Source organism: Botrytis sinoallii (assembly GCF_014898435.1).
Source record: "Botrytis sinoallii strain Bc 23 chromosome Unknown BSIN_002, whole genome shotgun sequence".
NCBI lineage: Eukaryota > Fungi > Ascomycota > Leotiomycetes > Helotiales > Sclerotiniaceae > Botrytis > Botrytis sinoallii.
The window spans coordinates 553,222-695,467 of record NW_024066029.1 but is presented as its reverse complement, the minus strand read 5'-3'; the positions used below and the strand labels follow the sequence as shown (position 1 = coordinate 695,467).

The following is a 142,246-nucleotide window of genomic DNA, read 5'->3' as shown; positions in this document are numbered from 1 at the left end:
TTTGTGATATAGGATAATTATATTAATATAACTTTTTCAAGGGGTTTTTTTAGAGTATTAAAAAAAATAATCAAATAATATGATTTGATTCATTATTTATCTTTCTTCAACTTATAAAGTAAATAGTATGTATTATTTTAAATATTCTTGAATAATATTTATTAATATATATATTTGGAATAGATAGTAATAGTATATGTTTAATAAATTAAGTTTTATTATAAATTTGATAATAAAATTTATATTTCTGATAATCCTACTACTTTATATAACTTTAATTTTATAGTTATTCTTTTGAGATATATTTTGTTTAATCAGAATTTATTCTATTATAAAGGGATATCTAAAAGAGTCTTTTGTATACTCATCTATATTAAGTAAATCTATCTTTAAAAATAAAGCAAAGAAATATTCTTCAAATATTATTACTTTATTTTTTTATCATCACTATCGTATCCCCTTTACAGAAATTAAAAAAACTAAAATATTATTCTAAAGAAATAATTTTTTATTCTTGACTCACCTTTCTAATATTTATATATTATTCTTTTTCTTATTATAATATCAATCTTTTTATAAAAATATTTTATTATCTTATTTTGAATTATCTTTTTCTTTAATTTCCAAATCTTATCAAGGTTTTATGGAGATTGGAAAAGGGATTAATGATATAATTCTAATAAAGCGATCTGGTTTGTTTAATTAGTATTATATGATATTTTATTCAATAAGACTTAGAATATAAAAATAGATTTATTATAAATATACTATTATCAATTACTATTTGAAAATAATAATATATTTTATCTATATAATTATCACTATTCTTAATATTTCAAGAATATAATATCCAATACCTTATCTATAATACTTTTTTAGAATCTATTTATATTGATAATCTTTTATAGAGATTTTGATAATAGTTTATAGATATATAGCTATATCTTAATTCTAATAAAAAATAATAAATAATTTGATTTTAGATTCAAATGCCTATAAATAATAAAAAACAAATCTAGATTAGAATTCTTTTAAGATTTCGATAAGATTTATTATAGATTCCTATATCCCTTAATTCTATATTATATTTTCTTTAAAATAATAAAAATAAATAGGAATTGATTATAAAGATTAATTAGTTTTTTATTATATATCTTTATAAGTTTTACTCTCATCATCTCTTCAAAAGAAGGAATAATAAAGATGAAATTACCTAAAATTATATATTCTTCAACGAGATTTTCTAATTAATAAAAACTCACTAAAAGAATGAATAATTTATAGCTCTATATTAGCTAATAAATGGAGATTATAGATATTAATAATTTATATCTTATATATTATTTCTATTTTAGATTTTAAGGTAAATAAAGCATAGGATCTTATATAGGAAATACTAAATATCTATTTATATATATCTAATATTTTATTATATATAGTATTATTTTAAGTCTATTTTTTTTTATAAATAAGATATTATTATTGATTATTATAACGTAACTTGACTAGAAGTGGGTCATGTCATGATATGGGTCAAATCACCCCCTCATTTCTTTATTTTATGTGTTTATTCAATATACAATAGATCAAAAGTTATTAAATTGTAGTAAATCGAAAAATAATATTTAAAAGGCTATAGAAAGTCTAAAAAATAAAGAATTTATTTCAATTCGAAGTGTTGTTATTCATTTTAAGATTCCAAAGTCAATTTTAATAAATCGAATAACTGAATAACAATTATACTTTCAATCTCACAAATCCTTTCAAAAACTTTTCAATATAGAAGAGAAGATTTTAGTACAATAGATCTTATAATTGATAATTACTAAATATTTTGTAACTTCTAGATTGTTAAAAGAAATAGCCCAAGAAATTCTAAATCAATACATTATTTTTGTATCACTATCTACTCCTTTATCCTTTTAGTTAAATTATATAGATTAATAATAGATTTATAGATTCTTAAATCGATATCCCAAACTTAAAGGAATCTATTCTCGTAAATTGACAAAAAGACCATTGTCCTCCGCAAGGAGCCTGGCTGGTTCAGTGGTAGAGTGATCGGGTCACTCTCCTACTGTTCTACGACTTATGGCTATAGCGATCTGATCCACATGGATCCACCCTATATGCCGCCTCATAGGCCACCTTAGTGTGGACCTCCTGACACAGCTCCACTGAGCTCCGACAATCTACCGCTAACCCTAATAGAGCTTTTCTATTATGGGCCGCAAAAGCGATCGATCGAATGCTGAGGGGGAACTGATCCCCCCTCCAGCCGCCACCACTGCGCCTATGCGCCATTCCGCTACTCAGCGGAACCATCGTTCCGGCTGCTCCTCTCGAGCGGCCCAATAGCCGAATCCTCCGCTCCTCTGGAGCACCATCACACACACACCCGCTTCTTTGAAGCGGCACACCTGTACACACCGCTCCTGTCCATAAAACATGGTTCTATGACAGAAGTAATTGTACAATCAGAGCGCTCCTCTCCATGAGCAGAAGGAAGCGCTAGGAATATGGGGCCAATCAAAAACGGCCCTATTTGCGATCATTACACTGGCTTGTTTAGGATATATAGAAGGAACTGGGTTTACCCTGTGAGGTTTTACTAGCGTGCGCATCAGCGCCTTTCTGTATTTGTAACTCTAGATCTAGCCACGTCTTTCATACCCCTCGGGAGGTCCTCTACAAGACGTTAATCACTATAAATAAATAAATAAATAAATAAATATTCTCGTAAATTGGAATCTGTAAGGTATAAAAAAAGCCATATTTGAAACAATTTCAGCATGGTTTTCAACATTTCAAGCACGAATTGAAGAATGACATTATAAACTCAAGAATATATATAATATGAATAAAATAGAATATACAATTGGAGAAACAGAATCAATATATATAATTGTGGATTCTACTTTCAAATCGAATTGAAAGATTATAGTAGGAAGGCAAGAATAGATAATTATATTGGAATATGTGAATATAGATAAAGGTTTTTTATCCCTTATAATTATTTCAAGGTTCAGAATATCAATACTATATAGATTCCAACTAACACTTCTCCAAACTGATATTTCTCAATAAGCAATAGTAAGTGGATTTCTAATAGTCATAGCTTTGAATGGATATGTAAGGTTTTTGAACCAGAATTTCGAAAAATATTAGAAGATCAGCCTCAATTATTGATTATGGATAGTTATTCTAGTTATATTACAGGAAGTTTAATTACTTTCTATATTGAGAAGGAGATTGATCTTTTTATTCTATCATCTTATTACTTACATTTACTTTAGTCATTAGATATTGGAATGTATAAATCGATAAAGCGATATCATGTTCAAAAGGTTAATCGATGCTCTCGAGCAGGAATACAACGAATATAACAATCTGATTGGGTACAGCTTTTTCAAAAGATAAGAGAAAAAGATTTTAATTGTTAAAATATCAAAAGCAGATAGAAAAGAGCAAGTTTGAATCCATTTAGTTTTCGTCAAGTTCTAAATAATCTTCCAATCCCGTTTTTACTACCATTTTCTACTCCAAATACACCAACAAACCTAAAAGATCTAGATCTCTTTTTGCTTAATAGCTCTTCTCCGAATGATATTGAGCTGCGACAAACAAATAAGATATTCAATTCAGCTTTATCCGCTAATAATCTGTTTACTTCTTTAGTATAGAGATATGCAAAACGAATAACTTATCAGATTGAAAGCTTAAATACTAAAAATGCTATTCTTCGAAAGGAATTTCAAGAATATAAAGAATTACTTGAAATACAAAAGAAACAAAAAAGTAGAAAGAGAATAAAATTAAAAAGTGAATTTGTATTTAGTACTGAAAAAGTATTGAAAATTATCGAAGAGGCTGAACAGACACCCTTACCAAAACGACGATGTGGTAGACTATCCAAGTATCAAATTGATTAGGTAGAAAGAGAGATGGAAGAGGAAGAGGATAGTAATAGTTCAGTTGGATTAGTAATAGTTGTAGATCACTCTATAGTATGTAGGACAAGGTCAAATAGGAAAATATGATTTTTGTGACCCATATCATGACATGACCCACTTCTAGTCAAGTTACGTTATATATAAACTTATTAAATAATTAAACTAAGGTTTCTAAATTGCTATAATATAATATAATATAATATTATTTCTTATTATATAGAAATATTATTATTATATATTTTTGTTTATTGATATTGTATTGTAGTATAGTAATATTTCTCTATAATATTATTAGAATCTTTAGAATTAGTTTTGATTATTAAAAGGATTATTGTTAGAAGTGGATTTTTATTTTATATTTAAATAAAAGAGATTCGATTTCTATTTGAGAATGATATTCTGAATTATTTATATTATATCACTTTTATTATTGAAATATTATTAATTATTGTAAATTAATAAAGGTAACTTGACTATGGAAATAGAATTGGATTCTCGATTCTTTATATTAAAATAATAAAATTAATTATTCTCTATTATAAAATAATTTAGAATAAATAATTTTTTTTATTAGTATATTCGAATTTCTTTATTAACTTATTGCAACTATATCTATTCTATACTCTATAATTTCCTTTACAATTGATATATTTCCATTTTTCTTTATTTTCAATTCTTTTATTCTTATACTAATTAATATAATAGATTCTATATAGTTATTATATAAAACTAAATAAGGTCTTTTATAAGTTTATTATATTTTTTCAATTTTAATTATAATAATAAACTTAATATCCAAAATTCTATAAATCCTAGCTATTTGGCTTCCTTTATTTCTTTATTAATACTTTTTAGCAATCCTTATTAAATATTTCTTTATATCTTTCCGTATCCATTATATCGAGATTAATCCTAACACTTTGAAGAGTGTATACAATAATTAACTTCTTAATTAGATTATTTATATTAATATATTATATAAATATTACCTTGAGTTGTAGAATATCAATATACAACTATAAAGATTATTTTTTTAATATTTCCTATATTCCCTTTTCTATTATATTGATTGTTTTTTGGTATTTTATTTCTAGAGATTTTGATTCTTATATTCTAAATGCTACTATAATTTTGAGAGATATCTGTAAAAGTAATTGTTGGATTTCTAATAATAATAATATATCCAATTAGACTTATTTCGATCAGAGAGATCTTGTGGGAGTATTACAGAGCTATATTCATAATTCTATAATAGTTCTATGACTTTATTTCAGTTTTCAGAATACTCACTTTTTCGTATTTTCCCTCCTATAATAACTATATATTTGCTTTTTATATTATATTCAAAAACATTGAATTACTTTCTAATAATATTTAATATTCTCAATATAACCATTAGCTTTAAGAAAAAAAGATATATAAATCTTTATTCCATTTTTCTTTTTTTAATTATATATAATTAGTCAAAATTGATTAAAGATTATAGATTTAATAAATATATAAATCTAAAATTGAATAATTATAAAAAATAATCTAGGATTATAAATCTATTATTTAATATTATTATTACAAAAGTAATTATTATTTTGAATAAATGAATTCATAAAAATGAAGAAGTTAATTCTATATAATAAAATCTTAAATATAAAAATACCTCAATTTTAGGATATTATGTCAATCTGAGCGACTATATTGGAATAATAGTAGTAGTGTTCATTAACATTTATTGAGTCGGTATAAAACTAACTCTAAGAATTTTCTAAGGGATATAAGAATCATTAACATACAGGATTTAAAACACGGTTCATAACTGGAAGCTGATTGGTCTAGAAAGTACGTAAGATCTGTATGGGAACATCATAATGTAGCATTCGATTAATATTCAACAAAAAGGAATAAATGAATTTATAAAATAAGTTTAAATATTGTAACCAGAATCCGTCAACAAAAAGCTTTTCAATAATATTAGTTTTATAATTCTATAATCAGTGGCTGTAAATATAGTAGTAAAATTGTTAAAAAGCTATGGTGTTGTCAAAAGTTATTATTGTGCACGGTTCTGATTAGTTCGGAGATTTGGGACTTGCGATAAGAGATAAGGAATTAGAAAAAGGAGAGGATTAGATTTATTAGATTATTAGATTTATTAGATTTATTAGATTTATTAGATTTATTAGATTTATTAGATTTATTAGATTCATTAGATTTATATAATAATCTAATCAATTCTTACTATTTTGACTTGCTAATATAATAGTTTAATAATTTGATAGTTTAATAATTGATAGTTTAATAATTTGATAGTTCAATAATTATTAATTTAATATTTTGTTAATTTGATAGTTTATTAGTTTATTAGTTTATTAGTTTACTAGTTTATTAGTTTATTAATTTATTAATTAATAGTTTATTAGTTTATCAGTTTATTAGATTAGTAGTTATTAGATTAGTAGTTTATTAGATTAGTAGATTAGTATAATAGTAGAATAGTAGAGTAATAAAAGTATAACATATTCAAATTCTTTTAAATCTTATTTGATTTATTATTTAGTTTCTTATATAATTTCTTATATAGTTTCTTATTATAAATCCTTCTAATTTAGATTCTAATTCAGATTATAATTCAAATTCTAATATCGAAAAATATTTAAAACAATTATATCTTAAATACTACTTAGAAATACCCCTTCAATACATTTCTAAATCATCTCTACCGGGCCCGACCAGGGGAGGGCCCCTTTAACAATCCATTCACACCCCGGGCCGTAACCCTCCGCGCTGTGCTAACAAAGGGGGTAAACTACAATGTAGCAGTTATAACTGAAAAAGCCTTTTCACCTCCCGATTTTGAAATAAGCAAAAAGAGTGAGTCAAACGCTAACAAAGCTGTTACCATTTCTGTATAAATCGTATAACTAGTATGAACTCAATAAGGAGGGGGGGATTCACAATCGTATAAGCGAATATAGGATGCAAATACTTTAATCATATCATCCTTTTATAGATTACTGGAGAGGCTGATATAGGTATTATTTGTATCCAAGAATCCCAACTATATAACAATTCAGCAATCCAAATCATATTATATACAATTAATACTAGCCGATCGATATCTGAAAGGTAGCTGATGGTTTTAAGCATAAATTATAAATAATTATTTATATATGAAAAGAAGGCAATTTGAAGATCAAATAAATAAGATAGATTGAAAACAAAGATCTACTTTAGATTAATATTAACAGATATTCGATCCTCAATGTTTATTGCACCTTGTTTGATTTGTTGATAATAGAATATATATTTGGATTAAAAGTTATTTTAAGAATTAATACAATATCAGAAGTGATTTCAATACTAAGTATAATCTATAGGAACCCGAAATAGCAATTATCAATCAAGACAATACACTTACACAATAAACTGTCGAACAGAGAATAGAATATATCAGGACTCCCAATGCCTCTATATATACAAAAGGATACATTCTGAACCTAACCTTTTCCAATCTAGCTATTACTATAATAATAATTGATAACAATCTATACAATAGTTCCAATCACACTACTCAAGTTATTATTATTTCGGATAGAGGAATCTTTGAATACAAGCAAGTGTATATTCAGATATACAATTCAGATTTATTCTGTTTAGCAAATATAATGACTAACCACTTAGCAAACCTCCAGAATCTGAATTTTCAATTTACCTATAATATCAATAAACTAATTGTTAGACTTATAAGTGCACTAAGTATCTTTATAGAAATTATAGAACAGAAAGGCTGCAAACCCTATCAATCATTCCTATAATGAACTGATGAGTATAAGGAGACATATTAAATATTTATATAAATTAGGAGAATTAGAACTGCTAATAGAATAGCAACTGTCTAATAGGACCTACAAAGGATTATACAAGTATCGAAACAAGTCTATTAGATTAAATACCTGGATAATGTATAGAATGATTAGGAATTATATAAAGTTATAAACTGGTACAAACTAATTCTAAAAGTAGACTTCAAGGCCTCTTTTTTAATAATCAAAGGCCAAAAGATTACTGATATTAAGGAAAAAGCCGAAGCACTCTTTATAACGGTATTCGATTGCTTTAAAGTATTAGATAATCTATAGTATGATTTTCTATAGGAACAGGGTAGTTAGATAACTTTATTATGAAAAAGAATAATTATTGTAGAGGAAATGGAAAAATATATAATAGGAGTCAGAAGTATATCACCCGGAGTCGATTGGATAATTGTTCGTTTTTTCAAGGTATATTAGTCTAGTACGAAGAATGTAATACATAAGATTTTCGTAGTTTACCTTAAACTCAACTATTACCCTAATAAATGGAAAGTCACTGAAATAATTATATTATTCAAAGTTGATAAAAAGGATAGAATGTTCCCGAGATTATAAAGACTGATTGTATTGATATTATATATTGGAAAAGGATTAGAAAGGTATATCACTAATCAAATTATATAGATAGCTATAAGATATAATATTATCAGCCTTTAGTATTATAAGGTATTGCCGAAAAGAGTTAGTATAATCTTATAGCTGCCTTTACTCATAATGTTAAACTTGTTTTAGTAATTAGCAAAGTAATTATATTGATAATATAAATATACAAATGTTTATGATATATTTCTTAAAAAACAACTTCTATAATATATAAAGAAGCAGAATTGGCCTATAATACTCTTATGATTTATTGATTTATTTCTAACTGAAAGATATATATATATAAGACTTAAGGGGATTATAATACAGGATTTTCCAATCATATATAACATTCCCTAGGGATTATTATTCTCCCCAATCCTGTATATCTTTTATCTTATTAAGTTTTTAATCAAGATAGAGTATAGCACTTCAAATATACTAATGATATAGCTATATATTATATATCTAAGAATCTATCCACAAATATATATATACTCCGCTGAACCATTCGATATATTCTATAATAAGGAGATTAGAATAAGGTCTTTTTCGTTTTGGAAAAGTTTAAGCTTCTTTATATATCGAGAAAGTATAAAACTATAAATCCAGCTATAAGGATAAGTCAGGACTTAATCATTACATCAACTTCTCTAAAATTTACTAATGGAATACAATCAACCTTATATTAGCTTGGCGTCTTTTTCGATCAGTGTCTAATATTCTTATAGTATATCAAAATATATATCGCGAAAATTATATATATTATATTCTACATCTGATTAATAGTTTATATAGCTCACAGATCATCTACAGCCTATCTATAAAAAGCAATCATTATCTGTGTATTCCCTGTTGCCCTCTTCAGCTCCGAAGTATGGTTCGATAAGCTATACAAACAATACCCAAATGCAGGCTATATTTCAATCGGCACCAAAATCAAGAAACACATCGACCTAGTTAGTAAGACAATTCACAATGTAATACGAGAAGCTTTACCTGTCTATAAGACAACTCCAATAATTATACTCCTTATAGAAACTGGTTTTTTGACTGGAATTGTTGTATTAGAGCAAGCTAGGTTGAGGTTTGTATTTCGACTTCAAATAATAAATATACAATATCTATTTGTAAACCAATTGAAACTATATATTAGGAAAAGAAAACAAAACATAAATATACTAAAAGATTCCATTACTAGATTATAGAGAATAAAACGAGTAATCCCTATAACCGAATGTTCTAGATTTCTATAGCTATATTTTTTCCCTGAGTGTTATATTAATCCAATTAATAATATAAGCAAAGAGAATGCTACGAAAACGTTTAAAGATTGGTGGGATCTAATTCCCCAAGAAGACTATTTTGTATTCTCAGATGGATTCGAATAATATAATAAATGCAGTTATTGTATAGAATATGGTTTTGCGATCTACCACAATAAGCAATAGGTTGATAGCAGCTATAACTGTATACACGAATAGTTGCATATCTTTGATACCAAGGCGATCAGTGTATAACAGGGATTGGAGCGCCTTCTGAATACTATCAAATATTTTCATCAAAACTAAATATAGCTATATATTGATAATACCTTAGTGATCTAAGGAATACAAGAAAGTACTACTGATTTCTTCTAATGGGCTTATTATAAATACTATTAAGTAATACGATATTACAATATCATAATTAAGTGATCCCTTAGATATATTGAAATAGAGAGCAACAAAGCAGCCAATCGCCTTGTCGATCAGGATACAATTGAACTATTTAATCCTAGCCCATTATGCTTCCTTATTATTAATAATTCTCGCTTTATTCTATATATTAAATATCAATACTCAAAGAATAAATAATAGAATACAAAAAGAGATCTGATCTTCGAAATATATAATATATAGAAGCTGATATATAATATTTTAGAATCAGAAAGCCTTAAGTTTCTTTGCGGAGTATTATATAGACTTATAGCGATATGGATTGGATATAATAACTTTATAGCCTATCATATCAAATTCAATTACGAAAATAATATAAACATTTGTATATACAGGATTAAGAAAAGCTTATTATATTTCTTTCAATATTTAATCAATAATCAGATATATAACAACTAATTGCTTATATCAAATCAATTATAATCCGAATAGAATACAATAGTATATATCAATCATATCCTATGATTACAATATAGCTTTATTGATTTTCTTATTAGATTTAGATTCTATATTAGGATATACCTAAACTATATATAATCACACAAATACCAATTTGCTCTAATATCTTGAGGAAAAGCTTTTTATTTTAATCAATTTAAGATCTGTATTGATTAGCTATAAGTACTCTGAGCATTCTCCTGATTGATAATAATCGATCTGATTATTTGCTGATATTTGAATAATATACAAAACAAGGCTTTCTAAAATAGAATTACAAACCTTTAAATAGAATAGTTGTAGGATTGCTATAAGTAATATTAAGTAGGGGAATACTAGAGGTAATAAGTTCTTGATTAGCTAATATTATATTACTATAAGCAGCTGGAACCGCAGAGGAGCGAATAGCCCCTGGCATTGAAGCTAAATTGCTAAATTCGGTCGCGACGATCACGCCGCTCAAATAGTTCCTTATCTTAGCACGTCTAAATACCCTTAGGGAGGTCCAAAACAGACGTTAATTAATATAAATAAAATAAAAAATAAAAAAAATAAGCAGCTGGAATACTAGCGGCCTGTAGGCCCACTCCTTAGTATATCTAGAATACCTCTTGGGAGGTCAGATATTAGATGTTAATCACTATAAATAAATAAATAAATAAATAAATAAATCATCTCTATCAATTTTTTTACTTTTTTTAATCAATTCCATTATAATTATAAAGCCTACCCTAAAACTAATAATAGTATTCAAAAGTTTTTAATTGTTTTAATCTAATTATTTCTTTTTTATTCGAATATTCTCTTCTTTCAAGGTTATATACTAAATTAAAGTGATTTCATAAACTTTTCTCTTCCTACTCAATCAGAACAATCTTACCCTAACATCGATAATGATTTATAACCTATTAGAAAAGAGTTTAAATAGACCAATTTACAAATTTAGCATGTTTATTTATTTATTTATTTATAGTGATTAATGTCTAATATCTGATCTCCCAAGGGGTATTCTAGATGTATTAAGGAGCGGGCCTACAGGCCGCTAAGCGTTCCAGCTGCTCATAGTAGTGTAATGTTAGCTAATTAGGGGCTTGTTGTCTTTGGTGTTTCCTTGCTCAGTACTGTTCATGGCGATTCTGTGATTGTTTTGTTTAAGGGTTTGTGGTTCTATTTTAAAAGGTTTTGTTTCGTATGCTATCCGGGTATTAGCGGATAATCAGATCGATTGCTGTTGATCGGGAGAACGCTCGAAGCGTTTATGACTGATCGGTGCAGGTTTTAGATTGATTAGAATGGAGAGCTCATCTTCGGGGTATTGGAGTAGGTTGGAATTCGTGTAGTTTTGTGTAGTTTGAGTATATCCTAGTATAGAATTTGGATCTAGCGAGAAGGTTAGTAAAGCTATATTGTGTTCGCAGGACGCGGTTGATATATGCTATCGTGTCCTATTCGGATCGAAGTCGATTTGGTGCAAGCGGCCAGTTTAGTATGTTTATAAAGATATATAATTATATAATATAGTAATACAAAAAAACTGAAATTAGTTTTTACGGATTCATTCTTCCTAAAAAAAAAATTATTATATCTACAAAAATTTTCTTTTTATTAATCTTATATTAATTCTAATTCTACATCATAAAAAACTCTTCATATATTACTATTTATATCTTTAATTTTATAATAATAAATTTATTTTTAATAATAATAATAAAACTTAATTAATTACTATACTATACTATATATTTATTAATCAAAATTGACTTCTAAAATCTTTATATAACAAAAGATCATTGTCCTCCGCAAGGAGCCCGGCTGATTCAGTAATAGAGTGATCAAGCCACTCTCCCATTGTTTTACAATTTAAGGCTATAGCGATCTGATCTATATAGATCCACCCTATATGCTGTCTCATAGGTTATCTTAATATGAATCTTTTGATATAGCTTCATTAAGCTTTAATAATCTATTGCTAATCCTAATAGAGCTTTTCTATTATGAGCTGTAAAAGCAATCGATCGAATGCTGAGGGGGAACTGATCTTCCCTTCGGCTGTCACTACTGTGTCTATGCGCCACTCCGCTACTCAGCGGAACCATTGTTCCGGCTGCTCCTCTCGAGCAGCCCAATAGCCGAATCCTTTGCTTTTATAAAGCACCATCACATACACACCTGCTTCTTTGAAGCAATACACCTATATACACTGCTTCTGCTCATATGGTTTTATAACAGAAGTAACCATACAATCAAAGCGCTCCTCTCCACGAGTAGCAAAAAGCACTAGGAATATAGAGCCAATCAAACAGCCCTATTTGCAATCATTACACTAGCTTATTTAGGATATATAGAAGGAACTGGATTTACCCTATAAGGTTTTACTAGCGTACGCATCAGCGCCTTTCTGTATTTGTAACTCTAGATCTAGCCATATCTTTCATACCTCTAGGGAGGTCCTCTACAAGACGTTAATCACTATAAATAAAATAAATAAATAAATAAAATCTTTATATTAAAAAATTAGTTTTTTGAATATAATCTAATCATAAATGTATTTATAAAAAAACATACTAATATAAACAATCTAAATAAGAATTTAAAGAATTTATTATATATTCCTAATAAGTTTTAATTCTACTGTGACGATTCAGTCCCTTTCAGGTTCCTTTCTCAGTCACTTAGCTTCTAGGACCTTAGCCTAGCACGTGACTCATTGGTATATATAGTCCGGAGCCCTTACAGTTCTTTTCTTATTCTTTTCTTTCTTCTTTAATTTTAGATTTTAAGGTAAAATTGAATCCTTTTATAATAGTTCTTTATATTATCTAAAACTCATTTATATAAATCTCTATTAATAATAATATACCAAATAATATCTCACCTTTTCCTAGACTACCTAAGTATCAATATTATATAAACTAGAAGAATTTATATCAGAAAACAAAAAAACATTTCTGAAGAATAATTAACTAACAACAATCTCTTAATCCTTATACCAATTTTTTAAAAGATCGAAAAGAATCGCAAAGAAATGTACTCAAGCTTCTCTTCACAATTCTAAAGAATCCAATACAATTACAGTCTTTCAAAGCAAAGAACTATCGCATACTCCTTCTCCTTAAACGAAAGCTGGCCCTTCTATTTCAATTTCAAATTAGTTTACTGCTTTCAACAATAACAAAGAAGATTCGGATTTCCCTCACTCCTGAAATGATTATACTACAAAAAGGCAAAGAACTAGATAAAGAAAAGTCTCTTGCCTAAACCAATAATCTTCTCAATCTTATCACTCAGCAAAATACTACTATTGCTGAATTGAAATTGGAAATCAATAATATTTGTATTTCTTATCCTTCTAAAAATAACTCTCAGAATCAATCTCCTATTCCCTGAGAAGCCCTATATCAATCAGTCTTTAATACAATTAAACCTATAAATCCTACAGAAACCATTATACACCCTTCACACAAAAAGGATACTCATCTTATTCCTAATTCGATCTCTCCTTGACAATCCACATTTGATAAACAAAGTACAACTTTTTCCACTTCCTATAAAATAAAGAAGATCCCCCACCTTATAGAAAAGCTTTCGAATAGCAAAGCCTTGAAGCCTAAACTATAGAAATATCTGATTGAATATAATCTGGAACAATATGTATATACTTTTATTAGCAAAAAGCAATATAGGATTTATATTATTGCTAATACCAAAAGCATAGCTTGTAATCACTTACAGCCCCTACTCCTTAATCCATCTCCCGAATATAACGCACAAGGATTAATTAAAGCCACTGTACAAGTTACTACTGATCCGGCCAAGCAACAAATAGTATTAGATTAATATAAAACATTGAAACAAGATGCAAATCAGTCATTTTGGGAATTCTATCAAAAATTTCGATAATTAGTTAATACTACCAGAATTCAAGATAGCTTTACTCTTTTCAATAGCCTTCGAAATCAAATTAATATTAGATTAGCATATATTTACATTACGGAGTTTGTTAGTTTTCGAAGTGTTAATAATTATATAATTTTTTTTCAAATTCATAATATGAATTACTGATCTATTAAAGCTAGAGAATATGCAATCGCGTCGGCCACCCGATCGAACCCTGCTAGCAACTGTATGATTGCTTCACAACAATCACACTCTACATCTAAGACTAGTTAAGAGATTTTATAATATTCCGCGAATACCATTCTACTCCGTTTATCATCGAATCACCAATCCAATATAGTTTTCATTTCGAATAATCCTTATCATAATTCCCAATCTTGGAAATCTAATAATTCAGCGAGAAATTCGATTCCAATCCAATTCGATTTCCGAATTCAAGAGATTATTAATGCTGATGAACTTTTTGGCGAACCTACCAATAACCTTTCCGATACCCAACATTTAGTGGATTTTGTTTAGGAAGAAGAAATAATAAATACAAAGCTTTCAAAAAACGAACTTTAGAAAAAGTCTCCCTTCTAGAGTATTTGAGAGATATGAGATACTTTGATTTACGAAAGCTAATGGGAGGTCCTTATATAACTATTTCTTATACGATTTCGAAGCAAGAAACTGCTTTTCAAGTTCAAGTCCTTATTAATTCCGAAGCTAATAGCTATGTTGTCACGGGTTCACTAGCGTAGTATATTAGCGTAGTGGATGCTTAGTCATCTTTGCCATTATATGGCAAAGTTACATCGTACCACTTTCAACCTCTTTATAGAATATCATATATCCAATCTAATACCTATCTCTTGCACTATAATAGTATATTCTACCTTCTTAAAGATCCTATTACTATATATCAATAGCAATCCGATCTTAACAATAATACTCTAATAGAGACTTCATCTTCACCCTTATCTTCATCCTCGTTTTTATCTTTGTTCTCATCTTCGTCTTTATCCTTATCTTTATCTTTACCTTTAAAATAATAAATATATTTAGTTTATTGTCTACAGAAAACGAAATTCAAATATTTGATAATCTTAAAACAAATATTTGAATTGTCTTTACTAAATAGTAATAGCTTGCGAATGAACTTTTAAGTGTTTTTAACCCCAATCTTCAAAACCTAATACTCAGTTTTTTTAAGAATGAATAATTATACTTATATTATTTATATAGTATTGTTAATAATTTATTAGAGTTACTTTATAACATATAGACTAGGATGGATGCAGATCTGAATAACAAGTGTATAGCCCTAATCGATATACAAATCCACTTATAAATCTAGATATAACTGAATATAGTATTATAAAACTAGCTTTTCCAATTATTGTAAAACATATTAGCCCAAACTCTCAACTCATCTACTAGCGCTTGATAACAAACCTCCAAAAACCTGGAAATCTTTAAAGAAAAGAAGACTGGTATAATAATATGATAGAACAAATATCTAGCTTAAAAATAAGGATTACAAATCTGCTGAATATCTAATACCACTATATTTGATACTAAAAAGAAGAAACTTTTGTATATAGCCTTTTTTATCGAAGAATATATATATCAAGAATGATTAAAAGATATTAATGATATTTTACAAAATAACTCAATTCATACAACCACCAATTCGTTTCTCAAAAAGCTTGATAGCCTTTATATTACAATCGACTCTAAACAGAAAGTAGTGATTCAGTTTAATAAATTCAAGATACTAAAGAAACAGACCTTTATAATATTCTATATACAATTGGAATACTTAAACAATCAATATCACAAGTCTAATCGAAAAATAGTTTTTACTTTAAAGCAAAAAGTCTTTGAAGAACTAAAATTTATGATTTGTATAAACTCAAGCTTCTACACACTAAATAATATTAAAAAGTAGAGAAAGAAATTCATAATTTAAAACTAGAATTGCTGGGAGAATGATTATTATAATATAGGTTTATTAAAAAACAATTATAATTAATCTCGATTCAATACAATCCCCCCTATATTTATCACCACTCTACATAATAACCCTATAAAGCTTGATACAGTCAAATTCTAAAATAAGATATAATAATACAAAAAGGAACGCCATCTCAATCTTTATTATTATTATAAGAAACCAGATCACTCTGTTTGAAATTGTAATGCAAAAAAACAAGCTGATATATAATAAGTGGCCAGAGGATATAATATAGAATCTCTAAAAAGAATATCAGAATATAATTGCAGTAATATCGGAAAAGAAAACCAACAATTCAGTTGAGACGGATAATATCGAAACAATAACAATCATAATCAGAATGACTTTCGGGAATATAGCCATCAACAATAGCCCTACATATAATAATAGCTTAATGCAATTCATGGCTATATCAAAAATGGTTCTTTAATATTTTTGAAAAGTGCCTCTAATATCTCTTCACACAATAGTATAATATCACTATCACTATCCAATAGCACATATAAGTTCCTGGGAAATATATTATTTCCACAATAAGTCGGCTATAAAGGTTATCAAGAAACAAGGAATAAATAAGATATACTATAGATAGTATTGAATTATTACAATTCAGCTCTATAAATAGCAAATCTCTATTTATCTAAACTATTATATTTCCAATACACACTTCCCCCTTTAATATAACCAATCTAATTGATAGCGGATGTTCCAATAAAGTATTCACTAACCGATTATTTATTAATCAATATAAAATTCACACCCAACTCTTATTTTATCACTAACAATTTTACTTAGCCAACAACAATGTAACAAATATTATTATGGAATACTTTATTATACCTATAGCAATAGAATTATATTTAAAAATCTGGATATTTTTTATTACAAAACTCTCCCCTAATATACTAGTCATTTTTGGCTTACCATGGTTATAACGCTATAACCTATATATAGATTAAGCGAATATAACACTTTCTTTTATTTTTCGATATTGTGTAATGCAATATTGTCGTAAGGGGAGTTTGTGCTCTCAAGTATTTATAATCAAATCGATTTAGTAATAATCTAATAATACCTTAATTCTTCAAAGCATTAATTCAAAAACCAAAAGGATTTTGGATATATTATTATTATTAAAGATCATTTTTCAAAAAGCTTATAAAACAAAAGATTATTGATTATTATATATAGAGAATAATAACGAATTTGATAGTGATTATGAATTTGAAGATCCTGATATAGAACAAGATATACCTATTAAAGTAATACTCACCTTTAGTATAAACTATTATTATATAAAGGCCTATAATGGGAATATAGATATACAAATACAGATAATACAAAACCAGCTAAAGATATACCCAGCAATAATGAATAAGATTGTAGGACAAAGATGAAGAAAACCAAACCTAGCAAGAAAACCATTATTATTCCTTTCGATATTATTACTAACAATTCGAGAATACAAAATAAGCCCAAATATAAAAGATATTTGATAATTACATATCTCAAGCTTTGTTTCTTTCTATCAACAAAACAATATTTATATAATACAAATTATTTGGAATAAATTAGATTAGACTATAATATTTAAATATAAGCTCGATTATGTTTTTATAGATAACTTTACCAAAAATAAATAAAGTTATAAAGATATACTTTAAGAATATAATAATTTAATAGAAGCATTTTCTATAATACTATTACACTTATATAATTTTATTCGAGATTACTATAAACCAGCTTATCTATGAAAAATCTTTAAGACTAATATATCAAAGTTTTTAACAAAAAAACCAGATTTCAATGATAAAGAGATACAAAATATATTTTTTAGTTGGCTTTGAAACAAATTATTAGTTTTCCTTTTTCGAAATGTTAAGGTATTATTATTATAACAAGCTTGAGATCACAGAATCGAATTAATACTAAACAAAGAATCACCTTATTTCAAAAACCGATCACTATCACTATTGGAACTCAAGATAATTTGGAAATAGATTGATAATAATCTCTTTAAAAGATTTATTCGGAAATCAAAATCTCATAATATAGCATTACTCCTTTTAGCAATAAAGCTAGAAAGCGGAATCTATATTTATTAAGATTATTAAGAATTAAATAATATTATAATAAAGAATCACTATCCTTTATTTATTATATAAAAAACTTTTAATATATTATATAACACTAAGGTTTACTTCAAACTAAATATTATTACTATCTTCAATAAATTATATATTATAGAAGGAAATGAATGGAAAACAGCTTTTATTATATATTTTGGGTTATTTGAATTTTTTGTTATACCCTTTAGGTTATACAATACACTAGCATCTTTCCAGTATTATATTAACCATACACTTTTTAATGAACTTGATAAATACTATATAATATACCTTGATAATATTCTTATTTATTCTAGTAATAAAACGAAACATAGGGAGTATATACAAATAATTATTCAAAAACTTGCTGATGTAGGTTTACAGATCGATATTAGTAAATACGAATTCGAGACAATATCCATATAATATCTAAACCTAATTATTACCACAAATAATATCAAAATAAATACCAATAAAGTCAAAGCAATTATATCTTGAGAACAATCCCTTTCAATAAAGGATCTACAGCGTTTTCTAGGATTTGCTAATTTCTATTAACGATTTATAAAAAACTTCTTAAAGATTTATTATCCTTTAAACGATTTGTTATATAAGGATATTTCCTGGATATAGGATCAAATGTATAAAAATACTTTCGAAATACTAAAACAAGCTTTTACAATTGCATTTGTCCTTATATATTTTGATTATAACAAATATATGGTTTTAGAAACTAATACTTCAAATTAGGCTTCTAGAGAAATGCTTTCTCAATACAACAATAAAAATATTTTACAACCAATAGCCTACTTCTTATTAAAATACTCAATAGCAAAATATAATTACAAAATCTATGATAAAGAGCTTTTAACAATAATCAAGTTAATAGAAGAATGGCAATCTGAATTTCAGGGCTTGCAACAGGAGTTCGAGATTCTTATAGATTACAAGAACTTAGAATATTTTATTATAACAAAGGCCCTCAATTAACGATAAGTTAGATAATCCGAGTTTCTATCCCAATACAACTTCTACATTATATACAGACCAGGTACTAAAGCTATTCATCCGGATACTTTGAGCTACAAGCAGAAAGACAGATTAAATCTTTCGAATCCTAACAATAAGTGACTGAAGAATAGAGAAAGAATAGTTTTATTAATATAAAGATTCAATATTGATTTGTATAAAGAATTAATAGGGGAAATAATACTAGTATTTATGGATTTAATAATATCTATGAAAAACAAGTCTATCAATGAATTGATTAATAATATCTATATGAAATTCAATATAATATAATAATTATTAATAGCAATTAAAGATCCGTATATACAAAAATGACTAGCAGAATTCCAAAAGATTATAAGAATCGCTATACAGGACTGTAGAGTATCCAATAATAGGATATATTATTGTGATAAGCTTTGGATACCGCCTGATGATAAGCTGAAAGTATAAATTATCTATAGGATGCACTTTTCCGATTCGATTGGTTATTCTGAATGTATCAAGACTATCAACATTATCTCCCGAATCTATTGGTGGCCAAATATACACCAGGAGATTGGTATATATATGTAAGTATATATGTTATATACTTGTATTAAGTTATCAAAATCAGTTTTACTAGGATTCTTAAAGCCTTTCCTAGTTCTATTTTGAGTATAATCTGATATATCAATTAATTATATTATATCTCTTCCAAAAAGTAAATATTACAACTCGATATATAAGTATATCCTGATAATGATATATAGATTGACAAAGATATATCACTTTATTAATATAAGAATCTTAACTATAGAAAAACTAGTTAATATATTTATTAATTGAATATATACCCTATATAGTATATCAAACAATATTATCTCGAATCGAGATATACAGTTCGTATCAGAATTCTGGGTGTAATTATTGGAAAGACTAGTAGTAACTTTAAAATATTCTTCAGCCTTTCATCCACAAACAAATGGGCAGACAAAGCATATCAACTCAGTTCTCGAGTAATACCTATACGCTTTTGTTAACTTTTATCAAAATAATTGAATGAAATAATTACTATTAATAGAGTTTGCTTCTAATAATATGGTTTCGGAAACTACAGGATATTCTTTATTTTTTACTAATTACAGTTTTAATCCAAATATTGATATGGAGCTAAGCAAATTCTGCCTATTAGAAATAATATTAGCTTAAAAATATAAATTCTTTAAGGGTAATAAAACAGTAAATAGAATAGAAAGGATTCTAGATCAACTTCAAGTATTTATTAAATAAGCTATAAATATATATAAGGAGTATACAAATCGATATCAAACCAACTCACCCTAATATTATATAGAACAAAAGGTATTTGTTAATATAAAGAATATAAAAACCTTTCGAAAGATAAAGAAATTAAATAATAAATGGATTGGATTTTATAAAGTTATTAAAATTTATTTATAATCTTGTTTTATTCAATTATTAGAGAATATACAAATCTTTTCTATTTTTTATTACTTTTTATTTCTATTAGTATATAATAACAAATGGTTTTCGATATAATCCTAGATCAATAAAGTAGAAATTGTTATTATATGGAATAGAGTCCTTGAAAGGGAAGATGGCGAAAAGGAGTTAGTTCAGAAATAGGTATTTGAAGGTATTTTAGATAATTATAATGAGGATGGATATTATTATTTAGTTAAATAAAGATATTATACTTTAATTTGATAATCAGTTTTAGATCTTAAGGGTAATGAAAAGATCATAGCTTATTATCATTACTTATACCTAAAGAAACCAGGTCTATCGAAATGGGTATTGGAAAACCCGGAGGCTAAGGCAATTTTGATTCCTAAACAAGAAGCTGTAAAAGAATTTGGGGAGCGAAGGCATTCATCATAACAAAAGAAAGTGTGGTTTGTATAGTATACTTTCTTTCAGTTTGTTTGGGACAAGCAAGTCTTAAAGGGGGGGGTACTGTTACGGGTTCACTAGCGTAGTATATTAGCGTAGTGGATGCTTAGTCATCTTTGCCATTATATGGCAAAGTTACATCGTACCACTTTCAACCTCTTTATAGAATATCATATATCCAATCTAGTACCTATCCCTTGCACCGTGATATATGTATTTATTGATGAAACCCTTTTATAATAAATCTCCTTAGTATTTATTATTTTTATTGCTAAACTATCCGTTTCGATATTTATTAAAGGGTATAATAATACTATAGATAAACAAATTATACATTATATTCGTTTTACATTTACAATTGATAAATGTATTCAATTATATACTTCTTTTCTGATTATTACTCTTCAGAACAATGATGTTATTCTAGGATGATAATAGCTAGCTGAGCATTCCCTTTTTCTTGATTACAAGAAACAGAAACTGCTTTAGCCCCGTTCTTATCCTCCAACTCTTTCTTTTGCTTCCAATCATATTCTCTCTTAGAAAGACCTCAAACCTAAGCCTTTAGATTTAGTGATGCAATTAAACGCTGAGCAAAAAGATTGAAAGTTAGATCAATATTGGAGAAGACGAAAATCCCTTATTCTTAATAATATATATTATTCTTCAAATCTAATTTCACAAGTTAATTCTGATTATGAAATCACTCTTTCGGATAATTCAACAGAATCTAATATATCCCCTGATATCCAAGCATTAGAAATTCCTCCTCAAGAAAGCTCCAAAATCTTAAAACCTTTAAAAAAGAATTTCGAAAAGATCTCAAAGGAGATATCCTCAATTCTGATTATTATTGGTAATACTTTTAAGAAATCAATAACCAAAAGTATCAAGCGAATAAACGAAATTCTGAAGGATTTATTATATAAAGTTTTAAAGAATAATTCACTTATACCTACATCTTATAAAAAGCACTTTTCTATTCTATATTCTTCAGATAACTTCAAAGTGTCTAATCGAATTGCTTTTATTATAGGCTCCGTATTCTATTTGATCTATATACATTAACAAAACAATGAATTATTCATTAGCTCTTTCCACGAAATTAGCAAATTAATCGATCAACACTCTAAAAAGGAAAGATCAATTAAATTAGTTGATATTATATTACAAAACCTTCATTTTAGCCTATTGTAATACTGTATAGCTGCATACTCGTTACTAGCCTCATTATCTGCACTAAACACAGAACCTTTCATTCCATTAGAATATGAAGACTATGCTGATATATTCTCGAAAGCCGAATCGGATATACTATCACTATATTGATTATACGACCATAAGATTACCCTTGAAAATAATAGTGAAAAAGCTTTTAAATATAGTTTTCTTTATAAGATGTCTTTTGAAGAGCTCGAAATAGTTAAGAAGTATATCATTGATAATCTTTATAAAGGCTTTATTGAATCTAATCAAGCTTTATTTATAGTCTCTATCCTCTTTGTAAGAAAAGTAGATAGAAGTCTTTGATTCTGTATTGATTTTTGTATATTGAATTCATTTATCTGAAAGGATCGATATTCTTTTTCTTTAATTAACGAAATCCTTAGTTGCTTTACTGATACTAAGATTTTTATCAAACTCGATATTCGTTAAGCATTCTATCAAATTAGAATAAACCCTCAATCCGAAGAATATATAACTTTCCGTACGCGCTATAGAATCTATAAATGCTGTATTCTTCCTTTTGGTCTAACTAATAATTCTATTATCTATCAATGTTATATAAATAATATTCTCTTTAATTATCTTGATGATTTTTGTATAGTTTATTTGGATGATATCTTGATTTACTTTTCAGATCCTTTAGAATATCAGATCTATATGAAAAAGGTTTTATAATGCTTAAGAGATATTGGTTTTTAAATCGATTTAAAGAAGAGTGAATTTAGTATTATTTGTACTAAATACCTTGGCTTTATAATCTTTACAAAAAGAGTTGAAATAGATTCTGAAAAAGTTGTTATTATATATAATTGGATATATCCGATTACAGTTAAAGGAATTCAGTCCTTTTTAGGATTTTATAATTTCTACTGCTGATTCATATACAACTTTGATATATTAGCCAAATCTTTGATTAATCTAATCAAAAATAATATCCCCTTTCGATTTGATAATGATTGTATATATACTTTTGATATTCTTAAGAATTTTCTTACCTTCTTTTCTGTTTTACAGTATTATTAATAAAACCTTGAATATATACTGAAAATAAATACCTCAGATAAAATAATAGCAAATATTCTCTTGTAAAAGTATAGCAAAAACTAACTACCTGTAGGATTCTATTCAAAAATTATAGCTTCTGCTAAATTTAATTACAAAGTTTACAATAAAGAGATACTCTTTATTATAAAGTCCTTTGGATATTAGTATGCTAAACTTATTAATACACTATACTAGATTTATGTTTATATCGATCACAAAGTACTAATCTATTTTATAACTACAAAAGCCTTAAACTCCCGATAAGCACGATAGATCAAACTTCTGGCGAACTACAATTTTGTAATATACTATTATCTAGAAAAAGATAATCCATTAATTAACACTCTTACCTACTATATCGATGAATTCAATAACCAAAATCAAAAGAAAAAGTTGCAATACTGCTAGCAACTCCTGAAAGACGATCAAATCGATTCTCTTATTCTGGCTTGTAAGCTTCAATCAGATCCTACTGAAAAAACTCTTATCCGAACTCTAGATCTAACTCCGATTTCCCTAGTTCTATAGATTATCAATTATATTCTATTCGCTAATCGCTATACTTCTTCTTTAGAAACCTTACAGAAACAAGTATAAAAAAACGATAATCATTTTAGTCTCGAAGATGGACTGCTATTATATAAAGACAAACTAATAATTCCTGATACAGATAATCTTTATACCCTTTTAATCCGAAAAGCTTACGATAATATCTTTACTATATATTTAGGTATTCGAAAAACCTTGAAGTTATTAACCAATTACTATTACTGGTAAGGAATCTCTTAAACAGTAACTCAATACTATTGAAATTGCAATACTTGTTATAGAATAAATATCCTTCGAAACAAAACCCCTGGCTTACTACACCCATTGCCAATATCAAGCCGATCCTGGAAATATATTATTATAGATTATTATAGCTTCAACAAAGATAAATATGGATATGATAATGTATTTGTTATTATTAATCGATTTAGCAAATAAGCTATTTCCATTCCTTACAAAAAAACGATCGATTTAATTACAACAGCCAAATTATATATTTATTATATTTATTGTTATTTCGGTTCTCCTCTTTTCATAATATCTGATTGTAGATTCTAATTTATATCAAGTTTTTGAAAAGAATTTCAAAAGATTCTAGATACTAATATTAGTTATTCAATTACGGATTACTCTCAAACTAATAGATAAACTGAAATCTATAATCAATACCTTCAAAAGAGACTTTGATCCTTCGTTTTCTATTATTAAGATAATTGGTCAGAGTTTTTACTGATAATAAATTACATACAGTTCATCTTACCTCACAATTCTCTTAATAGTATTTCTCTATTTGAAATTGTATACAGCTATCCCTCACAAACCTTTTAGAATTAAAAGTTTTATAATATTAAAATCAAGAATAAGCTCAATATAAACGAAACCTACATTATAGCTCAATGATACCACGATATATGGAAACTCACTACAAAACACTTTATAGACGCTCAAAAAAAAGCCTAGCTCAAAACTAATACACATCAACAATTTATTGATTTCAAAGTAGGCGATTTTGTATGGTTTGATATGTAATACTATCAAACCGAGCATTCTTCAAAAAAGCTAGATTTTCCAATAAACGGCAAGTTCTTTATTATTGAAAAGGTAAAGCATTCCTTTAAGCTAGTGCTATTAGATATAATGAAAATTTTCGATACATTTCTAACTGAAAAGCTACGAAAAGCTGCGAATGATTTTTTTTCTAATCAAGTGAACAATCCTGACCCTCTAATCAATATTACTGGTGAAGAAGAATAGGAAATCGAATAAATCATAATTTCGAAAAGCACTCGTAATAATATTTATTATCGAATACAATGATGTAATTATAATATTGATCTTACCTGGTATACTACTAATAATTTCAAATACTTTTTTTATAAACTTAAAAAGTATCATCTAATCAATCAAGATCTTTTTAACCCGTTTAAGGCATTACCTCAATAGCTAAAACACTATAAAGATGATAATAATAAGTATAATGATATTGTTGGAGATAAGGAGATGAATAAGTGCTTAAGGACGAGCTTTTTTCAAACAAAAAGGTAATATGATGATTCAGTCCCTTTCAGATTCCTTTCTTAGTTATTTAGCTTCTAGAACCTTAGTCTAGTATATAACTTATTGGTATATATAATTCGGAGCCTTTACAGTTCTCTTCTTATTTTTTTCTTCCTTCTTTAGTTTTAGATTCTAAGGTAGAATTGAATTCTTTTATGACAGTCCTTCACATCTACATTCTAAACATAAAATTTATAAATATAAATTCCTAAATAAAAATAAACCTTGACTGTTTTTATAAAATATTATAGAAATATTTATAATCTCAAAAGCTTTTTATCTTTTGATATTTATATATATAATTTTATTTATTTTATAATCAATTCTATTACTTCAATAAAATAAAAAAAATAAAAAAAGGTAAATAATTAATCAATTCAAATATTAACTAATAAAAATAACTTTTAATTGGAATCAATATATCTTATAAATTCAAAATAAATCTCTATTTTCAAAATACAAGGAATATTTGAATATAATATTTTTATATCAATTGAATCAAATTCGATATTAATTAAAATTATATTAATAGAATTATTATATATAATATATACATTATTTTTCTTATTTTCAATATTATTTATAAAGTTATTGATATTCTTATTCAATATATAAATCACTTTAAACATCATTTTCTCACACTCTAGAGAATAATATCCGAAAAACATTTAATCCCAACTATCTTATACTTGTCGGATGTTTGATTAGATCTAGAGATTGAAAGCTCTGTTTGCCAGACTGTGGTTCGGACTATTGAAAACTCTTCTGTAAGTATGAACATCTTTCAAAAGAATTTGATGTCACTGTCAGATAGGCATTGTACTCCCCAGCCCCAGCCAAAGACCTCCCTGTTATTATACCTGTCGACGAAAAGATAGGCAACGCTTTCGAGTATCAAGAATTGGCTTTTGACTCCTGACTACCAACCACGCTCGGCAAATATACATGGCTATACCGAGCAGGGAGGAGAAAGTAGACTTGTCTCTATAAAGACATTCATCCCCTCTCTGGAAGCTCGAGGAACTTTATTGTTTCGCCATTTAACTTGGTCTGGACAGGGCATTACGTTGAAGATAGAAGTTCGGAAGCTGGAACGGCAAACAATTGCATAGATCTTGTACTTGAGTAGTGGACGGGTGGAGTACAGCCAAGTCTTTTTCGAAATCGCCTTTTAATATGGTTTTGTATCTTGAATCCTTTCAAATTATACATAGAAAATCAATATTCGATGGAAAACCATTGCTGAAAGTTTTAAAAAGTGATATCGATTTATTAATATGGTATCAAATTTCGATCGAGGTGTAGGTTGTTGGTATTCGGCTCTGGCTGTCGGCCGTGAGACTTTGTACAATTGACTAGGAGTACGATCACCAGATATGCACGAGACGCGTACGAATACCCCACAATTCTCCGCATCTTCTCTCGAATGCCGTTCCCACCCACTTTCACGTATCGTATCCCCATACCGACCCGACGATGGTTAGATTTCACTTAGCTACATCACATAATCGACAGAGAAGAAACCCCAACCACCCATTTCTTCATAGATATGTTTTCGTATCAGTATAAGAACTTTCTTGAATGTCTCCTATATCAGGATAATTTCAAGCTCAAGCATATCATCTTCGTCTCCTTGGAAGCACGTGACCACACACATTCCGTGTTGGAGCAGGAGATTGAGTTATTCTGACTTGCAGATTCTATGGTTGATATTGTCATCATGAATCTGAGTATCGCTCATTACTTTACAACATGTTTGTTGATGACATCTCAGATTGCTGCACTTGCGACAGGATCAAAACTTTCCTCCCATTTCCGAGATCTTCACAGGTATGTTAACAATCGAAATAAATGTGAAAAAAATGCTAACCTTACACACGAACAGCTCGTCTACTTCTGTGACTAAACCACTTAGAATAGGGCTGGCGACCGAACCAACTTTACCCCTATCGAGTGGGGCCAAATTTGAGCTTACTCCATCGACACCAGTGGCCACGCTAGATTATGGCCATGAGGTCGCAGGTTATCCATACTATGATGTAGAATTCATCAGTGGGAAAATGCAAATTGAGGTCAAATACTCGGAAGAATTCAATGGTCTCAATGCTAACTTCTCTGACGGACCTTTCCCCTTTGCAACTGGTCTCTCAAATACGTATCGTGTTGAAACCTTTGAACTCACCGAGACTGGACCTTTCCAAGCATTTCTACTTCAAGGAGGACAAAGATGGCAATCAATCCGCCTCTTGACATCGGGAAGTGTAACGTTTTCAACTATTGGATTTACTGCGTCAGTATCGGATATTGATGTCACTACACTGCCCGGTGGGTTTGAGTCCGACAATGTCATGCTTAACGATATTTGGGCCCTTGGAGCTAGGGCATCGTCATTGGCCTGCATCGATCGCGGAACCCAGGGTTCCATGTGGGAGTTTGGTGTGAATGGTGCTCTTGTAAGGGGTATGAAACCAGGACTTACAATTAAAGGCTCATCATTTCAGAATTACACGTTGGAGTTCAACACTATGATCAAAAGAGGCGGCATAGGCTGGGCAATTGGCGTCCCAATTGCGAAACCCTTAGGCCTCCAATTGAATCTGATTGGGGAGCTACCTAAAAATACAACTTTTGTCAATACGAACACTACACTTACTCCACCAAATTCCTTGATTCTCTCCTATGGTTATTCTTTAGTCAATGTCACGACACTTCCTTCTTATCGCCTAGATGTATTCAATACACCTCCCATAAAAGAGAACACCTGGTATACGGTGCGGACAATCCTTGATACCGCAGACAACCTTGCGGTATATATAGATGACGCAGAAATTTTCAATACTTCTTTGTCATCTTACTATGTTGGTGAAACACCAATACAGACGGCTGGCACTTTTGGATTTGGTGGCTGGCAAGATCAGGCTGGCTACATTAAAAATGTGATCGTTCGGGACACATTCAATCACTCACTTTTGTATAATAACACAATGATGACTGATACAGATTTGGTACTGACTGAGTACGGCGTTCACTCTAATCTCCAAACAACGTGTCTAGATGGTGCGAAACGAGATCGCCTAGTATGGCTAGGCGATTTTTATCACACCGGCCGTATAATCCCGGTCACTACTTCTCGAAATGACCATTTGAAGGGTACTTTGAATACCTTTCTAAGCTGGCAAATAGAAGATGGACTTTTACCATTTGCTCCGCCGATTGGTTACAATGCATCTGGCGCGAAGCAGACATTTGCCTTTGGTAGTGGTTCATCCGCTGGTCTTGAAACTTATGGTGTTGTTCTAGCTGATTACCAAATTCTTGGATTGATATCCTACTCGAATTATGTTTCGTCAAGCAATGATCTTGAGTTTGCACATCAAACATGGTCAAACTGGCAACTTCTGGCAGATTGGTTGATTGCAAAACTCAGTCCTGACACTGGTCTACCTGTCTTTCTCACTTCGTTCATTGGTCCGAGCCAAGGCTCTGCTGTCTCCTGTGCCCTCGTGCAAGCTTTGAGTCAGCTCGCGGAAGTGGCTATGGCTTTAAATGATTTGGCGTCGGCTACCAAGTATCAAACCGCGGCAACGAAAATATCCACTGCGGTCAACAAGCAGTTGTGGAATCCAACCGCCGGTGTTTATTCCCTTTCTGCCGCTTCGCCTGGCGATTATTCTATTGCCGCAATTGGATTCTGTATCACATCAGGCACAGCAAACACGACCCAAGCACTTCAATCCTTACAAGCTCTCGACGCCCTGAAGCTTGGGCCGGGATATAAAGATTCGACACAAGTCAATAGTTCGGATCTCAGCACAAACATTTCGCCTAATATAAATGGATTCTTGCTTGCAGCGATTATCTCACATAATGAAAGTAGCAGAGCTCTGAGCTTACTCGAAAGCCTCTGGTCCCCAATGTTGTCAAACCCAAAATCATCCACAGGTGCAAGCTGGGAGTATGTAAATCTTGAAGGTAACCCGGGACTTGGTTTGTATACAAGTCTTGCACATCCATGGGGCGGAGCACCTACATATTTACTTACCGAATGGGCTTCTGGATTGAGACGTGCTAATGGCCCATCTGGGTATGGCTATAGAAATTGGATTATCAATCCGGATGTTGGTTTGGCGATGGGGCTCAAGACTGCCAGCGCCAGGGTGGTGACTGCTTTCAATGGAAGCTTGAGCGCGAAGTGGACATTGAATGAAGGAGTTGTGGACGTCATTATAAATGCACCGAATAACACAAGTGGTGTATTTGAGATGGCTGGAACGAGGAAAGTGCTCGTCGGTGGAAATTCATACAGGTTCAATGTGAACATATGAATCTATGATTGAGTTGCTTCTGAGTACCATGCTGTTTGATATATCAATATATACATTTTTTTCTCCATCGAAGTGCCGCTTCCGACTTGTCACTGCCAGAGATGACAACTCCCCCTCTACAGAGTAAGTCCCTCTTGATGGCTTCATAGACCCCGCTCGATCAGTAAACATGTAAGGATAAGAGGCTATTACTAAAGAAATGAAAGAACGTATAGGCAGTGGCACGGGAAAGTAAGGGTTCTCATTCAATTACTTAATTGTAGTCTGCTTGCAAAATACACTCCTGTTTCATGGCAATACCGACTCTGCTCAATTGCAATGCCAAGTGAACGCTGCAACTTGCAATCAAGAATAAAACTTAGCGCCTAGTTGACAGAACCCGATGCTTATTTTATTGCTCATCTTGAGAAACGATTGTGGTGTATAGATTGGATGGAAAGTATTGTCATGGTGTTGAAGCCTGTAGGTAGCCTCGGCAGCCATGATCTTTGTCGAGAGATCGCTTTCAAGGCGGGATAAGTATTGAGACATCTCAAGGTGAAAGTATTGATACTCATAAGACTCCAGCCATTTTGAATCTCGTGGATAGAATATAGAGAACTTGTGAAGCGTATCTAACAGCTAGAGTAAGAATGTGTAGAGCTTCCCTCGTCACAAGAGCGCTTCAGGAACCCCGGAAGGCGCACGCAATAGGAGGGTATTTTGCTGTCATACAACAGGAGTGAAAAGAGACCGAGATATAGGTCATTCACCCGTTGGATGTAAATAATAATGTTCACCATCTCACAAGTCCTAGAGTGGAAGCTAGGCCTAAAATTGCTTTAAATCCCATTAGCAACTATGACAAGAATCTGATGTATTGAACGAGCCTAAGATACAAAGATTGAAGGAGTTTTGATGTGATACATCTTGTCATGAAGTTGAAAGGTACCAAGATTAAGAAGGGGAGATAATAAAACTATAAGACAATTAGATCTTGGGTGATTCCTTGCTGACATTTTAGTACTGCTTCTCACTTGAGAATGTCCAGTGAACCCAGCTTTCCTATTCTTCGATATCTAGTGGAAGTCTGACATTTGAGCTCACCGGCATGTCTGGGATCGACGACAGCCAAGATAAACTAGGAGTTTCTTTGAACCGGAGAAAGTTGATGAACCGGAGAAGATCAATTAGTTCATCTCCAAACGATTTCTACATAGCGAAGGATTCAGAAGATGTTTTCCTCGGAGATATCGAAAAGTAAGACAGATGTCAGGTAAAGGTTAAGTTACGGAGTTGTGGTCTGGAGATGTGCTGCTGACGGGAGTATACTACCACAGCACCCAATAATCAAATCACTTGCTGATTGTGTGCTTAGTAATGATTTATTGTGAAGATGCAGAAGCACGCACAGAGCAGAATTGACAACAACTGAAAAAAAAGAGGGTACCAGGTTAAATAGATTATATGTCTTTGTTTGAAATTCATTCATCGAGGTGTTTATAGTGAGCAGTTAGAAAAGACAAAAATACAAGGTCTTTCTATCGACGTCGTATTTTATCTTCACAAATAACCCATTCAACCCATTCACACTCGGGACCTGCATCGAGCGCGATCTCGGCTCTTCAGTTGAAATCCCTGCCAAAAAAAGTTTCGGATCCGGGTCGACCATTGAGTCAACCATTGAGTCACTGTGATTGTGAGTCCCTCATTTTCTAATACTTCCCCTCTTACTTCAAGTACTAAGTAATCATAAGTGGATGTACCTTTGCCTTGCTGACTTTATGGGCAATTGGCAAATATAAGTTCTCCCGTCAATAAACCCACACATCCGTCATTGAGAAACAGACAGAGAAGACGACCCTTTACTACAACATTTCGAGGTCTGAAGTCGGGTCAGGTCAACTCAAGATGGGATCTTCAACTCCTCAAAATCCCACGCGGATCGCCATTCTAGGAAACGAAGACATCATTGTTGATTTCGATATCTGGCGCAATTTCGTTGCAGAAGATTTGCTCTCAGACCTCCCCTCATCTACCTATGTTCTCATCACAGATACCAATCTCTCACCCCTCTATGTCCCCGCTTTCCAGCAATCCTTCGAGGCACTTGCTGCCAAATCGAGCTCAACACCTCGACTTCTTACCTACGAAATTCCCCCAGGAGAGAATTCTAAGAGCAGAGAAACAAAGGCCGAGATCGAGGATTGGATGTTGTCGCATCAATGTACAAGGGACACAGTTATAATTGCTTTGGGGGGAGGAGTCATTGGTGATATGATTGGTTATGTTGCAGCAACTTTCATGCGCGGTGTACGATTCGTACAAGTACCAACAACATTGCTAGCCATGGTTGACTCCTCAATTGGTGGAAAGACCGCAATCGACACGCCTTTGGGAAAGAATCTGGTTGGCGCCTTTTGGCAACCAAAGAGAATCTACATAGATTTGCGATTCTTAGAAACCCTGCCGGTTCGCGAATTTATCAATGGCATGGCAGAAGTGGTCAAAACTGCCGCAATCTGGGACGAAACTGAATTCTCTGCCCTTGAGGATAATGCAAATCTTATTATGACTACAATTCGAGCCAAGAATACCGAACGTTCTACAAGATTAGCTCCTATCCAGGACATATTGAAGAGAATAGTGCTAGGCTCAGCGAAGACCAAGGCAGATGTCGTATCAGCAGATGAGAGAGAAGGTGGACTACGAAATATTTTAAATTTTGGCCATTCAATTGGACACGCATTTGAAGCAATCTTGACACCGCAGGTTCTTCACGGAGAAGCTGTAGCTATTGGAATGGTAAAGGAGGCGGAATTGGCCCGACATCTGGGTGTTTTGAAACCAGGAGCAGTTGCTCGTCTTGTCAAATGCATAGCAAGTTATGGCCTCCCCACTTCCCTTGCAGACAAGCGCATCCAAAAGCTCACGGCAGGCAAGCCATGCCCCGTCGATGTTTTATTAGAGAAAATGGGTGTTGACAAGAAAAATGATGGAAAGAAGAAGAAGATTGTTTTGCTTTCCGCCATTGGTAAAACACATGAACCTAAGGCCAGCGTCGTGGAGGACCGAGCAATCCGAGTCGTCTTATCTGACTCGATAGAAGTTACCCCAGGCGTGCCCGAGACTTTGAAGGTGGAGGTGACACCACCAGGCTCAAAGAGTGTTTCTAACAGAGCACTTGTACTTGCGGCTCTTGGCACAGGTTCTTGTCGCATCAAGAATCTCCTGCATTCGGATGACGTAGAATTCATGCTTACATCAATCGGTAAGCTTGGTGGTGCTACATATGCATGGGAAGACGCAGGTGAGATTCTTTGTGTGCAAGGTAAAGGGGGTGATTTGCATGCCAGTCCTACAGAACTCTATATTGGAAATGCAGGCACTGCATCTCGTTTCCTCACAACCGTCCTCTCGCTGTGCAAGCCTTCAGCCACAACAAAGTCTACCGTTCTTACAGGAAATGCACGTATGAAGGTCAGACCTATTGGCCCATTAGTTGACTCGTTACGTACCAACGGTGTTGATATCGAATACCTTGAGAATGAACACAGTCTTCCGGTCAATGTTGCTGCTTCCGGTGGGTTTGCCGGAGGAGACATTAATCTAGCCGCTACTGTGTCGTCTCAATATGTCTCCTCTCTTCTTATGTGTGCTCCATACGCCAAGAATCCGGTGACTCTACGCCTTGTTGGTGGGAAGCCAATTTCCCAACTCTATATTGATATGACAACAGCGATGATGGCAGCTTTCGGTATCCACGTCGTCCGATCACAGACGGAAGAACACACATATCATATTCCGCAAGGAGTCTACAAAAATCCAGAAGAGTATGTGGTTGAGAGTGATGCTAGCTCGGCAACTTACCCACTTGCTGTAGCTGCTATCTCTGGAACTACTTGCACGATCCCAAATATTGGATCCAAATCGATTCAAGGTGATGCTCGATTTGCTATTGATGTTTTGAAACCAATGGGATGTACTGTAGTACAGACTGATTATTCTACCACTGTGACTGGTCCTCCCATCGGTTCACTTCAAGCTATTGAGGAGGTTGACATGGAGCCAATGACAGACGCTTTCTTGACCGCTTCAGTACTAGGCGCAGTTGCAAAGGGTACAACTAGAATAAGGGGGATCGCCAACCAGCGCGTCAAAGAATGCAATCGAATCAAAGCCATGAAAGATGAACTTGCAAAGTTCGGCGTTACATGTCGTGAGCTCGAAGATGGAATTGAGGTCGATGGTCTACCTATAAATGAGTTGAAGCACCCAGCTCAAGGCATTCACTCTTATGACGATCACCGTGTTGCAATGAGTTTCAGTGTGTTGTCCGTCGCTGCAACCCAACCGGTTCTCATTGAAGAGCGTGAATGTGTTGGCAAGACCTGGCCAGGATGGTGGGATATCCTTTCGCAGTCATTCCAAGTAGGACTTGCTGGTAAGGAAGTCAAAGCTACGCATAGCAAAAAGAGTGGAATTCCTGCCCTTCCAGACAAGTCTATCTTCATTATTGGCATGCGTGGAGCTGGAAAAACCACCGCTGGTGCCTGGGCTGCGAAGATTCTCGGACGACCTTACAAGGATCTTGATGTAGAATTGGAACGCGTCTCGGGAATGCCAATACCTGACATGGTCAGATCGAAGGGTTGGGATTTCTTCAGAGCTGCTGAACTAGACCTTCTGAAGCATTGCCTGAAAGACCAGTCAGAGAAGCATGTGTTTGCTTGTGGTGGTGGAGTCGTCGAGATGCCTGAGGCACGTGAGCTCTTGATCAATTTCCATAAGTCTGGTGGAATTGTCCTTTTGGTTCACAGAGATACAGAGCAGGTCATGGATTATCTTCGCATAGACAAAACTCGACCTGCATATGTTGAGGATATGATGGGAGTCTACATTCGTCGCAAGCCCTGGTTCAATGAATGCAGTAACTTCCAATACCATAGTAAGGGCAGCGGGACTGGTGCTCTGTCCGTTGCGGAACAGGACTTCTCTAGGTTCTTACATCACATTTCAGGAAAGAGCTTACACTTTGATGAGATGCGAAACAAGTCACACTCATTCTTCGTTTCCCTCACAATGCCTGATATATCATCAGCAGCAGATATATTGCCTGGCATTGCGGTGGGCTCTGATGCTGTAGAAGTGCGTGTTGATTTATTGGAGGATCCGTCTTCCACGAATGGAATTCCGGGTGTTGATTTCCTAAGTGTTCAGATTGCACATCTGAGATCAATGCTTCATTTACCTGTGATTTTTACCGTGCGGACAGTTAGTCAGGGAGGTCGCTTCCCGGACGCTGCACATGAAGAGGCACTAAAACTCTATAAGCTGGCCGTGAAGATGGGTATCGAATATATCGACTTGGAGATTGCTTTCCCTGATGAGATTCTACAGGAAGTTACTGAAGCTAAAGGATTCTCTAGAATTATAGCTTCACACCATGACCCTGAGGGAACTTTGTCGTGGAAAAATGGTGGATGGTTCCAGCATTACAATAGAGCTCTTCAATATGGAGATATTATCAAGCTTGTCGGATCTGCTAAGAGTATCGAGGATAACTTTGCTCTTGCTAAATTCAAGAAGACGATGGCGGTTGCTCACGATACACCTTTGATTGCCATCAACATGGGTGTGGCTGGAAAACTCAGTCGTGTTTTAAATGGGTTCATGACACCGGTTTCGCATCCAGCATTGCCTTTCAAAGCAGCTCCTGGTCAACTCTCCGCTGCTGAGATCAGATCCACTTTGTCGACTCTTGGAGAGATAGAGCCAAAATCATTCTATCTTTTTGGTACCCCTATCTCCCAATCACGATCACCTGCGCTACACAACACTCTTTTCAAGCAGACAGGATTGCCCCATCAATACTCTAGACTGGAAACTGATGTAGCATCTGATGTACAAGATGTCATTCGTGCTCCAAATTTCGGTGGTGCATCTGTCACAATTCCATTGAAACTCGACATCATACCTCTTCTCGACTCGGTCACTGATGCAGTGAAGGTCATCGGTGCAGTCAATACCATCATTCCTAGTGCAGATAATCCACCCCGTCTCATTGGTGAAAACACTGATTATCTCGGAATGACTCACTCACTCATATCCGCCTCTTATACTCCATCACCCGTTGACTCACCTTCTCCCGCCCTCGTCATCGGTGCTGGAGGTACTGCTCGCGCTGCTATCTACGCCCTACACTCTCTCGGTCACTCTCCTATCTACATGGTCGCGCGCACCCCTTCCAAACTCGAAGTTTTGATCTCTTCTTTCCCTACATCTTTCAACATAATCCCGCTTCCAAGCACTACTTCGGCGACTGAACTCGCCATTCCTCCTTCGGTTGCTATCAGTACCATACCTGCTGATCGCCCGATTGAAAGCAACATGCGGGAAATTCTTGCCATTTTGTTGAGACATGAGAAGAGGGACGAGGGAAAGCAGAGGACACTGTTGGAGATGGCTTATAAGCCTTCTCAAACTCCTCTTATGAGAATGGCAGAAGATGCTGGTTGGGTTACGATTCCTGGGTTGGAGGTTTTGAGCGCACAGGGGTGGTTTCAGGTTAGTCTATCTTGATGATTCCCATTTTCCCTGGCTTGTTAGGGGTGAATTTGAATGATCTTACTAATACTCACTGTGTAGTTCCAAAAATGGACGGGAATTAGACCTTTGTATGCCGATGCTCGGGCAGCAGTTATGGATGACAGTATTGCTTAGATTAGGGATGAATTTAATTCATGTCTAGGTATCGATGATTAGATGAGAGATAAATGCATGGTATGATCTATATGGTTTATGGGAAAATAAAATGAAGCAGCTATTGATTTGATGTGAAATGAAAAGTTGTTCTTCTTTTACATGTTATATTTGTCTAAGTGTGAAACTTCATACACAGTGATTATTATTGGGTGGTTCGGTCTGGGCTTGCATGGTATATGGTCAGTGTCGAGAGAGGTTGACTATTCTTTCTCAAGGAGATTGAATGATTACGAGTCCTATCTTGGTAGCTGGTAAAGGGTCATTATTAAATGCAATGAACTTGCCACAAAATCGATTTCTTTCCAATGTATTTTTTATGTTTTCTACTTGGGTGTATACATTTGTAGTCAAATGATACAGTTCCCCTTTGATTTTCTCAATTCGAATGATTGATTTCCTACTCATCTCACAAACTCGAAATGTAATACAGTAGGTACCTATTCATTAGTATTCTAGATCAGGATTTGGATTCGAAAGAGAGATATTGATATTGATAGTGAGATAATAGATAATAGAAAATAGGGTGTTAGAGTAGAAGAGGTGTTATTCAGATTTTATATGAATCAATCATTTTGAGCTCATCTCGTCTCTCATCACTCCCTTTAGATCTCCTGATCTCCTGATCTCCTGATATCGTTTTATAGATTATTCAATGACAATTTGGTCTTGATACCTATATATATCTCGTCTTTCACGCTATAACTTTTTTTGTTCATTACTCTTGACTTATTGCTTTATTTTATTGCGAGTTAATTCTTTCTTACTCTCATTACTTTCATTACTCTCATCACTCTCATCACTCTCATCACTCTCATCATCCACTTACCAACTTCCATCTCTCTTTAAATACCTACCTGGCTATGGTATCTATCAATATCCGGATATCGTATAAGAGCAATAGTGATATTGAATAATCTTGCTTATCTTGTTCATTTCATCTCACTTTATCAAATAATATCGATAGAGTCATCTACATTCATCTATGTTCATTTATTCATTGATTACAATACTTCAAGATCAAAAACCCGCAAACCTATTCGAATGAGTTAGATATCAAAAATGTCCTTACAGTTAAATTAACACTAAAAGTCACAAACGGTTCACATCTCATACTAATCAATAGATAAATGATGATTCAAAATTGATTTACTATCATGGTATAATACGCATCTAAATTCTAAATATTTTTAATATGTCTTCCTATCTCTTCCTATCTCTTCCTATATCATAACACGAGAATGAGATTATACTCTTTCGTAATACATTCCTCTCCCCTTTTCTTGGATATCCATCGAGTTCATTATACAGTCTTTTGAAAAAGGAAAAAAAGAATGTGATGAGAAAGTGACAAGACAATAGAATATGATACAATCGGTGTAGTAATGATGATAATGTACAAATTCCATCTAGGCCTTTTAGCCCAAAGGAGAGAAAAGGAAAGGGGATGAAGAAATAAAAAAACATGAAATATTTTGACTGCTAGAGTATTGACAAAGTAAAATAAATTTAGTCCAATTGACTAATGTATCCCAAAATGCTATGCCCAATGTCCCTTAAGCCCAATTCCCGCTAAAAGTCAATCAAGTATAATTTATTCCATCCCATTCCATGCCTTTTCGCAATGCGCTTTGAGATGAAAATTTCCCAACAATCAAAACAGTAGACAAAAAAATAAACCCGTAACCAGATCCTGACCACTCATAACATTTTTTTTTTGAAAATCATAAGGACATAATACATTGTGTTTGTGTGGATCACATGACCGTTTACAAACAATCTTCTGCTTGTAAATGTGTGAAAAATTGAGGGTGTGAAGGTATGAACGTGTCAAAGTGTACAGCGTCATGAGTGTTTCGTGATATCAATGATGATGTCATAGAACCGAAAGTGTACCACCACGGATCCCCCCCCATTGCTCAATTGAGTTGACGGACTGTTCTAGTCTGCCGAGTTTGCTTGTCGATAAAAGTCCGAGCTTCCGAAATCGAAACATTTGAAATAAATAAATAAACCAGATTACCTGTGGTTGGTATCTGGTATCCACAAATATGCGGAGACAAAAGAGAAGAAAAAAAGACCCTTCGTGCATCAAACCGTGCATAAATGATTTCGTCATCAAATATCTATTTTGAATCCCGTCAAGAAATCCATGAATCATGAAATCATGGATTTCTTGAAAAAAAAAACAAAAAAACACTCCCCATGGATCAATGCGGGCTAAGTTCCCTTGAATTCCGAGTCAAGAAAAACAAGGGGCCTGGAATCTAGATGCCCAAAAAGAATGCGGTCAAGGCCGATAAGATAGAGACTTGGAGTCTTGGACTCTTGGAGCAAATGGAGTCGAGGAGTTTGAGTTTGGAGAAGAGAAGATAATATTTCAATCATCTCATCATCCAATCACAAACACTCCAGAAAATTCAATTTCCATTATCATTTCCATTTCCAATCATGAGAATCCGTCGAGTCCAAGCCAAATCCAAAGCATCCAATCAATCCAATCCAGTCATGTAGATCATGATGATAATAATGATGATGATGATATTGGTAATGTACTAGGGTACTAGGTAGTAGGTAGCTATGATGGATGGTCGGTGGGAAGGAGAAGTCAACAGCCGATTATTAAAAGTGGAGTGGAGTTGGGGTGAGCATAAAACCCAACAAAGTGGAGTGATGGAGGTGGATGTGGCTGAGGTGGTGCGATCGAATATTATCTTCCTTCACACAAACTTCCTTAGAATGAATCATCTCGAGTCAGAAACGACCAATCATTTCATTATTCGTAATCGATAATAAAATGCTGATTAATTGACTCCAGTTATCTCATTTCGTTTCATTCCACCACATCCCATTTACCATGGAATTTGGTTACTGATGGTTATCAAATCCCCAAACGGGAAGGAGGAGGAGAGCATCTCAAAGTAGAAACACTCTTAGTCTGAATGAAGTCCCAATCCTCTTCGTTTTCCTTTCGTAATAGTCGCCGGAATCTCGGGATGTACAACTCTTAAATGTCGGGTAAGAGCATCATTTCGACTAAATGTCTTCTCCTCGGTACAATATTTGCATCGCAGCTTTTGCTTTCCTGCATTGTGAATTGTATCTTCATGTCGGGTAAGATCATACGGACGAGAGAAGATGGTGTTGCAGGGTTTATTTGTTGATGGGTTGATCCGTTCGCATTTGTGAGGCCCACTTTGACTGTTTAACTTTTGCGCCATTGATGTCATTGCACCCCGAGTTTCCCCACCCATATTGTTGATCAAGGATGTCGAGTTCCGATGCTTATCCCTCTTGTGTTTTTGAAGTTGGGGAGGTGTCTCGAACCTTAATGTACATCCATGATATGTGCATGTATATGTTCCACTACCTGCTGATGTATCGCATGGTCTCTGAATTTCTTGATCGGGTGAATAATCACTGCTGCTAGACTCCATTGACCCTAAGGTTGGTGTAAAGTCATTGGAAATGTTCGATAAATTCGACATGTTTGAAATGTTACTTGCTTGTCTTTGAGTGGATGGGACGAATGGATAATGTTGTGGTATTTGTCGAAGATTGTCTCGTGTGATTGTAGGACTTGTAGATTTGAACTGAGACTGCGTTGGGGTGTTTTGGGAGGTTGTAGAAATTGCCGACGAGCTTTCTCGTCGAGTTGTAGCCATACTAGCGTAGCTTTGTTGTGATAATGACAGATCTTCCGACTCGGATGGCTCTGGATCAATCGATGACTGCTGACGATAACCCGCTTTTGATTGTACAGGTCGTGGTGGTGGAAACAATGGGTTGTTTGCATCCTCCTCGGTTTCGTTGTACACCAAGTTGACATCCTTTGGCGAAATCGTTTTTGGTGTAACTTGTCCTGGATTACTCCTCTCGTATTGGACTTGCATAGCTAACGCGTCGTCCTCGGCCTTTTGTTGTTCTCGCATGTGCTTTGCAGTTCCAAATCCCATATTGTGGACATTGTACCCTCCCGGAGTAGGAGCTAGTGGTGAGCCTGGTTGAAAAGGCGAGCGTTGGCGAGGAGACAAGACCGAGGCTTCTCGTTGAGTACTCAGGTGTCCATTATTTGCTGCTTGTAGCCTTTGCGTAAATATATCATTACTTAGATTCGAGGTTGTTTGAGTCGAAGCAGGAGTTGTGGAAGGAGCGGAAATCATGGATATATTGGGGTTGAATAGCTCATCATTATAAGCATCCGTCATCGTGCGATCGAGTTTTGGCATTTGATGCGGAGAAGTTCTGTGAGAGGCTTTGAAATCGGATGAAAGTAAGTATTCGTTCAACCAGGAATCCACACTAGAAGTCATACCGAACTGTTGTCTTTCATCCTCACAGGCCGGTGGCGTCGAGGGTGAGTCATTACTCGCCACTGTAGTTAGCGATGGCCTACTCGACCCTTGACTGTGATAAATCTCTGGTGCCGACATCAGCTCGTTGCCCGTCAATCTTGGTAAGCCGTCGTTAAGCATTGTGAAGGAAAGGTTGTTCTGATTTTGGTATTGGCTTGGATGTGTGTACTGAGACGAGAAGAAATTCTCTTGTAATGGTGTATGTGCTGGTGTCAAGGTTTTCGATGCTGTTGGATGGAAGTCCTGGAAATCATGATATGATTCGCCAGCTACTTGAGGATTCAAAGTGGATGGTGCGTAAGGTGAAGCTGGAGCGGCTGGAGATCCAAATGACGACAGCGAAGACTCTCGATGGTGATTTTGTCTGGAAGTTGAAGTAGGAGTCAATTGACCGTTCGACATCAAACTATTCGAATGCAGAGGTTGTTGCATATGAGATGGCAATTGAAAGATTCTATCCGAGGAATATTCGGCAGTTCGTAGTGGAGTTTGCTGTTGGAATCGATTCGCGGTAAATGATAATGGTTGAGGGATATCGAATAGAATTTGATCGCCTTCAAAATCAAAGGTATTGTTATTTGAAAGATTATTTGTGGTAAAAGCTGAGTGTGGTGTGAGTGTTGAAGCAGTTAAAGATTGAGATTGAGATTGAGATTGTGGTTGTGGTTGTAGTGGAGTGTGAGGTTGTTGAGGTAGTTGTGGTAGTTGGTGTGGTAGAGAAGGATTAAATATGGAACCGTGCTGAGTATAAGAAGGTTGTTGTGGATGATGTGGTAACTGACGTCTCGATGCTGAGTTATGAGCTAACATAGTGATATAGCTTTGAGGATCTGTGAAAGGGTTTTAGTAAGAAGTTTAGACTTTATTACGGTGGCGAATGTTTATATATGGAAAACATTTCGACCTCGGTCTGCTGTGACTCGTACTCGGGAAAGCAGCATTGATCAATATGGAGAAAGGGAAGAATGAGGAGGTACCTTTTTTCTGTCCCTCGATAGTTGGGTACTAGGTTGGTAGTAGTATCTTTTGGAATGATATAGAATAATCGGAATTTAATTGATGTATAATCAAATCATCTGGTCAGCAGATCAAATTGTGATTCTCAGTGCTTCTTTCTTTTTCTCTTTTTTCTCTGGCTGACAGGACAGGTATTTGATATTTATTCTCTCTGAGGAGGGAAGTGGTCTGGTTTTTGTATAGTGGTGTGTTTTGGAGATGGAATGGAAAAAAGGTGGTGAATGACACTAGTGAGACCAGACACCAGACTTATAGATAAAAGTATTACTGGAGATGGATGACTGATATGATGATTGAATTCTATCGAGAGACTAAAAAGTAACCAAGATCAAGAAAAGGGAAGATCTACAAGTTGATGATGGTCAGAGAGTGTGTAGGTATGATATGTATGATATGTATGATAGATATATGTACGAGTATGTATAATATAATATGGATTTCGGTTAAAGGGGATAGATATATATGCGTAGGTAGGATCGAAGGATATCTTTCCGGCCAAACATTTGAAATTTCATGTATGGAGTGACGATTTCCATCGGTCCCTTCCTGACCCTTACGCAAGGATTTACAAATTAAGCATCAGCACACCATGCACAGTCAAAAGATTTTCTTTGGGAAGTAGGGTCCTGGCTCGAGACTGGGTAGGGTTACAACCGCGACCGACCAAGGGTTTGGCCAAAAGATGTGGAAGGGAACATGGCTTTTTCCTCTTTTTTTTCCTTTTCCCACTCGACATGTAAGGGTCCATGCAGCCATAATGACGCACAATGAGCAAGGATCATTAGCAGGAAAGTTCATATCTTGACGATGCAGACAAAATAATAAAAACCAATAATCTTCATTCCAAAGTCTTGACTTCACGGCCAAAAGAGAAAATGATCATGTGCAACTAGTATCTAGATATAATATACATGCCTACTTGGGTATTGATTTTTCGACATTTGAAGGGAATTATCATATAATAGCTACTAGGGATTTACGAGCTTTGTGGTAGATGTAATTTATTTATTAAATCGCTGTACAATTTAATACCCAGATGAGTAATTAACAACACACACTAAAAAGACCCTTAGATTTCCAGCGGGATAGTCCTAGCGCATCATCGTTAGCTCGGCTTTCAACGGAAGAAGGCTTCTCATAATACCTCCAGCTAGTAGGTAATGCTTCGTAACAAGCCACAGAAGATTGTACGAGCCACACTGCCCACTTGAATTTTCTCCATACCTGATGCATTCATTTCCAAGGTTCCTTGCGAGAACGAGAGAAACCCGGAGAAGCGACAGAATGTTTTGTCCACACTTCACAGCCATTGCGACCTTTGTGTGATGGGAAACTTGTACAACACAAAAATGGATTTGTAAGCGTGTTCAAATCTCACCAAGCATCCCAGAGGGTTACAAATGCATAATATTCCAAAACAAAGAACCACTTACAACAAAGGAATTGCCTACGCCGTTCTCGGATCTTCCATTTCTCCAGGGCACAGCCACAGGAGGAGTGTATCATTACTCTGCAGATCTAGATTTGACAATCTTTGGAATTATTCCTTCGCATTTACGAGCCCATTCCTGGTAAGCGTCAACTCACTCATGGGGCTCAAGATCCCATTCGTCAAATAAGGTGCTGACTATCGAGATTTGCAAAACGTTTGCCAATCTTCGTCGGAAATACCGTTATTCCTATCCAGATCCTCTTGTTCCATTTTTGATGCTTCAAGACAGATAAACGAAGGCCCACTTGTTCAGCCACATTTACACCCCTCTTTCCCTCTTTCCCTCCATTCTTGATTCTAGGAGAGTCCCGACCAGTGATACGAGATCCGTACTCGTACTGATGTGACACGAAGAGATGTGACCCCAAGAAAGGTCGGTACCCATTGATGACACTAGTGATACCGGCACTCCCATCTCCTCGGGTTTACCTTGTAAATTTCAACGTTACATTTTCTAAGTGGGGATCCCGCTACTCCTTTGGGATCACCTCTTCCATGACCACGACATGTTTACCCTTGTTTAGTTTTCCTTGCTATGCGGAATGGCATTTTACGATTCTCGATAAAATCTCATGCAAATTTCGATGAATGGCAGCCCATCCATTTTTTACACCATTGCCAATATCCTATCATCCGCGTGTCAAAGAATACGATAGATAAACTCTCTCAACGAAGAAGCCGCTGCCTAACTGTACAGTAGTCTCTTTCTAAAGCACTTGCCAATAAAAATAGTGGCTGAGGGGCCTACAGAAGACCCAATTTTCTCTTTTTGATTCTATTGATAAAAGCTTTCACAATCTGTCCTTCCTTGATAGCTCCTAGGTACCTATAAACTGGTCATTTGATTGTGACCCATGTGAAAAGTTATCTATCCACCGACCAAAACTAGGTCCATGTAATGGCTCGCAATAAACAATCTTCCAAACTAGTCACAATACATTTATTCATCTCATTCAAGAGGCTCATCTTGTGACTCCTTCCCGCCGCAACTCCGACTACAAAAGAATGCAACTTGTCACTCAAAATTTCCCCGCACATGCTCATAGAGTACATCTGTCACAGATCTTAAATATGTCAACGCGATCCTAGTACCTTTACTCAATGCTAGTCAAAATAGGACTCATCTTGAGTAACCCGACCCTCACCAAGGAGTCATGCACCACGTCAGCTTTGCTCAACCTAGCTGACTCATATAGTCTTGAAGCTAATCTTTTCATGATGCCATATCGGGAAACGCCCGATCAAGATGTGGTACGGCACTCACGATAACCGAGTGGAGTTGGCTGGGTTGTTTCGAAAATCCACACGGGATATGTGACATGTCGTCGGCTTAAGTCCGCAAATCCTCGGGGAAGAGACATTAGGGGATTGCTAAGCCGGAGCAAATGGCCTACCGGCGATGGTTTATTGTGCCAAGCTACGGTTCGTAACCCAATATCATTACGAGGCAGAAGAGAAAATGAGTGACTCCTCATTCGCTGTTATCTGTCGTTGAATGCGGCTCAGCAAACCTTGACAAGAGACATTCTATTTCATAAGCAAATTTTTACAAGTAGGGACTATTTCATACTACTGCAGGCACCTCGTGCAAATTGAAAAAAACAACGTGGGCATCCAACACAACATCCATGAAAAGCTGACCCGAGAAAAGTTCACTGGCAGGAGATAGCGAGGGATAGCAAATGGACAAATTAGAGAATGACAGCTTCACTTTCCCCCGCAACAATGCCAGTCTCTCACTCGCGTGTTGGAGATCATTAATCAATCTAGAAAAGATCAATGCCGGTCTAGCTTTCAAGCGACTTTTTTTTGTGGGGGAGGTTCAATGCACGTTGCACAGCCACTGTGTTTGTTGTCCACTAAGCCTTGAAGAACCCTTGATCTTCGGGGTGAGCGAAAAACTTCCGTCTGCAGGGTCCAGAAACATTATATTATGTTCACGTTCGAACGATTATGCCCCGATCTGTCTTAGGCAGTGGTGACGCATAATTACGGCTCAGCACGACATTGTGAAAATGCAAAGAGTTTCCTACGCGGAGGTAACGTGATTATTTCCATTTATGGATCTGGCCGGGATCGCCGTGAAAATGGGCTGGCTCTGGCTACACAGCATGAAGAAAATCATTCTCTTGCACGAAAAGAATCTTCGAAAGCACACGCAGTGCATAATGTAACACTGGTACATATGTACCACGCCGCCGGTTTGCAGGGTGAAGATTCCAAATATGAGTGATTCCATACTATGGGATGACCTCAAACAATACTTATCTCCTTACGATTACATCTGGAATATGTCCATTGGGACCTCATTGTCCTGAACTGGAATAAATATCAAGCTCAGCCAGTCGCGTACTCATTTCAATTCGCACCCCTGTATTCCCTTTCTCAATAAACCACTCCTCCATTTCCCTATTTCGTACAGTCAATTCCCAAGCATCCGGAAGAGTCTTACGGCACCTAAACGCGGAACCGACGAGGAGATTACCGGATTACTTCTCCATGCGGGTATGCAGAGACAGTGTACACAGTGATATCGTTTTCCTCATCGCATGGTAGGCATGCATGATGCCAGCCATGGCTGTGAGGCTTGAGCAAGCCACATCGAAAGGACATTCTTACGCGAAGGATTCGGATTGAATTTCCAAATAGAGATCGTTTGTCGGTTCCAAATATTGATACAGTAATGTTCTGGATTCTTCCTTCGCTACTTCCTGCGACATAAATTCCGCGGCGTTTCCACATAAATTCTCTTCTTTGAGTCTGGACCCCCCATTTCTGACAGCATCTCAACGACATAGTTTCTTCCGAAATCTTCCATTGAGCTACAATAACAGAATTCTTCCGACCAAGATATCAAGAATTATCTCCGTTCTATTGATAGAAGAATCGGGTATCACGGTATTGTCGGAGGTTGGATTGATAATCCCAATTCACAAACATTGGTGTTGATCGTAAATTTCGACATGCAGGTGCAACTCCACTGAAGCGGAGTCAGATTTATCAGTTCATGAAAGAGTTCTCGGCCATGAAAGTTGAAACATTTCCTCCGAAGAGTTTGAAACATCTGAGTATTTCCGGCATTCGATGTACATGCATTGGGTTTTGTTTGGATAAGTTCTCCGTTAATCACCAGAGTGGATAGGGAGTTGCAGGTGCGAGACACAAAATCCCAAATGCAGGGTCGACGACACAGACATTGTATCTTGGGCTAAATGTTGAAATGCGGAATGCATGGCATCTTAATAATCCAATACGAAAATTTGGCAACCTGAAAATAACGACATGAGCTCCGATTTCGCTGTCGTCTTCATCTGTTTTGAGATGTATTAGCAGAAGAATCTTACGCTCGAGGTGTTGTGATGATAACGAATTGCGAGAGCGAAGCCTTTTTGGGTGCAACTCTCGTTGCGTAAGCTACCAATCAATTGTGTTGCAAATGAGTAAAAATGTAAATGTCATCCAGCATAACAGACCTGAAGCTTCGTCATCTTGTATCAGAATATACGAAAATGAAATGTATATGTGGAGTGGCGGATAGACATGTTGTGAAGAGGATAGAAAGTTAAAAGAGGATAATAAGTCTAGAACCATAAAATGGGTGGTGCCCCGATAAGATAAATTTAACTGCCGCCGCTATTAATCCATCCCGCCCGAGCCACTCTCTCACGTTCCATCAATTTTGACAGCATCTACGATATGTCAGTACACAGTGGGAAGGTTATTTGACTCAGATGTATACCTAGGCTGATAGAGGGAGAGATAGATATTCATTGGACCTTGAACTTCACATCTCTACAAGTAAAACTGATCCAACCTGTAGCTGTATCAATATGCAAGAGCTCCATGCAATATTTGATTTGGGTGACTGTTGATTGGTAGTGGTTAAACTTCGGATCTCTATTTCTCATAAGGCTGAAGAAGTTCAATGTACCTGGGATCCTAGATACCCAAGAAAGTTCAGTGTACATTTTATTACAACTTCAAAAGAATACCACGATAAAAATGTCTACAAAACCGCTATCACCAATTCGCAAAGCCTGGTACCAATGGAAAGCCCTGCGTCTTCCCTGGCGCAAACGTTTCTTCGTCGGTTCGTACACTTCCCTCTCCCCTCTCAACTCGCCACTCCTCTCCCTCCCTTCATGAAGCTAACCAACGCACTCCAGGTCTCGATCTCCAGAATAATTCCTTCTGGGAGTTCCGCGACGCTATAACCGCAGGTCGCATGCGCAGAATAGTCCAAACACCATCCTCGATTCAATATTCAGATGTGAAAATAAGTCCTCAGTGGCATCAGTGGCTACGGCATACACGCGAAGATGCACCTAGTATAGAAGAATTGATGGGTGATATAGCGAGACAGGAAAGATTAAAGGTACTAGCTAGACAGGCTGATGAGAGATGGAATGCGAAAGCGAGTTTTCTGGATCAGCCAGCGTCGAGGCAGCAGGCGTTGCCGGCCACGCAAGTCAGAGATGGAGGGGCGTACACGGGGACGGATCCGAGGGGGGATGGGAAGGGTGTGGCGAATGCTGTTGCGAGTGAGGCTGGGGAGGTGGAGAAGGAGAGAGTGGTTACTACGGAAAAGCCGGCGAGTGGTGAAACACAGTATGATGCGGCGACACAGCCAAGAGAGGAGAAGAAATATAAGGATGATCCATGGAAGAAGGCAAGAGGAGGACCAAGTGAAGAGTGGCAACCCCAGGCCTGGGATCCGAATGATATGCCAGCAGCTCGAAGATAACGTATTAATATTATTATAGTAATTACGATTCCAAATGCACGGAGTAGAAGGCAATTTTGCCCACCCTGTATCTTCCTATTACTTTACGAGTATCTCTTCAGATACAATGTTGCTCGAAGTGCCATATTCTTGCCATGATTTCCACGAGCCACTGTATCTAAGTAAACCGTAAAATTGACGAACCCTTTTCCTCCGGAACCTGATAGCAAATGGTATCGTTGAAAACTCCAATCACCAGTAAACTCCTTGCTGTCGTGAATCTATTCAGCCCAAACGTGATTAACTCTAACGTGATGTTAATAATCCAACTAGGCACTAGACTCTTCTACCCAATCCACTAAACTTCTTAGTCTTCTTGAGCTTGCATCTAGAAAGAACTTTGCAATTTCCTCCTCCTTCTTCATTGCATCTGCTTTCCGTCTACCATCCGTCTTGCACTTCTTCTCTCTTGCGCTGATTCCCCTTTCAATCGCGTCATCTAAATCAGGTGTATGAAGACCTTCACAATCCGTCAAGAATAGGCGGAATAGATTTTCCACCAAGATTGAATATTTGGCATTGTCCTCTATGGATGAAGTCATAGGACAATGCGGAAGATAACAGATCTCGAGGATTCGTTGCGTGAGTGTGTCGTTCTTGAAATCCTCAACGTCTTGAGGACGAACTGCAGATTTCGGAAGATATCGCGAGCATAATAGTTGTATAAGCGAGACAAGCACGACCGAAGGGAAAGGTGATGTATGCGAGATATTGAGGAGAAGTGAAAACGATGCGATAGGAAGTGCTACGGTGAACTCTGCAAGGAGATCGTAAACGTCGCGTAGAGGCATGGATTTTTGCGGGATGGTCGCGGAAGCGCGTGATAGCTGCGAAGTTCAGTATGGGATTTTGAAAGACAGGAGGAAATTTCTTACCAGAGTTATGATTCGTTGACGCAAGCGAATAGAGTCCGGGTCTCCAATATTAGAAGAATATGTTGGACCGCCTTTCTTGCTCTGCTTTGAGGCTACTTCCTCTTGACCCTCTGATGTATCTGATGCTAGATCTCCCTCTTCCTCTTCATCGAAATCACCAAAGCCCATTTCCTTAATATCTTTGCTGTCCTCCCATTTTCGTTTTTGTGATTCATCTTTCTTAATGTCTTTGGTTTCGTTCTCAAAAATTTCTGGATATGCTTTCATGGATTGCGCGGATCCGTCCGCAAAGACCGCCTTTACAACCCGCCTAACAGCGGTTCCATTACGATTCTGACCAGAGACGCCTAGGTATTGTACCAGTAACGAATCTTGAAGCATCTCATGACCGGGAGAAAGCTCCTCGTTCCCTTGGTTCTGATTGACTTGAGCGCTGAATGCTGCTTCATCCATAGTCTCTCGCTCGTGCCAGTCCGCATCCAGCACATCTAATAGATACTCCAAAAGAACCTTCCAATACCTCCACCTCTTGGGATACCTAACACTGCAGTTAAATGACCAGCCCACTATCTGCCAAAAGTCCTTGGCGCATCTCCACAGTCCATTTTGAGATATGATCCCTTTTATATCATCGTCGTCATCACTGTTAGAATCACACTCTCCATCGCCATAGACTCGACGGGCATGTCTGCCAGATTCAAAGGAAAATGCTTTTTGGAGATTGGCGCTCTTAGGACCAATTTCAGTAAGGGTATTTCGTAGAAGAGTAATGGATCTGGAGGCTACTTCAACATGATCATGCTGGGCTCGAGTTGTAGTGATGGGATGTACTAGCAATGTGCTGGCTATTTGTAGAAACTTGGGGTTCGGTATACAGGCAGCTTTCGAGGTTGTAGTTGAATGTGAAATGCCAGAGGTAAGGACATCGGAAAGTAAGATGAGGGCGTGGCTATCTATTTAAAATGTAAGTAGTCGCTCAACAACCAATGTAGTCAAAATATGAATCCCTACACATCCGCTCATCAAAGTATATTTTGACATGGTCCTCAATTTCTCTAGAGACTCTGTTTGCTTGACAATATTGTGGATTCTCTAAAGAATTCCCACGTTCATCTGTGCTATCTGCCATAGAGGATGGAGCCGGCGACGATGGGGACTCCAAAGCCGTGTGAAATGAGGATGGGGAGCTCAACATCCTGGCGTTGTGGGTGGGTGGGGGTGTCGCGGTGCTATAATTTCGACGCGGATTTCGCGTTTGTGGCCTGTACAACCCCGCTTCTTGAGTGATTTTTACCGATTTTTGGCGGGTTTGCTCCCTACATTAACTAAAGACTGACGATCTAAAACATCAATATATTGAATGAATCCAGATGTTACACATTTTTCTTTCACAAAAAGGGTTTTATCTATCTATCATGATGTTGATTTTGAAACCTCTGAAGATCGAGGAAGGAATCAATAACAAAGTAGGCCAGAATACTTTCCATCGTTTCAAGTGGAATATTCGGAAGGATCTACGTTGGGTGTCATTTGTGAATATTTGCAAAGTTACAGATTTCCCAAGTTCAAAAGAAGTATACATGTCTTGAGTGGACAATGTCACCTGGTACCAGTTCAATTATATGGTTATGATGAAGTTGGATGGTAAGATTTTTCTAATTTTGGCCACGAGAACTTTATATTGTCAATACTATCATCCCGCGCAACGTGTTTTGAAGACGAGATCTCCGTTCAAGAGTATTCAAATCCTAGTTCTTGACCGCAGAGATATCAATAAATCGAGAGAAGACTACGGTGAAGCAAATGCATGAACTTTGCCTACGAAAATCCGATTAACCTCACTCTTCACGTTCAGAACAACAAGGTGCAAAGTTTCTTGCACTGGAGCATAGCCTGCATACAATGGGTACTTGGTGTTGATCATTTGTTTTCAAACTTTAGTTCTAGCAGTGAGGCACAAAGATTGGTAGTGAAATGGGTTCAATGGATAACCGAAGTTCGCGGTTGTTTCTCCTATCCTACGGTACCTCCAATAATCTTCAGGTTTGCAAACCTCTCAATGTCAAATGGTCTGTCTTATTTGAAGGCAGTTTGATATATATGCGCGCCATTGAAATCCTCGATGCCTCTCAAATGTGAGACAAATAAGATTTTGGTTTAATCCACACCGGACTCTTCTTCGCCTTCATCATCGTCATCGTCATCGTCATCGTCCTCATCGTCGGAGACGTTCTCACCAAGGGCCTTTAAACGTTCCTTATACTTTGTCACCTTCTCCTCCATGTCACCGAAAACCATCAGCAGATCATCAAGTTCGCTTTGAGCGGCCTGTCTCGCGGTCTCTTTGTCCTGCAGATCCGCCTCCACTTTGGCAACCTTGTCTCGAGCAGTGCTGGCCTGCTGCTCCATTTCCTTGACTTTCTCCCCCGCTTTAGCAGCCTTGTTTTGAGCGGTGCTAGCTTGCTCCTCCATTGCCTTAATTTTCTCCTCTGCTTTGGCAGCCTTGTTCAGAGCGGCGCTGGCTTGCTCCTCCATTTCCTTGACTTTGTCCTCCGCTTTGGCAACCTTGTTTTGAGCGGTGCTGGCCTGCTCCTCCATTTCCTTGACTTTCTCCTCCGCTTTGGCAACCTTGTTTTGAGAGGTGCTGACTTGCTCCTCCATTTCCTTAATTTTCTCTTCTGCACGCTGCAAGCGTGCATCTTGTTCGGCCTTGTTTGCAGCGTATTCATCATGCGCAATTTGTAGATCTTGAACGTGGTCACTGTTTGCCTGTACCATATTAGTGAACCATTAACCATTGGGATAGACGAAAAGCATACCTTTGCAAGATTAGATTCTAATCTTTCAATCTTACTCTGAAGATCAGCTTTTTCCGCATCTGCCCGTCGCCGCACACGTTCAGAGTTAGCCTCAGCTGTCTTTTGTACATGTTCCAGCTGTCTCTGATAATCTTGGACTACCCGCTCATGCTCAGCCCGTACACTCTCAGCGTTAGCTTCCGCACTCTTTTGAGCTTGTTCTAGTTGCTTCTGATGATCTTGTTTTATCCGATCGCTTTCTGCTCGAATACGGGCAATGTCAGCTTCCGTTGCCTTTTTGACCTCGTTTAACTGTCGTTGATGATCTTGATTCGTTCGGTCATGCTCTACACGCAATTTCCTTCTGCTCGTTAGCCCTTGAAGTTTACCTGGCCCGAATTATACATACCTCAAATCTTCTTCATGGTGTCGCTGGAGAGCCTCGTTGACATTTTTAATTCTCGAATGTTCCACTAATGCGGTCTCCTTGGTCCTTCGATGATCGGCTTGCTCCTGCCCTAATTGTCCTCCCAGAACCATCAACTCTTCTTCCGCCTCTAACAAAGCCTTGGACTTCTCGTCTAGCTCAGACCTCAAATTGTCTACCATTTCTCGAGAAATTCCCTTTTGAACACCATTCGCGATGACTGCGATTTCAAACCCAGGATCCCGGTCGATTGCACGTAGTAAACGACTGAAATTGTCTTTCATGAAATCCACGAATGATTTGTCAAAAAATACATCAGGTAAGCTTCCAGGCGCTGCAGAGCTGAGTTTTTGGGGAAGAACTTCAAAGTCTCGCAGTAATGGGTGAGCTCTGAGTTTTGTAAGTCGATCTGTGTATTGTTCTCTTCCTAAATTTGAGCCGAGAATCGGATGGATGGTAGCCCGGGGTACTGGGGAATCTTTGGTCGAGAACTCATAGACAATTCCAAGCAGAACAGCACAGAGTCCTTGAACCATTACGCCATCGCCGCCTGTATGTAGAGCAGCTTGAATCAGACTTTGAATGTTGCTACCTTCGCCCAGAAAGTCATTCACAGCATCTGGATCTTCGAAAAGCCACCCACAAAGAAGCATGAGATACGCAACCAGGACGCGCTCATCCACAGCTTTATGAACGCCAAGAATTAGATTGGCAGTGATAGATTGAATACAAGTTATTACTTCCTCTCCATTTTCAGCATCGCCCTCAGCAACGCCCATGGCCATACTCTTCGCCTCAGCGTCTTCGAATATCAAGTGGAACAGAAGAACCGATGCAAACCAGTAACGGTATGGATCACTCGATATATGACTGTCTAGAGGTTGAAGAAGTGTCGTCAATACATTTGCTGTCTCGTCGGCCCCAGAAACATGACCATCTATTGCTCGGCGGAGGAAATGTTTGCGGATGGCTGGGTGATTGTAAAAATAAGCTTTGATACATTCACAGGCAGCAGCACGCGAATCAAAAGCTGATAACGTAGGTACGCTCAATGTCAAATCAAGCAAGCCGTCAATGACGTAAACCTTTGGAATGGCATTGTGTTGTGTTTGACCATTGCCATCAGCTAGGGGCTCATCAAGCACCGAGGTGACTTGTTGTTGAGCGAAGTTCTCTTGAAGAGCTGCGTTGCCTCGAATCATATCCGCACAGGTTGAGAGAGCCTATACCTTCAATCAATATACAAGCAGTTTTGTGTGGACAAGGATTGCATACCTCAGCTTTTATTTGGACTTCTGTGGATCGACTGAATGCTAACTGCAATACTTGATTGAGAATACCGTGCTGCGCAAAAGACACCTGATTTGCTTGAGTTCCCACCCCTCCAGTAATTAGAAACAATCGTAAAACCGCAAGTAGAGCATATATGTTTCTATTCCGTTGAACTTTAGCCCAATCAGCCACCTCCCCAGCTTCATTTTCGGCACCCAATGCATCGTTCAATAATTTTGATAATTTAGTAACGCAACCTGTCTCTCGGAAGAAAGACTGATTAGAAACGTTAAGCCTTAAAAGATTTGCGAGAAGGATCAGGCAGTCTTCTACTATTCTATCACCATCCTGAAGGGAGCCCTCGAGCTTTATTATGTTGAATATGCGATCGAAAGCATTTTCAAAAGCGACCAGTTTTTGCAATTCCGAGGAACTTGGCGTCAAATAGGTCAACAAGGAGAGTCCTTCATTTCTTATTGCCTCCCTCCGATCATCTAATACCGCCACTAATCTTGATATACCCAAAGGAGCCGTAAATATACATTCTTCAGTTCTCTCGGCCCGGGATGATAAAATTAACGACAGGAGTTGTAATGAATATAGACGGGAATAGAAATCATTGGTATCCAGAAAATCCAATAGTAATGTTATATTATCTTGCCGTGTGGTAAATTCATCAGCTATGAAATATGCAAGCTCCTCCGATGCTTCAGCGCTGTTTTGGTTCGGGTTGAAGAGGAATAGAAGAGTCTCAAGGACCACTTTGATGGAATCGACATCCTCCCCATCTTTGCGCAAACTTGCAATTAGTCCTCGAAGGGCCTCAGAGGCCACAGAAGCAGGATAATCTTTTGCAAAACTGCGAAGGCCTAAACATGCTGCTCGTCGATCTTCTAGAAGGGTAGAGGAAGTAAGTCGAGAAGCGTAGACCTAGTCAAGATTGTATTAGTTTTCGGTAGTGCAATACGGGAGCAAAACACTAGGGGGCTCTGAAGCAGATAGTGGAAATGGAAATGTAAATGCAAATGGAAATGTGACTATACTTACGGAAATGGTCTCCCCAACTTTCGACATTTCCCAAAATAGGATATGAGAGGTGTTCTTGGTCGTACCCAAGTTCCCCCTTCTTCGTTATGATTTTCTGACTTCTATTTGTACATTGAATATGGATGAATGGTTTGCAAGTTTGAGAGACAGTGGCATAATGTCACCTTTTTTGCATATTGAATCCACCACAAGTAATATGTGTGTTCGAGATTTGGAGTTTGCTGGATCAAATCTCATTTGGGAGCTTCTCCAGACATACATGCAAATGGAGACTAGCGCAATTGAGCCTCTAGCGTCGGTAAACCGAAAAACATTCCGTCCCTAGTTTGCCTGGAGCCTGTCTACTGGTGGTCTGAACCGAAGTCCGAAGCTAACATACAATGAATTGCAGCTGCAGCATCTTTTCAATGTTTTATTTCTATTTCTTTCAACTTTACATATACAATTGTTCCACGCTTCTCTGAACACCTCATTTTGCGCATTGCCGTGATATTCGAAATTCCCATACTTTTAAAGGCGCATACGCCTAAGAAAAGTCTCGCGATTTATTCTTTGCGACATTTCGATAATCTGATAAGTAGATTGGACTAGCGCAAGGCAATCTCGAACTTATACCAGCTCTGTATTTGCTTTGAAGACTTTTCTCTCATTTTATCACCTATCACCTTAAAATAAACCGTAGATCATCCTTTCGCAATGGGTGTTCCAGCACTGTTTAGATGGCTGGTAAGTTTTGATTCTCAAACTTCATCGTTTCTTGATTTGCTAATAATATTGTTTGACTTCCAGACCAAGCAATATCCCAAGATTGTATCGCCTGTCATTGAAGAGCAACCACGCGAAATCGATGGGCAAATCATTCCTGTTGATATCAGGGGACCAAATCCTAATGGGGAGGAATGCGACAACCTTTATTTGGACATGAACGGAATCGTTCACCCTTGTAGTATGTTCATCTCAATATACCTGATTGTCGAGAAGACCAATTTGCTATTCTTAACTTATGCTAATACTTAATCTTCAGGTCATCCGGAGGATCGCCCGCCACCCAAAGATGAGGAGGAAATGATGTTGGAAATTTTCAAGTACACGGATCGAGTAGTTAACATGGTGCGACCCAGGAAACTCTTGATGATTGCTATTGACGGAGTAGCGCCACGTGCCAAGATGAATCAACAACGCTCTCGTCGATTTCGTTCCGCGCAAGAGGCAAAAGAGAAGGCGGAAGATAAGGCAGAGTTGCTCAAGATGTTGAAATCACAAGGTAGCCATATCGAAGAGACGGAAATCAAGAAGGCTTGGGATTCCAACGAAATTACACCAGGAACTCCATTCATGGACATTTTGGCCCTTAGTCTCAGATATTGGATTGCATACAAACTCAACACTGACCCCGCTTGGGCAAAGATGAAAGTCATCATCTCAGATTCTACCGTCCCAGGAGAGGGTGAACACAAAATCATGGAATTTGTTCGATCCCAAAGATCTTCTCCTGATCATGATCCTAATACCCGTCATGTCATGTATGGATTAGATGCCGACTTGATCATGTTGGGTCTTGCAACGCATGAACCTCATTTTCGTATATTGAGAGAAGATGTTTTCTTCAATGATGGAAAACCAAGGACCTGTAAATTATGCGGCCAGCATGGGCATGAAGCCCGAGAGTGCAAAGGCATGTACAAAATAAAGGATGGTGAGTTTGATGAAAAGGCTAGCGCCCCTACTCTCAAACCATTTATTTGGCTCCACGTCTCAGTTCTTCGAGAATATCTAGCTGCAGAGATGTATGTTCCTAGCCAACCTTTCAGATTCGATCTTGAAAGAGCTTTAGACGACTGGGTTTTTATGTGTTTCTTTGTCGGCAATGATTTCTTACCTCATCTTCCCAGTCTCGAAATTCGAGAGGACGGTATCAACACTTTGATTGCCATCTGGCGTGATAACATTCCGTATATGGGTGGTTATCTGACTAAAGATGGTCACGTAGACCTCGAAAGGGCTCAATTCATCCTCGATGGATTGGCCAAGCAAGAGGATGCCATCTTCAGAAAAAGAAGAAGGAATGAAGAGAATTTCCAGAAGAAGCGCAAGCTCAACAATGAGCGAAACGCTCGTGGTCGTGGAAATAACGGTGGCCCACATGATTCGCCGTCTAACGGTAGACAGCCTCCTGGTGGAGCTGCTCCGACTGGCTTACCACTGTTCACTCCAGGCACGGCCAACAAGGAAGCGAAGGCTATGACCCATGATATGGTGATGAACCGAGGTGCAGCTTACAAGGCTAGTATCGCTAACAAAAGTGCGGCTGCAGCCCTGAAGGAGATGATGAATGGCAAGCCAGCTGATGATAACGGTGAGCCTAAAGCTGATGATCCGTCGTCGGAATCACCAGCGACTGCACTGGGAAAACGCAAAGCAGAGCTCATTGAGGATGATGACAGTAGCACGCCAGGACGCAACACACCTACTTCCGGGACACCAGGAACCCCAACAACACCTGGAGACGACCTTCCCCCTGACACCGTCAGGCTATGGGAAGATGGATACGCTGATAGGTACTATGAGCAGAAGTTCAACAGAGATCCTAAGGATATCGAGTTTCGTCATGAGGTTGGCAGAGCATATGTGGAAGGACTGGCCTGGGTTTTGCTATACTACTTCCAAGGATGTCCATCTTGGGATTGGTATTACCCTTACCATTATGCTCCTTTTGCCGCAGATTTTGCCAATCTTAAGGATATGAAAATCGATTTCCAGAAAGGAAGAATTTTTAGACCGTTTGAACAACTTATGGGAGTCCTTCCAGCAGCTTCAAGACAAGCCATTCCGGAGCAATTTCATCATCTAATGACCAATGAAGATAGTGAGATCATCGATTTCTATCCCGAGGATTTTGTAGTTGATTTGAACGGTAAGAAATTCGCTTGGCAAGGCGTTGCTCTATTACCATTTATTGATTCGGAGCGATTGCTCGATGCAATGGCTAAGGTGTATCCCACGTTACCTGCGGACGTTTCAGCTCGTAACGGCCTTGGAAAAGATGTTCTCCTGGTCTCAGAAGCTCATCATGATCTTTATGATGAAATCACCAGCAAATTCTACTCAAAGAAACAGGATGCACCTCATATGAAACTGAACCCCAAGGTCAGTGAAGGTTTGACAGGACGGATCGAGAAGAACGAGGACTACCTTCCATACAGCTCTTTGGCGTTTCCGCTGGACAGCGATGCAATGCCAAGCCTCGATGAAGATCGATCAATACGGTAATTATACTTCAACTCTTAATAGTATCTCGCTTACAATTTATCTAGTGTACATTATGAGATGCCCAAGTCTAACCACATTCACAAGTCTATGTTATTAGTAGGAGTTGATTTCGGCAAACCAGCACTCAATCAGAGCGATATCGAAATGACAAAAAGCAGGGCATCTAGATCAGGTCGAAATTACGGTGGAGTGCCGTTACAAGGTGATGGAAGAGGTCGCAACCAATTCAACTATGGTTCTGGTAACAACAACCGCGGCAATGGCAATCGTTACAATGGTCCAGGAACGACAGCACCTAGATATAACAACCAATCTTATGGTTCTCAGAACAATTATAATAACTACAGTCAGCCGCCTCCTCCACCAGGTTGGCAGCCACCTCCACCCGGAGCTGGAGGGTTTGCTCGTGGACCACCACCACCACCACCGGGTTCATATGGTGCCTATCCACCACCACCACCTCCCCCCGGATACGGAGGTTATAACAATTACAACAATTATGGTGGAAGACGTTAAATTAGGTTACTTCAATAATTTCCGCTGATCTACCATTGAAAGATGGTTTTTTTTTCTTATGTACAATACGATGATATTGATCCAGAGGCCAAACTTGCTACATCGAAATCAAGAGAGCTCAAAAGGATCAACAGGAATAAGGAGGTAATAGAGGAGAGATTTAAAAAAATTGGAAGAAATCGAGAGGGGAAAAATTGAGACAACAAAAGAGATATATTGATCTGATCTCATGCATGTCTAATATTACAGGCTTGTATCATCCAAACGGCGCAAAGAACTGGGACGACATGACATTACCTAAAAAATGTTTGGGCGTTTCTGGGTCTCAAGTCAAAAACTCTATCAAAATGATAATGTCGTGCCTTAAAAATATCTAGATTTTATCACTAAAGATCCAATGGCATGACTCTGCCACTGTTACCAAATATTAGTAATGTTACGATGACTAAAATGTGCCGTGTATCTAGATTTGTGTGCATCAATAAATTCAACACTTGGTCAAGGGACAAATCAGATCAGTCCAAGCAATGTAGGATTCGCGTTCGGTGCACTTTCATGGTCACATATGTATGTAGGTACCTAGTAGCTAAAACTCGATAACATTTTGACATGTTCCTGCAATTTCAACGTTGTCTCATGTAAATGCAACAAACACTATGAAACGAGGGTATGCAAGTCATTTCTTGAAGGATAAATAGCGGAAGCATGGAACGACATTAGTATTAATAGTATCCATTAGACAGAATTCCCGGTCCTATGCTTTCGGCCTTCCTAGGTAGGCGTCCACTTGTCTTGTCAAGTCGTAGAGTACAACAATAACAAAGTCACGAAACATCAAACATCAAACAACAACAATGCATTGAATAAACATGATTTAGCCTTCACATACCTATCGCCTAGATACGCCGGTAGTAGATACACTCACACTCTCTACGTATTTGTTGCCGAACCTCAGTTGCCGAGACCAAACCGGAAAAAAAAAGTCCCATCCCCCAATACTTTCTTTCTCCACAGCAAACTTGTTTATCCATGACTACACGTGTGTGAGGTGCGAGTCTCAAGCAACCCCCAAAAAACTACAACTAAATAAAGTTCAAGCTACTTCAGGTACACCTAATATTTTCCGACCCTCTGGATTGTCAAATCCTCACATCAATAAGTGTCATGCCCGTGGTGCTACAATTTAATTGCTGCGAAATTGCTTCTCTTCCTCCGTTCTAGACAAGATAGTAAACAGATTCTAAAGCCCACAGCTTCACTAAGCCCCTACGAAGAACGACGAACGCACATGCTTCCAAGCGTATGTCGGACAATCACTGAGTAGTCTGGCTAGTTGCCAACGCCGTCCGCGAAAAAAGTCATGAGTGATAACTCAAGTCTAGTCATTACTTTGGTGGAGAGGCTGATTACAAAAGTATAATTCCAACTGGGAGTCGTATTCCTCTACGTGTCGCAAATCAGCTAACAAATTGCTTGTTCCAATACAGCTCCCACACAAAACTGGCGCCGATGCACACCATCTCAATCGCGATGAGATTGCCCTTTTGAGTCGCACGACCCTCGTCGATATCAGTAAACCATCTATAGCCGTTGTCGCCGAAGCTCTTGTGCAACTGCTGGAAGATCTTGCGAGACCGTATAAGACGATATCGGCGCATCCGGTGCATGTTTTACACTCAGAATTCTACGTACTAGAGCTATTGGCGGAGTGCTGCACAACGCACTGGGAGAGCATCAATGCTTCAGAAAACACTAGCGACCGAGAAAATGCGCCCTCTCAAGGTTTCGGATCTAACGATAGCATAAAACCCGAAGGTCGAAGGGCATCCAGGAACAAACTTTTGGCGCGTGATAATCCTCCGGAGGCTTTGGACGATGATTTGGCCAAAAGAATAATAGATGTGATAAAGTTATTCTCGAATCCTATACCGGACGGCTATGTACTTCCGGCATTCAACATTCTAGACGATGTCCTTGGGACCTCTCCTGCTGCTCAATCCCCGGGCTTGGATCTTCTGAACGGTACAAATGGTCAACAGAATACAACGGAGGCTGCAATATTGATACAGGAACATTCGGAATCCACAGAGGCATGCATAAGGAAAGTTGTGGAGTTTGTTTCCTTTTCGAATTGGCCCCGGACTCTAGAGTATTTGAGGGGTTCTCTCCGTGGTCTGCTGGCGGCCCAATCTTCAAATGGAAACCAAGCACAGAATGGTGCCACAGTCGACGACGAGGCGCTCGTCACTGTACGCTTAATTCCGTCGTTTTGGGTTGATAGTCGAAAACTGGGGGTTGTCATACAAGAATTGTGTAGCAGCTTCCTGCACCTACGCAAGGTTTTTCAGACTATCGTGGCAATAGTCGTGCCTCAATTAATCACCCGATGGCTGGAACGAAACCCCGAAGAGTTCATCCAACTACACACAATGCACAAAAGGCTCGACGGTGGGGCGGAAACCCTCTTTGATATGACAAACACAATGATAGATGCGGGAAGACGAAAAACATTATTATTTCCATTTCAGACGTCTTTGTTATTTCTTCTGCCAGACGTCTTTGAAGTCGCTACCAATATGAGAGATATTAAAAGTAGCAGTATCTCCAAGAAGGTATCGTTTTTGGAGATGCTGAGGAAGACTTTGAGAAACAGAAATGAAGCAGCTATTTATTGTTTGACCTCTGTTTTGCGAGTCGCAAGACATTTTCCGCTCGATAGTGATTCAGCACTCCTGAGCTATGCCTTAGATGTTCAGGAAGAGGTGCGTGAAGCAGTGTTCAGGAGATATACCGTGGGTGCAGAAAATACAAGTATAGACTCTGGTTTGATGACTGCAGCATTTGTCAGTTTGGCGCATCTAAATTTTAGAACTTGCGTTGATAGCCTCGCGCCTTTCTGTCTTGCCCCCAATACTTCTCCAGATTTTAAACTCGCTGTAATAAGAGCATGTACGCATTTCGCCAAGCAGTCTAATGCCAGTGATTATCACCCATTATATGTTAAACTGTCTGAATTCATTCGCACTTACATGAAGGTATGGTGTTTTCTTAGTTTTCAAGATGTATTGCTAATTCTCAAGAAGGGGACAACGTTGAGATTCAGAGACTCTTATCCTATCGAACATGTGACCATGAATAGACAAACGAAATTCTCATCGTCGGGGGAGTTGGTGTACAGCATGCTAGTATTCCTGGATGTGTACCCAATGGCTTTGTTCGTCGGCATGGATCTAGCCTCACGCAGTAATGACGCTGCTTTCGAGGACGTATACGCTGCTCTTATGGCCTTTTTGACCTCCGAGGACGAGAAAATTAGACTCCTAACTAGCGAAGTTTGTCGGTTATCATTAACTGAAGCAACGATGTCTGCATGGCGAAGAAAAGACTATAAATTCTCAAATACCGCAAAGTTTAACTTCTGGGAATCAACGTAAGTTTTGAGCTCCGGCCACAATCCCCACTACTCAAGCAGCTGACGCATTGTTATCAAGCTCTATTATACTCAGTTCAATATCAAGCAAAATTATAAACCAGACCGTTGATGAACACAACGCTCTTAGCTTTGTACATAGCTACTTGCAAGCAAGACTCGATCTCTTGAAAAAGATCAAAGTAAGTAACATTCATATAGTTCTCAAATGCTTCTCACTCGAACAGTCAGCCCATCGGATGGTTGTACGATCAGTCGCGCAATGACAGGCGATCTTCGAATGCAGTTTCTCACGTGTTATAGGACTTAACCGAGTTAGAGGAAGATATTTCAGAGCGATTAGCAGCATACTCTATGATGGAGACAACCTTCTTAGTCATGATGTGCTCGCCCGACATAGCAATCTGCCAGCTAGTTGCGTCAAGTGTCTGTTTATTTGCAGAAGAGATTCGTCTTGTGGAATCCGCGCCAGACTTCACCAAGCATTCCCTAGCAAGCGCGCGTAACATGGAGGTGTACCAAGAGCTTGCTTCGAAAGACTTCCGATTTACAGGTATAGTTGCTTTCCAGAAGCGAGCGAGGGGTCTTTTACGTCGAATGCAATACCCTACAGCTGGTATCATTAATGCATGGGAGACTATCTTTGATCGATGGGTTAGATTATCCAAGCAACTTATTGCGCGGCCTGAAATTATTGATGAAAGGTCTTTGGGAGAGTGGCGCAATTGTTCTGGATTTCTGGCCTCTCTTGGTGGCATTTGCGTCGTGGGCCAATCTCTTCTCTCTACCTCGGACGATCAAGTACTTGCCAGTTTGCGATGGATCGATAAGGTTCCTGCCGAGAGCTACGATGACGAGACTTTACTCAGTCAATATATGCGGCAGAGTGTCCAATTGTTGGCTAGCAACAATATTAGGATACGAGAAGGCACTAGAGATGCCCTCTCAAGTGATCTTGCCAAAGCATTGCATATGCCTTTATTCGAAGCCCTTCAAACAGAGCTTGATATTTTATTTGATAGTCCACGAAGCAACGCGATTCCCGTCGATTCTCGGATCATCTTCGCAGAACAGGCAGCAGCACTACTCAAAAGTATTGTTGAGAAGCTCGGAAGCCCAGCTGAATTGGGTACAGGCATGTCGGTTGATATTGGTGCTTTGGCACTCAATTTTGCGAAATTCTTGAACAGTTCAGCAGATGGGGCAAGCGCGCTAAGGGTTAAAATTAAGATTTGTCAATTATGTGAAACTCTCACGCAAAAGAAAGAGCTCTTGAATTTGAGACACGATGTGCGCATCCGTAATCAGCTTTTAGAGGTGATTTTTGGATGGATTGCGCGCCCAGGGACTCCAAATGCCGACACTGGTGTTCATTTGGTAGGCACTCGCCTCGATGAACTATTCCGTCTGCAGAAGGACCTTGACCGAGCCTCGTTGAAGGCATTAGCGGAATTGACATATCGTCTCCCTCTACAACCGGCGGAAGGCCAGTCCGATGCAGATACAAGCGATTTAAAATCACAGATGTTCCATACTTATTTCAATAGGTTCCTATCTCTTCTCAATTACGAAACAGTTGAGATAGGTAGGAACGAGGTACGACTTACATCAACTGTGAGCGATGATTCTATGAGCAGCCCGGAGCTTGCGATTTCCGCGCTCTCCAACCTTTTAAGTGCGAATATTGATGTTGGCCTCAAACATTCCTTAGGTATTGGTTATCATGAAGATATTGAAGTTAGAACAGCTTTCGTCAAAGTTCTTTGCAATATTTTGATACAGGGTACCGAATTTAACAATTTGTCCGATGCAGCGGTAAATCAAAAGTACGATGAACTACTTGAGGTTAGTGTTAAGACTTATCCTGTTCAATTGACCCTTTACTAAAGATAGCCATTAACAGTTACTCGTCAATGATATGACTCTTACAATTGCACTTTGCGATGCCTGCCCAAGTACGGAAGTCGACGAGATGACTATCTCACTTCTTAATATCTTTGACTCCCGGGGTATGGGCTTTGCCTTGCTTGAGGCCCTCATTGAGCATGAAGTTGAAGAGACCGGCAAGTTCTGTTTTGCATATGAAACATCTGCTTGCATGCTAATTTCCTCTAGAAAATGAGGCTGAACTCCTCAGAAGAAACTGTGTTGCTACTAAGCTGCTATCTGTCTATGCCAAATGGAAGGGAGCTGCGTATCTAAAAGCAACACTGCAGAAAGTCCTGGAGCGCCTTGTTCTCACTTCAAAAGACTTGGATCTTGAACTTGATCCTGCCAGAACAACTTCCACTGAAGAGTTGCAGAAAAATGCCCTTCAACTTCGTATAGTAACAAAAGTCTTTATCGATGATATATGCAATTCTGCATCCCGTATTCCAGTGTCTTTTCGAAAGATCTGCAATATTGTAAGCCAATCGACCCCGCTATTGTTGCACTACTGATTTTGTTTAGATATCTTCCTGTGTAATGAGAAGGTTTCCCGATGCCAAATTCACCGCTGTTGGTGCTTTTATATTCCTACGATTTTTCTGTCCGGCGATTGTCGCTCCTGATGCAGAAGGACTTATAGCATCCCCGCCATCGAAAGAAATGCGCCGAGGACTTCTTCTCATTGCAAAAGTAGTTCAAAATTTAGCAAACAACGTTCTTTTCGGGGCAAAAGAGCCATACATGTACCCTCTAAACGACTTCTTGACACAAAATATATATCGTGTAACGACATTTTTACGGGAGATCTCAGTATGTCCCTCTATGATATGTAGAAAACAAAAGGCTAACAACTAAAGGCGCCTCCCAATGTCAGAGAGACGCTTGCGGAGTCTGAGTCGTTTGATTTCGGCTCCTGCGTTGCCCTACATAGATTTTTGTATGATCACTGGGACCACGTTCGACAAAAACTTGTTTTACGGGAACGGCAACTCTCTCTTAGATCTCCAATTGACGGAACTAAAAGTCATACTCCAGTTTTGGATGCCCTCCGAACACTGATATCTAATCTCGGACCACCGCCAATGGACGTATCTTGGAATAGACCAGCAATTTCACAAAATACACCACCTTCATATTCGCGCTTCCAACATTTCATGCTTAGAAACGCTGGTCGAAGCTCGGAGGCTGTAGTATCAAACAGAGCCGTATATGATGGGGGCGAAAGCAAGGTAGGCAACCATTATCATGTTGAATGCGCCATGCGCTAACATGAAAAGGATGGATTATCGATGATTTGTATTATACTTCGCAACATCGATACAGACGGAACAGACTATGACCTTTTGTTGTATGTCTACTTGAAGGTTTGTAAAACCCCGCACATTCTGAACGACGTTGTTTGCTGAATATCGCAGATTGCAAGCCGCATGTGGCATAAGCCATTTGGTATTTTGATTGATGCGACTTGCTATAACGGTCAGAATGAGCCTGCAGATGCTCTCTTTCGAAGACTTGATCTTCTTACACCGACAGAGCTCTCGAAGCAGCTATCTAGAGTATATGTCTACAACATGAATAGTGCATTCAGGTAAGTATCGAGTAGGACCTGAGAGGAGTTGTACTAATACAAGCGTAGAAAATGTTTCCGGCGCATCCTTCGACTATCTGCAAAGAGTGAGAATAGCGCGTTCCATCCGAAGAATGTTGACTACCACTTAATTGGTAGTCTTCAAGACTTGCAGTCCCACTTCCATCTCACGCAGCTCCACTTGCCAAAAGAGACAATAAGCGTTGTCACAGACACGAGATACGTCTTCCAACCGATCATAAGACTATCGAAAACAAAAGGTAAGGTCGAGGTGATAATCAAGATTGGTAATCAATTTGTCCAAGTGACAACAACGAAAAAGCAAGAAGTTGTACCAGGACTTAGACTACATGCTACAGTCAATGATATCTTCCGCTTATCAGAGGTCGACGAGGCACCCACTTCGATACAGACCGAAGATGATTCTGCATTCGGTTTAAGGACTGACAACGGCAAGATTGTGATGTATTTTACTAGTCCAAGAAAGAGCGATATTCTACAATCAATTCGCAGTGCTAAGAATAGACATGGAAAAGAGCTAAGAACCTTAAAATCGTTTGAGAGACTGGTCAGACCGCAAGACGTGCCAGGGACACTTCTCAACATTGCTCTGACTAACATGGCGAGTCCTGACGCGGTACTACGTCTTGCAGCATACAATTTATTGTGTGCTCTTTGTCGAGCTTTTAAGTTCGCAGCCGATTCCAAATTCATGAGCACAAAAGGTATGAGTTACTGCTTCCATAAATCTGGATCTTTGCTGATAAATCTCAGAATTATGTGTTCCTTTGAACCCATCTCAATTTATTATTGAAATTAGTGCACAATTGGCACGCTCCGAGCCTCAGCTTACTGGTGACTTTCTCAACGAATTTTTCGTTGGATGGGAAAGTTTTCCGTACTCGCAAAGGCCCTTGAGCTTGGCGTATATGGCGCCCTGGCTACCAAGTCTAAGGACTCACCTCATACCTAATGAACCAGATAGTGATAAAGGAAGAGACAAAGTCGCAGTGATTTTCAGGAAGCTTATTGAAGTCGCCATATCTGATGTTGTTCTTAGCACTACCCTGGAACAAAGCATCTGGCCCATAATCTGTAAGGATGAAGTTTATATTGATATATTCTTGGAAGAAATTCTTAAGCCAGCTCTTAATTTCGGCATCGATGATGAGCGGACTGAAATTCTTGGTTCCATTCTTGCGTCGCTTGGCACAGTTACGATTCGGGGCAAACTAATATCAAGGCTTCGCAAGGCTCTCAATCGTACTTCGCTCCGACCGACAAGGCATCTTCACGAAAATACTGTTTGGGGCGAAATTTGCGTTCTGTTAAGACTTTCATTGTCTGTTTCTTTCGACAGCGGTGTCCAGTCCCAACTTTATCTTCCCGAAGTCTTCCATCTTGTCACTATGCTAGCTAACACAGGCTCGTCCGATTTGAGATTAATCGTCCATCGCTTGCTTGTCAATACTATACATGCTATGTGTACTACCTTTGTGTTAGAGGAAAGCAAACTTGCTAAATTGAAGATTTTGCTATCTTCAATATCGGAGCCACGGCAAGAATCTTTATTCAACATTGCATCAAGAGACGGAGCATCACTTCCTTCGTCACAAGACTCGGGACCTTCAGCATTGTTAGCCACAGAATCTCTTGCCAGTCTACTTTCCGAAATAAGTATTGTGGCAGCCCCGACTGTTGATCTGTCAAACGCATGGCGTGCCAGATGGATGAGTTTGGTTGCGAGCACTGCTTTCCAAAGCAATCCAGCCATTCAACCCAGAGCATTTACTGTTATGGGCTGCTTGGCTCGGGAAGACGTTGATGACGATCTTCTTTATCAAGTGCTCGTAGCACTCAGAAGTAGCATAGGCCGATATATGGATGACGGTGACAGCGAAATGATGGTTGCTATAGTCACAGCTCTGACCAAAATGATGGATAAATTACCATCGGCATCACGTTATGGGACCCAACTATTCTGGCTTGCGTTATCCCTTGTAAGATTGGTTCCAATTGGACTTTTCAACTGCGTGGCAATGTTTCTAAATGCCGTTTTACTCAACATTGGAACATCTGGTGAACTCGGTAACGGCCGCATGATCCAAACATTGTTACTAGGCCGAGCGCCTCTTGATGAAGCAGCAATACAACTAGATGAGATATATGGAATCCATTTTACCGCAGAAAACTTCCACTTTGCAGTTTCTGCTTGCATGGTCAAAGGCATGACGGATTCATTGACAAGATCTACTGCTATGCGTGTTATCTCAACATTTCTCGACACGACCACCACTAATGCACCTGAAGGGATGTCATTCCCTCAAGATGTTAGTTGCATGCCATATCTTGGTCTTCTCCTGGGTCGAGCTCTTAATCCAGAAGATGCAGGGCATAGCCTATGGCTAGCAACTGCAACCCAAGGAGATCGTACCCCACATGCAGAGCCAGATATGGAAAGTATAATGCAAATTGCCGGTCTCAATGAGAAGGAGTTGCTCCTTACCTGCGCCATTGGACTAGTCGACTTCCACTACTTAGACGATACCATACAAAATAGTGCATTTCAATGGCTCAACAAACTTGCCATATCGTCGTCAAACGTTATGTTACGACTGTAAGTCATTTCTCTATGCTCTGTTACATCAAGACTATTACTAATTATGAGAAGGGCTGGTCCAATCACAAACATATTAGACGACGTTCTTATGTCTTGTCAAAATTCGATAACACTCGAATCTGCACATCAGTTACTACGCACTATTACCTCAAATCCTCAATTCTCGGCCGCGATGAGAGATGCTGATGTGCTAGACAGAGTATTGGGAAGTATAGGTTTTGGAGGGCTGTGGAAAAATTCGACGTACCAGGGCCATCATGAGGTCGCCAGAGAATGTACTACTCTGACTGATAGGCTCATTGAGGTATGCATCATTCTTTATTTTCTTGCTGGAACGTTGAGACTAACTTCAGATTGCAGCTTATCATAGCATAAATAGAACGAATGGATGGAATAGGGCTGTTTAAGGAGACGGAGCGCGGGTATGTGATTGGTCAAGTTAGTAGCTGATGACGAAAGCGAAACGAGGCATGAACCATGATTTATGATAGGATAAAACTGCTCCTTTAATTGTTTAGCATTAGCTTTAGGATAAATGATACCCTGTTCATACAAGTACATGCTTTAGGCTACAATCCCGCATGAAGATATGGCGAAGTGGTGCAAGCGCGGCTTATGTGTTTTTGGTGTACAGTGGACTTTGATGACGATAATTTGTGGTTAAGTGGTTACGAAGTCGAACATTTATGATTTTTTAAAGTCTGTGGTAGGTCGTCGGAGTGAGATTCATTGATGCAAGAGGAGGTTGATAGTGGAAGCAAGCAGCACTGTACGTATAAATCAAGTCTGAGCGGAGCAAGAGATCGAGAGAGGAGTTTTACATCCATGCTGGGACTGTTGACCACGAATGATGGTTGCTGGTTTTGGAATGCTTACATGGCAGAAAACAGATGTTCCGAACTTATCGCCTGAAAAGCTATTTTGAGTCATTTAACAAGCGTAATGAGAGTATGATGAGCCCAAAGCAATGGCATTTGATGATATATTCAATGGTGCTATGGTTCATTGCATCTCAAAGTTTGTATCTTGCATGTATGGTGATAGTAACGACTTTATAGGAGCTTGATGTAGATTTTTTTTTTTTGGAGAAAGTACTGATTCGATATATAATGCTATTACTTGGAATCATCTACATGTAAAGTTCCAACAATGATAAGTTTCGGCCCTGGCTACTTGTCTATTATCACATTAATGTGATCATCAATAATCCTCTATAATAAACTCTGCTCCTCTCTCTGCAACCGCATATACTAAACTCTGTAGATTTCCTCTTACCAACAGTGGAAAAACACTAGCATCAATCACTCTTAGTCCATGGACACCATATACTCTGAAATTTTCATTAACTACCCCTCCCTTACCCAAAGGGAGCATTGAACAAGTACCAATGGGGTGGTATTCAGACTGCAGGTTTGCTTTGATGAACGATTCAATGTTGGTTTCATTGAGAGGGTAATAACCAGGCTGGTACATAGTGCCATTTCCCTGAAGGTAGGTGGAGAGTGGAGAGACTGAGGCGAGGGATTGGAGGTGATACACGATGGCAGTGAGTAAAGTGAGATCAAAGGGATGAGAAAGGTAATTGGGGTCAAGTATTGGGTAAACGGACGGGGAAGGGGAGGCTATGTGGGTGGAGCCGCGGGAAAATGGGTGTTCGAGAACGCCTAGCAGACTGAGGAAGTTGCCAGGTGAAGAGGCAAGGAAGAGCTGGGACGAGTCGTTGGACTTGAGAGGGGACATTCCACCGCTTACAGTGAGTCTATGACAGAGCGTTAGTTGAAGGGCTGAGGGGGCCCGGCGTCCTATGTGTGCAGTATGAATATCCAGGGGTTTCAGTAGGACAACTTAATAATTATCTGCTGGTTATGAAAAAAACCCCCAGCAGTTTCTATTGAAAGCTCACTCACTCTTGTGTAACCGCCTCACTAGAAAAATATTTCGCCTGCAATTTATACTGCTCCTTTAATCCAGGAGTGAGCGCATTTGAAAGGTTTGCAGGTGGTCTCAGGTTGCCGCAGCCAATTTGTGGACAAGACAAAAGTCCTGAACTTGCTCCAGTGGTAGCAAGTGGACCAGTAGCATTGGCAACATATTCTGCATATGCAGAATCGAAGAATGCAGGATCGGTGAAATTATCTAAGGTGATTATGCCAGTATTGACTTTGAAGCTGAGAGGCTTTGTTAGAAATAGTGTTCAAAAGCGGCATATTCAGATGCCTTACCCGATGGGGACGTAAACATGATCTTGTAAGTTCTCGCCCACATTTCTGTTGTTCACAAGAACTTCGATCCCTTTCTTCTTGAGAATATTCGGATTTCCGATGCCTGATAGCTCAAGGACTTGGGGACTTCCGATTGAGCCCGCAGATAAAATAACTTCTTTCTTTGCGTGAGCAATAGTTCCATTTGAATATTGCACTCCATTAGCTGTAACTATATCGTGACACTTTTCGAGGATTATCTTTTCCACGAGTGCTCCAGTGATGACTTTTAAGTTCGGTCGGTTTGAAGCAGGGAGATAATATGCAGTCGCTGCATAACTTCTCTTTCTACCATCCAGGTCCAAGTTCAAGAGATTAGTGTATCCTCCTAAAGCTAAACCATCTCTCGGATCACTCTTCACTTCTAACCCAAGAGCTTGAAAAGTTCTAGGCCACGCTTCGTCTATTGGGCCATAGATATCCGGAAATGTGTTAACAATTGGTCCATTGTCACCATGTAAAGTTGTAACGATATTTCCAGTCTGCAAATCTTGCTCAACAACACCTGAAGGTGAAACGAATCGCTCGGAGCGCTTGAAGAATGGATCTAAGGCTTCCCATGACCAGTTCGCGTTTCCAAGCTCGCCCCAGCTATTGATGTCTTGTTGAGAGGCATGCGTCCAATATAGGAAGTTTATAGCACTCGAACCTCCAAGTTGTTTGCCTCTTGGGTGGGCTATAACTTGGTTGTTTGCGTGTATCTTTGGAAGTTGTCAAGGTTTACTCCTCGTGAGGGAAAATAATATCGAACCTACTTGAGGGACAGTTTTGTAGTTCCAGTCATACTCAGGATTGCTATACATGCCGGTATATAGACCAGGCGCAAGTACATTAATATCACTTGAGTGATCCGCCCCAGCTTCTAGAACAAGCACAGAAGTTTGGGGATCTTCACTCAGACGGCTCGCTATGGTTAGGCCGGCTGTGCCGCCACCAATTATGCTAGACGGGGTCAATTTACATGACGACATGGGAGACCTCCAATAACTCACATATAATCATAACTTTGAACTGTCTGGAAAGTGGCAGCAGTGGAGAGGAGTGCCTGAAAGCAAAATAACTTGAACAAAGACTGGAGAACTGCCATTGCATCAACACGAATATTCAAAACAATTCAGCACATTGAGATATCTGAGCTTCCGCACACCTATATATACCTAGGTACTTATACTCACTATATCAGACCATGCTGTTTAGTACGGTTTTGTAATCAATGATATCACCAAATTGATGCCAATGTGCAGCTGAAGCTTGGAACAATGAAATATGATCAGAAAATACCTATCCGGAAGTAAGGGTATGGCAATCCGTGATAGAACAAGACAAGATACCCAACCAAACACCCTTGGCAGAAAAAATGGAACGCCTAGGCAGACTATCTCGGGATATTATGCTTTTCAAATCAGTCGTACTGGTTGGATTCGTAACCTGAGAACTATCACAGGCTGAATTCGGACTCCATGTATCATGATTACTAACATGATGATTGATCAGATCTTGGTTGAACACATGAAGATGAAGATCATGCAATAAACCGAGCCGTCTGGTGTGATTACTTTGCCGTCCATTTCCGGAGGGTTAGAATCAATAGTTACGGCGATGAATTGGGTGGTGAAACATTTGGCCATCAAAGGGTTTAGCGCTTGATGTTACGCAAGGCTGACTGACAGCCTCGATGCCACCAGGTTTGATTGGCTAAGTGATAATCAATTTTGACTCATACGAAATTCGGTGCCCGCCCCTCGTTTCGACCCCGCCAAATTTATATCCACAGGAAACTCCTTCTAACATTCTTGAGACTTTCCATAACTCAAACACAAGCAAATATGGATTTCCCAAAAGAGGAAGAAGAAGTTCTCAGAAAGTGGAAGGAGATTAACGCTTTCGAGCGACAACTCGAGTAAGTCAACCTGCCACAAATGTAAACAAAATCAATATGTCCTGACATTGTTTATTTTCCTTGTAGACTTTCTGAGGGAAAGCCTCGATATACCTTTTATGATGGACCTCCTTTCGCGACTGGTTTACCTCATTATGGTCACTTACTCGCATCTACCATCAAGGATATTATCCCTCGATATTGGTCAATGAAGGGCTACCATGTCGAGAGACGTTTCGGATGGGACACACACGGCTTGCCGATCGAACACGAGATTGACAAAAAGTTCGGTATTTCTGGAAAGGATGCTGTCATGAAGATGGGGCTGGCAAAATACAATGAGGAGTGCAGAGCTATTGTTATGCGATACTCGTCGGAATGGCGCACGACAATCGACCGATTGGGCCGTTGGATCGATTTTGATAACGACTACAAGGTAGGTCTTTATAGAAGCGGATTGGTATCTTCAAGCTGACAATCTTAGACAATGGACCCCAAGTTCATGGAATCAGAGTGGTGGGTATTTAGTGAAATCTTCAAGAAGGGATCTGTCTACCAAGGCTACCGAGTCATGCCATACTCGACAGTTCTCACCACAGCTTTGAGTAATTTTGAAGCAAATCAAAACTACCAAGATGTCACTGATCCTGCAGTTGTCGTATCTTTCCCATTATTGAAGGACCCCTCAACATGTCTTTTGGCATGGACAACCACTCCTTGGACCCTTCCATCGCACACTGGTTTAGCCGCGCATCCAGATTTCGAGTACGTCAAAATTCACGACGAAGCCTCGGGAAAGAACTATATCTTGTTGGAGAAATTGCTCGGTACACTATACAAGGACCCTAAGAAAGCCAAGTTCAAGATTGTGGAAAAAATCAAGGGTAAAGATATGCTTGGTTGGCAATACGAGCCGCTTTTTGACTATTTCTATGAAGAATTCAAGGAGCATGGTTTCAAGGTCTTGAACGCTGCATACGTCACCGACGACAGTGGTGTTGGTATTGTTCATCAAGCACCAGCTTTCGGAGAGGAAGATTACAATGTCGCAATGGAAGCCGGCATCATCAACGAGCAGCGACCAGCTCCATGTCCAATCAATGAGACCGGTCACTTCACCGAGCAAGTTCGGGATTTTGCTGGCCTTCATGTCAAAGCAGCCGACAAAGCCATCATTAAATATCTGAAGGGAACTGGGCGTCTAGTTGTCGAATCCTCTATTAAGCATAGTTATCCTATGTGTCCGCGATCAGACACACCATTGATTTACCGAGTTGTTCCTTCTTGGTTCATCAGAATTCCCGAAATTGTTCCTGATATGTTGAAGAATATTGAAGGTTCGCACTGGACTCCATCCTTTGTCAAGGAAAAGCGTTTCGCTAGTTGGATTGAAAATGCCCGTGACTGGAATGTTTCGAGAAATAGATATTGGGGAACTCCAATCCCAATCTGGGTCAGTGACGATTATGAAGAGAAGGTATGCATCAGCAGTATCGCCGAGTTGAAGGAGCTCAGTGGTTACGAAGGCGAAATTACCGACCTCCACAGAGATAAGATTGACCACATCACTATCCCAAGTAAGATGGGTAAAGGCCAACTCAAACGTATTGAGGAGGTCTTTGATTGTTGGTTTGAGTCTGGCAGTATGCCATATGCCAGTCAACATTATCCATTCGAGAACAAGGATAAATTTGAGCAATCTTTCCCTGGTGATTTCATTGCGGAAGGTCTTGATCAAACTAGAGGATGGTTTTACACCCTTCTTGTCTTGGGTACACATTTATTCGGCGTTTCACCTTTTAAGAACTGTGTTGTCAACGGAATCGTGCTTGCAGAAGACGGCAAGAAGATGTCAAAGCGCTTGAAGAATTATCCTGATCCTGGAATTGTCATGGACAAATATGGTTCCGATGCTTTGCGTTTGTATCTCATCAATTCCCCAGTCGTAAGAGCTGAGCCATTGCGTTTCAAGGAAGCTGGAGTTAAGGAAGTTGTGAGCAAGGTTCTTTTGCCTTTGTGGAACAGCTACAAGTTTTTCGAAGGACAGGTAGCATTGCTTAAGAAGATGGAGAACGTTGATTATGTATTCGATCCTACTGCCGAAGCTACCAACACCAACGTCATGGATCGATGGATTCTTGCTAGTTGTCAGAGTCTTCTGAAGTTTGTCAATCAGGAGATGGCAGGTGAGTCGATCCTTCAAAGTTTCTTCTGTGAGTGATAACTAATAAATTCAGGTTACCGTCTGTACACTGTCGTTCCCAGATTACTGGATCTCATTGATAATACCACAAATTGGTACATTCGTTTCAATCGTAGACGTCTAAAGGGTGAATCTGGTCTAAACGACACTAAGCACGCACTTAACACCCTCTTTGAAGTCCTTTTTACCTTAACAAGAGGACTTGCTCCATTCACACCATTCCTCACAGACAACATTTATCAACGTCTGTTACCTCATATTCCCAAGGAGTTGCAAGCTGAGGATCCACGAAGTGTTCACTTCTTAGCTTTCCCAGATGTGAGAGAGGAACTCTTTGATGTAGAGGTTGAGCGCCGTGTAGGTCGCATGCAACGTGTTATTGAGTTGGGCAGAGTTTCCAGAGAACGCCGCACAATTGGTCTCAAGACCCCTCTGAAAACTTTGATTGTCATCCATCACGACCCAGTTTATCTTGAAGACGTCCGTTCTTTAGAAGGCTACATTACTGAGGAGCTCAATATCAGAGAACTCATCCTCACCTCGGACGAAGCGAAGTACAACGTACAATACAGTGTTAATGCTGATTGGCCAGTTCTTGGAAAGAAGTTGAAGAAGGAAGTTCAAAAGGTCAAGAAGGCTTTGCCAGGATTGACTAGTGAGCAAGTTCACAACTACGTGTTAGAGAAATCAATTGTTGTCGATGGTATCAAGCTCGAAGAGGGTGATTTGGTTGTCAAGCGAGGTCTTAAGGATGATGAATCTTCCAAGAACCTCGAGACCAATACAGACGAGGATGTTCTTACTATCTTAGATGTTGAACTCCATGCAGATCTTGCAGATGAGGCATTGGGTCGCGAGATCATCAATCGTGTGCAAAGATTGCGTAAGAAGGCTGGTCTTCAACCAACAGATGATATCAAGATGGAGTACAAGGTCTTAGAAGATCCTTCGAGTATTGGTCTACGTGAAGCTTTCGCTAGCCAAGCACAGGCCATTGAGAAAGCATTGCGAAGACCTTTGAACGAAGCAGAAGGAAGTGCAGCAGAAGAGAGTGTCATTCTGGAAGAGGAACAGGAGATCCAAAAAGCTACATTTTCGCTCAGATTGTTGAAGTTATAATTTGATGTTTCATAGAAAAAATTCGGGTATAAACAGACATTCTAGATATCTATCTTTCTGGCTTACAAATACACCCTTTCATGAAAGCACGAGAGTCATTGCATAGGATCTGTTCATTTCATATATAAATTCGCGAAATTAGGCGAAAGAATGTGTTCATGAAAATGTGAAAATTACTGAGAACTCAAGAATACGTTTGGAATAATCTCAGTTGCTTCAGACACTAGAGGTGGCAGCAGGCGTGACAATATGCTGTGCATATACCAAACTTTGCTTTGAATACGTTCAAAACTATGACATAAAACTTCACATACAGCGATGCAAACAAGTACACATTTTAATTGAATAAGACGACAGATAGTATACGGCTCTTGAATGAATGAAATTTCCTCTTTAAAAAATATAGATGAACAAATCTACTTTACTTCTTCTTCGCGGCAATCTGAATAATTATAAGTCATGAACAGTACTGGTGAAAATATGAGTTGAATACACGTACCAAATAACAATCCTTCAATTTCATGAATTCAGTAAGACATTTGTCTTTGTGAACAGAATTGTAATCGGCTACTATGCATTTGCCGTATAGGGAGGCCTATGATTGGGGTTGTCAGTTTTTGATGAGGTGGTGATGAGAGGGACAGTAATGGGTTGTGGAGACGAAAGTTTAAAGGTGCAAGGTATTCAGGAGATTAACAGCGTGAAGGATAAAGGCAGGGGATCAATGTATGATGGATAGGTTGTGGCCAATAATGGGGAGGTTGTAGAGGCGAATAATGTATGTTTGTATGGAGGGGTAAGGTTTGAAGCGGGATGGAGGTTGAAAGGCGAATCATATGAAGCGGGATCAAAGTGGATAGAAAAAACCAGATCAAAACGTACCTCTGTAGAGCATTTGGCAACGGCTTGTGCAAACTTCTCAATTGGCCTTATTTGAGTTGTTCGTGGAGGCATGGTTTGGGAGGATATAAAATTGTTGTGTATTTGGTGACGGTGATAGTAGTTGAGTGGCTGGTGAGTGAGGCAAGAAAGTAGTGAGGCACCAGTACCTAGGTAGGTACTTATCAGTGAAGACTAATAATAATAAGCACGTGAACTTTTGGTGGTATTTGGGAAAGGTACGCTCAAGATGGTATTTTAATTGGTGTTTGCTATGAGTGATGTTGTAGTGAAGACTGTAAGAATTATGATCTGTGTTGACAGAGTTCAGATATTACCTAGTATGACAATTCATTAGTACATGATGCTACGAGTACCAGGTAGAAGTCAAAAAGGACGGATTTCGATTTCGATAGATCCTATGATTAGTCATCACGATAAGACATGTTATCGAGCCAATCAAAAGTACGGTAGTCCAAGCTCGCTAGATTTAGCTTCAAATACAGGGTCACTTAGCTTCGATTAGCGCCAGAAAGCTTCAGCACCAAAATTCGACCGGTAAACTTTATTCTCGTCGCGTCCGACAATTCCATTTCATACTTCCCATCCACCCAAAGTCGCGAAATCATGTTCCTCTCTTCAGCCCGCGTCGTACATTCACAAATTCAGATATCAAAAGCTCCAAAGAAATTTTGCAATTCCAATTCTCATTCTCATTCCCAGTTTAATTGCTGTATACCCCTGCTGTACCTTTCTTTTCCCTTTTTTCGCTTTTGACTGCTGTTTTATCGCCAAGACGCGATACTGTATGTACAAATTATAACAATCCTACTTTCCCACGTATATGCCCTTTTGATAAGGTCCCATGTCTCCTTTGTCACTTCCGTCCCTTTATGACGGCGGTCAATCATACAGTTGGACAACCACCACTGATGAACCTTATTATACTGATGAGGGTGTGTTTCAATTCAATTGAGCATGCGCAATGATTAATGCTAACATGTTTCATAGATTTGGTTATTTTACATGATATCGTCGTTCGCGCACAACATCTCTTACCCACTCTACCTCCGAAGGATAGACTCCCCACATTAGCACTCGCCAAAGCATACTATGAATTCCTACCTGACCTTGGAATTCACCCCGACCACGACAGTCGATACTTCAGATTCATATTCAAAATCGGTGTCACTGGAGAACCCACCGGCACACTCTTCGACAAATTCGAAGAATGTTTGGCCAAAAGAGGCATTACTCTCGAATTCGATTACGATACACATGACTATCTACGAAGTAACAAAGTTACTTCTCAAATTGTCGCAGATAATAAAGAAAGCGACACTCTCTACAACGATGAGAATGAATCACCATTACCACGACGCAATTCAGAGACAGGCGTCTTGGATCTGGGGATTGCAGCTCAGGCACAAGCTCCACCACAAGAGCCAAAACATAAAAGGAATAAATCAGTCTCTCCTCTGCCTCTCGGGCCTGCCACACCCGCAAAATTAAATGAACTGAAGAGCTTCATTTCGGAAGCTACTCGCGCACCATCACCGGAACCTATCCCAGAACCTACACCGCAACCACCTAGAACCACCCAAAAAGGGCGCGAAGAACGTGGAATAAACAATGTTAGAAATTGGCTTGAAGCCAGTGAGAGTGGGTCGCCTCGCAGTCAGAGCAGATCGATTTCTGCACATGGCAGCATTCGCTCAATTAATCGACGCCCAGAGAGAGGTGCTCCGAGGGGCCGTCCACTCGGTCGCATTCCCATAAACAACACCACATACGAATATCAAGACGTCAGCGACGAGTTGACCACCCCTTCGGAAGCTGAGGAAGATGAAGCGCAAAAAGTCGAAGAACAAGAAGTAGAGGAGCAAAAGGTTGAAGAGCTCGAATCCGACGACGAAGACGGCGAAGAGCAATTTCATGACTCATTTGAGGAGTTAGAAGAGGAAGAGAACGACGAGGAATTCTATGATGCGAGCGAAGTATTCGATTTGAATAACCCATGGGTTCGACACGTAATCAAACAAAACAAAAAAGCGAAAATCATCAAGGAACATTATCTTGATGATTTGGTGATCAGAAAGCTACTTTCATGGCGAGATCAAGCAAGAGAGCGTCTAGAACGAAAAGCGAAGCTGAATGCTGTAGCTATGAAGCACGATACCGGCGCCTTGAAAGAACAGGCCTTGTCTGGCTGGCTCGAAAGAGCTCGGGCTAAAAAAATTCAACGATTGCTGCTGGAAGCCCAGGCGCAACAACAACAACGTCGTCGTCAAGAAGAGCAACGTCTTCAAGAAGAGCAACAACTTCAAGAAGAGCAACAACTTCAAGAAGAGCAACGCCTTCGGGAAGAACGACGCCTTCAAGAAGAGCAAGAGAAGCAACAATTTGCCTATCAAGCTCAATTGGAAGCCGAAGAATCTGAACCGAAAGCTGTTGCAATGAAGAACAACAACAACGCTCTGAAGGAGCAAGCACTGTCTGGCTGGCTGGAAAAAATCCGGGCCAAAAAGGCACAAAAGCTACTTCTAGAAGCTCAGGCGCAGCAACAGCAACGCCTCGATGAACAGGAGAGGCAGGAATTTGCTTATCAGGCTCAATTGGAGGCTGAGCAGAGACTTCATGAACAAAGAATACATGAAGCTCAACAAGCAAGGCTTTATAAGGCTCAGAAAGATGCCGAAAAAGCGCGTCTTGCTGAACTGGAAGCTGAGAGAGCTGAATTGGAATTTGAGCAGAGATTCCGGGCGAAGGGAAAGAAATTTGCAAGGATCGGATTGAGAGCCGTGTCGTGCAGAAATGATCATCTCAAGGAGAAGGCTTTCACCCATTGGTTGGCGATAGCTCGAGACAAAGTTGAAGCCACAAAAGCGGCAGAAAGACAAATGATGAGGTCACGCACTTTCAAGGCCTGGAAGTCTCACACGAAGGAGAGTGAGGAGAAAGTCCAGCTGGGCGAGGAAAAAGCTCGACAAGTCCAACTGAAAAAATTCCTCGGCAAATGGAAAGCAAAGAAGGAAAAAATCGAGGTGGATGAACTGGAAGCTGCTGAAGTTGACAAGTGCAACATGCTTGAGCGAGTCTTTTCAAAGATGGCCGAGAAGAAAAAAGTAAAAGATTTTTCCAAAGAAGTCGAGCAAAGGAATAAGCAACGGGCTTTGTCGACATGGGTAGAAAAGGCACAAGCTGTAGCCGAAGCCACCCAGCTAGCAGATGATGAGAATTTACTGAAGGCGGTTGAGAAAACCATGAAAACTTGGAAACAAAAGACGGTAAAACAAGTTGCACTCAACCAGGAAGCCGAGATTATAGCCGAAACGAAGAAAAAAGCCGATAACATGCAGAAATGGCACCGCGAAGCTCAGACAGCCCCTGCTAGAAGAAGGGTACAGGGTGGCCACAATGCAGGCGTACTCAAAGGCGCTTTGCATAGTTGGAAAAAACGTGCCGAGAAAGAGAAACTAGCTACAGAGATCGATCGTGCCAAGATCCTCCGTGAAGCATTTACCAAATGGCGACATCAGACCAGGGCGAAGATATCACAGGCCATTTCAGAAGGCCGTGCTGTAGCCAAAGCCTTCAAAATCTGGGAATTGCAGACAAAGTTAAAAGGTGCCAAGGCACAGAGGGAGGAAGATATAAAATTTGCATGCTTGGAAGTCTGGTTCGATAGGGCTCAAGACACACGAAGCAGACGCTGGGAACGCGAAGAGACGGCTCGACGTTACGACAACACAAACCTAGCAACGTCTGTCCTCAAATGCTGGTATGCAAGAATGGATGAAAAGGCCGATTTTGAAGCCCAAGCAACGGAACTTCAAGCTCCACGAATTCTAGGTGAAAGTTTCGATTCTATGCGCGAGAAGATGAAGAAAATCGCCATAAATAATAAGACCGCTCGCGGATGCAGAAAATTCTTCCTAATGAGGACGGCTTTGTACGCGTGGCGAGACGCAACATTTAAGGCGAAACGAGAAAAGCGTAAACAAGCATATATCAAAGTTCGAAGAAACAGAAAATACGCTATTGCAAGAAGATGGTTTTCTTGTTGGCGCGCCAAGGCACAAGAGAAAATGGCATTGAATGAGCAGGCTGGTCAGTTCGCCCAAGGTAAAACATACATCATAGGTATGGACAAGTTTGACCAATGGAGAGCTCGAACGGATGAAGTAGCCGAATATGAACCCCTTTGGAAAGAGATGGTCATGAGGAAATTCTTCAATAGATGGAAGAATCGCACCGAGTCATTACAAGTGTTGAATATTGAGGCAACACTTGACCACCAGGAGCATAATCAATCCGAGGCGCTTCGAAAATGGAGATTGAAGGCGATCCAAGCAAAAGCTAGGGCGAACACTGCAAAGGAAGTGCACGATAGGAGCACAAGGAGGGGTCAGAGAAAGATGCTTCATCACTGGCAAAAGCGAACTGCGAATCAGCGACCAATCGTGGAGGATGGCACACCTCCTGGAACTGAGACAGCAGAGAATTGGTCAGATTTTGGAGATGAAGTTGAGATGGATGAAATCTCACGAAGACTTTACGAAAAGCGACCGGCTATTGAGAGGAGACCGGCTGTCTTGAATCCAATAACCCCTGGATACATGGCTACACCCTCTCGAAGAAGAGTTGCTGCATCTGTACGTTATCAATCTACAAGTGCCAGAGGGACATTGCAAACCCCCAGAACTGCTCCAATCAAGAGTAGGTTCGGCGAATTCAGGAGCATCAGGGAATGATTATGCTGGAATGACAAAAGGTGGAATTTTTTAAGAAGGCGTTTTTGGTTAAAGAAGTATAGATACCCCCTTATGAATGGTTGGAACGGAATGGGACAATTGGAATAGATTAAACATCAATAATGAAATATTAAAGAAAACGTTCTCCACAATGCCAAAGTGAAAATAATGAAAATTATGACGCGATGTAGTAAGATTACACATATCATCAAATTTGGATAGATCTGCGTGTAATGGTGTAAACGTTCGTATGGTTGTGGTATATGTAAACCCAACTCCCTTTCTAGTTTTTAGAGATTATTATATGCGATAGTATGTAAGCATCATTTCATTCTATTATTATTCTATCCCCTCTAGTATCTGAATATACGTTGCTAAAACGGCGCCAGTCAGGGCTCTAAAACTACGTTTGCGATCGCATTCCGGTAAATTTTCGAATTGTGGTAAAGTCAACGAACCTATTCCGGTACATCAGGCCAGTATATCTCAATGTTCGAGACATAAGCTGGCACAAAAGAGATCAATTTTAGATTTTCAACGGAACTCTAAGGCCCGTTCGGATCATTTTTTTTAAATTGTTGCCAAAATGAGATTAGTAGATTTATTGACTAATAATTTAGTCTAAATTTTGTGAATGTAGGTTCAAATTTGTGAGCCTACAAATGTAGAGTGACAGTATGTTGACAAATGCTGGTCGAAGCTCCATTACAGATTTGGCGAATTTACTATACAAATTTTCAAATTTGTTGACCTACATTTTGTAGCTTTTTGTAGCTCAACATCAGCGTTCGGCAAACTCATTATATTGATAATAAAATCTAGAATAATTTTTTAAGCTACATTAGCGTTCGGTAAACGCTCATTTGGGCTATATTTGTTATCAACATCGTCTAAAAAATCGATCCGAACGGGCCCTAAGATGTGCCCCTTCATCGGATGATATTCAAGCGAGGAACCTTCTCAGAACTCATACTATGCGTTGATCGCCACGAAAAGATCATTGTTCCAAGTATGAAGAGGGGATTCTTGTTCTCAAAGCTACTGTTCTTAGATTATGTATGCATATAGCCATACTTGCCATCCAGAGCCCAACAGCATTGTTTAACGATAATCGTTAGGTACTCGGATTCAATCTCAAGGTCGAGGGGTCTCTGATTTTGTCAGTCGGCCCTTTTTACATTTCTATCTAACCTTAACTATTAAGTGATAATATGAATCAAATTATTTGCTGGTTATCTATAGCTTTATGCTTTACAATTTATGTACTGTCGAATTTCGACCCCATTTAGAAAGAATATGATGACAAGATAATCTTAGATTTTGTGAGGTGATGAGTATTACCGTATGATGTTCGACCTCCTTTTTCCCCAGTCGCGTAACGTTAGTGTATGTAAGAACCAGGGTGATCATCGTCATCCTGCTGATTTCTTGTACGGAACCGCACTATCTATTGACCGAGACATCAATTCTAGCTACAATAATTGGGAATCCTCTTCACCAACAAACTTAATTGTTTTTCGACTCCTTTGACTCTTTCCCATTGATAATTACTTATATTGAGAGACTTATTTGTGTTACTTACTGGAAATATGCTCCGGAATGCGCTCTGATAAATAGGTATGAGAGCAGTGCTTCCTGGAAAGGCACAGGCCAAGCTTCAAGCTGCCTGTACTGGTTATTGGAACGGCAGGAGGCTAATAGTGAGTTTGCAATGATGTTCCGGGCATCTTGTATAGTTTTATTTCCTGCTTACATGATGCGCAGGCCTATATTACGGGAAATGCGTTTGTCATACTTACCGGCGCAGACGCGATCCTACGAACGATATACGATGACGATGACACTCAACTCGAAGCTATTGCGCTGGACGAAAGTAGTGGGAAGATAGCAACGTGTGCGGGATCTAATGTCCGGATTTACAAACCATATGGCCAGGATGAAGGGGTGCTAAAGGTGACCATTACACAACCATAACTGGCCTCTTAAGATGTGGCGCTAAATATATTTAGTGGTCTCTACAACATAGCATTTCGATTGATGAAAGCGGGCTTGACACAGCAAGCACACTATCATGGGGAGTATCAGAAGAGTTGTTGGTGGGGAGCTCTTGGCTTACATTGTATTCAACAATCGATGCGCCAGTAGTGGTTTGGAAACAACAACTTGCGAATCCGGTAAAGTTCGCAAACTTCTCGTACGATTCGGCATTCATTGCCTCTAGTGGAAAATACGACAGATTTGTGAAGATATGGAGGAGATTATCATTTGGGAACGACGACTCGAGATTTGATTTTACCTACCTACCACATCCGCGAACAGTCACGAATATGCACTGGAGAAGACCGTTCCATATCGACCAAACAATTGATAATGTGCTATATACAGTGTGCGCGGACAATTTGCTAAGGATTTGGGTGCCTACAGATGTGCATTCATTACAGAGTCTACAACTTTGGGGTCAGATTGATTTACAGGAATCTATAAAACCGAGAGGATTGGACGGGGAAAAGGTCTCGAAATTACGATTCGCATTTATCATTGATGGGAGAGATTTTACGGTTGCCACGGAACATGCAGTTCAAGAGAGAGCAGCGAGCGACTCGAAGGATGACCACGCTCTGGCGCATTTGATCGAAGTTGCAAATCGAAATCCGGAAATTTGCGTTGTACTAGATGAACATGGACATCTTTCTGCATGGGGACTGGAGAATATTGGGTCTAAAACGAAACAACCGACGAACATTTTTAACATTGCACATGTTGATGGTCTGGAATTGAGTTTGCCAGCGGAACTGGGCGATGACGCAAGCTATATTCAGCTTTATAATTTCTGCAACCATTCTGGTGGTAACCTTAATGTTCTAGTTCACCATTTTGATGGGAAAATTGAGTTTTTCGAAGCCGACGTAGCCAACTTATTTGATCCTTCACCAAGGTCACACAGATTTCAATCGAAAGCTCTATGGACAGGTCATTCAGCTGCCATCAAAAAGATTGTGCGTAATGTCAGTGGACGAGCAGTAGTTTCGCGAACAGATGGCAACGAAAGTATAGTTTGGAAGCATATGGAACATGCAGGCGGAACTTCAGTATTCCGCCAAAGTATTATCACGCAATCTGAACACGTCCATAGGATATGCGTCATGAGAAAGGGAAACTTCGTGATCTATTTACACCACGATCACATTACCCTATGGGATACTAGGCATCCCGCAGCGGTCAAACTAGCAGATTGTAAGTTTTCGATTACGGGGAAACCTTTGTGTATTCTCATGCTACCTGAGGTTAACAAGGAGGGTCCTGTTGCTCATGTCGCTACAATTACCTCCAAGATGAAGGGCATTGTATGGGAGATCAGATTACCCCAAAGAAGGGGAAGTGCTCAGGTCAATGGACACCGTCAAGAAGCTTCCATTCGCGAATTCTGTCAATTTGACCTTGGAAATGATAACGATTTAGCCTATGTTCTACCAGTGGATCCAGCCGGATCCCCTCCAGTTATCTCGGGATTCTTAGATACTTTTGCAAGAGATATTGCAATTTCCTACACGCATTCTGGACTGTTGAGATCTTGGACCGCCCGGATTGATATCGAAAAAGAAACGGTTGACTGGCTACAGACTTGTTCAGTAGATACAGGTATTAGTGAACCTGCTTTAGCTAGTGGGAGCTCTATCAGGAAAGCTGCACTTGTAAACTCAAGTAGATCGGAATTGACCATTTGGGACGTCAGAGGTGCACGACTTGAGTATTCTCAGGATTACGAATCCCAGGATACTATTCAAGATTTGGACTGGACTTCAACGCCTGACGATCAATCGATTCTGGCTGTTGGTTTCCGTTACCGTGTTATATTATTGGCTCAAATGCGATATGATTATCTAAATAAAGGGCCAGCGTGGGCAGCAATCCGAGAAGTCAATATCCGAGATTTGACACCCCATCCGATTGGTGATTCAACTTGGTTAGGAGGTGGTAACTTCATCGTTGGTGCTGGTAACCAGTTATTTGTTTATGACAAAGAGGTTGACTCGTCAGCATCAACTTTTCTACCGCCTCGTAAAACTCCTTGGGACCTCTTCGATATCGTTTCAAGGTTGAACGGCCCACTGCCGGTTTATCATCCACAATTCCTGAGCCAGTACATCCTTGCCGGAAAGAATTTATTAGTTCAGCATATTCTATTGGCACTATATAAGATTCTTAAATATTATATTGAGGGTGAACCAATCGACTCCCACCTGGGGATGAACATAGAAGATTTCTACATCAGCTCGGAAAATGCACCTTCAGCTAGCAAAGGAATCAAGTCTACATTCGATGGCTTCTCCGAAGACGATGAGGTGGAAACAGTCACAGAGAGCGTTGCAGCTGCTATAACCGATAAATTGACACAGATTGCTCTACCTCAACTTTCGAGGCAGGAGCAAATTCACCTGGCTGATATCGTTCAATGCGTAGCTATAGTTGAGCGTCAACGTAGATCGATGGATGATAATGCCGCAAGATTTATGTTGTTCTTCAGACAACATGTTCTACGTCGTGGCCGTGCGAACGAACTTAGTCTTTCTTGGAGGGAGATCAATTGGGCATATCATAGTAACAGTCAGGATATTCTGGCCGATATGGTATCGCGACAATTCCATGGAAGAATGCTTTGGGAACATGCACGAGAGAGTGGTATCTTTATGTGGATGACGGATGCAAATGCTCTGGTATGTAAATATTCTATCTCCAAACTCAAGGAAGCTAACAAAAAACAGAAAGCTCAATTTGAAGTCATCGCTCGGAATGAATATACAAAGAGTGATCTCAAAAATCCCATAGATTGTAGTTTGTACTATCTTGCTCTCAAGAAAAAGGCGGTACTACAAGGTCTATGGCGTATGGCTGCGTGGAACCGTGAACAAGGTGCTACCACAAGACTTTTAGCAAATAATTTCTCGGAGAAGAAGTGGAGAACTGCTGCAATGAAGAATGCATATGCTTTACTTGGGAAGCGTCGATTTGGTAAGTAATGCATTGATTGTTCTTATTCAGTATTTCTAACCATAATCAGAATATGCTGCGGCTTTCTTCTTGTTGGCCGATTGCCTTAAAGATGCTGTCAACGTTATTCTGAGCCAACTCAAGGATCTTCAATTGGCTATAGCGGTTACCCGTGTGTACGAAGGAGAGCATGGGCCTGTTCTCAAAGATCTTCTCGAAGAAAAGGTTCTACCATTAGCTGCTCAAGAAGGCAACCGGTGGCTTGCATCATGGGCTTTCTGGATGTTACATCGTCGTGATATGGCTGTGCGCGCTTTAATTGTGAGAATCTCTCTTCTTTCTCAAACATTTCCTACAATACTAATGCCACTCTTCTAGTCTCCGGTCTACACACTCCTTGAAACCCCTCAATCACCAGATCTCAATGCCAAACTCTTCCTAACTGACGACCCCGCTCTCGTAGTTCTGTACTCACAGCTTCGACAAAAAACCCTACAAACCCTACGTGGTGCCTCAAAAGTAACACCAAAAGTCGAATGGGCTTTCGTGTTACATAATTCGAGGTTGTATGATCGGATGGGCTGTGATTTGTTAGCATTAGATTTGGTTAGGAATTGGGAGTTCCTTCTTCCAACTAAACCAGATTTCAAGAGTTTTAATGGTGAAATTAATCCGAGAAAGATGCTAAGGAGGAGAAGCTCCCTGGTAGTGGCAGATCTACCGGCTAGTGGAATTGGAATGGGTTCTGCGGCTGGGGATGAGAAAGACATGCCAAAAGGACAACAAACCCATAAGCCGCCGCCAACAGTCTTTGAGGAACCAGAGGCAAACAGTTTGTTGGATAGTTTTGGGTTTTAGGTGGTGAAAATTCAGGGGCAACGGTTGAGGGGGGCATTTTGCGAAAGGCGTTTTGTTTTTAGTTCTACCATGTATTACATACCCATACCATATGGGCGAGTTCTTGGGTTTGGATGGACAATTAGGAGCGCAAGGTTCATCGCGCATGCATAGCGTATGGGAGCAATATATGGTAATATGATTTGAGTATCTATATTTTAGCGTTGATCAATACTGTGATTTGATGCAGGACCTGGATTTGAGGGATATAATCTCGTTGATTTCGTGAGCTGATTGTGTAGTTTTCAATGGTTCGAAGGCTAGGTGTTCGTGTATTCTAGTGGATACGAAACCTTTATTCAACATGATTAAATTGCTAGTTCGTCATGGGGAAATGTACTTTACTTGTATTGAGATGTCCTGAGAGTTTTTAGTTACGGGGTACACTCCACTTTTTCTCCGGAGTTGTTCGGGGGAGTTGATTGATGAATCTGTATCTTCTTAAGGCGTAATATCAATGTTCAATAATACTCGATACTCTATACTCATTCCTTAAGTCATAAGTATTGTTCATAATTCTCAAAGTCGCGTGTACATTTATGATCCCATACTCTTCTGATTATATGACTGCAAGTATACATTATCACTCACTTCCCACGTGGAGTCTATAAATAATATTTATATATAGGAGTTTTGATACAACACATGGGCTTCTTGAGCAATATATGCTATTTATAGTCATTCGCAAGTCATTTTTAACCACGTTTTTGATGGTTTGGAGTCACTATATGGTGAATTTGAAGGAATTGTAGGCGTGAGAGTCATAGATTCCCCTTTCGCTCCATTATTATTGCATATTCACCCTTTTTGAAGTCTTTGGGGAGTTTTATGAGTGTGGAATAAATGAGTAATGTGTATGTATATTCTGACTTGTAGGTTTCTTTTCCTCTTCTTTTCGAGTGATTCTTACAGTCATATGAAGTCAAGACTTATAAATAATGTGTTTTTAATTCATTGTATGTGTGAGTATGCCCTTTTATTCTATGTTCGAGTCATTGATGTTATCTGCTTACAGTCCCCAAATGGATACAAAAGCGCTGGGCTCGTCTCTTTTGGAAAAGAGTTCTGTTTAGTTGTATCCGTCCGTTTCTACCTCGAAGATAAACAGTATCAAACGTATCATTCTAATGTTGAAAACTTTCCAAGCCGAGCATCTTGTATACATTCCGTCACACACATCAAACCTTGCGACGTTGCTGCCAATTATTTTCTGTGTAAACTTATTCGAAACTCCCTTCTCCTCTCTATATATTCTCCAGATTCAAAGCCATGGAACATCGTCTTGCTGGTGGTCCCCAAGATCACTCAAACTACAACACCACTATTACATCCACCAGAATGAGCATGGATATGCTAACATCCGGCTATACTCCCGGTACCGAGCCAATAGCACCACCCCCAAACGCAACAGACGATCCTTATCATTGTGCAGGATGCGGTGCCTCGACCAGCGGAGCCCGACGTTGGAAGGAAACGCATTTACATTCTCATAATGAGTGTAAACGGGCTTACCAGAAAAACACTTGTCGATTCCCAAAGTATGTTACAAATGAGGTACATTAAGTCTATGTAGCTGATGAGAATAGAATTCCGGCGCCATTACCGGCAGCGGATCCAAACGGCGACAATATTGCCTTTGATGATTATGGCGATTATGATGCGTATGCTGATAACGCCCTTTCTGCTGCTGTCTCCTACGATACGCAACAGTCCTTATACCCACAAGCGATTAGTAGCGCACCTCAAGCTGAAAGTTACTCCCCAGAAATAACTACTGGTACCACTCAGGGTGATCAGTACTCCTCGACAACTGGTGGTGCGCCTCAAAACGAACAATACTTTCCGGTAAGCAGTAGTGCATCTCAAGGTCGGGGTCATACAACTACCTCTCAGTATAGAGGTGGTACCGGTGGTAGTCGTGGTTATCGCGGCGCTGGTAATAACCGAAGAGATTGAAGTGATTGTGGTAATGAAGGATAGATTAGCGAGCGTGATGGGGTTCTTGGTTGGTGAAGAAGATAGAGTGAAAGACACCGAATTTCTTTTAATAGTATAATGGCAAGAATAAACTATCATCATCATTTTTCGCATGAAGTCTCTAAATAAAATGGTAAATGTGATTTCAAGTGATATGTATTATTTGATAGTCATTTCGTTTCTATTCTTGAGTTACTCTAGAATGAATCCGAAAAGTATGCAATGATTGATTATATCGTTGGAATTATTTAACAATCATTTGTAATCAGATCTCGCGGAAAATACTCATTCAAACTGTATTTTCATCATACTCATTCTATTTTAACTTTTCGAGAATTTCTTCACTAGTCACACAGTATAAAAACTTGTGAATAATATGTCTTTTTTTTTCATATCGAGTCACCCAAATTCTCATTTCCGTCTTTCAAATGTTTACAAAAGGACTGCATCTCCTCCTTCTGAAATCGATTTCTGTAGTTTTACATCTGCTTCTACATTTACATCTAAACCATGCGCCTAAACAATTACATATCTGTGCACTTAAATTGAGAGGACATCTATCAAATTGTCAACAACCTATTCCAACATAAAAATCATACAACGCATAGCACTTCGAGTACCTTGTACGAATATCCATTCGCATATATCGATTCCAGTACACCGTTGGCAGTCATTCTTGATTTCTGGCACAATACGAAAAACTCCTGCATTCTTAGCATCCTGAAATCAAAAGATATGTCAGACCCTAGTAGTCATTACAGAAGTGAAGGTGATCCTTTCGATCATCAGGCCTACGGTGCTACTGTTATATCCGCAGGCGTAGGCATGGGAATGCTAAGGTCCGGAATTACAGCAGGAAACGAGCCAGTACCGCGAGTTCCAAAATCATTATATGATAAAATACACTGTGGAGCTTGTAATGAATCAACGGAACGCTCTGATAGACATTGGAAAGAAGAGCACATTCATGACAATATTGAGTGTAGAAGGGCCTACTTCGAAGGGACATGCACATATGAGAGAGACACATTTGCAACACGGCCGGATCCTATTTATAGACCTGAAGGATATGTACCTCCCACACAAATTCCACAACTTCAATATTCAAACCCTCAACTTCAGATACAACAAACTCGGGCTTATTCATCAAACTCTCCAGTCACTCAATCTGAAACTCAATCAGCTCAAGCTTATTTTATTTCACACTCATCTCAAACCCCCCAGGAAGAGGATCATTCGGATCAAAGACTTTCCCCTAACGCTTATCAAACTACTCATCCATCGGAGTGGCTACATTCAGATCAACGCCTCTCCCCTAACGCTTATCAAATCAACTACTCATCAACATGGCTAAATTCACCGAATCATCCTAGCCAGCCAGATCAGGGGTATGCCCAGCATCAAACCGAGGTGCATGACGATCCTTACACTGATGATGCATCTCACAACTCCAGTCCCGCTTACGATTCAGAAGCGCAACGTGCTCCCGCGGCAAATTTTGCCGGATCCCAAGGACGGGAATATACAACTACAACTCGGAATATTGATAGCGGCCGCCGTGTTCATCGCCGCACTAGTGATAGCTGAAGGAGCGAAAATGCTTATGATAGCGAAAGGAATATTCGCAAATGTAATAGGGACTGTGTTTAGTCTAGAGGATGGATGGGATAGGTTAAAAGCTTGCCTGATTTTACAATCATAATAATAATACTACGATAATGACTTTTCATATAAATTCTATGAAAAACATTCATGTGTCGATTATTTCTAGTATTGTAAATATTTTCGTCAAGTGATGTTTGTGAAGTCATTCAAAATCATTTCGTGATCACTTGTGAAGAAAAACATATTTTGGATTAGGAATCATCTAACCTCAATATTCGAGAGTCTCTGTGCTATCTGAAAGAACTAGTAAAATTAAAATGAATAGTATTTTTGAGCTCATTTGACAGTCACATATAATCCTACCCCGAGAACGATACTCATGTTAACCTCATTTTTGTTATAGTCATCACATCATACTCATTGTATTTTCACTCCAAGCAGCTCTATCGAGTCATAAAGTATGAAAACCCATGAGTAATGTATATTTATGACATTTGTCTATGAATATGTCTTTTTCTTCTCTTTTCGAGTCATATTGGCATATGAATATACTCTTTTCACTCTTTTCGAATCATCTTCGAAGCACATTTTCAACACCTTTCTAGCTCCCAAATGTGCTTATAAGCGCTGGGGTTTCCCCTTCTAGTAGTACTTTCTGTAGACTTACATCCACATCAATTCTTGCTTCTACTTTTATATTTACGTTTGCATCGGCATCAAAAAGTATTATTTGCAACGAAAAACCACAGAAAAGACTCCTACATCAAGCTCTTGTATTCTACAAGTTGGAAGCTATGTCAAGACGTACACATTCAAAAGACGAGGATAGACATCGTGGCAGAGATGAGGCATCTCACCGCCGCCACCACCACCACCATGGTTCCAGAAGGCCTTCTCATCGAGAGGCCCCACAAGGCTCACCTTCCACGACACAAGCTCGTGGTGGTGATGAAAGGTCTCAGGGTAGGTCACCGCGAGGAGAAGCCTCACAGAACTCAGGATTCGCAACACAACCCTATGATGCTGGCGGAGAGAATCGTGCAGAGACTCCAGAATCGGTATCGCTAAGTCGGCCATTTGGACAGCCATTTGGACCTACAGCTGGCATGGCGGACATGAACATTCTGAATTCTACATTTACGCCTATAGTTGCTCCAACAAGAGATACATCATTATCAACTGTACCACCAGCGCGTCCCAACTCCATGAGAGATAAAGAACATTGTGGAAACTGTGATAATTATGCGGAGATTCCTGTGCAAACGTGGAAATATTATCATTTGGAAGAAAACGAAAAATGCCGCACAGCCTATCGAGACGGAACCTGTCATAATGAGAGGAGCGATTTTCAAATCGAAGCAGAGAGACTCTCTGACCAAGCTTTTGGGGAGTCAATTACACCCGGCGCCCTAAAGGATTCAATGAAGCCAGCCCAAACCCATGCTCCTCAAACGACTAGTGCCAGTGCCTGGAGCCAGGGCGCGTCCCAGCCTTCAATATATCCGCAGATTGATAACCCGACTTATTCCAATCTCCAAAGCAATAATCCCTCCACCTTATATAATCCGTCAGCTAGCTACCCTGCTACCGGCCAGACTAGCAATACTGGCTACGGCCCTTCTCACAATACTCTCCAACCAGCCTCTTACCACTCCGGTAATAGTCGCTATATGGCTCCTAGCTATATGCTCCCTCCTCCGGTCCCCTATTATTCCAGCTATCCCGCTCCTCGCATCCCTACTGGCTTGAGCCCTCCCGGCTGTACTCCCGCTACCGGCTATCCTCCCCCTCAGATCCATTACACCTCTTCCAACATCCCCTACACCTACAACACCCAACAACAAGCTCCATACCAACCTGCAACCAGTAACCCACCTCAAGGCGAACAACACGCCCCGACAGTTAGCAGCGCACAGCAGAGCGGCAGTCATCGAGGTAGCGGTGGTCATATTCATAGTCATGGTCATGGTCAAAGAAGTGGTCATAGAAGTAGTAGTAGTCGTACTCCTCGTTCTAAGGAATAAGATGGATATTTGTACATCGCTCGGGGGTTCTTACATTTCTTTCCATTTCTTACATTTAGTACATTTCATTTAATACATTTCATTTAATACATTTCATTTAATACATTTCATTTAATACATTTCATTTAATACATTTCATTTAATACATTTCATTTAATACATTTCATTTAATACATTTCACTTAATTCCTTTATCTCAAGATTTCAAATATTCAACACTTCAATAGATTAGATTAGATTAGACTAGATAATAATAACAACACACCTGCCTGACTTTACCCACCTACTTTACCATTCCCAGTATCTATGAATATCAAAACATCGACGGTGAATTATACTCATGCCACTACACCTGAAATCTTACTACTTTTAAGTTCTCACGCTACTTGAATTCCAGTCTGTAATATTTAGATTCTATACATTCATTCTATCACAGATTCCCTCCATTAGAAAATCCAAGTTATATAAAAATCACCCCTTGTATTTTTAGCACCCGTAGAATAATCTACCCTAAACCAGTCCACAAGATGCGAGAAATAAATTGCTTTCCTATGAACTAAGTAGATCGAAGGATCTGAGAAGTTAGAGAGAGAGCACAAGAGGAATAATAACAAAAATGAGTTCGAAGTTAGATAATGAGATCTTTTCGACGGTAAACTAGATACTCTCTCGTACTACCTCAAGTCCAAAATGTTATTCTCATACTGTGAAAATTGATGTCTGTTTACTCTCATGTCACTTAGATTATATCTTCCAACTCGGAATTCTAGCTTCTAATCATACCTAGGTTCTATGTTTCCGAACCTAGAATCTAGCTATCACATAATCCAAGTGACGTGAGAGTAATTTACCATATTCTTAATCAGTAAAATAAAAGAATGAGAGAATAGAAGAAGAACGTTAAAATCGTAATATAATACATACAAGATTATATGAAATAATATATACGCACTCGTCGTATACCCTACCCCCTTCCTGTTCTCTCATCTCATCTCAGTTCATCCCATCTGTCCCTGAGTAATAAATTAATCTCTTCCCATCCTCTCTCTCTCTACAGTTAAATCGTATAATATTAATTCCCCTCAAATCAAACAATTCTTCACCATCCCCTTCATCGCTTATTTCACATAATCCCCATCTCATCCCCATAATGATATCTATCCTCATCCCCCATCACCCCCCTCGCTTAACAACTCGCTTCACTCACTTCACCCACTACCTTATAAACAAAAACACCACACTATCTACCCACTCACTCAATCTAAAACCAAACAACATATTCCACTCTATATTTATACATCTATAGATAAATAGATAAATAGATAAATAATTACCCAACACCCAATCAATCAAATGACCACTCAACACCAACCAATCAATCAATCAATCCATCCATCCATTCATCTACCACCCTATCTCCCTACCCTCCACCCTCCATCCCAAAACTAGAAAAAACAATAAATACACAATCTATCCATTCCCTACCAATACACTCATACACTAATACACTAATTCACTAAACTATACATAACCTTAATAAACCTCTTCCTCCTGTTTAATTAATAAATAATAGTACTAGTGAAAGTAATAGTAATAGTAAAAGAAATAAAAATAGAAATAGTAATAGCAAAATTAATCATATTCTCCCCCTCCCCCCTTTTTCCAAACACATGAATTTGATAAATACTAATCCCCACCCTCACATTTACCCTCACATTCACCCTTAAAATTCTCAAATAAAAAATCACAAACCATCACATCAAACCCCCAATTCCAATCTACAAAAGAACATCCCTCCCACACAAAACACAAATCATAAATCACAAAACATAGAGTGAAGTATTCATATATCATTTATCATCTATCAATCATCAAACTATCCATCTAAGAACCTGTTTGATCCGAACTAATCTTCATCTTCATCTTCATCGTATATATATTACTCTGTCCCCTTACTAATCCCTCCGTCCCTTCGTTCAGTCATTCATCAATATATGCTCTAGCCAGATATATATTGTATCATATGACTGTGTACCAGCGCAATATCATGCAGATAGACACTCGGGACACTCAATGCTCGTTCCTGATGCAAATGCATCATCTCGCCAATCAAACTCCGCGCCCAAGGTATCAAGACAAAGGAAAAGAATCGTAAATAAAGCCACCGCATATGAAAAAAATAAAATGAAAATGAAAAGAAGATGATGAGAAAAAAGAATTTCATCATCAGTAGAATTCCCCAAAATGTGAATGAAGATAACAAAAAATCCAGAAAAGCCAAGTCAATAAACAGCAATTAAGCAATCAATTGTGGCGTATCTTTTCCCTCTGGCTTTGCACTTCCCTCTTCAATCACAACCTGCCTTTCATCATGTCCTGTTTCCGGATGAACCTCTCCCTCTCCCTCTCCCTCATTGTCTCTCTCAATCCCCTGTTGTCTCCTAATTTTATCTTCCTCCAATTCTGCCGCGACTCCTTTCCTAGGTCTTTCCGCTTTCTCCAATTCCTTCCTCTGTCTTTTGAACACCGCCTTAACACCCCCTCTATCACCTTTCTTCTTCGCCTGTACCGCTCTCTCCGCAGCTCCGACCCCCTCAAACGCTCCATTTGAACGCCACGTCCTACGTTCTCGCATGACCTTCAGTTTCCCCTTCAATCCCATTCCCCCGTCTCGTTTTTTCTCATCCATCAATTTCCATACTTCTTGTATGACATTCCATCCATGCGTAACTCTCTCTTCAACCTCCTTTCTCTCTTTTGACTTTCCGTCGAGTACGTTTATGTCTCGCTGCCCCTGAAGAATTCTCGCTCTTCGGATAAACGCAGTAGGTTGTTTGTTCTTTACCATTTCTTTATGGACACCTTTTAATGTGTATCCAAAAGGCCCAACGATGGCGCTAATATCCTTCAATACGAAACCCGTTAGACCCATTCCTACACCCTTTACAAAACCCAATGCGCCGTGATCCCGAGCTCCGGTGTATGGCTGTACTACTAATCCAGTAACTCCATCATAAATGCCAAAGATGAATTCTTCACCGGCAGCCTTTAATCCACTCTTCATACCCGTGATTCTTGTTGGTCTTCTTACGGTCGTGTCTCCATATAAACGAGGAGCATTATGGAAACCTTGAGCGAGAGCAAGTGCTAAATCCATGGGTGCACGAGCTACTGCTTCCGCTGTTTCACCAAAGCCATGCCCGATATCTTTAGCTACTGCTTCGGCTTCGTTATGTATTGAGTCGGAGGAGAGCATGGATTGATTATCGATGTCATTTTCGGGCTGTGAATTTTGTTGTTGTTCTTCTCGATTAGCCTGACTGTATTGGCGAGTCGGTTCACCGCTTGTAGTATGATTTGCCATACCGGCATCACATGGAGAATTCACGGCGGCCTCAGGGCTGGTATCGTGCGTTTCTGTCGCTGAATTCAAATCTTCGGTCTCTTTAGATGGAGTAGTACTTTCATCTTGATGACTCTCTTCTTGCATCGTTTGATTGTTGAGTGTAGAACTATTCGATATATCGACGTTCTCTTGAGAATCAGGTTTCTTTTCAACAAGAGTGGTTCCACTTCCACTTTTCCGTGCATCTTCCGATTTTCTCTTCTTCCTATCTTCATGCATACTTCTTCTCTTGATAGTCTTTCTAACCTTAAAAGGTATACTGCCTACACCAGCGGCAATGCCTGTAACAGTACCTGTAACAGCTGTTGTAACACCGCTAATAGGTTCACCTGGTCCTTCGAAATCATTCCATTCATGATGTCTAATGAGTCTCAACTGTTTCCAGGTGATTTTCTTCCTCTCCACTAACAACTCAGCAGCTAATGCGCTCATTCGCAAATTCGTCCCTTTCATGGTCCAAACCGCCACTCGATCTTCCAGAATCGAACACCGCATGGAATGTTCGCCTCGGAGCGTAAGACTTCGATGGAATGACTTTACTGCATTCTGTGCACCATCACCTTCAGCTTCAATATCCTTCGCGATCTTCTCTACGGCTTCTCTAGCTTCGTCCGTCAGACACTGCTTGATACCTTCTGCTAATTTATCAGCTGTCAATTCCTTGTAGGGAACAGGATCTGCTCCAGCCCCTGAAGTACCAATCATAGACCCCCAGAACTGCTGATCTCCGAAGAATGGAACAATCATAGTCGGCTTTCCACATTTAAGGCCTATTGCAGTCGTTCCAGCACCGCCATGATGCACTACCGCCTTTACTTTAGGGAAAAGCCAATCATGCGGTGTATTTTCGAGCATGAATACATTCTCTGGAGTACTTTCACCACCAAGGCCACCCCATCCTTTTGAAACCAACGCTCTTACTCCAGCTTTCTTCACAGCTTCAAAGATCATCTCAGTAAATCTGTCAGGATCATCAACAACAATAGAACCAAACCCAATATAAATTGGTGGTTCTCCATCATCGAGAAATTTGACAAGATCGTCCGGTGGTGTGAATGTATCTGCTAGATCTAGGAAAACGAAACCGGCAATATCAATTTCTGGTCCCCAATCTTTGGGTTTGGGCACGAGTCCCGGTGACCACAAGTATGTATATGGAACTTTGAGACGGTAAAGTTGGCCTGGAGCCCATAATGTTGATACCGGTTCTAGACCTAAAGTCTTAACTCTGAAATTGTTGACGAGATCACCTAATCCTTGCCAAGTCATCATTTCCACTAACGGATAGGACATGAAATTCGTATAACCTGGATCGACATTCGTTTTCTTAATATTGGCCAAAGGATGTGGAAATGCTTGCGTTGGAGTATATGGAAATGTGAACATGAGATGCAGAGGAACGCCGAGACGTTCTGCGCAATGAATGTGTGCAAAACATGGAGGGTTTGCGATAATAGCATCTGCGACGAATGGCGCCTTATTTCCCATCATTTTGAGATTTGTAACATCCTTTTCCTCGTCTGTTGCATTAATACAAGCTCGCCAGAAACCTTCAAACATTTCAGCCATTTGCTCCCTTCGTCTTCCAACTTCTCCTTTCTTGAGAGTCTCCATTGTCGGTATCATTCCTGGATTTTTGACCATAAATGCCATAAGCTCTGCAGGGTCTCCTCCAACTGAGAAAAATTCCAGCCCAGAATCGTTCTGAACGAAATCTCTGAAGGCGGGATGTGTTGCTATTCGTATTCTATGTCCATACTCCTTCAGATTCTTCCCCAGCTTTAAAAATGGTTGAATATCGCCACGACTACCGATAACCATTACCACAATATTCAACCTCGGTCTGGGTATATTTGAAGTGACTATTTCTTCCGCTGAAGACTTTGTGAGTTTTCCTCGTTGACGTCGAGCAAGATTGGCTTCTGGTGTTTCGCCCGTCATGTCATCATTTCCTACCTTATTGAAGAAAGTGGCGCCCAAGGCCTTTGCGAGATATCCACGATTGCTTGTCTCATTGACACTGATGTTTAATCGACCATCTCTCTTCGATACCTTTCCCCTAGTACTGTAATCATCATTTCCAACGCGGAATTTGTTATATTGTTTCCGCCCACCCGTATCAACCGCATTTTTCTTTCCTGGCATGTAGTTCCTTTTCTTCTTCTCCGCTGGAGTGTCTTCCTCATCCTCACTGCTACTGCTACTGTTACTACTTGTAGATCCATCATCTTTGTAATCGTGACCTCTACTCCAAATTGCTTCATTCAACAATGACGTATTTGTTTCTCCTCTTTTGTAAGCTGGTGCCAGCAGAGATGATTTCGTGGTTGCTCGCGGTCTTTCGGTTTGCCATACTTTCGCAGGTGCAAGGTTAGGTCGTTTTTCCTCTTCTTGTTGGACGTTGTGTGCAACATTCGCAGCAGGAAAATTTGTTCCGGTGGCGGACAATGACCTCGATTGCGAATGAATTTGTGCAGATCCATCTGCCATTGTCGGCACACAATTAGCAGCCATCTCTGTCGACGCTTCTGACATTGTATTAAGTATTAAGTATTAGAGACACAAAAGGATAGGTGATGATGATGGAAGAAATAAAAACTCTTCGCCAGATTCAATTTGCCATTGACAGACACAAATTGTCAATAGCGCAGAACAAAGTAAAGTAGTCTCAAGGAAAAAGTGAATGACTGCGCAGCGAAGAGACGAGACTCTGGATATGAAATGTGTAACTGTAGTACCCGATTGTGTATCAGTAGCAAGTGAGACACCTTCTTTATTCCAATATCAACCCCAAAAATTTCAGTAGAGACAGTTGACCTTAGTCCAATTAGCTTGATATTCAAGAAGAATTGGGAGTAAATGGTCCGCGCTTGGATTTTGAATCTCTTCCTTGATAGAGTTTACCTTGGCTCACCTTGGTTTACCTCTACTGACCTTTATTCTCCATGCCGGATCCAAAACAAGTTAGATCTCAACACATAAATTCCAGAAGTAGTATCGTACAGGAGAATAAGATCCGTAGCGTGGCCTGTTGACCTCAAGAGTCAGGTCCCTCAGGTTCCTCAGCATAGAAAGAGATGGAAAAAGATGTCATCGTCATAGTAATAATTTCCTTACAAAATAAGATCTGCACTAAGCCATTTTCGTAATCAGCCACAACCTTGATTTGACCCCTTGTCCCTGAAAAAGTCCCGGTACGGTCTGGTATTTGGAACGAAAACACTTTCTCGTCCGTAAGAAACGTCATATTGATTCAACTACCGGTATTTAAGGTTGCAGCAATGAATCCAATCCAATAAAGGATTAGAATCTAGAACGCTTTGGAACATTTTCATTTTGTTCCTTTGTATCCTCAGATACCTAGGTGGGTAGTTTTCCAACGCAGAGAAAGATGATATTACATTGTAGGTAACCTACACATCGAACACTTCCACTAATAAAGCCTCAATAGATGCCCTCGATTCGTGACTCTATATAGTTTCATTCTATTCGCTAGCCATTCTAATACCTATCTAACAAAGCGCACATGTCTACACACGCACCTCTTTCCCACTTACAATAAACCATAACCATCTGGCAATGCTCACCCTCGCATTCATAATGTTGTCCGTTGGGTAATAATCTTACTTCTCCATAGTGTCAAAATGCTCCGGCGTCAAATCCCAATATCGACACTGTTTGCAATAAACACATACCACAACAATGTAACCCTAACAGGGCTCCCTTGAATTCCATAAGCCCCATCTTATTCATCATCCTCCAGCCTTCCTTCATCGCTTCGAGTCTGCCAATTCCTCATCTCAGCATTCCGAGCTCTAACTCCATCAATCCAACTTTGTTCATCATCACCATTTTCTCTCCCACCATAAAGACCTCGAAAACCATCATCTGACATTCCTGCTGGCGAACCTGACCTCTGTCTCGCCCCTCTCGCATCAGTCACATACATCATCCATCTTTGGCTAGAATCTTGATGGAAAGGGTCGCTGGGTCGAATTGGAGTTGATGCACCGTGCTCGGTAAGGACGTTTCTCAATCGACCCATGGATCTAGTTGTGGGCGCAGTGTAAGATGGATGATAACGAGATTGATGTCGAGCTTCGGGTAAGTGGGCTGGGGTCTGAGGTTGAGATGCTGCAGGAAGAGAATCGTTGTACACTGAGTATCCCCTGGATGGAGTATATGTTTGGGGACCTGTATCACTGTCTCTTCTTGGAGTTGGCTGTGGTCGCCTGCGACGTCGACGTGGCGATGGAGAAGGTGAAGGAGGAGGAGAATTGCGTTGGGGTGAGCGGGAATCGGGACTCGAAAACAAGCGTGCAGCAGCTCTGACAATAGGATTCAATCGTCGACGCCCAACAGACTATTGCGCGAGGAAGGTTAGAAGAGGCAAAAGTATGAATTTAAGCAAACTTACAGGTGGGCTCGATGCTTGCCTCTCATCATGCTCTCGGATCAGTTGACTAATAACGGAGCTTGAGACGGAGATATTCCTTGAAGGACTTCCTGAAGGGCCACTCGAAGAACTTCTGACGAGGTTGGTGGGTGAAGCTTTGCTTTGATATGCATCTGATGGGGAGCTTGGGAGTGATCCTGCCCTTGAAGCCGACCTGGAAACGGTTGAGAATGGTGGTGGTAAAGTTAATTGTTTCGAGCGATGAACGGAAATGGCTGTTGATATTATTGACTGCTCTGCAATTGAGACAAGACTGTGGGGGTCCATTTCTTCATTATTAACGGGCTCATAAGTATTTGTCTCACTTTCAATCTCTTGTGACTCTATTAATACTGCTCGGTCTGACGGGGGACGCTCTTGACTGCGAACGGAGCTTGCAAACGAAGGTATTCGAGAACTCTGTAAAGAGCTCCCACGCAATTCTTGACGAAGATTGAGGCTTTCCGATGGTCGTGGTCGACTATCGGTTGTAGATGAAGATAGTGCCCTCTCTTGTTCGTAAGCGACACTAGATCTTTCCGAGTCATCAAATGAAAAGCTATTCGTTTGGTGCCTCAATGTGCGAGGTTGACGTGTAGATTGAATATGAGGGCTAGGTCCAGGGCGCCGAGCCGGTTGCGCAAACAGAAACCCTGGAGTATTGTGGGTAGCTATGCGAGACACGACTCTAGGTGTCAAACTAGCTGTAGTCTACAATATTAGAGAATTAGTAATTACTCCCAGGAAGACATTCGGAGCAATCAAATAGATCTGATGGTGAAGGGTATACTTACATGTCGCTCTGGTGAGCTTGATGCATTTTGTGCCAAGAACAAAGGTGAGCGCGGTAATCTTGTACGAGCTGGTAGTCTCTGTGCTGCTGGTGCTTGAATATGAGGGGTTGTCGAAGCGTCCTCTGGTTCTAAGAGACATTAGTGAGTTTGCTATATTTTGATCAAATTTATGATTTAAAGAATGTTCAACATTCAAAGCTTTTGCGTGACGATGCTGGTTGTCCTGTAGAGTACAATCTTACCGAAAGGTGAAGATCCTCGACTCTGGTCACTTTCTTGCTGACTGGGACTTTCAACGAACCCGCCGTAGTCAAAATTGTCTTTGGAAGGGGAAGAGAGCCGCCTAATACCGGTGTTCTCGAAAGATTCATCGCCCGCTTCAAGCTCCACCGAATCTTGGCTACTTTGGGTCTCCGGCACGTCAAATATCTTTCCACGCCTCGCATCTAGCCACTCTTCGAATGTTTCCGACTTTCTGACATTGTGCATCTCGGGAAGCTCTACTTCCAATGAAGAGCCATCTACAAATTGGTTGTTTGTGATTGTACCATCAGAAGAGCGGGGTGATGCGTTTTCCCATTCCGAAATATCAGAATCCTGAGTATGAGCATGAGCAGGCATTTGTATAATACATTCCAATGGAAGAGGGGATGCAAGTCTTGGGATATTACGACTTTGAACCGGTCCTTGATTGGGTTCATTTGTAAGATGACTTCCATCGGTGCTTGCTATTGTGTCAGCAGATGGACCATAGATTCTGCTTCTGTGACTGATGGATCTAATTGGTAGAATAATCTGATGTTTGAAAGGCGCGGCTTGTGGATTTAGCTGTAACTTGGCCCGACGTTTTGTGCGTCTGTCGTAGTCCTTGATATCACCCAAACCAATGGTTATGAGGGATGGAGGTAGTCGGATCATAACTATCTTGCTGGTTGGATATGAGATTGAGAAGGGAAAACGATTGATGTGCGAGAAGCCATTTGTTCATTGCGGAGAGAGCTCGTCAAGGTGGTCCACTCGAAGGGGATCCACCTGAAGAGGAAAGAACAATACACTCATCGTGACAGGAAGGATAAGATGGATCGACTTTGGATCTCCCGAACCATCGATTGATGAGAAGGAAAGAACAAACCAAAATAAAGCGATGCGAAATAACATATTTGCATTGGTACCCCGATCTACTTGGATTTTGGGATAATAACGTCGTGCGTACAAGTTGCAAGTGAGTATAGATACCTAGCAACATGACATAGCCGTGTAGAGATTTCTGTGAAGGAGATTATCTCTACATGACCAAAGATGCTTTCCTAAACTGGCAAGATGAAATAATTTACTGATTATTTGATATCAGAACTCGGGAGATCAACGGTCAACGGAGGTTTGAAGGCTTATTAATAACCGACGTTTTCGAATTTATATCAAACAGGCTTGGTCAAATCAGCAATAAAGCACTGGTTAGTGAGGTAGAGATATTGTGAAATAAATCATGATCGCACGGAAGAACGATAAAGATAATATGGGAGATCGAGTTCGTGGTAGTTGATTTTTCATAGAGACAAATAATAAGGCGATCTGAATGCATGTAAGTGGTGGTGCATTGCTAGGTAATTAGCTAGCTCATAGTAATCAATGGTATGGATGGAAGAAGTGGTACCTGAATACTACCTAATAAGTATTTAACGTCGGGTGGCTTAAGGCGGCATTCAATGCATATGAACTGCAGGACCATAATAAGGAGCAGTCTTTTTGATGCGAGGTAGAGGTAGATTTTGATGAATGTCATTTTTACATATGAGATACCGGTAGTAGACTGACTACTAGTTATTGTTGTCACCGGGACATCTCACTCTCCAGAACATTTCAAATGACTAGACTAATCAGAAAGAGAATTGTGCTGGCAAGATTTCCGTGATATGTGATCAACTAGATGATGTATTCACACCTGTTCATACACCTAGGTATAAATACACTCACTCATACATACATCTATATATACATCTATACATACACCTATATATATCTACATAACACATTCAACCACTACTACAGACTTATACCCATCTTCCCAAGAAGTGACTACGATGTCTCTGATTTGAATGATGAATGCTCCCGTCTGTTCAAATCACAATGCATGCCTCCTAGTATCTTCATAAGCCATACGTATAAAATATACTGAATCTATGCAACTACCACCTGGCATCTCCTAAAGTCTCCGTGTATTATTATTGTCTGCATTGTTGTATATCGTATCAGAGAACACAGTAGCCAAATATAGCTTTTCCCTCATGATTATCCATCCCTCAGCCTCTCTCACTCCATCCACACATATCCATATGTCCATATGTCCACACGAATATCTATACGAATGTCCATACGATTGTCCATACAAGTCCTTTCTCCTCTGTCAACTTCTTTCCCTAGAACCCGAACCTTCGACAGCAGCAGTAGTCATCTTGGAATCAATGGAACACCAGAAGATCTTTCGAGCTCTTCATTTCGTTTGTAATTAAATATTAGTCTTCACTACTCCCTCTCAAGTCCCAATCCGGATGAAGATTGGATTTAATATAACCATTCAATCATTCTAATTTTCCGAATCTCAGCCGTCCGAAAAGAGTGAGTTCAATGAAAAACGAGAGCAGCATACTATGTATATCGCATGTATATCACATCACATCATGTTACATTACTCCTCCTAGTATTATTATTATTATTATTATTATTATTATTATTACCTACAGTATTCTTATGATTGATTCCTCATGATCAATCCTCCGTAGTTGGCCTTCTCCGTTATTATTTCTATCTTTGGATCACCCCAGTAAAATAAAACACCAAGAATCTTAAAATCAGACCTACATACCCGGACACGGTACATACCTACACCAAAGCCACAATAGCGTACGCAGATCAAGCAGCATTTTGACTTGTCTGTCGTACGGATACATATCCATTCAATTCCAGATTCCAACCAAAAAAAAAAAAAAGATCAAGACTACCAAGACGCACTCATATTCGATTCATTCGTTACTTATTCTTTTCTGCGGGGGGAATTGAATTATACCCTTTACATTTCTATTTCTTATTTCGCTCGCTCAACTCACATCCTGCCTCTCTTTCCAGTTTCCATTTGCCATTTCGACCTACTCGTACCATCCGCTAGAACAGCCAGGACCGACCTTGATAAGATTAGCATTGGGATGATATAGTCTAGGATCAATTTCGCTGCTTGACGGCCATTTTACCACGCTACTGTTTGGTAAACTCCTCACAACGACGAAATAGGGCCATTATGGAGAACGATTTATCCCTATCCCAATCCTTAGGTGGTTTGCGGATAGCTAATCCGGATGATGCATCGTCTGGTACATCAACTCTAGAAACTTCAAATGATCGCAATCACGAACATACCAATTACGATTCTACATTTATGCCACATCAAGCCGCGGATTCGACCCCTTCGGAATCCAAGGACGCGCGGAAAACCCCAGATTCCCAAACGCAATCAAAACGACATTCCATCTTTAATATCCTCCGACGTGGCTCACCTACCGACCCTTCTTCGAACTCGACGTCCACCCCCGAATTTCCACAAACTTCAGATCCGAAACGCCCGAGTTCACGCTCGGCATCGAGTAGTGGTGAATCTACAAAAGTGCAGGCGCAACAAGAGCCTCTGCCAAGACCCGTTGCAGCGAAGCCCTATCGACAATCAATGCCCATGAATCATCAATCTCAACAACAACAAGCATTTCCCCCATATCAACCACATCCAATGCAGAACGGAAATCGAGCATATCCTCCTCCCGGAGCCACTCGACCAATCTCAGGTGTCTACGCAGCGCAACCTCCTCCAAACGCAATTCCAAATAGAGACCACGGATCATATAGAGTAAGAAGCGAATCTTCGCAAGCTTCAGTACACGGGGGAATACCGTCGAGGAGTGATTCGAGGTCGGCAGCCACAGCAATGCAGGCAGGAGTGCCCTCGAGAGAAGCGAGTCATAGGGAACGATCTTACAATAACGGCCTTAACATGCCACCGGGTAACGGGCCTGTGCCACCAAGGCGAACTTCGAGAGGAGTGGGCGGAGGCTACGATAACCCGGCACATTCCATGGCTGCTGCTAATACACATTACGACACCGAAGGAAATGTAGTCACCGCTGAGGAGTGGAAAGTTAGAGGTGCCGCAGTCGGTGTTCGTGAGGAGGTTGATGCGGATGGAAAAGTACACTTAAAGCAAGTAAGGAAGGGAGTGCAAGATTTTATCTTTGGGCGAACTTTAGGAGAGGGCTCATACAGTACTGTGTTATTCGCAACCGACCGTCAGACACTAATAGACCATGCCGTTAAGATCTTGGACAAGAAGCATATAATTAAGGAGAAAAAGATCAAATATGTGAATATAGAGAAAGACACTTTGAATCGGTTATCAGACCACCCAGGTAAGCAAGATGCCACCGGCTGACTTGTAAAAGAGTGCCATCCGGGTCTCTTTTTCTTGTTATCCAGACATGCCATCACAGCGCCATTTTATTCTGACATTTTCACATAGGCATCATTCGATTATTCTTCACCTTCCAAGATAGCGCATGTTTATACTACGTCCTTGAGTACGCTAGCGGCGGAGAATTGTTGGGAGTATTGAAAAAGATTGGATCATTTGATGTGGAGTGTACAAGATTCTACGGCGCTCAACTTCTTGAGGCAATAGACTGTATGCACCAGAAGGGCGTGATACACCGAGATCTGAAACCAGAAAACGTTCTATTGGATGATAAAATGCACATTAAGATCACGGACTTTGGAACTGCTAAATTACTCCCCGCTCCTGGCTTATCGAAGCCATATGACATAACTAGCAACAGCGAAGATGAATCGACAAGAGCAAGTTCTTTTGTTGGGACAGCAGAGTACGTCAGCCCTGAATTGTTGACGGATAAAAATGCTTGCAAAGCTAGTGATTTATGGGCGTACGGGTGTATTATATACCAGCTCTTGGCTGGACGACCTCCATTCAAAGCTGCGAATGAATACTTAACCTTTCAAAAGATTGTCAGTTTGGAGTATGAGTTTCCCCCAGGATTCCCCCCTGCTGCTAGAGATCTTGTCGAAAGGCTCCTTATTCTTGACCCACAAAGAAGATTATCGATCGAGCACATCAAAAACCATGAATTTTTTGATGGAGTTAGATTCAGTCGCGAACTGTGGAAGGTTAAAGCCCCCAGATTAAAGCCTTATGTTCCACCGGCACAAGAACCTCAATTGATCATGCTCAACAATACATTTTCGACCACACCGCCAGCATCACGAGTACCACCGCAACCTACTCCATCAAACGGCAACTCAAGGCCACAACCCAGGATAATCACTGAACTTCCTCCACCAACTCAGCTGGATATTGAATGGTCGCCCGTATTGACACGGAACAATGAACGCATCTTGAAATTGGGAAACTTAATGGTTCTATCGTCGCCGTTACCACATAGTCCCAACTCAAGGAACGGTGAAGAGGTTCCCGAAAAGAAAGGAGGATTTGCTAGATTTTTCGGAGGTTCAACGACCAAGAAAAGAGCAAGGCTTGTGATGGTGACATCAAGTGCGAGAATAATTCTTGCTGCTGCGGGAGGCGACGAGAAGAAAACTAAAACAGAAATTTCCTTACTAGCTTCCGGTTGCTCGTGTAGAGTGCAATCTGATTCCAAAGGTCAATCTGTGTGGTGCGTGGACACAGTAAGTTGTTCCAAGCACAATAATCTATCCAATACTAATCATAAATAGCGCGGGACACATTATACATTCGAAGATACCAAGACTTCAACAACCGCCATTGATCCTTCGAAAACATCGGCACAGGAATGGATTGAAGCCATTGAGAAAGCCAAAGATATGGCTTTATCACAAAATATGGTTGGCTCTTATAACAGTGACACTGGATTTGATATGTCATCCGCCGCCACGAGTCCTACTAGCACCCTTCATGGACCAAGCATCTATCAAAATAGTTATGATCCTGGTGATCGGTCAGGTCGAAATCATTTAACCAAGAGTCAAGCTAGCCTTGGAGGAGAAGAATCCTTAGGCGACGCTAAGAAGAAGTCACATCGTTTCAGTAAACGGCAATCTAAGAACGGACTTTCAACACCCTTCTAATGGTTATCCGTGGGGCTCAAGAATAAGATTCATCGAGTTTTCGAGTCATTTAGGGTGGGAAAGCGTTTGGACCTAGGTTCCGAGACTTCCGCGACACGGCAATTCTAGAAAAACACGAGTCCATAAACTTATCCCATTTGTCACACATCAAATGATGTATTTTCCAATCATTGTCCATTTATCGATCGGCATTTGCTAGCGTGGCGCAAGGTCTCGGGATTTTTTTACTTGGTTGGTGCATCTAAAATGCAGCATTTGATAGCCCTTTCTTTCTCGGTTTCATGGAGCTGGAAGCAATTTATAACGACTTGACATGAATTTCTGTTACTTTTACTTTTCTTCGTAGCCATAACTCTCAGCTGCTACATTACTCTCTCAACTTTCGCCTTCAAACTCGCCGTGCATCCATCACTCATTTCTTTGCCACGATTTGTCGAGACGGAGAACAACCCAATGGTCTTTATATATTTGCATCTGTGAAGCAAATGTAATTAAGACTTAGGTATTTTGAAGAGTTTTCTCTCTTCCCTTTTGAGCGTTATCACATCTCAGCTTTTTTGTACACGGCGGATCTTTGATTTCGACGTATTCCATCCTACTTCTTTTCTTTTGTTACAAGTGGCAGCTCGTGTTTGAGAACTATGAAAGATGGACGGGAGAGAGGTTTTTTTTTTAATAATTATATTCGCTACCTACTAGGTACTTAGCTTGCTGGAATACAATGGATATGGACAGATGGGCAGTACTTTTTTTCTTTTTTGGTATCTTTTGGGATTTGAAAATTCGAAATGCGGGATTGGGAATCGATCGCGTTTCAGGGAATTTTTTCATATTGGGATTTAGGAGAGAGATGGGATGGGGTGGGATGGTAGGATGTTTGATTGATGTGTTGATTGAGTTTTAGAGAGGTGTGAAAGGGGGAAGGGGAAGATAGAAGAGAATGGAGGGGTTGGAAGAGAGGAAGAGGAAAAAGAAAGAGGAAAACCAAGATAGGATGGGATGGGATGGGATGGTAGAATGGATGGATGGAGTAGTATGGCGTGGTTTAGTACGGAGTAAGATCTTGAAGAAAGAAGGTAAATGCATATATAAATGCATCTGTAAATCAAATACGGATATAAGAAAGACTTTTGAGAAAAACAAAAATGAATTGAGAAGAGTGGTGCAGACAGAGTAGATGAGATGAGATGAGATGAATTGAGAAGAGTTGTGATGTGATGTAATAGAAAAGGAGAGAGAAGAGAAGAGGAGATGGGAAACTATTAAATCAATTGATTTGTGTATTATTTGGAGATTTGTATGGTTTTTTCTTCTTTTTGAAATGTGTGTGTGTATATATGTATATATGTGTGTATATAATAATTTATTTCTCAATTCGTTTCTTATTTTTATTTTCTCTTTTAAAAGGAGGGGAGGGAGAGGGGAGGGAAGTGGAAAGGAGTGGAGGGGAGTGGAGGGAGTGGAGGGGAGCGAGGAAGTTTGAATAGGTAGGTAGGTAGGTAGGTAGGTAGGTAGGTAATTGTATAGATAGATAGATGAATAAATAGATAAATAGGTAATTATATGGATAGGTAAATGAATAGATAGATGGATAGGTATGTATCTAGACAGGTGTATAAATACATCAATATATGAATGAGTAAGTTGAATATATTCATCAGATGTGTTAGATTCGGATGTACTACATGCTATATACTATGTACTATATACTATGTATATAGTTGGAATATCTAATTAGAATATGAATTTTTCATAATTAATTAGTTGCATATAGATGATAGATACATACTCATTTGATATTCTTCGATTTACATCAATTTGATTTGCCCTCTGATAAGTTAGGAATGTTGGGTAGGGATGGGGGTTTCTTTGGGATGTGAGGGTTAACATCATCTCGTCTTGTCGACATACTTTTTTCATGGATAGCATCTCATCACTTTATATCAACGATAATAGCAATGATAATAGCAATAGCTAATCATTCACTTTTCATCCTATCTAAACCCCTCATCCTTCTCATTCACAGTAACCCCAATCACACCCCTCACAAATCCTTCTTCACAAATTCCTCAAATTCCGACTTGTACTCCTCCCTCCACCTACTCAACGGTAACCTCCCATTTACCACATCCCCCGCTGCCCACGCCATCCTCTTGCGATCCATCTCCTCACTCACATCCCCATCCGGACAAACAATATAGAATTTCCCTTCTCCCATCTTCTCTTGCAAATACTCCGTCACTTGATCCGCGGACCATGCTCCCTTGGGTTTCTTCTCCAATCCCACTTTCTCTACCTTGTCTGCATTCACGATAAAAGGCGAGCCGCTCCCTGTCAGGCCGGTGTATGCCCACCCTGGCACGAGGAGATGAACACCTATATTCTTCTTCTCGCGCAAATCGTAGGATAGATGTTCGGCGAGCGTTTTGACAGCGGCTTTTGAGGCGTTGTAAGCAGGGTTTCCAGGGGGATTGGTAATTCCTTGTTTGGAACCGGTGATGATGATAGAGGAGGGGTTGGTGTGGGATGTTATGAAGGGGAGGAGAGTATTGATGCCGTTTATGACACCGAAGAGGTTTACGGAGAGGATTTTACTGAAGTATGAGGAGGAAGAGGGGGTGGCGAAGGAACCGCGGGTGGAAAAGCCTGCGTTGAGGAAGAGGATGTGGAGGGTCCCTGGGAGCGGTTAGTTTATTTGCTTAATTATCTTTCTATTTCCCCGTTCTATTCTTCGATTCAATGAATAGGTAGAAACTCATGTATCCATTATCCAGAATCAAAAACAACCCCCCCCCCCCTAGAAAAGTTAGAAACATACCATCAAAATCCCCCTCCACAACATCCTTAACACTTTCCCACTCCTCCTCAACTCCAACATCAATATTCAACCCTGCCAGCTGTCCCTCTCCATGCAACCCACCCAACCACGTCTGCGCAGCCCCCAAATTATCTGCATTATTATCAACCAAAATAACATTCAATCCCGCCTTTACACATTTTTCCGCAAAACTAAATCCGATTCCTGAGGCGCCGCCCGTGATCAAAGCTGTACTGCCTGGTTTCAAGGAATGGACGGGTGACATGTTTGCGGATGTTTTTGTATTCTTGTTCGAACGTGATGGGTTTGTATGGAACGATTTCGTAAATCGGGAATGGGTATGAGAAAAACGAGAAAAGTTGTTGGATCCCGTGATACGCTGTTGGTGTGGTAAAAGACCCGAGTTTGAGATAGAAGACGAAGGAGAACTGTGAAGCTTTACTTGCAGAAGAGATATTGAACGATGGGTTTGTGAGGAATAGAATCTTGATCTTGAGGTTTGGAGTATAGTTTGGAGAGGGAATGAACTCTTCATTTGTATGATTGAGAAGCTTTATAGAAGAAATAGAGGAAGGAGGGGAAGGATCTGTTGTTACTTTCTAAAGCGCTTCGAGGAATGAGGGGTTAATGGAGCTCAGCTCGTCTGCATCGTGACGTATCACCTTATAAATTCGAACGAAAGCAAAACGCATCTTTCCTATTATGGAATAAGCTTTAGATGTACGAGATGATTAGATGGATACCTACTGGCAAGTGTGCAGATTCTTTGCATCTGGAAATAGGATATAGGAGATAACCTTAGATTCAGAAAGGCTTGATGTATTCCGGAGTTGCCGAGTTTACACGGTAGCAGGGGTAGCTATCTACCTAGGTACTCGGTGTGAATGAACAACAGACTCGAGAGAGACTGAAATTTAGTGAGTTTGCTTCCACTACATAAGTCCAAATCCTCAATGTTGTCTTCTGGACGGGAGCTAAGCTATGTACAGAAACAAGCAATTAGTAAATAGAGACTACAATAGACAAACCAAACGCCCTCGTCAGATCTGCCTAGCTACATAGGTAGGATCGTTTATTTTGATTGGCATTCAATCGTACTGTACCAACACCAAATTTGAGCGAGCAAATATCAATTCAATTAACCCAGTGTTATCTTATCGCCGAACAGCTCCGTATCTCCTTCAAGCACCCAGGTGTCAGTATCAGGTGCTAATAAGTCATTGTCTTGAAAGTGTCATTTATGCTAATACTCGTTCTTCGTTTTGATCTCATCTCGCGTCTCATCGCCTATTTCTAGGAATCCCCCATTTATCCATACAATAATTATTACACACAAACAGAAGATCATTCCATCCATTCCACCGAATCAATTCCTAACTCCCTCCAAATTGTCTTGATATCATGAATGAAAACCGATCTTCAATCTTAATCCCATACCTTACTAGTCTATCTACCTCCAGAAAACATGCTTCAAGATTCTAACCCGTAGTCCTGACTTTTCCAGTACTGATCATTAAAGAGGCAAGTTCCTTTACATTGGTACTTCCCCAAACACCATCTGCACCCCCCTTTCTCCATTCATCGCTTGTAGCATCCTCTCCACCGCCTCTCATTCCATCACCAGCAATGATTTCCAAATCTCTCTTTTGCGAACTGATCCATTTTCTAATAAATTCTGTAGGATTTTTCGAAAGGGCATCAAAGAATGAGTGTTTTGATTTGGAATTAGCAATGGCTTGGACCATAACCGCTAGTTGTTTGTCTAATGTTGCGAGCTCAAGAAGATTGGCAGCATAAGCGGGGTTTCTGGTGGCAGCTTCGAGAGCAGCTTTCAAAGGATCTTCAACTGTTACTTGCACGTCGTAGATCGTTGGTTGAGGGTTTTCGTGGAACTCTTTGTCTACACGGATAGTGTAATGGAGACGAACTGGCTGGAGAATTGTAGTATGTGAGATAATGGCATCACCAAGCTGGGGCCAATATCCTTTTTCTCGACCTGGGAAAAGCTATATAGTGTTAGTGTGGATGATCGGAAAAAATCTAGTAATCAACATACTGGTCTGAGTCTCTCGTCAAGCTCAAAGGTTCTCTTTTCATCATCGTCCGCAAGTCCCATGGCTTTGATATAACTCCAAATACCCATTGTGACTTCTTCACGAGTACCAACATTAGTATCCAAGATAGCTGCGAGAACTGGACTTAATTGAAATCTTTCGGGTGTTTCATCGCGGACCAGGTTGATGACAATATTGCAATTCTCGTCACCTGACCTCTTGAATTCTAATTGGTCAAAGTCTGCAGCTGCTGGAAGACCATTGGCATTTGGCGCAACACTAGGTTTCTTCCACTCCACACTCTGATCTGCTCCGTCTTTGGTTCGTTGATTTCGATCAAAGTCGACTGTCATAGATTTAAAGAAATGTGAAAATTTATACAGTCGTCCCGGAGGTCTCGTCTTCTTCTTCTTGTCCACATCCATTGAATCGGCTCCCGCTTCCGCTTCCTCATCCTCATCGTCGCTATCATCACTTTCCTCCTCATCATCATCCAATAATCTTCCCTCGATCTTAACCCGAAATGAAGAGTCCATATTGGTGCTAAAATCAAAAGCATCGACATCCAGTGTATTATCCGATTGCCAAGGTTGATCTTCCACAGTATTACTGATCCAAAGTCTTAACGTTCGATGTCTCTGTAAATAATCAGCCCTGCCCGGACTGCCCATACTCTTGATAACAAACCTTAACATTCCTATCCACGCTTTCCCGGATGTCCAGTCTCTTCCTAGTCATTGTCGCATCCAATCTTCTTTCAATGTCTCTCAACTCTCTGTATCTCTGCACGCCATCCCCAATAATCACATCCTCTACTCCATCTGGAATGTTTTTATCCGTTGGTTCGCTTGCTCTCTTTTTCGCCGCTTCCTTTTGCTTGAGGATAAGCTGCTGCTGCTGTTGATATTGTTGGGCCGACATTTGTTCTCTAGTTTGTGCCGCGGCCGCAGGTGCTACAATTGCGCATTAGCTCAGTTCAAGATAATAAATTTATAAACAAGAGGATATGTTTTCAACAACGCAGGGCAAAGTTTGACTCGATGGATAGCAGGCTGAGAAGAAAGATGTAATTGTTTGAAAAAGAGGAATCGTTAATAGGGAAAATCAACGTTTAATATGAGATAACTGGGCGCAATATTTATTTCGAGCATGTACATACCTATACCTCTTCTATTACCACCACCGTGAGACGCCCGTGAAGGTGTCCCTTGTTGATAGGAACGGTATTGCGCCTGCATCTTTAAGACTACAGATGCGAATTGGCGCTTGGGGAAAGTTCAATGATTGGGGCCAGATAATAATCTAAAATTGGAATTTGCGACCTTTCAGGTTCTTTCCCGGTGAAACTGTTGATGCAGAAACTGTGATTTGTTTCGTTGGACACTCACGGAAGTCAACTTGATTAATAGTTACAATTACTTCTCAGCCTTTCGCGTTCAAACGCGACGGCCACTAGTCTGGATTTGGCTTAGGTAAGCGATGTCAATTCACCTCAAGTACATGCATGTATCAGCCCTTTCATTCTCCGTGACAGAATTCAAATATCGTATCACTAGACAATTGATTTGAATATTGATTGTATCTGATTTCTTTTCTTATTTGAGACCTCATGATCTATCTTTGAAATTAATAGCACCACAATTGTAAAAACGCCTGTGCTGTGTACAATGATTGCCGCCGATCCATTCATTCATTCATTCATTCAAAACCTAATGCTCCCAACTCCGATTATGCTCATGTCGTATCCAGCAATCAATGCCCACCCATATGTCTCGTTTCATCAATGTCTATCGACTCCTCTCTAGCTTCTTCCATCATCTCCTCCATTTAACGACCCATTAAAAGTGCAGGCTTTTGAGCCGGCTCAACAGGTTGCGGTGGCATTCTCTCTATCTGCTTGATCAAGAACTCTCTCTCATCAATGAATTGCTCATCATCTGTACGATCTTCTAAGAAATGTTTTAAGAAATTCAATAACCTTTCCCGGTTGTTGAGCAGTATCCTCTGTACAGCCATGGATTTATGTGGGTTTGCCACAAAAACTTTGAAGACATGGAATCCTTCATATTGTACCATCTTCCTCTCATCCCGAAGAAGATTCATGCATATCTTTAAATGTTCTCCTCGGTCAACATATGCTGTCATGACAGCATAATTGGCTCGATCCAGAAGAATCTCACCGAGAAGTTTTATGGACTGCCTTTTGGTAACATAACTTGCTGATTGGACTAGAATATTGTTGTACTTGTCAAAAAACATATCGAAATTGGTTGCCAAATATTGTGCTACAATTTGTTTGTGCTTGGTCAACAGTTCCTGTACCTGCATTAGCTTTATTCTTTCCAAAATGAATGCATTACCTACCCTAAAAGTTGTGAAAGCATCTGCTCCAACCTCGAATGATCCTTGGTCAATCCAATTGAAGAATTTCCAGAAGACTCCCTCTCCAGTCTGTTTGATTTCGGGTTGTATAGCAGTCAAGCCTTTGGTGCTAGCATCTCCCTCCTTGATATCGTTGTACAAAATGATTGCCGCTGCAGCATCACTCTTTAGAACCTCTCGTAGAACTGTACCAGCAGGTGTAGCACTTTCTTTATGTTCGTAGCCATTGCATAGTTCAACCAGTACTTCCGGTCTATTATTTATAACATAACTAAGCGCCATAGGTTCACTCTTGGGTGACGCTGTTACGGGTCGGAACCGTAGGACATAAGAGAATATAACCTGGGCATCTTTTCTCGATTCGAAGGGAAGACGATACAGATTAACGGCGAGGAGGTAAAGTAGATCTTCCTGGATCATTCCAGTTACCAGCTGATGTACTTGCTCGGGGGTGCTTTCTATTTCTGAGAGGTAATCAGTAATTTGCAGCAAGGCAAGTCATAAATGAACAAATCAACCAACCTTGTGTTCCTTGTAGAATGAATTTCATTTGAGATAGAGCTTTTGCCAGCTCTTCAGCCTGTCGAATAGTCAGTTCATCCATAATTCACTGCTGACTGCAATGCGCCAAAAAATATATATACCTTCACAGCACCTCCAGGGCCATCGAGCTTCAATATCAAGTCCCTGGCCTGCTTCGATAGATCCACCGTATTGGGACGCGGCTTTCGCCCGAATAGAAAGGACATGTTTTGTACTTGAGGTCAAATTGTTTGCGATTATCTTGAGCTTCTCTTCTTGTGTTTACGGTGGCTCGATCAAAATCCGATGTGTTGGCATTCAACAAGGATTTTCCGAATAACTTGTGAAATTGGCATGAACATGTATGAGATCATCTGTCAATATCGTGACATTTTTAATATGTAGTTGAACCGTTTTTGAAAGATGTATGCAATCATAATATGATTTCATCCTAGGACCTTCCTTCCACTTTCCATCGAACCTTGACCTTACCAGTGTCTATTGATATTTAGGAGTTTGCCCGAAGTTTAAGCGAGCCATCCTGGTTTATTTCCCCAGCAACGTTGACGATGGGATGTTCATTGTGGAAGTCTTTGGTTTTTGATAGATGAAGTTTATATTGCATAGTCTTCTTTCAATCATCAATCTGCTATTGAGATCAACGATGGCACATTTATATTATGCTGTTATGGGTGCATATAAAACAGTTCTTGAATTTGATACCTGTCCATCTTCTTCACTCTATCTGATGCATTCCTGAGTAGTGTAGTTTCCGATCCTCGACTCTTATCATAAAAAAACACGTGCTGATAGTGACTTGAAAAAAAATCCTTAATCCCACATGAAAAAAATCCAGATGATTTTCGAGTAATTAATTTATTTACATTTGATATCTCTTTACCAGAATCTCCGTTATTATTGTTCTCTGGCAAAAAAGTGAGAATACATCATAAAATCTTATAAAATGTCTGCCCAGGTTCCAGACATCGAGAAGTATGCACCATCAGATTCTGGTAGTTCTGAGGCATCTGATATCCTTGATTTGAAAGATGATGAGGGATGGGAAGATGCTGAGCCAGAAGAAGAAGAACAAAACCAATTTGTATCATTGTTAGATGATGAAGTTTTCTCCGATATGATTGCTATGATTCAACATTGCAAGGAGAAATATGGCTTTGATTTCTTAGAAGTCAGACAAAAGTTGGGCCTAGACTTCTATGGCAGTATCAAACTTACCAATTATCTAAGATCTAAGACTCAAAGTGGTGAGAAGCCTTCTCAAAATATTTCCCAGGCCGACTTGGAAGATGAGAAATACCTCAAGCCAGTTTTGGAGGACGATGCTTTTCTTTTTTGCCTTGATGATCTTCCTGATATCATCGAACAAAATGAAGGCGCAGGAAATGGCAAGGAAGTCGAATCCGGACCCCTCGTCACTCGTGTATCTGAGTTAGAAGAGGAGCTCAGAAGAATTCAATCTCAATTTGAAAATTACAGAAACACTGTCAATGAAACTCTGGATGAACGTTGGAACAAGTCCGCGGGACCTTCTGAAGCCAAAAAGGAGGAGAAGCGAGATGATGATAGCCAATATTTTACTTCTTATTCATACAATGGTCAGATATCTGCCCACCTTCCACTCCATACTGCCTAACTAACGTCTTACAGATATCCATGAGACCATGTTGAAAGATACTGTTCGTACCGATGCCTATCGTGACTTCATCTACAACAACAAGTCTCTTTTTGCCGGAAAGACTGTTTTGGATGTAGGTTGTGGCACAGGTATTCTTAGTATGTTCTGTGCCAAAGCTGGTGCAGCTCGAGTGATTGGTGTCGATAATTCGGACATCATTGAGAAAGCCCGCGAGAACATTTTCAACAACGGCTTCGCAGATAAAATTACTTTACTCAAGGGTAAAGTTGAGGAAGTCAATCTCCCTGTTGAACACGTCGACATTATCGTTAGTGAATGGATGGGCTATTGCTTGCTATATGAAGCTATGCTCGACAGTGTCATTTGGGCTCGAGACAAGTACTTGAAGCCTGATGGATTAATGGTTCCAAGTCACATGAACATGTGGGTTGCTCCCGTTGCGGATCCAGATTACGTAGCCGATCACATCGATTTCTGGAGAGATGTTTATGGATTCGATATGAAAGCAATGCAAGCTGGAATTCACGACGATACACAAGTCCTCGATATGCCAGCTAGTACGATCTGTGGCGAACCTTTCCCATTCTTGCAATTAAGTCTGCACACAACCACGGTCAAAGATCTTACTTTCAAAAGAAAATGGGAGTCGAAGCTCACTCAGGATGTCGACACATTGGATGGCTTCATGATTTGGTTTGACAGCTTCTTCATGCCCTCACGAAAAGACGAGGTTCCTGAGAATGCAAAGGCTGAGGAATGGGCCAAGCAGGAGAAAAAAGGAATTGCATTTACAACAGGTCCAAAGGCTAAGGTAACACATTGGAAACAAGGTGTGTTGCTCATCGATACTGCCAAATATCAACCAAAGGAACATAAGGCAGGTGAGCAGATCAGTGGAGAGTTAGAGTATCTAGTTGCCGATGATTATTCAAGAGCTCTAACTATTGGCATGGACTGGAAGTTCGATGGTGAGGAGGCTGCCAAATCTCAAACATGGAAGATGAGATAAACTGCCTGGTTGGTAGATGAAATGGTAAAATGGGATGATTTGCTGAAGTTAAGAGTACCATGAAACCCTTGGCAGTAGGATAAAGATTGTCGGTTCCGCTGAGGTTGGCCTTGCAAGAATAGCTCTCGCTGGAGTAGTAAGTCCATACTTTTGGGAAGTATTGAGTATGCTCGTAGTTCAGATAAAGTAGATCTCCACAACCATTTCCCATATTATATGCTATTTGTGTGACCTAGAGATTTCGATACCCCGAATATGAATGAATTCTAGCTAATACTTGCAAGTTCTTCTTTTCAAGAATCTTCACTTGAGATTTCTTGGTGTATTTACATTGATAAATCATTTCCATTGTTCATTATCTATCCGGATTGGAGATATTTATAATCATCAATCCTTCACTCTCTTTCGGAGATATCTTGGAGATAAGCTCGGGACATAATCTGCATGACGAAGTATGATCCCTACCTTATTGTAATCGCGAATCCCGGCATTGGTCAGCGATAGGCATCGACCATAACCTTTTCTACTAATTGTTTGCACTCACTTCCAACCGACCGATGATGGCTATATCATTCATCTGTCCCGGCTAGTGTGATATTTAGACGGCAGCTATATCGCTTCCATGTACATATATATATCTTTATTAACTGATTCAATTCCTCAAGGTTCTCGACCGACTCCACAACAACAATGGCGCCCGATAGAGGCACAACACAGTCTCCGGACTACCAATCAATCTCCACTCGCACATCTGAAGACAATGACAATGCACTCCGTCGTAGACGAAGCGAACAACGAAGATTCATAGCTGCACACGCGGAAGAAGGACAGAATTTCACAGTGCGAGGTATACTCGTTGGACTGGGCGTCGGATTGATAATATGTTTTTCCAACATGTATTTTGGTCTGCAGACCGGTTGGGTTTCTTCTATGGCCATGCCGGCTTCCCTGATCGGATTCGCGTTCTTCAAAACTCTGTCGAAGCATCTTGATCTACCATTTACGCCGGTGGAAAATGTATTGGTACAAACGGTCGCTGGATCAATGGGGACAATGCCATTGGGTTGTGGATTCGTGGGGGTTATGCCGGCATTGAATTATATGTTGAAGAAGGAAGAACAAGGGCCAATTTTCTTAAGTACTTGGAAACTTATCCTCTGGTCGTTGGGATTGTGCTTTTTCGGGGTGGTGTTCGCGGTTCCGTTGAGACGACAAGTTATTATTAAAGAGAAATTGAAATTTCCATCCGGTACAGCGACTGCGTTGATGATTGGCGTTTTACATGGGAAAGAGACTACTGCAGGTGGACCGCCCATCTCGACTTCCGAAGACCTAGATGGGACAGATGGTATAAACGAAAGAGAGTCTAGAAATTATACAGATGAGAGTGTGGCGGATGTTGAGGAGGTGAGCAAAGCTGAAGGTAGCAGCTGGAAATCAAAGGTTAAGTTGTTAGTGATTTCATTTGGAATATCAGGACTCTATACACTTGGAACTTATTTCTTTCCCATATTGCGGAAATTACCAATTTTCGGAACAGCAATTGCGCAAAATTGGTTATGGACTTTAAATCCTTCTCTTGCATACGTCGGACAGGGAATCATTATGGGTCCAGCGACAACCACACATATGCTTCTTGGAGCTATCGTTGGCTGGGGAATACTTTCTCCTCTCGCGAAAAACAGGGGTTGGGCTCCTGGGCCAGTCAGTGATTGGGAAACAGGAAGCAAAGGCTGGATTGTTTGGATTTCGTTAGCTATAATGTTAGCGGACTCTGTAATCAGTCTTGGATACATTGCTCTAAGCCCTTTGATCAATAACAGCGGAGATTATGTTAGTGAGGCTCAACAAAAGATCAAGAGACGGGATTGGTTGGGTCTTCTTTCATTTGGAGCACCACAATCGAACACGGGATATGCGCCTATAAACAGAGAAGAATCTTCTGGTCGTAGAGAGCAAAACGTATCAATTACTAGTAACGGATCATCATTTTCCAGCAACAATCTTCAGCCAGAATTGAAAGATCTACCAGAACCCGACGCCCCTTTAGAGCATCTCGTCAATACCCGCACTGTCTGGATAGGCCTCATCCTCTCCATTGTCTTCTGCATATTTAGCATCCGCATCGTATTCGAAGGATTAATCCCCCTCTACGCAACCATCCTCTCCGTCCCAGTAGCCCTTATTCTCTCTATCATGGGTGTCCGCGCCCTCGGAGAAACAGATCTTAACCCCGTCTCTGGAATCTCAAAATTAGCCCAATTATTTTTCGCTCTCATAATTCCCCAAAGCAATAAAAACTCCATCCTCATAAATCTCGTCGCCGGCGCCGTCTCCGAAGCAGGCGCTCTTCAAGCAGGCGATCTAATGCAAGATCTCAAAACTGGTCATTTGTTGGGCGCAGCTCCAAATGCACAATTTTGGGGTCAAATCATTGGGAGTGCAGTCGGTGCAGTGGTTAGTGCGCTCATCTATAAGCTTTATACAAACGTATATCAGGTTCCGGGGGATCTATTCCAGGTTCCAACGGGGTATGTGTGGATTTTCACGGCGAGATTGGTCACTGGAAAAGGATTACCGGATATGGCTGCACAGTGGGCCATGGGAGCAGCAGTTATTTTTACGGGAACGACGCTTTTAAGGATATGGGGCAAGGGTAAGAGAGTTTGGTGGTATGATTATGTTCCTGGGGGAATCGCGGTGGCTGTTGGTATGTTTACTTCATTTCTTTTGCTTCCCCTCTTTTCTTTTCCTCTCTCCCCCAACCAATCATCCAACCAATTAATAAACTAACCACCACAAAAAGGCATGTATAACACCCCCGCCTTCACGCTCGCCCGCGCAATAGGCGGCTTTATCAATCTCTACTGGCGCTCCTATCGCAAACGAGAAGAAACCCCCATCGTCGTCTTGGCAAGCGGATTGATTCTCGGAGAGGGCGTGGTCAGTATTGTTAACTTGGGGTTGGCGAGCGCGGGGGTGCCGCACTTGTGAGGAGGCGAGAACGGAGAGGAAGGAGGAGAGTGGTGTATAGGTTTCATTTGGTTTGAATTCTTTAGGTTGGCTTTATTTAGGCTGGGTTCGTTGGACTTTGATGTGAATCTGAATTTGAATTTGATTATTTGGGGATGGGGTTGGGGTTGGGGATAGATAGATAGATAGATAGATAGGTGGTAAGGGAATAGGTATATAAAGACATAGGTATATATATATACACAGGCTTATTATAGTATCTACTTGAAATGGATAATATTTTACAATCTCACAATCTAGAAGCATATGAAAACACAGGAACGATACAAGATCTGCTCACAAGTTATTAGCTTAGTTGATTGTTTGAAATAATAAATAACTAACTTTTTATGTCACTAAGTAACTACTTGTAAGACTATATTTATATTGTGCTATATACCACACTCATTGCATCATTTAGAATATTCACACATGTTACTCCACTCCACTCCACTCCACTTAACAATTTCTCTGCATCAAAAAACGTTCAAATAGTTTCATTTTGCATATTTCATTTCATTTCATATTGTTGTCGGATGTGCATTTCCCATTCAATCATTTCATCTAAGTCCTCGCTTGCGCGAAACCTCTTTTAGCACTCTCTTCCCACTCCTCCACGTTCGGCCCTTCCCATCTCTACTCTTTACTCTCCCATCTTCTCATTGACCAACATCAATCATAAATACATATCATGTCAAGTACGAATTATACATCCTCCTCCCCTCTCTCTTCTTTTCCCCCTCCTGAAAAATCTACACTTCATTTAATTTCATCCCGCCCCAACGCTATGCTTGTATCCTTACGCATGCTCGCTCTCATATCACGTATCTCAGCCACCAGCTCATCTTATCCTTCCTAATCAACACATTCCTTCCCATCATTGTCTGGCTTCTTAATCAAGAAGCCAAAACTAATATACACAACTCAATCACTCATACACATCGCATTTCTTTCCTTCTTTGCAATCACCCAACCCGCAAGCCATGCAATTTCAGATGCACATTAATCAAACGTGGACCATCCAACCGCCTTAAAAGTCCGCGCTCATCTTCCAAAAAGCACGATCTTCCATCAGATGAGAAAAGAGTATCGAATGCTCCCCTTCTAGAGAACCATTCCCATCAGTCCCTCATCTATGAAGTCCCAAAGCTTACATTCCACATGCATCCGTCCGTTTCGGCATGTCCACATAATATAATAAACAGAAGTTTATCGTCCACCCCCTCCTGCCCTCTTTTCCTCAAAAATGACAAAAAAAAACTCGTACATGGTACGGTATTACTCCAAAACAAAACTCCCGCTCCCATTTATGAAATCAAAGGGTATGCTATGCGCCACCCTGTATATGTGCGTAAAACCTCTAATCGCCGAAATCTCATGTTCCAGTCATGACGTGAAAGAAGGAATTTTTGTAAGAAAAACTGGACAGAAAATATAGTAGAAAATTATTATTTGGATTAAGATGATGCAGGTCACCTTACCGATCCGATCAGTCTGTTGACTCGGGCACTTCAGAATTATTCGTGGTTTCTGTGGTTGATTCTTCAACCTTTGTGGGATCAGGCGGTGGTTCCGCAGTACCTGAGACATCAACCTTTTCAAGATTGCTTTCGGTAGTGGGTTCAGAATCAACACCAGCTGATGCATCATTGGCAGTTTCAGGCTTAGTATTCTCTCCAGTATTCTCTCCAGGAGAGTTATCGACGGCTGGTGTGTCACCTTCGGTACTAACATCCGTCACAGGTCTTTCATCAGCAGTCGAAAGATTGTAGTGAGGTCCCACATCAATATCGGCCGTAGCATTGAGAGCCTCGTTAGTAGCATCCAGCCTTTCATCGTATATCAATGGCCGCTTTGTGTCTCCCCTCGGAGTTGTAGAGCCAGTGTCACTGCCAAGTGAATCCTTATCAGGTTGAAGAGGTTCTGGTCCTTTCTGAGGGGGGTTCTGTACTGGCGATTCGTTGGAGGGTGATGTTGAGGATTGCAATGCTGACGGTTGCATTTTATGAAACCAACCTCCGCGCTCCCATTTTCCTGGTTGGTACAAGCACGAATCTCGAACTTTACTATCAACAATGCCTTTTAGTAAAACGTTCAGCCGTTTGAAGTCGATGGGCTTCAATACCCAGCCGTCAAAGCCAGCATCGATATATGTTTGCCGTTCACGCTCAACAAGAGAAGCTGATACGGCAAAAATAGGTACTCTTCCATTGAGCTTGGCTCGAGGCGACAGATCGAGATTAGTTTTTTCGAATGATCTGATCATCTTTGTTGAAGTAAGTCCATCGACTATCGGCATTTGCATATCCATAAGTACTACGTCAAAACGTTTATCTGCCGATGAAGTCGCTGCAGCGGATTTCTTGACATTGTCTCCGTAGGCACTTGCGCACTCTTCCCCATTTATGGTGTGGTAAACCTCATGGCCACTTTTGTCCAGTCTCTTATTGATTATACGACTATTAACGGGATCATCCTCGGCGACCAAAACCTTCAAATTCTCTGTATTTAAAGGTTTTGACTCTATTTTGGGTGATGCTTCATGCGGCGCGTCTTCGTGTGATCCCCCTTGTGAAGATGTTGATGGGATGTGAAGATTGAATTGCACCTTCGCGGCAACTGGAGGAGCATTTGTGTCGTTCGCGCTTTCCGCAAATTCGTCTGGCATCCTGACGGCTCTCACTGGTGTTTTGCTGCCAGCAACAGTTCCGCTCCCCACGCTTCTTGACTCTTCCAATTTGAGACGTTCATGCGTGGTGTACGAGGCCGAACGTTTCAACTTTGGGGATTGACCTGATCTCGAAGTAAATGTAGTTTCAGGCATACTATTTGAACTGTGTCGGTCTCTGCTATTAACACGCTGCAAAGGTTCTCCCTGTGTATTACCAACCGGGCCAGAGATAGCATCAATGAATCGATCCACATCACTCCTTCCGCTAGCTTTACTACTGTTATTACTTTTGTAGCTGTGCAAACTTGCAATCTCTTCTATACTGTGCTTGCGAGCAAGCGAAGAAGGATCGGGGGTTGATTGTTTGAGATGTCCTGATGACTTGACAAGGGTGACCTCGCCAGGGGTACCTGCAGGAGGTGGCGTCGCGAGCGGTGGTGATACAGATGATGAACTTAAGAAAGCAGCCTTCTCTTGATTCCCGGAATTTTGTGAATCATCGTCAGGAAGGAAGAAGGGTAGCTGGATGACAAATCGTGAACCCTTTCCAACTTCTGACTTCAAACGTAGCTGGCCGTCCATATTCCTGACAATTCTAGCTACCATTGCCAGGCCAAGACCTATAGTGCGATTACCATCAATGAGAGCTTTCTCATTGCCTTCATCTTCAAACGAAGGATCGCCATCAACTTGTTCGAGATCTCGAAAAATCGTATCAAGTTTTTGATTCGACATACCGGCGCCACTGTCTTCAACAATGATTTCAATATTGACTCTATTATCAATGATTTCTTGCAACCAGATTTCAACACGAACAAAACCACTCGATGTGTGTTGCACAGCGTTTGCCGTAATATTAGCAACTGCTTGCCTAACACGCCTTTGGTCTCCATGCACAAATTGTGGAACACCAGGATGCTCGACCACGGTATATTCAATGCCCTTCCGCTTCATATCGCCCTTGAACAAGTCGGTTGCCTCTCTTATAGCAGCCGGGAGGTCAAAAATCTCATCCTTGACCAGATCCATGCCTTCTTCAGTTTTCGTCAAGTCTAGTAAGTCGTTGATGACATAAATTAGTGACTTGGAGGCAGAGTGTGATTTGGCCAGGTTCTCTCTTGTTTCTTGGTCTAATGCGCCCTCGAGCGCAATCTCCAGGTAGTTAATGATTGCGTTCAAAGGAGTTCTGACTTCATGAGCCGAATTGGCCAGCAACAGTCGCGTAAGCTGACTGCTTTGTAATGCAGCTTCTTTTTGACGCCAAACCTAATATGTGTCAGTGAGAATTAACCACTTTATCATTACGTCTGTCCAATGATTCGATTTGTAATTTTGGAATAAGTGATTCTCGATGTGTAAATCATTTTAAGCATGAAAAGAGCCTTAAACATTGAGAAGGACTGGACCATTGAAATTCGTCGGAATTGTTTAAATCTTCTCGAAATTCGAAATATTCAACCAAACTACAGTCTGGAACGTTGGGTATACTGTGCACATGATAAAAACTTACCTCAATGAACTTTCCATAAACTAGACAGAGCACAGCAGCAGTTTCCACTTGTTCCTCTGTCCATTCACGGCATTTTCCAACCACAGTCTCATTCCACGTCTTGAAACTTTTTCTCGGCTCCAGATAGCCCTCAGTGCCTTCTTTGATAAATTTTTCGTACGGATTGCCTGCCCATTTGACGTTCCTGATTTGTCCAGCACGGAAGAATACGATAAAGTCTTCGCCCTCCGAGTTTAATGGTACCAAAAGCAATCCCGCAATGACGTTGAATCCTGGGGGATATCGAAGATCCGGAAAGTCTTGCTTGATGTCCTGAGAGGTGACAACGGATTTTATTTTACGCATTCGCATATATTCCAGCATAGCAAGTGCCTCGTGAGATTGATTAATCTTGCCCAATATCTTAGTCTCTCCTTTGATTGAAAGGAGGCCAAAATCAGCATCGAATAACTTCAGAAGGTCGTCAGAGGATGCTATTATGTAACCAGAAGGGTTGGCTTGTGTTGGAACTGTATTGATGAGCTTGCGAGCTTGAAGTCGTGAAGCATATGACAATCTTTCAATATTCCTTGACGCAGTATCACCTACCAGTCGGCACATCTTTCGAATAGGAAAGGAGACTCGCATTCCTTTCGGACCATAAGTATGACAAGCAATCAAGCCCCATAACTCGCCAAACGCATTGATCGAAATAGACATTGAGGATCGAACTGCCATGTTCGTCAGGTATTTAATGTGTATAGGTGACATGGCTCGCTACCGGATGTTAGTGAATATTCAACCAAGGATAGTGGTATTACCATGTGTAACTTTCAAAGGCTGATGGTATAAGGACTCACAAGATAAGCATATGATAAATCAAGAGGGTTTTCAAGCTCCTCGACACCGCGGCAGACAAGTCGTGCAGTTTCTAAATCCCTATCATAAAGAAGGCGAACTTTGTTGATTTTATATAATTCTCGAGCTTGCTTAGGAATGTCGGATGCCGGAAAATTCAGTCCTTTGTAGAGATCTTTAGTTGCTCGAGGGTCAACAAGCTCAGTAACTACTCGACCATTATATGAAGCATCGAACTGGTATATCATGACACGATGGAAACCTGTCAACTCTTTGACCACACCTACAAGAGTCTTCAGGAAAAGTTCCAAGTTCGGCGCAGTGGCAAGTTGCTCTTGCACCTGGGACATGATATTAAAGACCTCCATAGCAGCGGCTTCGCCTTTGCGCTTTCGCGCGTTTCTCAAGACTCGAAGTGGTTTGCTTGTATTGACCGTACTCTCATCGAATTCCTCCTTTGTTGGATTGCTGTTGAGTGTATCCTCGGGAGGCTCGGGTGTTTTTTCCTGTTCTGGAACGAGAGGGTAGACTTGGTCATCATCGAGTTCAAACTCGCAAATGATCATTTCTGGGTTGTCAGGGTTTATGTGCATAGCTACCCAAAGCTTTTTAGATCTATGAGTTCTTGGGTGGCGAATCGAGATTGTAAAAACTTCTGGGCCATTTGAAGCAGGATCCGCCTCTTCATCGCGAATAAAATCAATATGATCAAGTAGATTTTCCTGGTACGGTCAACAAGCTGGACTCGAAAATTGGGATTCTCACAATGACTCACCTGTTGGTCCTCGCCCAGGATATCTAGAAAGCTATCCAGTCGAAAAAGCTCCTGAGGCGTATATCCAATCATGCGTTGGGAGTTTTCACTAACAAGACGAACCAAAAGTTGATTATCCTCATGCTCTGATAACGCAATCAGTAAGCCAAAGCCTTGTATGGCTCCAGGAATGTGAATGGGTTCATCCTCGCATTTCTGCAGAACCTCTCCATCACGACCGGTAATAATGGCATGTCCTTCTGCAGTCACGATGTGCTTAAACCTGGCCGTTACTAACCCTCCAAGTCCACCGTCATCGGATACAGACATGTTCCCAGACATATTTCCAACCGATGATTGTTTTGCGCTGGAATCGCGCGTGTCAACAGATCTATCAGATGTATTGTCGAGGAACTGTTGCAAGCGACTGCCTCGGAACTCACTACGAGTTGTAGAGGTAGACGACTTGCGATCTGCTCTCCTGGGGTCAGCATTCGACTCCGTCTGACCTCTTGGGCGAGGAGTTATCTTTCCATCCGAATCTGAATATTTCGAACCCCTCCCACCTCCGTCTTTGCTTGCTACACTTGGGGGGCGTGGGAAATAGTCATTCATTTCACCCGAGGCCGAATTCCTAGCTGAAAATGAGGCTGGGGTCTGGGTGGGATCGACACTGACGACACTTCTAATTGGAAAGACCCGATCGTTGGTAGTAGATGATGGGCTACCAAGCTGCTGGTCCGAACTGGCGCTCCAAGAAGATGTTGCTTGGGCAGATGAAGCAGTATAGCCCTTGGGGATATCGGTTGGCCATAATCGTGGTTTTGTGGTTGGAGAAGCAGGAACAGGTGTAGAGCCACCTGTTGAAGTTCGCGTCCGAGATGAAGACCGAGAAGCCACTTCCATTGATTTAACTTCGTTATCCTTTGGTAATTGGGCAATTTCTTCAGGATCCGGCAGCATTGCAAGGGGCTCGTTGACCTTTATAGGTCCGCCTGTTGGGGTGACCAATTCGTATCTGCAATCCCCGTGTGATCTAATTCTGTTGATTGTATTAAAAGAAAGTGTTTGTTCGTAGCCAGCCTATTACACCTTCATGTATTTATCTTCCTTCAATTCGTAAATGCATCGAAATATGTTCGCACAATCGTTCGTAAGATAGACTTTTCCTAAACCATAAGGAATGTTGCTGTCGAATTCTTTCCCGTTCCAATAGCCCTAAGTAAAATTTCCAGGCGCAGTGAATGAGAGTAGTGAAATGAAATGTCCTTGTCGAAGTTAAACAATCAAACGATCATGCATGCATTTTTGTGTTCGATAAAGCAATGATCTTGGTAGCGATAGTGAGTGACTGGAAGAAAGATCGAGGGGTTTGTACTGATAATTCGACACGCTCGGGAAAGGAAGAGGGTATCCTGAAGTTGATTTGTTTCGCTGGGTGTGTATGGGTAAAGTTGTCACTCTTTCCGCATGTCAAGGTCCAAAGGTCTGTGATGGGGTCGAATTGTAGAAGTTGTGAAGGTTTGGAATATTCGAATATTCGCGTAGGAACTGATCTACAATACAGAGGTCAGTGGCTCGAGTGGCTCGAGAGTGGTTCAGTTGATGGATTGAGTGTGGTTGGCGAGACCGGAAGTGGCGAATGGAATGGGATCATCGAGGTAGGTATCCATGATTGAATGGATGTATGTGGGTTTTTTGGAGATTTTGGGATATTAGATAAGATCGCATTTACTTAAATTTTTTATGGGATTTTGAGACGGACTCAAACAAAACAAAAACGAGGCATGTTGATTGGTCGAGATTGGTGTGACTTATATAATATGATAAACTCTAATCTCCACCATAAAATCTCAAAAGTTCCTTCCCCCAAGTTCTCCAATGAGGGAGGGACTTTGGTACGTGCTACCGACCTAGCATCGACCTAGGTACGTACTCCATAGGTATTGACACCAGTGCACCATCGAGACCATCTGGGTTGACGGGACTCTAATGGAGATATATAGCCCACTTTTGTACAGGAGCAGGTAATAATGCACATCGTGTACCGAGTGTACTATGTGTTGTTGGTTGTATGTATGATGTACCTGGATATTATGCATTCGTCTACTCGGCTGCCATCGGAAATCTATCCATCTACAGCTACTCATCCAAAAAGAAAGACTCAGAACTCCATAACATACCTCCTTATTACTTCGTAGTCAGTAATGGTATTGTCATAGACGGAGAAACAAAACACCTCTCACATGTTATTACTCACCACGAGAGAAGCCACAGAAGAAATTATTATGGAGTATGGCCCAACCCTTCCGGATCCCAGGTTTCAAGTGGCTAGAATCATAGATGTCGATGAGGGGATCATCGTGGTCAAAACTCTTAATGCATTCCCAATACTATGTACGATCTACAAAGATTAGCAATCCCCCTACCCTCCGTGCTCCATAGACAGGACGATCTATAGAAGCTAGGAGTAGTTTCCGTTAGTTGATGCAATTCTTCATTCCCGTGTCTGAAAGAAAAGAAGAACAATAGGAAAAAAACCAGTCAGAGCAGAGTTGTGGTCCTACGATTTCGTATAGGGGCTTTTGAATTCTATTATACTTTTCGATATTTGAAATCTGATCAACTATCAGATTCTCGTATCGGAGATAGATATCTTTCGAGTAAATCATTACTCAAATCTGCAGATGTGATGGGTACCTAAGATGGGAATATAAATAAATCTGTTTTGAAGATCCTATGACCACCCCGCTTCTACATTGTTTGCTTTTATGCAGCATACTCCGTACAGAAGCCCTTCTGTCGATCAAAAAAAGCAATCATAGAAAAGTGTTTTATATATCGTAAGCTCAAGTGAAACAAACACTGGGCTACTCATCAGCCACTTACTCATCCTACCTCAAGCCACTCTATCAAGTTTCATCGAATCTTCTACCGGTATAACCTCTATCGACGAGCCGTGATGATATCACATACCGTCTCAATGATGTACGAAGGGTCATGCATAAGTCGTGATGAGTACATTCATTTATTTCTTACAGTTTGCGTATCACAACCACGAGAACTTTTCAGGGTCTTCTTGAGATACCGAGGGATAGGTTCAGGATACCCCAAAAAAGCAAAATACCGTCGCTATATTTAAGTTTTCCGGGGCAAAAAAGTATATAACCAAGTCCCCATAGGTATGGAGGCGTCCACTTCGCTTACCCCCTTCATATTTGATGATCGAGCAGTACCTAGGTATGTGTTGTTATCTCTTTCTCAATTAAAATATTACTATTTCCATCAAGAGTCCTCTAGGAAAATACATTCTGGTTCATACCATTGCGGTACATCTACTCGTCTGTTCTTTACTCGCCTTTGGCTTCGATTGACCTTTAAGGGTATAAATCACCACTTTCTGGATTTCTCCGCTACGCTACCACACACTACGTTCACTCCAAGGCACTAAACAATTCTATACCTAGGTATCCTTCGATCACTAATCCATCAACTTTGCTTAAAATCAAAGCATCCATCTTGATTGAGATGAGTCCCTACTAGGTAGGCATTGTGCGGAATAGTTGGTGTTCGGCACGCTTAGATTCTTTCCGCTTATCATTGTGTGCTGTGGCTAGTATGAATATTCTATTCTCTTCAACAGGAACCATTTTCCCTTTCCATACGGATATCAACACTGTAACAGACCTCAAACATGACTCGCCTTCGAGGACCTCGAGGATCAATATGTATATATCTTCATCAAACTACATACTTCAGGAACATTACCTCCGTATAATTGTGAGAGAAAAAACTTTGATTATCGCTTCTGAGTCATCTCTAACACCGTGCTGTTCAAAGCACCCCTTCATTCCCCCATTCGATAGCGAAAAGACGACAATTATGATACCAAGAGTTTTATCTACGTCTCCATACACAATTATCTAACCAATTCATTACCTTTCTACCCAAAGGTTTCGATGACGATCATATATTCTCTTCTACATCTCATATTCTCACTTGGGGCTTTCGCCACCAGAATCAGAGTTTTGCAGAATCATCGCAAACACACTCAAGACAATATGCAAGCAATCTGATGCAGAGAGGCATGAGCATTGAGTATCCATCTACCATTCCCGCAAAGGCCAAGTATACCACTGCATATGCAAGCCTCACTGAACTAGTATATCTAGTAAGTGCACACGAGTAATAATTTGTATGCGGAAGATATTGCCGTGATTTTGACAAGGCTCACTTGTATTTAGAAGTGGATACGAAAACGAAATTTTGGTTATTTCGAACTATAACTATAATATGATTACTCAGGTAACTACTAGAATATTTATATTTATACGATATAGCTAACAAAATAGTTTTTGTCACTGCTTACTAGCATTTCTCGTTCTCGTTCTCGTCTTTTTTCCCTTCCACTCTACACTATATATATGCTATGACCCCTTCATCATCTTCTCAGAAGTCTTCGGAATTGGAGCGGACACATGTTGTCCGAATCGGCCGAATCGTCGTAATCTCTCAGGTCTAGAACCGGTCCATTTCTTTAAAATCTATGCTTTAACGATAGCATATGGAAAGTTTCCACACAGTTTGTACTCCAGTCTAGAGTTCGGCGTAGCAATTTATCGTCTACCTCAGAGACTCATTCACTACTTTATATAGTGATTCACAGATATCAGCCAACACTTCTAATTCTCAAACCTTTATCGCCATGTTTCAGTATTTCGTGCTGTGTATTTCTATCTAGTCGTCTTCACAATGCGAAAGGACGTAAAAAAAAATTATTGCCACTGCGCACATTCAGTCATCCAATATGGACTTCACATTCAAGATCTCCACGCGTGCAAAGTTGTCTGTCTCAAGTAGGCGAATTTTATATGTCTTTCTTTCATCGAACTCTTGACGCGATGGTCATCTTGTATCCTCATTTGACACGGTTCATGGCTATTCAGCGGAAACATTGTTTCTGCTTGCATCTTCTCCTGTACCTCTTGTATCAAAACACATACATCATATTGACCAACAATCCAACATATGTTTCACACAAGTGGTCTCAATCCTATCTTTTCTTTCTATCAAATATGAACAAGTGAATTAACCGACCTCCCAAGCAAACAAGTCACTTGAGTGATCCTCCCCTCTCCCTCTTCCGCCAAATTGGGACCAAAACAAATAATCCCCAGTGTCCTCTCGCCCTTTCTAATCTCGTCTATTTTTCGATTAATTGATTGGGGGTATTAGTATCGAAATCCACAGATAGGAAGAAAAGGGAGAAGAAGAGAGGAAAAGAGAAGGGACGGAATGGAATGGAATGGGAAATAAAACATTACTTCTAAAATCTCAAACGAATCCTGAAAAGGATTTAGATATGAATTCTTATTCAAAATCAAAATTGCAGAATGGAGGAGATGGAAAATAAAACCTACGCGCAGAAACTGGAATGTCAAATGTTCTTTCTGGAATTTTCATACGTGCGTGGAGTGAAGTCTTGTATGTAAATTCTTTTATTTTCATTTTTGTAAGATATATCGTGATCTCAATATCAGACACAATATTATATACACATCACATCACATCACATCATAGTACATACCTAGTACATATATCAGCAATATCCCAGATCATCACGCAAACCGAATCTAAATCAAGAAATCAATAAGATAAGGAACCTATAAATATCACTCAGCCTCCCTCTCTCCCTCTCTCTTTCTTCTTCCCCTCTAACCGGAAGTTCAGATGTGTCTCACAGTTGATCCATTATCAATCTCATCCCAATCTCGATTCCACCCTCACCACCGCCCATTAATCCATTCTTGCGAAGCCGAATTCGAATTCGAACTTGACTAAGACTCATCCTCGTCTCCGGCGCGATCAATAGCAAATTTCTTGTTTTCTTCATTTTTCGCATCGATGAAGTTGGTGATGTGTTGTGGGACCTGGTTTGAGAGGGGTTGTTAGCTTTATGTTTTCCTTCTTCTCGCTTGTTTGTTTGTTTGTTTGTTTGTTTGTTCCTCGACCCCTTTCCCTCTGTAACTTGGATTTTTCGCTTCTCTATCCCTCGTCGGTATTATCCGTCTAATGTTTTATTGACTACTTCTCTGTCTTTTCTTACCATCTCCCCCTTTCTTGTCCCTTTGCCCCTTCCAATAAGAAACCTTAAAAAAGTATAAAAAACAACATAGAAAATGACATCTCCTACCTCACGAATCTCACAATCCTCACCCCGAATCGGTGTCCCATACACAGTATGCACAGGTACCACACCGGTCCACACTCGATTTTTCAATTCTGCATCTTTGAGATCGTGGCGGTCGTCGTGGGGTGGACCGCGACGGATTTTGGCGGAGGCGGTGTGGGGGGTTATGCGGAGGATCTGGGGGTTGGGTTGTTAGGAGTTTTGTGGGGAGTAGAGGGGGAAGAGAGGGAGGAGTAAGGGAAGTGAAAGGAAGAGAAGTAAACGAACTTGGGTCGTAGTCATTTCTGTTTTTGTAGGAGGAACACGAGTGTTATCCCATCGATCGGTGAGAACGGTGTTGGTTATTTTTTCCATTGCCCACTAGATATTTGGAGATGTGTTAGAGTTGTGGATGAGAATGGGAGAGCATAGAGTTAGATTGATTGGGAGGAGAGGGAGAGTTTAGCGAGATCTGTGGGATGATGCGATGGGTGGATGAAGAGATATATGAATGAACGAAGGGAATAAGAGATGTGAAGGAAAGGGGAAGGCCATACCAATTTCTCATCGACGTCTTCGACAACTTGACCATATCCTTGTAGGATTGCACTGCGGTAATTGTAACCTGTGGGTTTATTAGTCTTTTTTTCTCTTAACCTCTTTTCAACTTCGTTTTCTCGTTCTCTACCCATTCTATTTCTCTCTCTTCACTTCTTCCTCTAAAAAACATATTCCCCATCCCCTACACATCCCCACAAGCCCTCTTCATCATCTTCTCCCAGACAATCACAACCTCCTCTCATCTACCCCAAAGAAATACAAAACTCACTATGATTATTCGGCGTAAGCGCCAAAACCAACCCATCCAAACAACTCGCCGCAACCGTCATCGGCAATCCTTCTTCCCTCTCGCTTCCCTCTCCTTCCTCCGAAGCCTTCTTCCCCATCCTCATCAACCTACTACTCACATAACCATGCAAATACAAATTCGCACCTTCGTTAATATTTTCCTCCGTGGGATTTTGCGGATCGTAGAGCCCCATGAATCCTAACATAGGGAGGATGGCGGGGAAGGGATCTTCAGGGGAGGGGGTGTGGACTTTGCGGAGGAGTAGTTAGTGAGGAGTGGAGTAATAGGGGGTTTGGAGAGTGTAGGGATTTGATAGGATGGAGAAAGGAGGGAAACAGCAGGAAAATAGCAGGAAAAGACGAGTATCCTCCCCTCAAAATCAGAACCAACAAAAAGTTAAGACACAAGAACAACCCCCCAAAACAGAAATCACATCAACAATCCCAATCAAAAAGAAAAACAACCCCCCTCTCAAACCCAAACTCACAAGAAACATGTAAAATCGGCGAACTATTAATAATAGTATGAATAGTATGATGATCATATTTTGCTATTGCGAACACATTAGTGAGATCCCTAGTACACACATACCTAGTATATACGTATGATATGGCGACATAAGACAACGAAATAGGGAGTATGAATGAAAGGAAAAACAAGCAAGCAAATTCAAAATCCCCGATTCGCCAGGAAAGAAAGAATCGAAGAGGGAACATTAACCCTCAAACAATCCCGAGCCATATCCCAAATCAACAACCCAAAAATCTCAACGACGCAAACCCCAAAATTTAAGACACCGGTAAAAAGCAAAAAGCAAGAATGACGAAAAATAATATACCCCGCAGTCTATATCTCTGCACCGTATTCCTCAGCGTCTTTGGATACATGGTTATTTCTCCTTCTGCTTCTGCATTTGCCATATTTTCTTCGTCTGCGGGAGATATGGGATTTTTGAAATCTGGAGATGAAAGGAAATTTAAATGAGAATACGGATTTGGATTTCTTGATGTTTGTTCGTTCGTCTTCGGGATTTTAGAGTTTCAGATCTCGATTTTGTAGATTTATCGATTTTCTCTTCTTTCGAATTGTGTGTGAAGGGAAATGTAAATATCAATGTTGAAAGTAGATGTTAAAAGTAAAAGGAACAATCAACTTCTCCCAAATCCTAGGTTACATATCACTCAAATCTCAAATCTCAAATCCCAATTCCAAAATCATATCTCTACATATACCCCTTCCCTTCTCTCCCCCCATCTCCCCTTCTCCTCCAATCCAATCCAATCCCCTTCCCAATCCACCCAATCCTCTGACTCAACCCCCTCCCCCTCCCCATCCCATCCCATCCCATCCCCATTCACAAACCCATAAGCACAAATCACGTGTGCGGGGAGCTAATTACTCCATCCAGCAAGTCCACGCGAGACGCGGCAAGAGTTTGCGATTACTCACGCGATACTGAATTTCCAAATTTCCAATAAGATGCTCCTGATTACAGATGTATGTCACTCGCTACCTACCTAGGTAAGGTCCGTACCTCTATAAGGATATCAATTATGCAATAAGACGATACGTACGGCGATACCGATATGGTGATCTTAAATATAAAGGCAATGTGGTCGTGAGTTTATTGATCGCAAGGTATTTCCTTTGTTATGTGTATGTGTAGATACATAGTCTATGCGTACGCGAATTTAAATGTGATATTTTGTCATAGCTAGCAGAAAGATCTCGTGTCTAGCTAGCTAGCTCGGCTCCGCGAATCTAAGATGAGCCTTACAATATCAATTGCATACGAGATTGTATCGAAGCAAAGCAAAGCCAAGCAAACTCGAGATTCTCATAGTATCATAACATACATACTTAGGTATCAGCATGGGAAAAAAAGTGCAATATTGGGTATCAAACCATATGAGATCCAGACTCCCGACAATCCCATTCCATTCCATTCCATTCTATCCCAACCCACCCACCCATATCATTTCATATCATATCGAATCAAATCCCACACAAACGAATTCAAAGAATCGTTTTAGATTACACCGTCATTAGCTTCCTTTCCATTTTTCCCTTACCCCCAAACTTTCCTCTACGATTCCATGTCCCAATCCCAAACATAAAATGTCCAGAAATGTTCCTCCCCATCAAACTCCCCTTCATCATGCGCAGAATCTAGACTTGCCTGCAATTCCCTTGCAAAGCCCCAGATTTCATCTAGAGTATACCTACCACCATGTAAATCTTTCTGTAGACGACCCCAAAATTCTTCATCTTTTAAGCCTTGCTCTTCCTCGTATCTATACTTCTCTTTGAAATGGTCATAGAATCTCTGTTTTTCATTATCGGGAATATCGCCAAATTTGGCTTCTCTTCGAGATTGAGCAGAGACGGGATTTCTATAAAAATATTTAGAACAGTAGAATGGAGTACGAAGGAATCTTAAATTACCTGTTGGGACCTCGTGAAGGATCGTAGTTGTCCGAGAATGGATCATTCCGGTCATCGTTATTGCTTTGACTTCTATGTGACGACGCAGCGGAACGTTCTCGTTCTACTTGTGGTATTTGTTGCACCAGCCTTCTCGATCTCTTCTTATTTTCTGCTTCCAGCTCGAGTCTGATTCTTTCAGCTTGTGGGAGTTTTCGGTACGCAATTTTCTCCATTTCAAGTTCGATCAGACTAGCTTTCTTTGGGCTGGCCATTATGGTTTTCTGTTGGGATGAGTTGAATTCTCTTATCTTTCGCTCTTGCTCCAATCTCTCATTTTCCAACCTGGCCTCTTCCTCTTCCCGCACACGTCTAATTTCCTGGGTCAATGCAAGATGTTTCTCAATTTCCTCCTCTCTACGGAGCTCAGCAATCTTCATTTGACACCTTCGCTGCAACACATCTCGCAAATGAGTGCGAAGTTCCTTCAATGGTTGCCTCGTCTGGCCGCAGTTCGTAGGCTGTAAATCCTTCTCCTGGTTTTCGAGATAATTGAAAACTTTGAGGATTACACTGGTGATCCGATTCACAATTAATAAAGCCTCGATTGACAACACCTGAAGGTTTCCATATGTAAGCATTGCGGTTCTCAAGACTTTCAAGAATTCTCGAATAAGAACAATGTATATGTCCTCCAAATATCTACGTCTCTTCCTTCTAACAGGTTCGGGAGCATCTTCCGCCAAGGGCTGTAGCTTATCGTCTACCCTGTTATTCAAACGATCAATCGTTTGCTCGATATGCGAATTGACTTCGATCTGCTTGGCATCGTTCTCCTCATTTATTGCTAGTTTAAGGGTTTGATAGAGTTGTTGGAGCATTTTCAAATACCGCTCCGTATTCTTTCCAGATATTGTTACAAGGCCACGCTTCTCTAGAACTACTGGTATCCACGTACCCCTAGTTTCTCTACAACCGAACCGTTTTGAAATTTTTTCAATATCCGGAAAAAAAGTACGGGTGACGATTCCAGTCCAGGCGACAAGTTGTTGGGAAATTTCTTGATAATTTTCTTCCTCATCATCAGATTCGTCATCAAGTTCTTCTCCAGCCGCTTCACGTTGTTCTGGAACATTGGCGGCGGTTGCTACATTAGGTCTTTGTCCAACATTATCGGCGACTTCTCCGGGTTGCCCTTCTCTGACTCCCACTTTGCGCGAAGGCTGAATCTTCTTGTTATGGAAAACATTTGCATGGTTGCTGCTTATTGTCCTCGCATCATTTGCGCTTTGTTTATGCTGTTCTCGCGAAATTTGACCTTGCGGTTTTGCCGGGGTTAGAGGCATAGCTATTTCTGTTATTCCATCGCCTCCATCGTCTTCGTCGCCTTCATCTTCTCCATCCTCTACATGCTCTCCGTCGTCTCTCGTTTTCCGAACGCTTGCACGTCTGTCGTTGGAGGGGGCACCTACGTCAGGTTGTCCAGGTTCTTGGTCAACTGTGGAGTTACCATTCCCAATATCTGCCACGTCAGGCAAATCCTCATCGAAGTCTCCAGACTCATCAACAGCGCTCGTGTCAGGCTGATTCCGAACTTTTTTGGGCTTCACACTATACTGCTTGGTTTTCGGGGTACCCTTCACCGATAAACTTTTACTTGCTCGCTTGGAAGGCGCGGGTCGAACATCTTGATTATCTTCCTCGGCAACGAAGTCATAGATGCTTGGATCATCTCGTTTGCGCTTTTGCGGAGAAGCACTTTGAAGTTGTGATACGTCTTGCGCGTCTCCCTTTTCTTTTTCCTTTGTTATTTGTTCTTTCCTGGGACGGCCCCTCTTTTTTTTCTCAGCTGGTGATGCTGGCTGAGCATTTTCAAGTTCTTTTGTCATATCCTCCGGCTCCAACCCGGATGGATCCTCATTATTCTCATTTAATTGCTTGTTCAGTGCATCTTCAATATCCTCGTCTGATTCCGGTGCTACCTGTACAGGTTGTCGAGCCTGCCTAGCGGATGGAGCATGTTTTCTTGCGACTTTCATATCTACTTTTGGCGGCGGTCGATGTATTTTATTAAGCAAGTCTGCCGATGAGGCATCATCTGCTAGTGCTGCCATTGATAATACAAGGTTAGAAATAAGTACAATTGTGTGAATAATGATGAATGCACTTACCGGATCCCGATCGCGTCGACTTTGAAACACCACTCTTCGCTTCTGCTATTATCAGGCCATCAGATATAGTCGCGTAGTTATTATTAAATGCACTTACCAGCTTCTTGACGTCTGGTATTTGGCATGGTTCTGAAGCTCCCTTGAAAAAGAAATTGTTTGACCTTGACAGCTTGCGCGAATATTTGTAGTGATCTTAAGAGTGTTGTAGTACGAGTCGAGAGACTTGCTCTCAAGGAGCTGTATTTGAAATTATTGTAAAAAATTCATTTAAGTAGATGTACCAATCGAAACTTGTCGCGGCGCATTCATGATGAAGTATTGAACAAAAGATATGGAAAATCTGATAAGCAACCACAGGGCAACAATAAATAATGCCTGCAATATAAACCAATCAAAGAGCTCGGGATAAACAGGGATATAGCTCTCTGATTGATATCATAATGCTTACCCCATGAAAAGAGATATCAAACAGAATCGCCTCGAATTTATATCTTCATCACGTTGACTTTTGCATGGAGCAAAATTGAAGATGGCTTCACAACAAATACCAAACCCAACTTCAGAGACTTCCTTATCTCGAAGCTTACCGATTCTAGATTCATCACTACCACATACTTTCATAAAGCCTGTAAAGAAAATTCATGAAGGTCACGATGTGCCCCACTTCCTCACATCAAAGGCCTATACGGATATTGGTGTGTTTATCATGCAACTCAATATTGCTATGTGTCCTAGGAAACCATCTGAAATCGGTGGAAATCCTCAGACGTGGACACTCGATTCTCCCTTGGAGTTATCAGAACCCGTGAAGAAATTACAAGACTTACTGCAAAATATTGATGCTATCATTGATGAAGCACCACCCGATACAGGACCAAGAAGATTTGGAAATGTTAGCTTTCGAAAATGGTACGATTTACTGGAGACGAGAGTGAAGGACTTACTGAAGCAGTATTTACCGGCTGAGGTCCTCCACTTTGGAGGTAGTTCTCCACAGGATGAGGTATCGGCTTTGGATGAACTTACTTCTTATCTGCTGGGTGGATTTGGAAGTGCGCAGAGACTGGATTATGGAACGGGTCATGAACTTAGCTTTTTAGCTTTCTTGGGATGTATCTGGAAGTTGGGTGGGTTCACAAAAACACCTTCAAATGGGGGCGAGTTAGAGAGAAGTATTGTGATGGGTATTATAGAGCCGTATGGTTTATCTTCTTTCATGTCAAGGAAATGTGCTAATGTGACTATTAGTTACCTACGTGTAGTCCGACGTCTTATTCTCACATATACTCTAGAGCCAGCTGGATCTCATGGTGTATGGGGATTAGATGATCATTCATTTTTGCCATTCATCTTTGGATCTTCTCAATATTGCCCAGCTATTACCAATGATGAAGCTATGCCAGTTGAAGGATCTTTACCAGAATCTCCAAATCCAGGAGACGTAGCTAGGAAAATGACTGTTGATCGAGAAAGGAAGAACAATATGTACTTCTCTGCAATTGGTTTCATCAATGATGTCAAAACTGGCGCATTTTGGGAACATAGTCCAATACTTTTTGATATATCCGGAGTACGATCAGGATGGGGAAAGATAAACAAGGTCAGTATTCATTCTTGATACCTCCAACCATTCTAACGTGTTTTAGGGAATGATCAAAATGTATAATGCAGAAGTACTATCTAAATTTCCAGTGGTACAACATTTCCCATTCGGATCATTATTTAGTTGGGATCAAGACCCTCATGCTGTATCAGCGCCTCAAACCGTCCACACAGCAAATCAACCTCAACCAACAGGTTCGGGCGGAACACCAACCACCCGACCATCAGCACAAGAAGGTACAAGAGCACCATGGGCTACCCCTTCACCATCTCAAGGTATACCACCCACAGCTGCGCCATGGACAAATCCAGGAGCCGCGACCGGTATGCCTTCAACAAGACGAATAATACCTCCGACATCTACAACGCCTTTCACAAGATCAACACCTCCCTCGGGATCACTCCCTCCAACGACAAACCCATCTGTTCCAAATAATGATGCATCAACATCTTCAAACGTACCACATCCAGATAATAGACCAACACGTGCACCATGGGCTAAATAAATAAGGAGACGTTTTTGCTTGCTTGCTGATCCGATGCAAAGAAGAAAAAGGGGGTACAATAAGTCCAATAAGTTCAATAAGTACAAGTACAAATACAAATAGATACCTCGCACCAAACCCTTTCGGAGAGTTTCAATTAGGTACTAGGTAGCTAGCTACTCGTACCTAGCTATACATAGAATTTTATGCAGTGTTATTAATAAAGGGTTGTTTATTTGTTCATATGAACGATTCGCATCTGCATGATTCAATCAATCATTTACACACTCGTACCTACAGTATATACAGTATTACTCATCCATTTTTCATGGATGTATGTGGGGATATGTCAAACTACCTAGTAGGCTCGAGTATGTAGGTACCTAGGTATATAAATGTTTAAATGGGGGCACTTTTGTGTGCGCTTCATCCCGTGGTTATTGTGGCGTGACAGATAGTCTCGGCAGCTTATTTGGTGTGTTATGTACGAGTAGTGAGTGTATAATTAGTATATGAAGTATGAATGAAGTATGAAGTTAGGTCGGGTGTTGGGTGTAAGGTTAGGTTTATTGAATGAACCCCCATACCATCCATCCACCCATCCCAAATTACCAGCACCCAAACCCCCAATCTCAGCATCGCCAAATCGCATATTCTCCCAATTTCCCATCCCAAATCCACACAGAGGGAAAAGCAAATCTCTCAAAGGATCCTCCCTCCCACTCCTCTTTTATATACAGAGATTAACAGTACAAGTATTATAAAATACACCAAAAAGCAATCAAGCTTTTTCCTATTTTTATTGTTTGAATTAATTATATTATTATATTAATTAAAAATTTATATAATAAACTCTAAATAATAAAAATATTATAAATTTATTCCATCTCTAACAAAATTACTTTAATTTATTGAAATTCGTATTTTTCTTTTTAGAAATATTACCTATTCTGAACCCATTTAGAATTTATAAAAGTTTCAAAAGTTTCAAAAGCTTTAGAATTATAAGAATTGAAAATTTGAATAAGAGGATTCAAATTTTAAAATTTTAAAAAGAATTATTAAATATTTAATAAAACTAATAAAAGTAGTATTGGAATTTTGTAAAACAATAACATTCATTCATTCATCCATTCCTTACACCCAACCCCGTCTTCCAAAAGTGATTCATATCGGAGATGCGCAGATTATTATATATACCTATCCATACATACGCACATCCCAATCTCGAGCACGATATCAATATCAATATCATCCAGGCGCGCGTATTGAAAATGCGAAAATGCGAAAGCAAGGATATGAATACTGGTATGTGGATGTGATGGTCGTCCTTATTATCAGATGTATCTTACTTTCAACTGTGTAATTTTGTAATTAAATTGTCCACTTTTGTCATATTTTGATGGCGAGGATTTATACTTATGTAGATAGATAAGGTTATACTCGAGAATTCTGCCATAAATTAAAAGCATGCGATACTTACTTGTTCGACGAAAGAAAGAAAGAAGGAAGGAAAGAAAGAAGGAAAGAAAGGTTATTGCGTGTGTGCGTGCAAAAGAAAAAAAATCGATATAAATTAGCTACCTACAGAGTAGTAGTTCAGCTCGACACGAGA

At 39.9% G+C, this 142,246-nt stretch overlaps 28 protein-coding genes across 28 annotated transcripts; 15 read left to right on the top strand and 13 right to left on the bottom strand.

Annotated features, from left to right (window-relative positions):
• Positions 1-27,321: 27,321 nt before the first annotated feature.
• On the top strand, positions 27,322-31,443 carry EAF02_001414 (uncharacterized protein). The gene is made up of 2 exons (XM_038897462.1): positions 27,322-27,672; positions 27,728-31,443. The coding sequence occupies exons 1-2, from the start codon at positions 27,545-27,547 to the stop codon at positions 30,165-30,167; spliced, it is 2,568 nt and encodes an 855-aa protein (XP_038762437.1). The 5' UTR covers positions 27,322-27,544; the 3' UTR covers positions 30,168-31,443.
• A 614-nt stretch (positions 31,444-32,057) lies between these two features.
• On the top strand, positions 32,058-36,869 carry EAF02_001413 (uncharacterized protein; the record flags this gene model as incomplete). Its single annotated transcript, XM_038897461.1, has 2 exons — positions 32,058-36,713; positions 36,795-36,869. The coding sequence occupies 2 exons, from the start codon at positions 32,058-32,060 to the stop codon at positions 36,867-36,869; spliced, it is 4,731 nt and encodes a 1,576-aa protein (XP_038762436.1).
• A 2,972-nt stretch (positions 36,870-39,841) lies between these two features.
• EAF02_001412 (uncharacterized protein) lies at positions 39,842-42,073 on the bottom strand (the record flags this gene model as incomplete). Its single annotated transcript, XM_038897460.1, has 1 exon — positions 39,842-42,073. One exon carries the CDS (start codon positions 42,071-42,073, stop codon positions 39,842-39,844), a length of 2,232 nt encoding a protein of 743 aa, XP_038762435.1.
• A 5,701-nt stretch (positions 42,074-47,774) lies between these two features.
• On the top strand, positions 47,775-48,516 carry EAF02_001411 (uncharacterized protein; the record flags this gene model as incomplete). The annotated part of the gene is made up of 2 exons (XM_038897459.1): positions 47,775-47,862; positions 47,939-48,516. 2 exons carry the CDS (start codon positions 47,775-47,777, stop codon positions 48,514-48,516), a joined length of 666 nt encoding a protein of 221 aa, XP_038762434.1.
• Positions 48,517-48,824: 308 nt separating this feature from the next.
• EAF02_001410 (uncharacterized protein) lies at positions 48,825-50,625 on the bottom strand (the record flags this gene model as incomplete). Its single annotated transcript, XM_038897458.1, has 3 exons — positions 48,825-49,382; positions 49,431-50,383; positions 50,442-50,625. 3 exons carry the CDS (start codon positions 50,623-50,625, stop codon positions 48,825-48,827), a joined length of 1,695 nt encoding a protein of 564 aa, XP_038762433.1.
• A 962-nt stretch (positions 50,626-51,587) lies between these two features.
• On the bottom strand, positions 51,588-55,001 carry EAF02_001409 (uncharacterized protein; the record flags this gene model as incomplete). Its single annotated transcript, XM_038897457.1, has 5 exons — positions 51,588-52,199; positions 52,250-52,589; positions 52,638-53,878; positions 53,931-54,857; positions 54,975-55,001. 5 exons carry the CDS (start codon positions 54,999-55,001, stop codon positions 51,588-51,590), a joined length of 3,147 nt encoding a protein of 1,048 aa, XP_038762432.1.
• A 669-nt stretch (positions 55,002-55,670) lies between these two features.
• On the top strand, positions 55,671-58,760 carry EAF02_001408 (uncharacterized protein; the record flags this gene model as incomplete). Its single annotated transcript, XM_038897456.1, has 4 exons — positions 55,671-55,700; positions 55,764-55,920; positions 55,999-58,240; positions 58,289-58,760. 4 exons carry the CDS (start codon positions 55,671-55,673, stop codon positions 58,758-58,760), a joined length of 2,901 nt encoding a protein of 966 aa, XP_038762431.1.
• Positions 58,761-60,120: 1,360 nt separating this feature from the next.
• EAF02_001407 (uncharacterized protein) lies at positions 60,121-68,702 on the top strand (the record flags this gene model as incomplete). The annotated part of the gene is made up of 15 exons (XM_038897455.1): positions 60,121-60,174; positions 60,248-61,795; positions 61,844-62,190; positions 62,252-62,372; positions 62,494-64,035; positions 64,094-64,253; positions 64,306-64,595; positions 64,642-64,929; positions 64,977-65,348; positions 65,397-65,483; positions 65,535-65,707; positions 65,756-66,432; positions 66,482-68,324; positions 68,379-68,631; positions 68,688-68,702. The coding sequence occupies 15 exons, from the start codon at positions 60,121-60,123 to the stop codon at positions 68,700-68,702; spliced, it is 7,770 nt and encodes a 2,589-aa protein (XP_038762430.1).
• An 825-nt stretch (positions 68,703-69,527) lies between these two features.
• EAF02_001406 (uncharacterized protein) lies at positions 69,528-71,675 on the bottom strand (the record flags this gene model as incomplete). Its single annotated transcript, XM_038897454.1, has 5 exons — positions 69,528-70,086; positions 70,235-70,495; positions 70,550-71,289; positions 71,344-71,530; positions 71,581-71,675. The coding sequence occupies 5 exons, from the start codon at positions 71,673-71,675 to the stop codon at positions 69,528-69,530; spliced, it is 1,842 nt and encodes a 613-aa protein (XP_038762429.1).
• A 739-nt stretch (positions 71,676-72,414) lies between these two features.
• On the top strand, positions 72,415-75,789 carry EAF02_001405 (uncharacterized protein; the record flags this gene model as incomplete). Its single annotated transcript, XM_038897453.1, has 4 exons — positions 72,415-72,488; positions 72,555-72,903; positions 72,952-74,653; positions 74,705-75,789. 4 exons carry the CDS (start codon positions 72,415-72,417, stop codon positions 75,787-75,789), a joined length of 3,210 nt encoding a protein of 1,069 aa, XP_038762428.1.
• A 343-nt stretch (positions 75,790-76,132) lies between these two features.
• On the bottom strand, positions 76,133-76,743 carry EAF02_001404 (uncharacterized protein; the record flags this gene model as incomplete). Its single annotated transcript, XM_038897452.1, has 3 exons — positions 76,133-76,231; positions 76,289-76,384; positions 76,672-76,743. 3 exons carry the CDS (start codon positions 76,741-76,743, stop codon positions 76,211-76,213), a joined length of 189 nt encoding a protein of 62 aa, XP_038762427.1. The 3' UTR covers positions 76,133-76,210.
• Positions 76,744-77,533: 790 nt separating this feature from the next.
• Positions 77,534-81,422, top strand: EAF02_001403 (uncharacterized protein; the record flags this gene model as incomplete). The annotated part of the gene is made up of 2 exons (XM_038897451.1): positions 77,534-77,624; positions 77,680-81,422. The coding sequence occupies 2 exons, from the start codon at positions 77,534-77,536 to the stop codon at positions 81,420-81,422; spliced, it is 3,834 nt and encodes a 1,277-aa protein (XP_038762426.1).
• Positions 81,423-83,041: 1,619 nt separating this feature from the next.
• EAF02_001402 (uncharacterized protein) lies at positions 83,042-87,269 on the top strand (the record flags this gene model as incomplete). Its single annotated transcript, XM_038897450.1, has 6 exons — positions 83,042-83,122; positions 83,187-83,375; positions 83,432-86,137; positions 86,186-86,432; positions 86,482-86,732; positions 86,790-87,269. The coding sequence occupies 6 exons, from the start codon at positions 83,042-83,044 to the stop codon at positions 87,267-87,269; spliced, it is 3,954 nt and encodes a 1,317-aa protein (XP_038762425.1).
• A 1,308-nt stretch (positions 87,270-88,577) lies between these two features.
• On the top strand, positions 88,578-89,264 carry EAF02_001401 (uncharacterized protein; the record flags this gene model as incomplete). The annotated part of the gene is made up of 2 exons (XM_038897449.1): positions 88,578-88,846; positions 88,895-89,264. 2 exons carry the CDS (start codon positions 88,578-88,580, stop codon positions 89,262-89,264), a joined length of 639 nt encoding a protein of 212 aa, XP_038762424.1.
• A 756-nt stretch (positions 89,265-90,020) lies between these two features.
• On the top strand, positions 90,021-90,872 carry EAF02_001400 (uncharacterized protein; the record flags this gene model as incomplete). The annotated part of the gene is made up of 1 exon (XM_038897448.1): positions 90,021-90,872. The coding sequence occupies one exon, from the start codon at positions 90,021-90,023 to the stop codon at positions 90,870-90,872; it is 852 nt and encodes a 283-aa protein (XP_038762423.1).
• An 812-nt stretch (positions 90,873-91,684) lies between these two features.
• On the top strand, positions 91,685-92,914 carry EAF02_001399 (uncharacterized protein; the record flags this gene model as incomplete). The annotated part of the gene is made up of 1 exon (XM_038897447.1): positions 91,685-92,914. The coding sequence occupies one exon, from the start codon at positions 91,685-91,687 to the stop codon at positions 92,912-92,914; it is 1,230 nt and encodes a 409-aa protein (XP_038762422.1).
• Positions 92,915-95,209: 2,295 nt separating this feature from the next.
• On the bottom strand, positions 95,210-98,854 carry EAF02_001398 (uncharacterized protein; the record flags this gene model as incomplete). The annotated part of the gene is made up of 1 exon (XM_038897446.1): positions 95,210-98,854. One exon carries the CDS (start codon positions 98,852-98,854, stop codon positions 95,210-95,212), a length of 3,645 nt encoding a protein of 1,214 aa, XP_038762421.1.
• Positions 98,855-99,570: 716 nt separating this feature from the next.
• On the bottom strand, positions 99,571-102,466 carry EAF02_001397 (uncharacterized protein; the record flags this gene model as incomplete). Its single annotated transcript, XM_038897445.1, has 5 exons — positions 99,571-99,679; positions 99,768-100,682; positions 100,737-101,465; positions 101,549-101,676; positions 101,791-102,466. The coding sequence occupies 4 exons, from the start codon at positions 102,464-102,466 to the stop codon at positions 100,065-100,067; spliced, it is 2,151 nt and encodes a 716-aa protein (XP_038762420.1). The 3' UTR covers positions 99,571-99,679; positions 99,768-100,064.
• Positions 102,467-104,423: 1,957 nt separating this feature from the next.
• On the top strand, positions 104,424-109,046 carry EAF02_001396 (uncharacterized protein). The gene is made up of 3 exons (XM_038897444.1): positions 104,424-105,996; positions 106,107-107,284; positions 107,333-109,046. The coding sequence occupies exons 1-3, from the start codon at positions 104,841-104,843 to the stop codon at positions 107,702-107,704; spliced, it is 2,706 nt and encodes a 901-aa protein (XP_038762419.1). The 5' UTR covers positions 104,424-104,840; the 3' UTR covers positions 107,705-109,046.
• Positions 109,047-109,748: 702 nt separating this feature from the next.
• EAF02_001395 (uncharacterized protein) lies at positions 109,749-110,787 on the bottom strand (the record flags this gene model as incomplete). Its single annotated transcript, XM_038897443.1, has 2 exons — positions 109,749-110,380; positions 110,523-110,787. 2 exons carry the CDS (start codon positions 110,785-110,787, stop codon positions 109,749-109,751), a joined length of 897 nt encoding a protein of 298 aa, XP_038762418.1.
• A 1,213-nt stretch (positions 110,788-112,000) lies between these two features.
• EAF02_001394 (uncharacterized protein) lies at positions 112,001-113,814 on the bottom strand (the record flags this gene model as incomplete). The annotated part of the gene is made up of 4 exons (XM_038897442.1): positions 112,001-112,528; positions 112,579-113,214; positions 113,264-113,529; positions 113,736-113,814. The coding sequence occupies 4 exons, from the start codon at positions 113,812-113,814 to the stop codon at positions 112,001-112,003; spliced, it is 1,509 nt and encodes a 502-aa protein (XP_038762417.1).
• Positions 113,815-114,403: 589 nt separating this feature from the next.
• EAF02_001393 (uncharacterized protein) lies at positions 114,404-115,707 on the bottom strand (the record flags this gene model as incomplete). Its single annotated transcript, XM_038897441.1, has 4 exons — positions 114,404-114,892; positions 114,941-115,422; positions 115,481-115,538; positions 115,603-115,707. 4 exons carry the CDS (start codon positions 115,705-115,707, stop codon positions 114,404-114,406), a joined length of 1,134 nt encoding a protein of 377 aa, XP_038762416.1.
• Positions 115,708-116,444: 737 nt separating this feature from the next.
• On the top strand, positions 116,445-118,146 carry EAF02_001392 (uncharacterized protein; the record flags this gene model as incomplete). The annotated part of the gene is made up of 2 exons (XM_038897440.1): positions 116,445-117,096; positions 117,149-118,146. The coding sequence occupies 2 exons, from the start codon at positions 116,445-116,447 to the stop codon at positions 118,144-118,146; spliced, it is 1,650 nt and encodes a 549-aa protein (XP_038762415.1).
• Positions 118,147-118,669: 523 nt separating this feature from the next.
• Positions 118,670-121,332, top strand: EAF02_001391 (uncharacterized protein). The gene is made up of 2 exons (XM_038897439.1): positions 118,670-120,856; positions 120,953-121,332. Exons 1-2 carry the CDS (start codon positions 118,837-118,839, stop codon positions 121,138-121,140), a joined length of 2,208 nt encoding a protein of 735 aa, XP_038762414.1. The 5' UTR covers positions 118,670-118,836; the 3' UTR covers positions 121,141-121,332.
• Positions 121,333-122,647: 1,315 nt separating this feature from the next.
• On the bottom strand, positions 122,648-127,893 carry EAF02_001390 (uncharacterized protein; the record flags this gene model as incomplete). Its single annotated transcript, XM_038897438.1, has 4 exons — positions 122,648-125,095; positions 125,340-126,095; positions 126,179-126,898; positions 126,952-127,893. The coding sequence occupies 4 exons, from the start codon at positions 127,891-127,893 to the stop codon at positions 122,648-122,650; spliced, it is 4,866 nt and encodes a 1,621-aa protein (XP_038762413.1).
• A 4,874-nt stretch (positions 127,894-132,767) lies between these two features.
• EAF02_001389 (uncharacterized protein) lies at positions 132,768-134,869 on the bottom strand (the record flags this gene model as incomplete). Its single annotated transcript, XM_038897437.1, has 7 exons — positions 132,768-132,860; positions 133,124-133,297; positions 133,388-133,480; positions 133,657-133,724; positions 133,929-134,198; positions 134,437-134,499; positions 134,788-134,869. 7 exons carry the CDS (start codon positions 134,867-134,869, stop codon positions 132,768-132,770), a joined length of 843 nt encoding a protein of 280 aa, XP_038762412.1.
• Positions 134,870-135,953: 1,084 nt separating this feature from the next.
• Positions 135,954-138,821, bottom strand: EAF02_001388 (uncharacterized protein). The gene is made up of 4 exons (XM_038897436.1): positions 138,642-138,821; positions 138,545-138,589; positions 136,395-138,480; positions 135,954-136,342 (listed from the first exon to the last, which is right to left on the bottom strand). The coding sequence occupies exons 1-4, from the start codon at positions 138,667-138,669 to the stop codon at positions 136,036-136,038; spliced, it is 2,466 nt and encodes an 821-aa protein (XP_038762411.1). The 5' UTR covers positions 138,670-138,821; the 3' UTR covers positions 135,954-136,035.
• Positions 138,822-139,073: 252 nt separating this feature from the next.
• EAF02_001387 (uncharacterized protein) lies at positions 139,074-140,652 on the top strand (the record flags this gene model as incomplete). Its single annotated transcript, XM_038897435.1, has 3 exons — positions 139,074-139,741; positions 139,793-140,144; positions 140,191-140,652. The coding sequence occupies 3 exons, from the start codon at positions 139,074-139,076 to the stop codon at positions 140,650-140,652; spliced, it is 1,482 nt and encodes a 493-aa protein (XP_038762410.1).
• Positions 140,653-142,246: the final 1,594 nt, after the last annotated feature.

Coding starts and splice junctions, on each gene's coding strand:
- EAF02_001414 (XM_038897462.1), top strand. CDS start 27,545: ATGGTTGATATTGTCATCATGAATCTGAGTATCGCTCATTACTTTACA. Junction 27,673..27,727: donor CATTTCCGAGATCTTCACAG/GTATGTTAACAA, acceptor ACACACGAACAG/CTCGTCTACTTCTGTGACTA.
- EAF02_001396 (XM_038897444.1), top strand. CDS start 104,841: ATGGAGAACGATTTATCCCTATCCCAATCCTTAGGTGGTTTGCGGATA. Junction 105,997..106,106: donor TCGGTTATCAGACCACCCAG/GTAAGCAAGATG, acceptor ATTTTCACATAG/GCATCATTCGATTATTCTTC. Junction 107,285..107,332: donor CTGTGTGGTGCGTGGACACA/GTAAGTTGTTCC, acceptor AATCATAAATAG/CGCGGGACACATTATACATT.
- EAF02_001391 (XM_038897439.1), top strand. CDS start 118,837: ATGGCGCCCGATAGAGGCACAACACAGTCTCCGGACTACCAATCAATC. Junction 120,857..120,952: donor GGGAATCGCGGTGGCTGTTG/GTATGTTTACTT, acceptor CACCACAAAAAG/GCATGTATAACACCCCCGCC.
- EAF02_001388 (XM_038897436.1), bottom strand. CDS start 138,669: ATGCCAAATACCAGACGTCAAGAAGCTG. Junction 138,481..138,544: donor GTCGACGCGATCGGGATCCG/GTAAGTGCATTC, acceptor TATCAATGGCAG/CACTAGCAGATGATGCCTCA. Junction 136,343..136,394: donor CCTTCACGAGGTCCCAACAG/GTAATTTAAGAT, acceptor ATATTTTTATAG/AAATCCCGTCTCTGCTCAAT.